At 38.5% G+C, this 115,491-nt stretch overlaps 6 protein-coding genes across 13 annotated transcripts; 4 read left to right on the top strand and 2 right to left on the bottom strand.

The window, feature by feature from the left end:
- Positions 1-6,870: 6,870 nt before the first annotated feature.
- On the bottom strand, positions 6,871-9,264 carry LOC143886290 (small ribosomal subunit protein uS10y-like). Of its 4 annotated transcripts, none has more exons than XM_077390223.1 (4): positions 9,108-9,264; positions 8,763-8,882; positions 8,526-8,639; positions 6,871-7,199 (listed from the first exon to the last, which is right to left on the bottom strand). In XM_077390223.1, the coding sequence occupies exons 2-4, from the start codon at positions 8,872-8,874 to the stop codon at positions 7,057-7,059; spliced, it is 369 nt and encodes a 122-aa protein (XP_077246338.1). In that variant the 5' UTR covers positions 8,875-8,882; positions 9,108-9,264; the 3' UTR covers positions 6,871-7,056. The 4 variants fall into 4 exon arrangements, with proteins under 4 accessions (XP_077246338.1, XP_077246339.1, XP_077246341.1 ...); XM_077390224.1 differs by having other exon boundaries at positions 8,763-8,927; positions 9,108-9,241; XM_077390226.1 differs by having other exon boundaries at positions 8,763-8,924; positions 9,108-9,233.
- A 2,556-nt stretch (positions 9,265-11,820) lies between these two features.
- Positions 11,821-25,990, top strand: LOC143886716 (inner membrane localized protein). 2 transcript variants are annotated; one of them, XM_077390814.1, is made up of 6 exons: positions 11,821-11,981; positions 16,420-16,546; positions 19,865-19,964; positions 20,562-20,648; positions 23,542-23,693; positions 25,600-25,990. In XM_077390814.1, exons 1-5 carry the CDS (start codon positions 11,921-11,923, stop codon positions 23,674-23,676), a joined length of 510 nt encoding a protein of 169 aa, XP_077246929.1. In that variant the 5' UTR covers positions 11,821-11,920; the 3' UTR covers positions 23,677-23,693; positions 25,600-25,990. The 2 variants fall into 2 exon arrangements, with proteins under 2 accessions (XP_077246929.1, XP_077246928.1); XM_077390813.1 differs by lacking the exon at positions 25,600-25,990 and having other exon boundaries at positions 23,542-23,941.
- A 21,985-nt stretch (positions 25,991-47,975) lies between these two features.
- On the bottom strand, positions 47,976-53,127 carry LOC143886289 (uncharacterized). Of its 2 annotated transcripts, none has more exons than XM_077390221.1 (3): positions 52,121-53,127; positions 48,320-51,593; positions 47,976-48,207 (listed from the first exon to the last, which is right to left on the bottom strand). In XM_077390221.1, the coding sequence occupies exons 2-3, from the start codon at positions 51,407-51,409 to the stop codon at positions 48,199-48,201; spliced, it is 3,099 nt and encodes a 1,032-aa protein (XP_077246336.1). In that variant the 5' UTR covers positions 51,410-51,593; positions 52,121-53,127; the 3' UTR covers positions 47,976-48,198. The 2 variants fall into 2 exon arrangements, with proteins under 2 accessions (XP_077246336.1, XP_077246337.1); XM_077390222.1 differs by having other exon boundaries at positions 48,332-51,593.
- Positions 53,128-69,117: 15,990 nt separating this feature from the next.
- LOC143886715 (protein PIN-LIKES 7-like) lies at positions 69,118-90,192 on the top strand. Of its 3 annotated transcripts, XM_077390812.1 has the most exons (12): positions 69,169-69,266; positions 72,992-73,054; positions 73,157-73,441; positions 75,228-75,307; positions 76,267-76,391; positions 76,672-76,793; positions 77,354-77,587; positions 78,670-78,789; positions 78,886-78,986; positions 88,877-88,929; positions 89,087-89,272; positions 89,791-90,192. In XM_077390812.1, exons 3-12 carry the CDS (start codon positions 73,307-73,309, stop codon positions 89,913-89,915), a joined length of 1,281 nt encoding a protein of 426 aa, XP_077246927.1. In that variant the 5' UTR covers positions 69,169-69,266; positions 72,992-73,054; positions 73,157-73,306; the 3' UTR covers positions 89,916-90,192. The 3 variants fall into 3 exon arrangements, with proteins under 3 accessions (XP_077246926.1, XP_077246927.1, XP_077246925.1); XM_077390811.1 differs by lacking the exon at positions 72,992-73,054 and having other exon boundaries at positions 69,118-69,266; XM_077390810.1 differs by lacking the exon at positions 69,169-69,266 and having other exon boundaries at positions 72,901-73,054.
- Positions 90,193-94,238: 4,046 nt separating this feature from the next.
- On the top strand, positions 94,239-97,319 carry LOC143886288 (uncharacterized). The gene is made up of 3 exons (XM_077390220.1): positions 94,239-96,548; positions 96,639-96,843; positions 96,939-97,319. The coding sequence occupies exons 1-3, from the start codon at positions 94,751-94,753 to the stop codon at positions 97,225-97,227; spliced, it is 2,292 nt and encodes a 763-aa protein (XP_077246335.1). The 5' UTR covers positions 94,239-94,750; the 3' UTR covers positions 97,228-97,319.
- A 4,376-nt stretch (positions 97,320-101,695) lies between these two features.
- Positions 101,696-107,768, top strand: GAPB (glyceraldehyde-3-phosphate dehydrogenase B subunit). The gene is made up of 10 exons (XM_077390809.1): positions 101,696-101,915; positions 102,367-102,480; positions 104,015-104,176; positions 104,802-104,969; positions 105,608-105,768; positions 105,843-105,904; positions 106,042-106,091; positions 106,542-106,889; positions 106,967-107,025; positions 107,512-107,768. Exons 1-10 carry the CDS (start codon positions 101,817-101,819, stop codon positions 107,645-107,647), a joined length of 1,359 nt encoding a protein of 452 aa, XP_077246924.1. The 5' UTR covers positions 101,696-101,816; the 3' UTR covers positions 107,648-107,768.
- The last annotated feature ends 7,723 nt before the right edge of the window (positions 107,769-115,491 follow it).

Here is a 115,491-nt window from a genome sequence, read left to right as displayed (position 1 = left end):
ATGATTTTCAAAAATTAAAATTGACTGTAGTTCATTTCTAAGACACTAATTGGGCTCACTGATCAGATATTTAGATGGTTATCACATTAAGTCCTTTAATCTGATGGTTAGGATTGTCTGATGAGCTCGATTTTTAGGTTATTGCATCGCCAGTCTTACTTACCAAATTGTCTGGATCATGCTGATATCACTTAACTGGACACATTCAAAGGGTAAGTACCATTGGGGTTATCTTCTTGGTTCTATAATGGATGAGTTATCTATAGACCAAAAATATTGAAGGCGGGCAATCCTAACCCTTGATCTTTTTAAACTTTTGAATTGTGCATTTTGAACCATACAAAATGAATAGTTAGGATAGGTTACTAGAGACAGATTATGGATTGTGGTGCCTATCTATGATAAAGACCAAGAAATGGATGGCTTGGATAACTGAAAGTGGTCCTTACCAGTACTTTTGCCTGCCCTTATTCTTCTTTGGAAAAAATAGTGCCGGAGACCGTATGCTAAAAACAAGCACAAATAGACAAAGAGAAAACTGTTCATATGTTATCACAAAAATGTGCTTCCAATTTTGTCATTTTATCAAAAGTCTGATGTCCCCTTGTTTTTGAATCTTTCACCTGCTGCCTTAAGTTTTAGAAATTATCTTTCCACTCTCATTCATTTTCATCCACTGATGTTTGCATTGTCCTGGAAAGTTAAAACCGAAACGGTTGGAAATGCATTCATTTTGAGGAAAAGACAAGCAAAATGGGTTGGAAATATCATTTCTCTTTTTCAAAAGGAAAATGATAAATGTGCCCCTTCTCATTACTTGGGACACTCAGGAGGTGCAGTGTACGATGGCAATCAGGTCCCTTTAATCCTTCCCATGTGATGTACAGCTGCCTCTTTGCGGTCATAGATAAAGTGCACCTGGTGTCCAAAGAAAAGAGGCGCATTTATCATTTCCCTCTTAAAAGCTTGCCTAAAATTGCGACCAGCAACCACAAATCCATTTTTACCAAGAAAAATTAAAACTTCTACCTAAAAAAAATGAGAGAGAGAGAGAGGTTAACTATGAAGCATGGTTGCAATACTATTTCTATTTTCAAAGGTTTTCTAACCCCTTTCTTAAGTTAAAAAACTATTTGGAGTAATATTTTCCTCAATTTTTTGCTTAAAATTTTTTAGCGGAACTATTCTTTTTACCTAAAAGCAGCATTACTAAGGGAAAAGGGAATGTAAGAGATTGTTGCATACGGAACTTACCTATGCCAACACTCCCCAAAAATAGAATGATCCAAACAGTTTTTGGATCGCTACAATGTAATTAGGTTCTGACCCAAAAACCATTTCCATAGGATGATCTAACCCTCTGATCTATCTATTTTTTATGACTACTCGTTTTTGAGATTTTATATGACGTGTGGCCATGTAAAATCCGTATTTTTCGAAAAATAAGGCACCGCCCACACCATAGGATGATCCGAACAGCCCATTTGATGGGCCACAACGTAATGATTCTTGGGGAACCATCTACTTACACTGTGGCGATCCAAATAGACGGTTTGGATCATCCTATGGTGTTAGCCGTACCGTATTTTTTAGGAGTTTGCATAGGTAAGCTCCCTATCCAAACTCCTAGATTCCCTTTTCCCATTACTAAACCTTCATTACTAAACCTTGGAAAATTGCTTTCTAAGGTAAAAACTGGAGGATAATGCTTTCATGATTGCCAAACATGCTGTGAAGGATGTTTCTCAATCCATGAAAAGTTGAGAGAGAGAGACATGCTTGCCTCCCCAAGGCCTCGAACATGGCTTTCTTTTGCTTTTTTTGGAACCACTGAAATGTAGAGATGATAAAAATGAGTAACTTTAAAGAAATCGGGCGCATGAACACACACGCACACACAACATATCATATGTATGTAATACCTTCCCCAAAGAATGAATTCCTTGTTCAATGAGTATGGAGATGATCACGAAGACCGCACACACAACTGCTACAGCCCATGTTGGGGTTTCCTTCAAGCTACGTTCATTGCCACCACCCACCATAACTACTGAATAGATGTTCCAAATTGGTATTAGAACAAGTTTGATTGAGCTCAAACTCTCCCATATAGAGAACTAAACTAAATAGAACAAGAGAACTTCTCAAAGTACTTAAAACCAAATTATGAGGTGTTAATTAGGGCCCATAACATGCTACTATCTTGTTATGTTCTTAGCATTCCGTTTTGCCTGAGCTATCGAGGGTTGCTCAAAGATAGCTTAACATTGTTCATTGCTAAAAAAATATTTAAAAAATAAGACTATATATTAAATTGTGCCGGAGGCATAAGACAAGAAGAGAATGAAGGCAAGGGAAGAGTACTCATACATAAAATAAAAATAATAAATTAAAAAAACCCCAAATGATATTTCCACTGCTTCTTGAGCATTTTCATTTTTTCACTCCTTAATTTTTTCTGTCTTTTCCTAAAATTTAACAGCATTTCTAGTCCTTTGCTTGTATTTTCTTGAAATAAAGTCACATTATCGTGATAATGGCACTACGCACTTTTATTTTACACTTTTTAATTTGTGTTTTTTCACAGTACGATACTTACAATGCAGTCAACATTTAATCAAAAAAGAATAAAACATTGTGCATAGTGCTGTTACGAAAATATGGTAGTGCAGATCAAGGTTTAAAATTTCGGTTTCGGTACCAGTTTCGGACCTTGAAATTTCGAAATCTGGTACAAAACCCGAAACTAATATTTTATTCAATATTAAATTTCGGTGAAATATTAAATTAATATTAAAAAAAAAAAGATTTTTTGGGTCAAATTTAGGAAAACCGAAATTTCGACTGAAATTCCAAAATTTGGGTCGAAATAAATGACCGTTTCGTTTTCCTCGATTTCGGTGTCGGTCTCCACCGAAATTTAAAACCATGGTGCAGATATATGTATCCAATGGTTCACATTCAACATCTAAAATTACATATTATTCGATGTTAGGATTAAATGATCAGCGTGATTTCTTAGCCGTAGGAGATCCAAAGGATGGCTGGTTAGATGGACGGTTCAGATCAATCAAAGATGGGATTCACTATACCATATAATGAAGTGCCACCCTACGCATTCCTTAATGTTTAAGTATTTCAGATAATAACAATACAATATATTGTTAGAGGGAACAAATTTTGGGTTCCAACCACGAAAAAATAAATTTATTTAAGTGATATTTTTTAAAGGAATGATAGATGCAAGGTCCCTCTTCATGCAAGGTCCGGAGAAGGGCCCTCTTCTCCTTGAATAGATCGACGTCATTTTTAAAGTTGGTTGAGAAACTGAATTCAGTCGCACTTAATGATGTGGATCTATTGAAGGGCCTTCTTTAGCCCTTGCATAAAGAGGGCCCTTGTATCTATCATTCTTCTATTTTTTATTCAAAATATTATATTTTGATCGTAAGAAATGAAGGAATGTCTCTTTTTGGGCAGTGATAAATCGACCCCCTGTGTGTCTTTCTCTCTCCTCTGGGTTAGAGAGAGAAAGAGAAGAGAGAGACAAATAGGGGGTCGATTTAAGATATATGGGGGTCGATTTATCACTCTCCTTTATTTGTGACACAAATGAAAATCCAAACATGAGAGTCCAAATATGAGAATCAACCGGCTTTTGGGATACAATGATCAGTGGAATGGCTCCATAACTTTGCTAGTAGTCAAATTGTCAAAATGGTGAAGAAGTAAGTCATGGTGGGAAGGGAAATCTTACAGGTTATTTAGATCTAGGGAAAAATCATAGAGGAAAGTTTCATAAAAAAAACAAAAAAAACCAAGGGTCTAATAGGTTTGCACTTTTCCTTGAAAGCAAGGAAAATTTTTAATTTTGAAAAAAAAAAAATCTATGGAAAATAAGTTTACGAAATGTGGAAAATTGATTTTTCAAAGAATTTTTTTTCCACACGTCTAAACAACTACTACTAGGGCCGTTCGGTTGCACCAAAATAAGAAAAATCAAAGAAATAGAACATATTTTTGTTTTCTTAGTATGGTTTGGTTGTTTGGAAAAAACAAAGCTCTGGGCATTTTACAAACTCTCCTCTATGAACCGACAATTGAATCAGCTGCATCTGTAAACTCGTACTTCTCACTTTGCTCTTTTGGTACTGAGGCTCTGCTCGCCATCATATCCTTTTTCTCCAACATTGTTTTTTTCTTTTCAATAGGTAATATGTCCAACATTCTTATCTGAGCGATTTATGTTAAATATTATGTCCTACATTGTTATCGGAGCGATTTGTGTTGGTGAAGGACTGTTTCAGTCGTAGGAGATAATAGGGTGGTGCGGACTCCTAAATTCAGAAGGGATTTTTCTTCTAACAGGGAATTGGAATCAGTGGGTAGGCTGATGGCTACATTGGAAAGATGCTACGTCAAATGCTCTGGCTCGGATAAAAGAATTTGGATCTGGAACTCAAGAGGGCCTAAGGAATTTTGAATCCAATAATCAATTTTGGACTAAAAAATCAATCAAAATCCAAAACAAACAGGGCCTAAGGAATAGTAGCAAGACAAATGAATTCAATCTGACGTTAAATGTGATTTAAGTCCCCATACTCCCACAGGTTCCTACAGAGCTGAAACCTTTACAATGATGACTGTACATGAAAAATAAATCATTAAATTATAACCTACATCCCACTATGCAACCCATTGTAGACTGATTACTACGTAAATATGAACTCATTAAAACCAAGTGCTTTTATTCTTTTACAATGTTTTGAAGTTTTATGAAGACTTAATTGAAAAATGTTCAAAGCACAGGAAAAACACCAACTTCATCCCAGTTTGCCTCAACGAGATATGTAAGTGAACTAGTTGTCCATAACAAGTATGCTCAAGAGCAGTGACCTAACCCAGGTAGACAAAGATTGATTATGCGAAATTATTTGTGTATAACTGCTATAACCCAGAAATACAAAGATTGATTATGTGTAATATGCAGGGGCGGAGGCACATATAGCATGAGGGGGGCCATGCCCCCCCCCCCCCCCCCCAATGACTTGAAAAATCCCATTAAAGGTGCATGTACATCCATGCATGCTTAGGTAGTTTAGTGGCTATGGCCCCCCCAGTGCCCAATGCAGGCAAGTGTAAATTAGCCTGGCCCCCCCAAGTGTAAATTCCTGGCTCCGCCCCTGGTAATATGTGTGCATAACTGTTCTAACCCGGCTAGACAATGATTGTGCATAATATGTGTGTATAGGTATGTCTGTGTGTGTGTGTGTATGTCTGCACATGCTTGCGTGTAAGTGTATCTATGAGTGTATGTGTGAGTGTGTTCATCAATGTGTGTGTGTGTGTGTGTGTGTGTGTGTGTGTGTGTGTGTGAGGGAGGGGAGTGTATGAGTGTGTCGTGTGAGTCTGTATCGGGTGTGTGCATGTGGGTGGTCGTGGTGGTAGGGGGGGTCTCTGTGTGTGTGTGTGTGTGTGTGTGAGAGAGAGAGAGAGAGAGGTGTGTGTATGTGTGCGCGCGCGTCCGCGTGTGCGTGTGCAGACTAAGTGTGCATGTGCAGACTAAGTGTGCATGTGTGTGTGTGAGATGTAAGTTCACATGGTTCCCTCGCATTAGAAAAAGATACAACAGAAGGTTATATGTATAAGTTCGGCAACACTCCTTTTTGCCAATTCTTGGGGGCAACACTACTTTTTGCATTCTTAAGGAAGCCTGTGGTTCACCCTCAAACATCAGCGACTCAGACACAGAGCCTTCACACGGGCCACCTCCCCAAGACCCTCGACCATGTCCTCATTGAAGATAGCAGACACTAGATGGGTGATATGGACTTTGTTCTCTTCAGAAAATTCTCTTAAACCCAACCGCAATTGAGCTACCTTCTCCATAGGAACTCCGCATAGTACAAGCTTATGTAGTTGCAGCTTTCCAACAAAGCAAATCAGAAAGGTCATAGTTATGAACAACACATGCAAAGGCAGTGTTCATAAGAAGCCTGGAACTACATAAGAACTTGGCATCTAATAGAACAGACAAAATTCATAAATATAAGGAAAAATAGTTGGTTTAATCTGATCAAAGAGGTTTCTCTCCATCAAATCAAAACTCATTTACCACTAACAACATTCTCATAAATCAGGAAAGAAAACAACAGAAAGTATAGACGATTCACTTTGAAAAATGGAATGACAGTAGAACTCAAATAACTGGATCATCACCTACCATGCCCCAACGCACAGATGGGAGAGAGAAGAAAACAGAATCAGTTCAAAGAAGCTAATCGGGGACCATCCATGAAAAGAGAGAAGCCAAAGCTAAGCTAAGCCACTAGGATAGTTTTTCTTTAATTGTTTTAATAGAGTCTTTTTAGGGGTTTAAGTTGGCAACTCAAGATTTGTGTGGAGCTTATTTCCAATTTGGGAAAGAATTCTTATGCAGGACAAGCGGGGGCCTGCCTTACAAATTTCCTTGGATGTGATGTCTACATAGCTTGGTGTGAGGCCTTGACTTCCTTCGATGTGATGCCCTATGGACCCCTTGGCATGATGCCTTGGGTTAGTTATAGACTTATAGGTGTGATTCCCTAACCATATTCTATCCTTGGTAAGTTCTCTTCCTCATCTTCTTCTTCTTTGATTCTCCAAACTTCCTTACCTCCAATCTTTTCATTTCTTCTTTTTTATTTCAACTTCTACCAAATCTGGGCTAGAATGTTGTTACCACACAAACAGCACTAATTGATTGATCCTAGCAGTTATTATAGCCGTTGCGATACGCATTTTTGTTTTGATATGCATTTCGGCGGGGATAGAAAAATAAACATTTCAGTTGTTTAGTGTCCGTTTCGGTGAAAATGTACCAAAGAGAACTACCATAAAAGCATGATCCACAAAATCATTCTTCAATCGTACTAGTCCAACATTCAAAAGGGAAAAAAAAGATCCCTCTACTATTGCTTATAACACTGATAACATGCCTATTGGAGTTCATCACAAACAAACATAAACAAAACAACCTCAGCGTGACAACTTACTGGAAACAAAAAGGTAGCAAAATCATGGATCTGCAATAGTAACTTCAACCTCCACACCAGGTTCAATGGTTATGGAGGTAATCTGTTTCACCACGTCTGACGAGCTAACGAGATCAATCACTCGTTTGTGTACACGAAGCTCAAATCGATCCCAAGTATTTGTTCCTAAATTTAAGACAAAAAAACATGTCATCACAACAATAAACTTAGACATTTCACTGAATTCAACCTAACATAACATTTCTGCAATCCCCAAGAAATCAATCAGGCATACTATGGCATATATGTTTCAAAAAAATATGTTTTATTTCGGTTGAGATCATTAAGGCCCTGAGGTTACAGCATCAATCCCACCTTATAAAATGGCAAGCCTAAGTAATTATTATATAAATAAAAGTGTCAGATAAAGCAAATGGACCATATGCATCCATTGACTCACAAATGAGAACTATTGGATATGAGCACCTCCATCTTTAGAAGAACACTACTTAAATTAAAGTCAGTTCCTATAACTGAAAATGCAAAAGGGATTAAAAGGTGCGAACCCGAGGAGGATCTGTATTGCTTAAGAAAACACAAGCGGTGGAGCAAATATTAAATCTACTTGGTTTTCTGAGGACTATTACAAGAAGTTTTAGAAAATGAACCAAAACCCATCCACTGTTTAGGCTACTTCTGTTTCCAATCATGGGCTCCGTCTTAATATCAGCAAGATTTGGCATTTTTTGACAAGGTTGCCTCATTTCATAGAATAGGCTTAATAGATATACCTTCACGGACTCAAAGTTAAGAGACTAGCTCACTGGGCAATCATGCCATGCCCCAAATAATGACAGACAAAAAATAACGTTATTTATTTTCCATGTAGCAGAGCTCTATCATAAAAATGATGGGCCAGAATACTAAAGTACAAAGAGAAAACAACAGAATAGGCAGCTTAGAAAAACCCAACAGTTTCTATATATTGGATTGTGCAAAGAAGATACAAGGTGCTAATAAGACAATTTGTTTACATAACAAGCAAACTGGGTTGGACAATCTCACCGCACATAAAACCACATTAATCAGGAACTACACTCTGACAACTTACTCAAGCAACATGATAACAATCTTGCTGGATCGCCTGTAAATTCAGTATCATTACTACTACCAATATACTACTGAAAACATGTTTCTATCTTGCTAAGGAACTGAAGACTCCTATGATATTTCAGCATAAGAAAAAAAATCTCATTTCGTATCCAATTTCCCTCCAATCTTCAATTTTCAAGACATTGAACTGATCAAACTTAAATGTATACCTCACTCTTTAAAAAAATCAACAACAACTACTTTAGAAATTGATTTTCAATTTACTTGAATGCAAATACAACATATCTCATAATATCCTACCCCTAACACAAACACATCAGTCGGAAAACAACTGAATAATCTCATGGGCAATTCATACAAAATAAGGAAAACCAAATAAGGAGAAAATGAAAGTTTTACCTTCGCCGCAAGGGGACTTCCTAGTAGTAATATGAAGCACTTTGGTAGGCATCCTCACCGGTCCCTTAACCGGTAGATGCTTATCCTTCGCCCCACGCACAAGATCCGCACATACTATAGTTCATAAAGATAAATTACAAAAACAGAAAAAATCAGGAAGAAGAAGCTACAATCAATTGAAAAAAAAAAGAGAAGTAAAAAGTAACATTATACCATTTACAATATAAAAAAACGCACCTTTCTCCAAGTTCTTAACGTTCTTAGAGGAGAGGGTAATTCGAATGCGATGAGTTTGCTCTTGGCTTTCTTCCAAACCAGGCTTAGTAGGTTTCATTGCAGAATACGCCATGATTTCACCTTTATGCAGAGTGTTTTGAATCAAATCTCAGACTTTAAGGTCTTCTAATCACATGTCCGTTTAATAACCCTAAGTTAAAGTAAATCGTGTGATTTTTCTTTCTAAACCCTAACCCTAACACTAGCAGAGGAAATAAAAGCAAGGAGAGAGATGAACAGGTATATAATTTCCGTGATGAATTGGAGATTACAGTAAATGAAGAGATTTGTTAGGGAAGAATTTACCTGATTTTTCTGTTTCCCGAACAAGGCGAGCTGCTCGTCAGGATATCAGAGATAACGAAGAGTTAGAACTTAGAAGTGGAAAGCAGAAACACAGTTAGGTTTAGGGTTTTTCAATTAAGGGTAGTTTAGGGAGGAAATGTAATGGTATTTTATTAAGGGAGATGTTATCAGCCCTAATGTATTTTGATGATGGTACTCCTCACTTTATTAAAAGTAGGGTGTGGCCCGCACCATAGGATGATCCAAACCGTCCATTAGATGGCCCACAGCCTAAATAGTTTGTGCTCAAAAAATCATTTCCTTAGGTTGATCCTAACCTTGATCTGAATGTTAGAAGGTTGATCCTAACCCTCTCTAGATCGGAGGGTTAGGATCAACCTATGTAAATAATTTTTGGGGCACAACCTATTTAGGCTGTGGCCCATCTAATGGACGGTTTAGATCATCCTATGGTGCAGGCCATACCGTACTTTTAATAAAGTGAAGAGTGCAATCATCAAAATACAGTAGTGTTGATAACATTTCCCTTTATTAATTAGAATCGGAGGGATGCCCTTTATTAATTAGAATTGGAGGGATGCTTTCAAAACGGAATTTCGTTTGAAAGATAATGACGAAATCCTATGTTGTGACACATGGCCCAAAAAGACAAGGAAGTGAGCTCCTATCACAGCAAATGTAGAAAAAAGAAGAAGCTGTGGAACTGATCAAATCGTCGGTCGATAACACTTTCCTCTTTATTTACCAAACGAAATCCCGTCTTGGAAGTGTTTTCCATGCCTTCTTAGTAGCGAAAAATCCATATAAAAATTGGGAAATGACATTTCCACTCCTTTTCCCAGCATTTCACCATCTTTTGATTGTCTTTTTCTAAATAGATTGCCATTTTTACCCCTTGTAGTTTGACTTTGTTTGGTTGCTCATTTTGGAGAGATCATCTTCCGTAGATCCTCCCGATCTCCCCAAAAGCATGTTTGGTTGCCCAAACTCCCTTTGACCACCAAACATGTTCCAGATATCATTATTAGCTTTTTTTTTCCTACGTGGTAGCAATGTTCCCTCTCTAATCTTCTCCCCATCTTTCACCATTTTAGTAGAATTTTGGTGGGAGATTAGGAGAATATTCTTGTCTTATTCTCTTTACTCTCTTTCTCTCTCTTCCCTTTCTCTCTCTTATACCCTCTATTTTGATAATGACAATGCACACTTCCACTAATCTTCCCGCGCAACCAAACACTACTTACCACTCTTCTTCTAATCACCTCCCCATCTTCCATGCTTGTCTATTTTCCTTTGACAACTTCTCCTAATCTCCCAACCAACTTCAAGCAACCAAACAGAGCATAACAAAAGAATGGGTAGAGATGTTAGAAAAGGGGTGGAAAACTGGAAATAACACTTCCCGTAGAATTAAAGATTTTTGCAAAAATAAAATAAATACTTAAGCTTTATTTATTTGCATGAGATTACCTTGACTATCGAAATTTCTAAAGGACCACCCAAGGATGACTGCATTTTGTTGGCAAAGGATGAAAATGGCCTTGAAATCATTCCCTGGATTTCATAGGCCCTATTGTGTGGTGGAAGGAGTAGGCAAGCTAGCATATTGGTTTGGAGTTACCTACCAGCTGCATCAAGAATTCACATGGTGTTCAATGTACCTTGCATAAAACGGAACTTCAGTTTAAAGGCAATCAGAGTAAGACCTCTCCCAAACACACAATGATGATGTTATACTAGTTTAGCCACATGCGATCTTGGATGGTGTTATAGTTATCGAGGTTTTAAATTTCAGTTTCGGTTTCCATTTTGCCCCAAATCCTGAAATTTTGGTTGAAATTACCGAAATTTTGGGTAAAATAGTAAAATTTTGAAAAAAAAATCATTTTTCCAAAATTGAAACCGGAATTTTGGTTTTGGGGGATTTCTGTTTGGGTCCAACCAAAATTCGAATTTTTGGTATTTCAGCCGAAATTTCAAACCATGGTAGTCATACAAGTTCAGTCACATGCAATATTGGATCGATGGGTATGAAAGAAGCACATCAAGGTTATATATCGGAACCTATAGTTCAACGGGAAGGTGTGAAACCAGAGGACACCACATGGGAAGAGTAGAACTCTCTGCATCACTATTTCTAAACTTTAACCCTCAAGGTCCAAGGACGTTTTAGCAAAAGGTGTGGAACAACTCGTTACTCCAAAAGCTTAAGCCTTTCGAGTTGGTGTTATTTGATAATTTATACTTCAACAGTCCCCCTCACGTGTGTGGCTCCTCTTTTTTTGGGCTGGCCGTACACAAGAATTTTTAATATCAAGGAGTTGTTGGATTTCGAACTCAAGAACCGATGCGAGGCAGTAGCTCGTACGCACGAATTTTTATTATGTGGGCCCACATTGTTTGGATTATCCAAAGCGTTCATTTGATGAGCCCTGACATAGATAGGGTGTGCCCAAAAAATCAGCTCCATCGGATCATCCTAACCCTTCAATCTGTTGACGAACCGTCAACTGAGGGGCCTACCTTATATAAATTGAAACTACAGGGGTGTATTTATCACGTTTTAAACTATAGGGGTAGAAGTGGATGTGTCGGAAACTAGAGGGGGTGTAAGTGTAATTTTCCCTATAAATAAAACGTGCGAGGTGCATAGAAGATAGTCAAGATACCGATATGCGAGACACGATTTAGAGAAGTCATACGAACCACTTCCCCTTGTCCACTCTAATTAATTTCCAACCTACATCGATGTTATCGAGCAAGTTTATTTTCTCAAAATTCTCATCTCTCTCTCTCTCTCTGAAATCCCTACGATGACCTCTATCGCGCATTCGTTCGTGTTCACAAAAGATCCTCAACTTCTATCATTTTCCGGTAATCCTTCTCTTAAATTTCGTGATTTACTCAACATCATCTCTACTTTCTGATTTGTACAGAAATTTCTAATTGTTTTCGGTTAATTTCTTCCTATTGATTGATTTTCTAGGTTTAGTTGTTCCAATTTTTTGTTATCTATATATGCATATAATGTACTGCAGCTGATATGCTTTTTCTGTTTTTGTTTTTGTTTTTTTTTTTTCAAGTTGATTTTCTTGTTTATTTAGTTGGTGTTATTATTTGAAAACCCTAATCACATTGATAAATCTCAGTTCTGGTGATAGGCATTATTTTATTTTCTAAATTGAAGAGGTGTATCGATTACTCAAATATGTGGTTTTGATAGTTCGGGATTTTTATTCCTTAGTTCTGATTTTGATTAGTTTTCTGATAGCAATTTGATGCATTTGGAGGTTGAATTTCATTTTTTATTCGCTGAATTGATCCTTTTGTTTTTTTGTGTGATTTTTGTAAACTATTTAGTTAATTTAATTTGGTCGAATCAAATCTCCTATAATTTGGAAGCGGGGAATCTCGGAGGGTGGGTATGAACATTTCTTGAGTCAATGAGTGATATTTTGAAGAAAGCATATGGTGTTGTGCTCGAAGTAGACTTGATTTGAATTGTAAATGCCAAAGCATTTGTCTTGGTAATTGTACGATGATACAGTAGGAAACGAGTGCAAGATGCAACGTGGGAAGCTAAGCGTCTAGAAAAGAGAAAAATGAAAGAAGCAAAATGTTCTAAAAGATAGTTAGAGAAAACGTGTGAGAAAGCTTCATTGAAAGTCAATATGAAACATGTAATAATCCCCATCGCAAGTGAACAAGAACTATATAGAAATGATAGGGTTATAGTAGGTTCAGAACTAATAGGAAGGGTTAATGTAGGTTAAGGGGAAGGGTTACAAGTGAGGCAGAGGTTAAGGGGCTGAGTTGGGGCCAAGGTTTGAAAATTTGGTTTCGGTTTCAGCCTTAGCCAAAAACGAAATTTCAGTGGAAATTTGGGTGGCAATTTCGGTTTCGGTGGAAATTTCGGTGTAGATCTCATAATTTTGGGTTAAATTTTTAAATTTCGGTCCCGGCCAACTGAAATTTTAAACCATGGTTGGGGCTAGTGAGATGGCCGTTTTTTGATAGATGGGTGTTCTCGGGCCTCATAGGAGTCACAGATTCCAGTGAGGTGGAGGTTCAAGCAGTACACATGGGCTTCTTCCTAAACCCTTAATGAGTTTCTTTGTGACATGATCCCCTGCAACTGATGAGAAGGCAGGCCCTGATGTAGGACACTGGTTACTAATTTTTTGGATTTTATCATTTTAAAATGTAGGTCATTAGTTTCTTGATTTATTAGGATTTTATTTCCTAAGTGTATTAGGATTACCCTTCTAAGTATAGGTGATTTAATTTAGTTCTTTCTTTATGAGTTAGGATTCTAGATTTTTCTTTTTAAGAGAAGTTTACTTCTTTAGAGATTGCTTTTCTATTATATAAAGGCTCTAATATGTGAGTTAGAAGCAATCAATGGAATGATATCAAAGACATCTTATCTCTCTATCGCTCTCCCTTCTTCTCCCCTTTCCTAGTGGATTCTAGGATTCTTCTTCTTCCCTAGTGGATTCTAGGGCCTATTTCGGATCGTACGCTTCGGCTGCGATTTTCGTTCGGACGTATTCTTCGGGTACGATTCCACGTTTGATCCGCTGCATTACAGGCCCTATGGAGTAAAGGGAAGCGTGTACGTTGTCACACTCCCTGTCCGTATACTCTTGTGCTACCTAATCTACCCGAAATCATCTACGCAGTGGAAGCGCGGTGGACACATAACCCATAGGTCCAAGGATCGAAACATGGCTTTGATACCGATTTGATACAATGCAATTGATGAATATCGATTTTGGATCTAAGAATCTAGGTTGCATGTCACCAAATCAAAGAAGAATAAAAAAACTCAAAAAGGAAAGAGGGTCTCTCTCTCTCTCTCTCTCTACTTTCATTCAAAATAGGAGTAAAAAAACTCGAGAATCGTAACAAAAAAACTCAAGAATCATAACAAAAACTATTTTCAAAACAGTGATTCATGCATGCTTTTGTAATAGAAACTCTTACATGCAAAAAGAACCCAAATCCACTACGAATTCGTCTAGGAAAAGAAATAAAACAAAAATAAAACATGCTAAAAATAACTTCCGTAGTTTCTGTTCCATGTGTCCCATCGATTGACTATTGGATTTGTCGATCGAGGGGTTAACCATCGATCGATGGATTGGGGTACCGATCGATCTAATACATCTTCGTCTATGGTAAAATATGAGCTTCTCTTTATACCCATGATGGGTTTCTTCTTGGCGTGATAAAAAACGTCCGTGTACTTTTGTGTTGCTGCATCTGGATCATCTCAGCTAAAGCCTTCACTATATCTTGCATTTTTAGGGACATGGATGCAGTGAGGATTGAGTTGTCTTTAGAAGTCAAGAATCTCTAAGATGAAGGTTTCCATTCTCCAGGGTCCATGCACGATCTTGACACCATGGCTTTAAATTTCCCCGAAACGACCGAAATGTTTCCATTTCCATCCCCACCGAAACGAAATCTCAATGACTTCCTTCCGCGTCATTATTTCCTTAGAAATTTCGACCGAAATACATGAAATTCAACCGAAATTCCCAAAATTCGACTGAAGTAGTCGGAGCGACAAAAACAATGGAAAGATGTTATGATTTACATTGTATAAAGCTATTTTTCCTCAAACCAAAAAAAATCCTGCCCTATTATGTTGTAAATCGGAAAAAAACATTGCAAATCAAATAAACACATTTTTTTCCTCGTAACTCTATCGGATACTGACATAGAGTTGGGGTCCTTGGAAGGGAGATTGGTCATTATACTTTCTCATACTTCATTACATTGTACTTCTTTATTGACTTTACTGTTCCAGACATGTGCGGCAACGCATGTCACTAGGTGTTTGATGTAATTAAGCCATTATGGATGGCTTTCTTACTTATGTGATGGTTTCTAAGTATGTATTTATGTTTGTTATAGCTTTTCCCAAAGTTTCATCGTAACCTTTCATCATATGCATATGTTTCCATATGTTTCCGTGATTTTACAAGATTTCCATCAAAATAGAAATGTTTTTGTTTCTGTGCCAACTGAAACTGAAACCAAAACCGAAATTGAAAACCTTGCTTGACACTAAATGAAAGTTGGAGTGTTTGGTATATAGATAATAAATTCAAGAGTGTAACTTCACGTGGAATGCTGCTAACCCACAAAAATGGGAGTTAGTTTGTTCCAGATATGGCTCGGAATAAACTTCACTCAGAAAAACATGGATAGGAAAGAAAAATGGGGGGAGCAGAGTCCGCATTTCTGCTTTTTTCGCCAACCAAATTGTGGATGAGCAGGGAATCCGGGAGTGAGTTACATTCTTATTTATTATCCACATACACAAACAGGCCCTTGATGAATCACCCTCAACCCAAGAACACCGGAGGTCCGGACGCGTCTGACTTGAATATGCAAACAGTGAGGAAATCATGTACTTCCACTTCATTGGTGAGACAAATCAGCCTTCAAAATTTGATGATGATTGTATTATTGGAATCATGAATAACATTAGTGAGACCAACCAGGCTTTCATAATTGCCGTGCCTATCAAAAACTAAACTTTCATAGCTTATAGGGGAAACCACCTCATGTTTCCTGTGCTTGTGGGCTTTGAAAATATAAAAACTACTTGCACCATTCAGTATTGCGCTAAATGGTCAATATATCCGAAAAGCAACAAGTACATTGCCCTTTCAGTGAAACACATGCCTAAGGAATTCATTGCTGACATATGAAGAATGCAGATGTGGTTGTGGTTGTCTGCTTGATGAGGGTGTTCTCTAATTCTTCTGGTGGTGACGTCATAGTTTGTTCATCTAGAATAGTAAATTCCTTTGAGAACCTAAGCGCCAATTATTGAAAACGTTTTACTTCAAGCAAAAGCTTTTTAATATAAGTTATAGTATTGAAAATACTGCTCAAAAAGGTTAAATTATTGAAAATTTCATAGCATTATTTTTACGTTTTATTTATAGTGTTCTGTCATTTTTTGTTAAGCATTTTCCATGTTTTTTGAAGTCCATGAGCACAAGTTGCATATTATCTACCTCATGAATTTGATGTGTAATTTCCATCTTTAATGTTTTGGTTAAAACAGCTCTAGCTTTTCTCCATATGATCTTAGCATGATGTCCTGTGTGACCACATTGTGGCCTCATTGTGCGACATTAGTTCTTCTTTTTTTATTGATCTGTGAGAGGTTTGAAGAAACATAAGTATCGTTGGAACAATTTCTTGTGAATACTTCATTTTGTTTGGTTTCATGATTTTGCTCTATGGGGGTCTTTTAGCTTGTCTACTCTTTATCAAATTTCTCTTGAAGGTTCAACGCTGAAGCCACTGGAGCAATACCCTGTGAAATGTAGACATATTAACTTGTCTCTCAGTCCCATTCGTCGGAGGAACACTAAAAGCTCATCCTACAAAAGTTCAGTTACAATTCGAGCTGGGTAAATATACTTGACTAATTAACTAGTTAGTTTTAGTTTTACAGTCTTCTTTGTCTACATACATGCTTTTCAACTTTGAATGTGTCAGTTTTGTTTAATGTTAGCACTCCTCAAGCATGTACCTACTATCAAATTGGCATGTAGCTATTTGTGCTATCTATGCTTCTTATGTCCTGACTATTTGGATTCTCATAAACTGTAAAGTTCGTCACTAAGCCTGAGTGGATGAATATGGAGACGTTGTTCTTGTTTCTTTGTGTTTCTTATTTTAAGTTCTATCAACTTCTCTTTTATTTGCTCACTTTATTTTCCAGACTTTGTTTTACGAGATGCATGTTGGCTATACATGAAATCATGAATAGATATGTTGGTTTTAGCATGCCTCTCATTCATCTGAGTGTGCGGCACAACGTTCCAGTTTTTAAAATTCAGGATTAGTAGAAATGTGAGGGCTTTATATCCATTTTTAAAAGTTATATATTTGAAATGAGAAAATAGTGAAATGTTAAGAAGTATATTTAATTGTATCATAATTCCTATATGATCACTTCATCTTTTTTTATGTATGTGTATATGTTCATGTCAATACTATGCTATGCATGTATGTTTGCTCTTTATTTATTTATGAAATAATAGAGAATATATGGGAAAAGGAGATTAAAAGAACAAGAAAAGGAACTGTGTTAGCCCCTGAGAAATAAAAAGAAACTAAAAAAATCGAAAACAGAAATCAGCCAACTAGAAGATTCTCAGTAAAAAGGCCCTCTCTCTCAATCCAGTCCACTGCAAGACCAATGCTATATCATTAGTGTATCTACGGATATGCATCTAGGTCCGGGATAGCTCTCTAATCAAAGGGAGGACCTCCAGGGTATATTAGCCAATCTCCAGAGTCCCGGTTAGGCCCTTGATGCCCACATTATGTCGTTATAGGAGCCACCTTCGACCCCTAACTCACCATAAATCTCCGTATTGAAGATATGGAGATCCATTCGGAGAGCATACGCTTCTTCCCATAAACCCAATAGGGCTGGAGAAAGCTCTCACCATACCCAATTCTTTTCTTACATGACCGGATTTCTTTTAGAGCCGCATTTAAAGATGAGCTTGAGACTATTAGAAGTAATGAGGAAGCCTTTTAGCTGCAACTTTGCCTTTTTTCTGATAACTCCAGATGGATATCATCCACCAATACTCCCTAAAATTCCTTTCTCCCCACGGCCCAATGAATGAATGATAACTTGATTTCCCCAGCTAACCATCACGATAGGGTAATTTTTTCCTCATAGGTCCTCCCATTTTTCTCTTTCCATAAAACCCTGCATAACCACAAAGAGAGTGTTCTTCCAAAGGTTTTTTACCTTTGTAACCAAAAAGCCCTAGGTGACCATCCCAAAAAGAGCTCCTAAGTATATGTTGTGAAGATCCAAGACATACCAAAGCTCTTGAGAAGAGAGGACCATTTCTTGTGGCCGATGGTATTTGCTAGACATGAGGGGTGGTGGGTTACATTGCATTAAATGAACATTATGCTATAATTTAGCTGTGCCGACCCAAACTAGTTTGGGACAAAGGCTTAGTTGAGTTGAGTTGATGCTATAATTTAGCTTTACTCTACGCTGTTGGGATTATCGTGTATTTACTCACCTCATTCAAGATCAGGACCTCCTTTTCTTGGAGGTCCTGATCTTGAACAAGAAATAACACAAGAAGAAATGTGGAAATATGAACCATGTGTCATTTTATACTCGCTTTTCTCTTCTCTAGAGTGACTATGAAATATGATCTGCTTTCTTTCTTTCTTTTTTAATGGAGACAAGGCCTTACAGCAACTCACTGCACAAATATACTATCATGGACGTCGATAACCTCTCTGAGTGAATCATTTTCCTGGTATAAAGGAAGGAAATTACATCATCCTATCTCTAGCATCTAATGAGTTAGGTTCCCTATAAATGCAATGGGCTTGACATCCCCAATAAGGTCATCAGGAAACATCTCCGTACACAATCATTTATGATCCATCTGATAGATGTGTAACCACTAAAGGCCCTCTTTAGAACCTCCACCTCTCCAGCAGTTTAGTCAAATACTCTGAGATTGAGACCGCATAAGACTATAGTGTTTCTGGGAATCACTATTGACACCTTACTCGCCCAGATCGCCATTTTTATGGAGTCATCTAGAGGTGGACAGTAGTAGGACAAGATGGATTGATTTCCATTTTCAAACCCTATATTGAATAGCTGAAGATTTCCACTTCTGTAAGATGCAAAGCTGTGGACGAAAGCTTTCTGAGGGAATGGAGCGTGAAAACTTTCTCAGATATCTCGTCCTTTGCCTTTTATATATGCTTCAAAAGTAAAATTACCATGATTTGTTCGACCTCCTGCGCTCAACAGCTGTAGATTTCTAATTTGTAACGTCAGGTATTGTTGAAGGATTAATTTAGACCTTGGAGACTTCTTCAAGAATACAACATTTCCTGATGTATGTTGTTCTCCCATGTGTTTATGAAGATATGTTACCCATCAAACACTTGCTTAATTAGAAAAGCTGTACCACATACATACCCCCGCTATACTGATGGTTTTCCCGGGGAACAGGGTAGCAGATCTATGATGCCTATTTGTGCATTAGTACTATCCATCCCATTTCATCATAAACTTAAAATGATCTTCAAAAAGTTTGTTATTCATAAGTATACATTTTGTTGTAGAGCTTATTTCATTTCATCTTGCATTGTAATTTAAACTTTCAACCTCTTTTATTTATGTTTTTGGAATTTTATCTTACTTCAGGAAGCCAATCATTTGGATGCTATTTCAAATCATTATGGTAGCAGGAGACTTTTTTTTTTAAAATGGAGGAACTCTATTAATGCTAATCTATGCCTCTGCAGACAATCTGCTTTCAATTAACTTCTTTCTTTGCCTCTTTTAATAGTATTCCTTTTTTTTATTATTGACTTATTGTCAACCACAGTGGTTTTTGATAATGTTTGGAATTAGCTATTTTAGTTAGCTTATCACTTGTTCCTGATTCTGTTTGGAATTAAGTGTTACTTCAGCTTGCCATTCATTTGGTAGATCTTTGTAGTTATTAGAGTAGCGGGAGACCTTTTTTTTTTTTGCATTGGGTGAATTCTGCAATTGTTAATCTATTTCGAGGACCAATCTGCAATCCATGCACCAGTTTCAACCCTTGTATTTTATATTGTTTTTTATCAATCAACCCTAGCAGTTTCTCATTCCATATTGCTCGTTATATTAAATGCCATTTTTTGGTTACAAACCTCCTGCATTTGTCTAATCACAGAGGGGATGGTGGAAGACCAAGCAGTGCAAGTATCTTTGTTGGGGGCTTTGTATTGGGAGGAATAATAGTGGGGACACTTGGCTGTGTATATGCGCCCCAGGTAACTGCTTTGTCTGTAGCAGAGTTCAATTGTATGTAGGTTTTTAGTGGGTCAAAATACTTGGGATGTGTTGTGGTACAAATTTTATTTGGACCACATGCATGTTGTGAGATGATTCATATGCCTAATAACTGCTGCTATCAAACCGTAGAAAATTAATCCATTTTAGCTAGTTAAATAAGTGATTGGTTAGTTATGAAGAGCATGTTTTCACTGGATACTTCTTGACATTCAGCCATTTTCTGATGATATTATTTTTTATGAATTAGAGGATGGCATATTAAGGCATCTCTTTAAAGGCAATGCATATAATGGACTAGGTATATTTCTGTGCTAAACACCTTAAAGAACATGGTTTATCCAGGTAGCTATATGACTTTACAATGATTTCAATGATGTCTGGATAAAATATGCTCAAACAACTGAGTATATGCAATGAAGAGTCCTTGGTCGAGGATGACTACAGATATATTGAAATGACTTTTGAAGTTGTTAAAGGAACTGCCTGCATGCTTATTTCTTGTTTGACTTCCCTCACTGGTTATGTATTTTGGCCTTTTGAACTGTTGATGTTTCATGCTTTCTTTACATTTACAGATCAGCAAAGCACTGGCTGGTGCTGACAGAAAAGATTTGATGAGAAAGCTACCGAAATTTATATATGACGAAGAAAAGGCTTTGGAGGTATGAATTTTGTCTTTAATCTCTTGATGGCAGGGTTTGTCTGCTCAATATTCTATTTTATATTGTGATTGTAGCTCATTCTTAAGCAGGAGTAGTCTTTATTGCTTCTCTATGTTGTCTATTTTTCTCTCTCTCTGTCGAATTCCAATGGAATCCCGCTAATCTTGGGCCAGTCTCGGTTTGTCTGTGTTGATTATTCTGATCTGAATTCTGTCTGGGTTTGGTCATTGCTTGTCAGTACCTAAAATTAGGCCAGGGTATAAAAAAAAAACATAAACTCACCAGTTTCATTTTCATCTTTAAATGTACCTGTTTATTGTGAAATTGTCTGCCGACATTGATGTGCGTAGTGTGCTTGTTCTAATAGTAGGAGAGGCTAGATGTCTCTAGGTGTTGGGTTGAGGACAACATGGTCTGGGTCAGTGCTCTTTGTAGTAAGCATATCATAATGGGGGAGAGGTACCAGCTTCATTGTGCATCTTTCCATCATGGATGTGCTCCATGGCAATGGCTTTTGCATGACTGGTACTAAATATCCATGGTCCAACAGGTGCATTTCTTGCAGTCATTAGAACATTGCCACCCCGTGTACTGTTCTATTTATTGGATCCAGACATTTAAGGTATGAAGATCACGCTTCCCCAATCTCCTTTCTGATTTTTGACTTGGATAGCAATATGACCCCAATTCTCCTCTAGGTGTTGGGTTGAGGACAACATGGCCTGGGTCAGTGCTCTTTGTAGTAAGCATATCATAATGGGGGAGAGGTACCAGCCTCAATGTGCATCTTTCCATCATGGATATGCTCCATGGCAATGGCTTTTGCATGACTGGTACTAAATATCCATGGTCCAACAGGTGCATTTCTTGCAGTCATTAGCACATTGCCAACCCGGGTACTGTTCTATTTATTGGATCCGGACATTTTAAAGGCATGGAGATCACGTTTCCCTAATCTCCTTTCTGATTTTTGACTTGGATAGCAATATGACCCCAATTCTCCAATTTAGATTTTCCAGGTACCGCTATTGGGTGTTATGTTTAGGGGCTTAGGGCAGAAATGGCCATGACCAAATCATCTATTTTGATTGCCTCTCTAGTTTTTAGACTGACTACGGACAATTTCAGTTTGAGCTGAAGACTTGTCATGTCAGTTCTTCAGGCTTCTTGATTTGATTCTAGTCATGAGCATATTTTCAAAGACTGCATGTCACAGCTTTGCAACATGGTTCCACTGTTGGAGACCAGCTTTGGCTCTCTACGGAATTGTTGCATCAAATATACGGATTAGCTCTATAGCCAAGTATAAGGTTTCATTTTGGATAGCATTGATATCACATTGTTTTACATATTTTTTTGGGTGGGTTGTTTTACACTTTTACATATTCTTGGTCATGACTCTGCATTGCCTTAACTAAGGTAGCTCAGATCAGGAAGGTCTGAGGCCGGGCAACAATGTTTGCACACAAGTGTAAATATTCTCTAACTTGAATAGAACATCGGAAGAGTCCATTTTGATATTAATAAACTAGGGGAGGGGAAAATAATGACTGAAATACTTGAAATCAATTAGTTATTCATCAAAAGGACCTTTTGATCAATCCAGATATCACTTCAATCACGTTATTCAATCAAACAAAAATTCAGAAACTATAGCAAAGATCGATTCTTTGGCATCTTCATTTCATCAAATAAAAAGATCAGATATGGTATCAAAGTGATTCTCGACATGCCTTTCTGGATATCCCTCAATGTTCCAGCTATTCACGGAACGTCAATCATCTGGTCCCGGAAGAAATCGAAGAATTTCATGTGAATCCTACGAGATCAATTAGTTCTTTTTTCTCTGGTAGATGGTCTGAATTTAACCTGGGTTAGAATTTTATTTAGTGGTCCACTAGAGATCAGAAAGTACACTTAATATTGATGGTCGAATGCTAATCAATTTTTGACTTTCGAAGTTTCCTGGTAACTTGGCTGGGTGGTGACATAAGTGGCAAAGATGTGGCCCCATATATGTAATCAAAATTCTTAGATAGTATGGGGTTTGAAACTACCCTCTAGGAACTCCCGAGTCAATCATTGACTGCGAGTCGCTTTTACCTTACTCGAGTTCTCGTCTGGGTTTTGCCCTTCAACTCAATGAAAAAGTCGTTTGAATTAACAGCGTTAATAGAATGTTGACCATTTCAATCATTGACTTGCCTGAATTGACTCCTTTTACCTTGCCGAATTTGATTTCGAATCCGAGTTTAAGCTATTAAGTAGGTCGAGCTAAGTACTTGTTTCTTATAGGCATGCGGGGGTTGCGGAGTCAATGCTAGATAAGATATTTTCTAGGACTTCCGATCCGAATGCCCCTCGTTGGCTTAGGATTCCCACCTTCTTTGCTGCCTTAAAAACCACTCTGATGCTTCATGTCCTTACTGTATTAGATCCTTTATCTCTCTGATGTTAGGTATGAATTATGAGGATCCATTTTTGTAGGCTGACTGCCATGTAAGATGTTCTTTCTCTGCACTTAATTTTCATGCTGTGTCAAGTAGGTGGATCATATAGGTTTTTATGCAATTTGTTTGGTCTTAGTTACAGAGCTGCCATGTGAGACACCATGACAAGAGGCTTAGGGATTTTTACTGTAGAAAACCTTCATAAATGCATGCGTGTACCCATCCACTACATGTCGATAGAGAGAGTTTCCCATCTGTTTTTACTGTAAATTCTTATCAACCTGAACCCGACCCGATTCTAAAGTACAATATCAAGCCGAATTCCCAAAAATTTACCCTCGTTGCACCCCTAGTAGACACCGTGTTTAAAATTTTCTTGTTCCTCATGTCTCTTTGATTATGATCCCAACTGACATGACATGGGTAATCTGATTTATCAACAGAAAACTCGGAAAATACTGACGGAGAAGATAGCACAGCTCAACTCTGCGATAGATGATGTTTCTTCTCAGCTTCGTGCAGATGATAGCCCAAATGGGGCGGCAGTGAACTCTGATGAAGTTGAAGCTGCCATATAAATACAGTTAGTTCCTCGGTACGTTATGGTGTACTTTCCTTTCACTATGTGACAAGAAATTCTATTTTCTGGATCCTCTTTGAAAATAATTGCTGAATTTCTAAATTTTCGTATAGGCTCTCAACAACCAGTGAGTAAACATATTCATCTAGATATTTGAGTGCATACACATTGCTTATATGTATCAGCTCGGCATGTCTGTTGAGACCCTCCCCTGATGTCTGTCTTGCTGTTCTCAATTATCTATTTGGCTGCATTATGAGCTAGTGATTCTGCTTATAGCATGTACATTGAAACTTGATGTATTTCCTATTACCGAGAAATGGGGTCTTGGTAAAAGCTCCGAAACCATTAGGCCATGTTTGGCATCCTTGAAAAAATATTCCATGGAATGTTTATAAGGCTAGTTGTGATGTGAGAGACGGGAGAGGGAGGGAAAAATTTGGAAAAGTGGCAGGAAAATAAAAAATAAAATTCTTAGCCGAAAATTCTTTTTTACTATTATCTTAGGCATTTTTTTTATGCTCTCTCTCTCTCTCTCTCTCTCTCTCTCTCTCTCTCTCTCTCTCTCTCTCTCTCGCAGACACTCAAATGGGCCACAAAAATTCCATGGAATAATTTTTCATGGTTGCCAAACATGTACTAAATCTTATTCAAATAGTAAATGTTATCCATACTCCGGCATTCACACTTTATTAAGCTGTTGATAGACCTGGCAAATGGGTGGGCTGGGCCGGGTTTCACCCAACCCGTACGGTCCGGGTGGTACAGGCCGGGGCAGAATTTTACGGGCCACAATTTGGTGAACCTGGACCCCACCCCTATGCCCTTTTTTCTTCTAATTTTTTTGTTGTTTTTATTCCCACACTATAATAGGATGATCCAAACCGTCTATGTGATGGGCCATAACATAATGTAGATAGGTTGTGCTCAAAAAATCGTTTCCATAGGATCCATAGGATGATCCTAGCCCTCCGATGAGGGCTAGGATCATCCTATGGAAATGATTTTTGGGGCACAGCCAATTTATGTTGTGTTCTATCACATGGACGGTTTAGATCATCCTAGGATGTGTTATGTACAGTACTTTCTGAAAAATACGGGACTATAAAGGCATACAGCATATAAAATCTTGATCATTTGGGATTTTACGGGCACCCGGCCCAGCGAATTTTGATGGGACATATACGGGCGGGTCAAATTTCAACAGGTCACTAATTTAGTGACCTCGACCTGTAAATTACGAGCGGGCGGGTAACTTCTTGCCAGGTCTAGCTGTTGATAGCTCTTTGAGGATGCAGTAGGGGCGGGTCACTTCTTGCCAGGTCTAGCTGTTGATAGCTCTTTGAGAATGCTTACAGCTTACAACTCTTAACAGCTAATTGGAAGTTTGTAAAATTAAGGAAAAATTGCCAATGGAGGACATCAGAATACGAGAATTGCCAACGGGGGGGGACACACTTTTGAAAATTTGTTAGAGAGACGAAATGGGGTTATCAAGTCTCTACAAGGGGGGTTATCAACCCTCTAAATGGGGTTATCAAACTCTCAAAAGGGGGTTATCAACCCTCTTTAACGAATTTTCAAAAGTGTGTCCTCCGTTACCAATTCTTATATTTTAGTGTCCCCCATTGGCAATTTTTCCTAAAATAAGGAGTGCCGTTATTAAAGCAAGGGACTGCGAATAATATCATTTCTCACGGTGCCACTATTGTTTCTTTGCCTGCTAAGAATTTCATACAATGCCGTGTGAGGATGGTAGAGAAATAATTTAACACGCACACATTTTTAATCTTTGACTGCGAATAATATCATTTCTCACGGTGCCACTATTGTTTCTTTGCCTGCTAAGAATTTCCTACAATGCCGTGTGAGGATGGTAGAGAAATAATTTAACACGCACACATTTTTATTCTTTTTTCAGGTTTTTTGGCATGACGAGAGCAGGTGAGTCGTTGCATCTGCAGGGTGACATGGATCAATTAGGTGAAGCCATTAAGGAAGAGAGGTACCCAACTGTGGGTTGTTGAGTGTTTTGAGGTGACATGGACCACTTAAGTGACCTTTAAGGGTGTCTACATTAGATATACGTCGTCAAAGTGCATTTATAATAGCACTAAAAAAATTGTAAAAGTATTCAACAGAGTTCTTGACATTTTTTAAATTTCGACCGAAATCCGAAATAATTTTGGTCAAGACCGAAATCGAAATCAAGTATACATGAAATAGTACATTATTTCGCCGAAATTTCGGTAATTTGACTTGAAATGGGCAAAATTTTGGATTTTTAATCCAAAAATCTAATTTTTTAATAATATATAGTATTAGTCAGAAAATTCGGTAACATCGGCCGATGTTTTTTAATATTGTACCAGATTTCGCCCAAAATTTCAACCGAAATTTCTGAAATTTCGGTTTTGGTGAGGGGCCGAAATGTATACCAAAACTGAAATTTAAAACCATAGCTCTTGAGGGTGTGAGGTGCCCTTGCAGTCGGGGTTTTGCAAGAACGCCCTTCTATTTAGCATTCATATACAGTGGGGTCTAATAATTGATGCTTCATAAATTAATAGTCTCTCTTATCATATTGCTCAGTTGCCGTTACTATGCTGATAATTCATTCTCTCTTTATCTTTATACCCGATACAAAAAATTTAGTGATTCACGATGTAAGTGTGTACCTTAGTAGCTAATGTTTGTCCAAAGTACATACATGTAAGTACTTATTGTTTGTACACACATAAAAAATGTTCTCCATGCTTTTCAATGGAATTTGTTGAGGTGGTCGAGTAGCCATGGATTTTGGTTTGGTAGTGACAGTGGCAGTGGCGCCATTGCCAATTGCAGAATATGCAGGGACTCCCGTATGGTTGTGGGAATAGGAGGTCGTCGGTTTTTTCCTTGCTAGCTAAACAGATATAAAATCCGGTGCACCAGAAACACGAGCAAGGTATGGACAAAGAATTGGAGGAAGAAAGTACCACGTCGGTAGGAGTAAAGGGCTGAGTGAAGGACAAATAGACAATACCTATCTAATAATTAGCACTTTCAATACCTTATATAAAATGCAGCTACCACCATTATTAGTTATTAGAGCCCCGACTATATTAATGGATAATAATCACAATATCATGGATGCATTATATTACCATGCGTCTTGTTTTTAAGAACGGTAAGAATTGGGAGCTTAATTCTCTAAATTGGGATTTGCCAGGGACCGTCACAGAAGGCATTTCACGGTTGGGCTGTTGCATGTGAGAGCAGCCACACAATCTCAGATCTTGTCTTATTCATTTTATTCATTTTTAGTGGCTGCTCTCCTATGCAACAGCCCAGCCGCGAAGTGCCTTCTGCGATGGTCCCTAGCAAATCCCCTCTATATATATTATAGAAATTTTACATTCATAAGGTTTTAAATGGCATGTTACCTGGCGTGGAGTCACATGTGATGAGCCTGGCATTGTGGGACGTGAGGCTTTATATGTTGCTGGAGCAACATGTGCCCCTCTCGAATGATTCACAATGTGATTTTCCTAGAAATGCCAATGGTCAAAACGTTTTGCGAAATGTCCTAAAATGCCCCATTTAATCGTCCATGTGGCATGGGATTGTAAAATGGCGTTAGATTATTTTGGTGGTGGGTCCATCATTTTGATTGATAAGAGCATTCAACCTAATAGGCTTTGCTTTAGATCTAATGGCATCCCATAAGGAGTAATTTTTTTTATTTGTCCATTACAATGTTATGAATTCAAATCGGTTCACAACGGATTTAATCTGCTTAGAGGGAAAATCAGCCTCTTGACCCGCTTTGAGGGAAGGGTCGGTTCTCCTTTGTGCTAAAAAACTCTTGTCTCTAGGATGAAATTCTTCATTAATCTAAAAAAAAAGACTAATTACTTATTATTTATAGAAAATCAGCTTATCACTTCCTCTAGAACTTCTACCCAAGTCAATCAAGATAACGCCTATCTCTAAAATTCCAATCTTAACCACAACAAGAGAGAAAATGACACAAAATATAAACTAATTTATTCTACTTAATGGGGACCCATCTAGCCACGTAACATTTCATTCCTCTTGAAATCAACCTTGTCCTCAAGGTTGGATTATTGGTAAGAATAATTTATTTCACCGGGACCCCAAATCTTATTAGGCATAATATTGACGAAAAACATAGTTGACATTAACCTTTCATGTTCTTCAAAAACTGTGGTTGTGATCTGTAGACACCCAATTTTGTCAAGATAGTATTAGTAATAGGTGACGCGAGGAAGAACCTACTAAAGCCGTTTCACCACCACCAGAAAGCCTGTTTCCACACAGCAACCGCTGCATTTACTGCTTTACGAAAGTAAGATATGTGGTGGTGAATAAGTTCTACGGCCCACGTTGAACTTATATAAACCCCACTATCTTTCTTTTGTTTTACTTTCTGTACAGTCTTTTTCCGTTTGATTTAAGTTAACCCGCGTTGTGAGTAAGTTGTGATGTCTGGATCTTCCGTAAGCAACTTACAATATCAATCAGATTAACTATCGCTTATTTTTTATTTATTCCATAAATACACTTCATTTACATTCGGAATTAAGCATAATCTAACAAGGGAAACAAAATCAAATCTTTTATTTTAACTCCTTCCAAAATGCCAATTTAAGTTAAGAGACCGGATTAATCCAGGCAAGAGGGGTGCTTAATATCTTCTCCAATTGTAATCACAACCCTTACCCGGATATCTGTAAGGACCATGCCTTAAGCAAACAGAGCAAAATATAAGGTTCTAGGCCCAGAGCAAAGGAACCCCTGATTTCTATTCTTTCAAATGAAATTCGAGTCGTTACTCATTTCCTTAGAAGAATCAACACGGGTCCTAGGCCCTAACCTAGGTGGCGACTCTGCGGTTCTTTAACTTGCGAAGTTAGGACTACGATCATGAGTTCGCAAGTAGCCAGATCAAATAACACCCCCCTTTTTGTATAACCCGATTGTGGTGATCCCCTGTCGTCCTGCGCAAACACGGAAAAAAATCGGCTCCCACATGATCATTCGAAACCCCACCTTCAAAATCCAATGTGATCCAAGCTGGAAATAAATATGATTCTTCATGGAGCCGCATCAAAATGACAGAATGATCAAATAGTTGAACAAAATAAATATGCTCTTCAGTAATGTGTTCAACTAACCCATCCTTGTCGTCATCAATTCTTGCACTTTTCTCTACTTGGACATCAACATTTTCAATATTCTGCTTTTCTTCATCTTTGCACATTACATGCTATGCCAATTTTATCCAAGACTCCCGCAAACCGTCAATGCCCTTTCATCAATTCCAAAACAAGTGCGTCTTTCGAACATCATTATATACAAAATCTAAATCTCCCAAGATGCAAACATGACACATGATCGATTGCTCTGATGCCGATTGTTACAAACCCAAATTGGTTCGCATCTGATTTGATCTTCTTAGAGGGAAGATCGTCTTAACCCGCTTCGAGAGGGAAGATTAAAACACAATTTCTAGGATAAAATTCTCCATTAATTTGAAAAAGACTAATTACATGTTACTTATAGAAAATCAACTTACCACTTCTTCTAAAACTTCTACCAAGCCAATCTAGAGAACTCTTATCTCTAAGATTCCTATCTTAACTACAATTAGAGAGAAAATACCACAAAATATAAACTAATTTATTCTACCTAAGTGGGACCAAAATGTGCACCTTATTGGATGATTAGCATAACTTTTAGGTCATAAGTGATCTAAAGCAAGGCCTATCAAATGGACGGTTCATATCAGTCAAAATGATGGACCCACTAAAAATATTACAGTAAGATCACGCCATATCCAAGCATATCTAAGTGAAAAAAAAGGGAAATGATGTTACCACTCACTCTTTCCCGTACTCACCACTCATATTTGTAGGTGGTGAGAGAGTGGTAGGGAAGGCCAAAATTGAAGAAGTGATATTTACACTCCTTTGATCACCAGGGACACCCAGCGTCAGTATATCGATGGCAAAAAAGGAGCTAATGTACTTTATGTCAGAAAAATCCAGTGGTTTTGATTGCAAAGTACACTGGCAAATGGGTGTCCCCGGTGATAAAAGGGGCTAAATATACAGCTTTATTTGGAACCATACGAATCTTAAGAAATTCGTGACATAAAGGGTGTACAATTCCAAAACAAGGTGGTGTCAAAATAGGACATTTGGAAGTCTACAATACAAAAGATTATTTACAAACAAATGAACTCACTTGGGTTGTTGCTTGCAAGATATCCGATTGCATTGACCCTACAAAATCACAATATACAAGCTATCACATGCAAATAATAGAGCTTTTCTACTCTATTCATTGATTATTTTTCATATAAAAATATGAACTTGAGTTTTTCTCCCCTAAGCATACATGTGAAATATTTATTTTTAACATGGTGGACATTCATTAGAATGGAATGGCCACAATCAAGGCTGTCAATGAAAGTAGGACTACAAAACAAGGAAATCAAAGGAGCAAGACAAAAGACTCCTCAATATATGTGGGGGTAGGGTCCTGCCTAACCCCATCTTACCTACCAAAAAGAAAAAAAGGAAATCAAAGGAACAAGACAAAAGACTCCTCAATATTGGAGGACAATATCCAATATTGAAAAACTCTCTATATGTGAAATATTTCTTAAACTTGCTTGTTTGACATTACTACTAATTATGTATGGTTGAGGCTTTGTATCTCAACCTTGAGGTCGTAGGTTCGATCCCAGCTTACCAACCAAAAAAAATTGGGAGTGTTTATCTTATGGGCCCCGCTTTGGATTGCCTTTAGAGAAGAATTGAGAGTGTTTATCGTGTGGGCCCTACCTTGGTTTGCCCTTGGAGAAGCATTGGGAGTGTTTATATATCTTGTAGGCCCCACCGGCATGAATCCCTTTGCCATCATAGTCCATCAATGTCCATCATAGTCCAGACCAATTTTCTTTTAATTGAAAACTTAATAAATTTCCTAACCAATATAAGAAGGGAATTTTAACAGCCTTTATCAGTTAATTACAAAATTAAAAATTAACGAAAGTAGTGCCGTTATAAAATATGAGACTGCAGATACCATTTTCCTGTAACAAATGGAAAACTTTCTTGCTGGGGATGATATTAACACCCAAATATTTTAGACATTTTCCACTTTCTTATAGTCCCTTATTTTTCAAAAAATACTGTACGGACCACATGATAGGATGATCCAAACCGTCAATAAGATGGAACGCAGTGTAAGTAGGTTGTTCCCCAAAAATCATCTCCATAGGATGATCCCAACCCTCCGATCTATAAAGAACTGCATATTATAGAAACCTCTATAGATCGGAGGGCTAGGCTCATCCTATGGAAATGATTTTTGGCGAACAACCTATTTACGTTGTGTTCCGTCTTATGGACGGTTTGGATCATCCTATGATGTGTTCCGTACAGTATTTTGTAAAAAATAAGGGACTATAAGGCTTACACCATAAAAAAAAAACTCGTGGTAATATATGTTTTAAGTGCTGTGAAGGGTATTTGAGTCTCTTTGTTAATATGAACGGTGAAGCAGAGTGGACGGAACAAATAACAAATATAGGCCCACCTCTTTCCTTCAGGAATTTGCGGGCTTCATCATTCATGAAGGTTCGGACAAAGCTATTAATTTGATTGCAGCAGACAAAGTAATTGGCCAGCCAACAAATATAGGCCCACCTCTTTCCTTCAATAATTGGGGGACTACTGTGCTTTGAATCATTCCATGTGGGCCCCATCTCATGCACGATTCTCTGCATGATGGATGCATGTAGGACCCACGTCCTGAGTCGGTGGTTGTATGGTTGCACCACCCACATGTTCATGAAGTGACAACTTCTTCCTCCATCATTAACATCCCTAATTTTGTAATTTATTTCTTAATCGCTTGATTAAATGAAAACCACTAACAAGTGGCTTTTTCATCTCCCCATCATCAAATTTCCTTTCTTTTTCGGTAGCTAATTGGAATGGGGAGAGATGGACCGAGAATGATGATCGATTCTAGGGCCCACAAGTGAACATACATGTATGTGCAATCGTGACCATTAATCAATATGGGCTCGGTCCCATGTCGAACGGTCATGCCATACATAGGATGAAGAACTACAAAAATCAATGATTGAGATTTTTGTTGGATCAACCCTAAGGAAGCTTGATGGTCAAAGATTTATTTTCAATGGTGTAATTGGCCGGACTTCTGGTCACTGGTTGGACCCACCCACTAGTACGATAGCTTACAAGTCATCATCATCAGACGATCCTAACCATTCAATAGAAGGACTTGAAATATGGAAAAAAATGATCAATTATCTTACCTACATTTTTAAGCTCCTATTTGAACGGCTGGGATCATCCCCTGAATGAGATTTTTCTGTTATGGTGAAGCCCACCAAATACAATGTCCAAAATCATGCCCGATATCACATGGGGGCCCAGTGCTGTAGTGCTATGTGATTCATAATTAATGTTCCTTAAGTGGGTCCCATTGTAGACTGATATTTACACACCCTAATTTTGGTACCATACACCCCTCTTCAAATTTAGGACATTTTTCATTTTTATGGGTGTTCGAAAGAAGAAAAATACCAGCAGCAAAAGTCTAGGTGGGTCCCTTCAGTATGGTGATCTGAACCGTTAATCTCCTGGGTCCCTACAAAAGATTTCAAACGTACTGAAATCACATACTTCTTCAATCTTGACCTTCCGATCTTTTAGCCAGATTTTCAGTCACATAATATTTGAAGGGTTGAGATTGTTAACAAGGGAACATTTTTTTAGCCAGATTTTATGATGCAATCGAATGGTTGAGAAGAAGTGGCCTCCACCTCTACTTTTAATAAAGCTGAAAAGCCTACAATAGAGGACTGTACTTAATTATCAAAACAATGGGGGTGCATGTGGTCCCATGCAGCCCCTCTCTTTTGTTTAGAATCTTCTTTGGCTCTTTCAAGTGTTCATACGACCGATGAAGACTCTAAATTAAACGAAGAGTGTATTTACCAAACCAAGTGGGTGCAAATATCAGCTCCCAATTTCCCATTACCAGGGAAAAGTTAGAAGTTAGAACAGTAAAAATTTACCAAACCAAGTGGGTGCAAATATCAGTTCCCAATTTCCCATTACCAGGGAAAAGTTAGAAGTTAGAACAGTAAAAATTTACCAAACCAAGTGGGTGCAAATATCAGCTCCCAATTTCCCATTACCAGGGAAAAGTTAGAAGTTAGAACAGTAAAAATTTACCAAACCAAGTGGGTGCAAATATCACTTCCCAATTTCCCATTACCAGGGAAAAGTTAGAAGTTAGAACAGTAAAAATTCATGCACGCGGTAAATGGGAGATCCACCTCACTGCACTGTATTCTCCATTCATATTTCAACGTTCTACTGTTCTACATCTTATATTTTATATTTTCCATAAAACTACACCTTATAATTGTTTACAACGACAGCTTTAGAAAAAACTAGACTTTCTTGAGAGGAGTGAAAAGATATCTACACCACCTCCAACTTTTTCGGAACAACAAGCTCCTCTAGATTTTTGCCTTTTTGTCTAGTGGGATGTTTCTTGTACGGAAGTTGGATGACAGGCGTTTTCTTCAAGGGGCTTTACCAAAAAACAAGGGTGATGGTAAATTCTCACCCCTTGTAGGATAGTTCACACCCCTTGTAACGTGATTTTGGCGTCAAAGGGCGTTAAAGTCTGCCATAATTCAAGTTGGGAATGATAACTTCGCACCCCTGTAGGATAATTCGCACCCCTTATAATCTGCCATGAAGCTCCGGTTCTGGATCTCTTAACTACACTAGTTCTTGAGGGTTGTTCAATTGATTTCCAAAACACAAAAGGGAAAAAAAAATGTGCCTGCATACTTTTCCATCGAAATAGGCAGTGTTTAGCTGGATTCAACATAAATCTTTTTTGTTAAGCTGACGTGTAAATCTGAATTTTCACCGTGTAAAATGATTTCCTGAGATTTCCTTGATTTCCCACTACGGTGAAATGGTGCTTTCTTCAGCTTTTTCAAAAAAAAAAAAAAGAAGATTTGTGCTCGTCTCCGGTGTTTAAAAATGCGGATGTGACGCGGAACACGGCCAAGAAAAATTCTTGTCGACTTGGCACGGATGTGGCCAAGAACGCAGTTGACGCGGTTAACTAGGTCATAACTCGGGAGAGTCAAATGAGTTTATTGACTGTGTGGGGCTAAATGCGGAATGCGGATGTAGTGCAACGCGGAACGCGGCCAAGGTAAAAAGGAGTCGACTCGGCACGGACGCGGCCAAGAACCCAAGCAGCCATTTGATTAAAACTTCAAAGCCGCATGGAGACTGAGAGAAGGCCGTGAGGATGACGTATGTCGTAGAGTTGGAAGAAGTCATGACGAGGCTCTTTTTTTATGGGTAAGCTAGAGTTTGGCGAGGACCCCTACTAGTTTATTAGATAAAGAGAAAAATAATACATTCATGAGCGCAAGACGTATGCCATCGCTGACTTGGAACATGAGAGAGATCTATAAACTCGGGGTAGACAAAAAATAGAACACTAAACGTAAGAGTTCAAACTATTCAATACTCTCGAGTTACATAACCAGCTAGCTTGATGGGAGTATGTGAGGGTCTTTTGAGTGCGTCTTTGCCAATTCTTCTTTGGAACTTTCTACCATGGTTTACTTTCGGAATTGCTGTGTTGTGATACATTTGAATCCTCCAGTTCTTGGCCCTCTTCCCCATTGTCCTCTTGGTCAACTCGGATTAATGTGACTAGATCACACTCATCGACCCATGATACTTTCTTCTTTCGAGCTTCTTGCCTAGACTCATTGATGACACTCATCCACCCATGATATTTTCTTCTTTCGAGCTTCTTGCCTAGACTCCTTGTCTCTTCCTGACTCATCTTCAGCGGATGATTCTAGATCCTGTATTTCAATTAGATCATCTTCACTGTTTGAGTAGTGAAATATTTTAGCTTTGTTTTAAGTTTGATCTTGGTCATCATCCTCTAATTCAGATGATTCCATGTCATCAAAAGATTTTGTCTCGGATGAGAGAGTATTTTCCATTCCTGTTATAAAAATTGATGTGCAAATCTGTAATTTATGATGAGATAATACCTTATACGAAATTAATCTGGTAACTCCAAAAGCAGATTTCAACAGTAATAATTTTCTGCAATAATAAACTAATTTTCTGCAATAATAAACTGTAAAGGAAGAACAAATCGTTAGATCACTTATCGAGTTGAGGCACGAAGAATCTTCGCTGTCCTTAAGGCAAATCTCGCCCCCACTATGACGAATCAACGGTGCAGATGGGCGTGATGGCGTATGCCTCCAGGATACAACAACTCTCGCTCCAGGGGTGTGCACTCACGCAGCCCGGATGCCTAACAACTTGCTTATATGTGCCAAAAGCCTTGATCAGAAAGATTGGGGAAAACCAGAAGGAAAACCAGAAGGAAAACCAGAGAGAAGATAGCAGAAGAAGAAATCGTTCTGTGTCTTTCTATCTCTGTAAAACCGTTTTTATAGAAAAATAAGAGACACGTTGGGATGAAACGTCGCACTCTTTTAGTGCGTGAGAGACGTTTCCCAAACGGTCACAAAACCAAGATTTAAGGAATCTCAAACGGTAAAAAGTATTAAATAATGATTAAAGAAAAAGAAAAGAAATAAAAGAAAATAAAAAGGCTTTCGGCCCACGCGCGCGGCCGGCCGAGCCGAGCCGGGCCGGGCGGCGCGCGTGTGTGGTAATACCAAAAGCCCACCGGACCCAAGTGGGTGATCCGTGCGCGTAGGATTCTCATGACCTCTTTCTCATTCACAAGACTAAGAGAGTGAAAGTATATATATGGCCACTCTCACCCTCTCACACTTCCCATCTAGGACTAAAGTTTTCTCATGGCTTTAGTCCTTTTGGAGGGAAGCTCTAACTTTGAGTGAGAAGCCCTAAAGCAAAAAGCAAACTGTGGACCCCGATCCGAGAGAGAGGCGGGGAACGGGCCCCACACTAAGTCTCAGGATCATCCACGTGAATGGAGAGCTCTACCAGGGAACTCTCGAAAGAATTGCCCCTCACAGCATGAGTGGCGATACAAAAGGTGAGATACCTCTCGATTCGGGGATTAGCCCAGATTCGAGGCGTACCTTAAACAAAGAAGAGTCGCCATCCAAGGAAAAAGGCAAATGGGCCTTGGATCCCATACTATGCTCTGTTGCAACGGATAACCAGAGATATAAAATAAGGTTCGTGCCTGGTTACGAATTCGGAAGGTCTAAAGAGCACCTCATCCGCCCAAGTGCAAACACCTGGTCTCTTATGCCATTTACTTAATAATTTTGAAGAGCTTTGGGGGAAAATCATATGAAATGGGAATGAATATCTCCGAGAAGACGTCTATCTAATCATGCATATCTCGGAGATGAAATCAAAGGCACACAAGATAAAATAAAAGAAATATGTATCACCTAAGCATAGCTAGGTTATAAGTGACATGCCTAATGGGTGTCTAAGTTCTGATGAACAAACACATGCATGACACACCAACAAAGTATAAGGTCTGCGCAATAAAGTAAGAAAACACTGCAAAACATAGAAAATGACTCGATACCATACAACCCTAAAACTCTAATCTATACCTAGGCCCGAGTCTTTAGATGATCTGATGTTCATCCAAAGAAGCCTACGTATCCCCGCCTCCACGAGAATCAAGGCAACGTAGTTCTTCGCACCTATTCTAAGCTATGATGCCTAAGACATCTAGACCTCTATCCTAGACTCGATCTAAAAGACCGGACTAGTTCTTAAAGCTTCTTGTGTGATTATTTAAATTCCAATGGATTGTAGATTTTAGGACACCCTATATGTCTTAACTAAATGCAGGTTAGCCCTAAGCTAATGCAGGTGATTCCTATAATCTATGTGTAGTTAGGCTGTACGCCCTAAGGGAAACAATGGGATCACTAGCGTATCCAAGACTTAATCATCAGTCGGCGATATGAATCGCCAACTGACTAGACGGAGGCGCTCCTATAACTCTAGGACAAACTCCTAACTCTAACATAAACACAAACAAACCACACAACACATCAAAGACAAACTCAAAACTCTAAAACTCTTTATCTAGGACAAACTCCTAACTCTAGAGGAAGATCTTGTTGAAAACAAGGTTTTGAAGATTTTTGGTATTTTTTCTTAAAATGGGTAAATGATTTATTTACAAAGGTTTGGCTGGACCTGAGATAAGAATCTCAAGCTGCACTACGTACCTCGTGGAAGAGGATCAAGCCAACGTAGTTCGAAACAGAATTCCTAACTACTCTCCTAATGACTCAAGATTTTTGAGATTTTTGGTTTTTCAGATGTTTTTGATATTTTGGTTGTTTTATAGTGTTTTTTGAGTTTTTGACACAAGAGGACAAATCCTATCATCATAAGGGGAGGACAGACTCCTGAATATCCCGCAAAGGTTGGACAGCATCCTATGCTTTGCGAGGGAAAAGAACAGAAACACAGCTCTGCAAGGGTTGGACAGCTTCCTATACCTTGCAGGAGCGGATAAAAATCACATGATTTGATGAGAGGTTGGATAAAATCCTAACCCCTATGATGATAGGACTGAATCCTGAAAGAAAGACATACTCTCTAGCTAAGGACAGACTCCTAGGCAAAGGACTAACTCTGAAAATAAGATTCTAAGAAGGAGGTGCTAATGAGACAAAGCCTGTCTCCTAAAAGAAAATGAGATAAAGAAGGGTGCTAGTGAGACTATCAAGCCAAGATAAAGCTCACAAGTAACAAGGAAAAGAAGACCTTGCGCATATTTAGCAAAGGTAAAACATCCAGCCGGGCCGGACAGCTACCTAGCCCTAGGGTGCAACAAATGTGCAACCCAATACCCATAAGGGTAAGGCGTATGTTGCCAAGCCGAGTAGGATGTTCTCCCAAAACCAAATGATGCACAAAGAGGAGGTTTAGCAAGAAAATGAGACTAGGTAAGTCTCTTAGACACAGAGGTAGGATAGAGAAAAATACTAACAAGGAAAAAGAGACCTTGTGCATATTTGGCAAAGGTAAAACACCCAGCCGGGCCGGACAGCTACCTAGCCCTAGGGTGCAACAAATGTGCAACCCAATACCCATAAGGTAAGGGGTATGATGCCAAGCCGAGCAAGGTGTTCTTCCAAAAACCAAGAGACGCACAAAGATGAGGTTTAGAAAGAAAAATGAGATTGAGAGAGACTCCTAAACAAAAAGATAAGCTCCAAGAGAGGTGCTGACGAGACACGGCATGTCTCCTAAGGATAGACTCACTAATGAGACAAAACTTGTCTCTAAAGGATACAACTTTCTCTGTCTGAGACATAGCCTGTCTCCCTAAATTGAGGCTCTAAATGACAAAGTTTAAGGGTATCTCAAAAGACGGGGCACGTCTTAAAAACAAACGAGGGAAGGGCTACTCGGACTAAGAGAGTCCCCTAAGGATGGGATTAGGCTAGCGCCTTCATCGCCCTACAAGAAAAGGGGATTCTAATATCTAAAGAATAATAACAGCAATCTTATAAGACTGTGTTAGTCTATCAAAGAGAGAAGAAAAAACTACCAGATAATTGCAAATTTCACTCTAAAAATAAATCAAGTGTTAAGCAAAGAAGAATTTAAAAAAAAAAACAATACACAATCTAAAGCAATCATAAAATGATAAACATCATTAATTAGTCCAGACCAGCCGCTGGATAGCCTAATAAAGTAAAAACAAGCAATATCAAACACTTCTAAACCAACCACAAACCCCAATACGGGGACTCCAATGAAATCAGATGATGCCAAAGTAATCATCTGATATCACATACACATAATAATATTTCTAATCCCGCCTTGAGATCAGACAGTACTCATGTCGATAATATCGAATAGAGTAGTCATCTGATCTCCTTCTTCCTATTAAACAATTTATTTAAATAAAATAAGGCAGCAAGTAGTAAACTAATCAGTGGACAGCAATTATGTGCTAGTGAAACAACCAATGGGCAGCAATTTATGCAAAATAAGAGGTAGCAAGTAATGAACCATTAATAGACAGCAGCTATATGCTAGTGAAAAAGATCAAAGGGCAGCAGTTTATGTATAGAATAATGGGCTTGGGCTATCGCCTTCATCGCCCCATGCGATGAATGGAAAAATTCTAAGAGCTTTTAAAGACTATGCAAGTTTATAGAGAGAGAAGAAGAAAGGAGAGGCATTACCACGACCGGGTAAGTTCTTCCAAAGATTTAAAATGAAATATCTTCTTCTTCTTCTTCTTTTTTAGAGTCCTTTAATTAAATCTTTTCCAATAGAAATAGAAATTCTTCTTAAGTTCATGAATCTAAAAAATCCCTTATGGCCTACATTCCTGTAATTTAAATCACTTTGATGAAATAAGAATAAAAAATAAATAAAGGTGTAGCAACACCCAGCCAACCAAGAAAGAAAAGTATTCCAACTTTTTCTTTTGAACCATTTTTTTTTTAAGGAAATTTTTGGCTACAAAGGTTTCAGCCCATAAGAGATTACTCTTAGTAAAACTCAACCATCAAGATCAGTTTGCCCAAAGATTTTAATTAAAAAGCTCTCTATCCAAAAAAAAGATTTAAGGAAGAAAGAATGTCCGGCTGGATGAGATGAGGGAGTTGAAAAAGAAAGTAAAAAAGAAAAAAATCTGTTGATTTGGAGATGAAAGAGAATCATGAGACTCAAAACACACCTATCTTAAGCACAATATACCACTGTGCCATTTAATGACATACACACATTTGATCAGATCATACATATATTAAGAATTTTGGTATTAAGTCTGGATTGATGCAAAAGGCCAAATTTCTAACATAATGCTACTCGAACACCCAGCTTGATATAGAAGGTCACGTTGAAACTAGGATTGGAATAGGACCAAAGAAAAACATTTAATAAAACTGAGATCTTATGACCTGCATAGCATGATTGGGCTGATATCATAATTTGAATAATTGTCTCAACAAAGCTTGTTCTCTCTGCCCATGAGTTGTTTGGGTTACTCTTTATGACTCGATTCAGACAACAATTTCCTAGATTAAAAGCGATTGAAGCTACAAGAGAAGGTAATAAAACCTCTCATATAAGAAGTCACTTCTCAAAACCATAACAATGAAATAACCTGAAGCCTTTGTCATGGTCATTAAATCTTACACATAGCAACAAAATTCTAAGCCCAAAAATTAGCATTTCCTTGATAGCAAAAATGTAAAACCAAGTAAAATATAAATTCAAGGAATCTCTATATCTCCAAACACCATGAAAAATGGAACCACTAATGAATCCCAAAATAAATTGAAACCATTTAGCATGTCCAGTAGATAAATTGTGAGTTGCTATATGGGAAGGTGATTCGGATGCAACTTCGAATCAAACCTTATGCCTATGATAAATCAAATCAACAATGTTTTGTCATTAAATCTATGGTCAGGCTTACTTCATTTCTGATTTAATATTAAACACACAATGATCAATGACCTAAATGACAATTGTATCCAAATAACATACTTCAACCATTGGATTCCATGCAAATCAACTGAAATAAGACAAGCTGGGCTTATACTGTTCGAAAAAAATAAAAAAAAAAATGAAACCTGGCCCCTCAGTAAAAAATAAAAAAAAAAAAAAAAAAAAAAACTATGATAACTAAAGTCTCAATACTTCTTTTTTTATTATTCAATTTTCAAAATAGAAACAGATTTTCCCTTTTTACTACTGATTTCACAGGGCCAATCCAAATGAAATTCTGAGAGTGAGGATTCGAAGACACTAATCACAAACATCATAGCAATTAACAACATAAATAAGAAATGAGAGTAAAATAAAAGATATAATTAAGAGATCTTACCTTTAAAACTGAAATTCTAAAGAGATTCAGATCGAATGAAACAGAATTGAATAGCAGAGACCTTTGAACTCCTTTGAGCTAATGACATCATCAATGGATAGCAAGCTTCCTGCCGATGAAATCTTCACTTGGATCAGCTGGAATAGATCCTTTTTTTTTTACAAATCTGAAGTAACTTCACTCTTCTCTTAGAAATTTGATTCAAATTATCAAAACCTAGGTCAAGATGAGCTAGATCTGAAATATGAGCTTTTGGATATAAGTTCTAAGGTTTAGAACAAGAAATGGCAGTAAAGGAAGCTAATGAAAACTGTAAAATGAACTGATTAACAAAGAAAAATATTTTGCCGGAGCTCCAGTTGACTTGCCGGAGAAGATGAAGGCAAGTTAGGGTTTCATAAGAAAAGGATGCAAATGCTAGTTTCTAACAGAGGATATGAACGACAATTACAGCAAATGAGGTTGGCAAGGGAAAAGAACAAGACTATTGGAATGAAAACTCAGCCGGAGCTCTGGCAAATTGAGAAGAAGAAAATTGATCGGAATAGACGAGATCTATTTTCTCTCTTAAAAACTCTCTTTTCTCACTCTCTCTCTCTCTCTCTCTCATTTTTCTAGATCTGGAAATGATCTCTTGAAACTAAAATGCTTGAGTTCACCGGATCCAAATAAAAAGAGACCGGATTACATGGAGTTTTGCCGGATTCCGACGAGTATCACAGAGAAGATAAAAAAAAGTTTCTAGAGCTTTAGATCTAGGGTTTCTAACGAAAATCTAGCAAAGAAAAGATGATCGAATAGCAGATCTAACAAGACTGTGATGGAATACAATACCAAAACGAGGCCGGAGCTCCGGCAACCTCGTCTGAGAAGATGATCGGAAGAGAAGAGAAAAGGGATCTGGAAAAAAAACGAAAATGAAATCTGGTTTTTCCTTTTCTCTCTGCGAAGAAGAGATATTTTTTTCCTCTCTTTTTTTTCTAAAAAATGAGATAAAAACCAGTATTTAAAGACATTTTCGAGACTTGATATCGGCACTCCACTTGATGGGCGCGCGATTTTGCGCGTCCCATCCGGATAAAAAAAAAAATTATTCCAGAATAAAATCGCCCCCCTCTCAGGATAAAAACACCCTCCTCTTCTGCTTTACACTACGGCTTCGCCTGGGTTCGTTTGCTAGGCAAACGCGCTCGGATTCTGACGAAATTTTGCAGGGACCTAGATGAAACCCTAACCTAGCTAAGGGTGGAGTTTGGGATTCTACCTTATTGATTTGATGGGGTTTTGCTCAAACTGAAGGGATTAGGGCACGGTCAAAATGGGGTGTCTACAGATGCCCCTCTTTGGCAGAGCGTGCTTGTCACGCGAATGTCAAAGCTGAACAGACAAACCATTTTGGCCAGCCCAAAATTAAAGAGTTTAAAATTTTTGATTTTTGATTTTTGAAAATGATACACACAAGATAACACGGTGAAATAGCCTTTCGCCGGACTCTGACTCTGCAAACGCTGGTGAGATAGTCTCTCTCCAACTCTTAACTCAGTACATATTGACGAGATAGCCTCTCTTGCAAAACATTAAAGGATAGATTTGGATTGTGAATGATCTTGAAATTTGAAGAGAAAAATGAATCTGGATGCCGTGTGAAAACGGTCTTGAATGCCGCTTGGAAACGGACTTTGAATGCCATGTGAAAATGGACTTGAATGCCATGTGAAAATGGACTTCAAATGACTTTGGATGCCGTGTGAAAACGGACTTTGAATGCCATGTGAAAATGGACTTGAATGCCATGAAATAAAATCTTTCAAATGGTGAGAGAAATGACCAAACTCCAAATCGCGGAGCCATTGGCAAAACATCTTTTAAAATCTTTCAAATGGCGAAAGAAATGACCGAACTCCAAATCGCGGAGCCATTGGCGAAAACAACTTTTAAAATCTTTCAAATGGTGAAAGAAAATGACCAAACTCCAAATCGCGGAGCCATTGGCGAAAACAGCTTTTAAAATCTTTCAAATGGTGAAAGAAAAGACCAAACTCCAAATCGCGGAGCCATTGGCGAAAACAACTTTTAAAATCTTTCAAATGGTGAAAGAAATGACCAAACTCCAAATCGCGGAGCCATTGGCGGACATATATATTTTTATTTATTATTTTTTTTTAACTGAAAGGAAAATTCATTGAAACGATTGAAGAAATGACCAACTTTGATCGATTTCACAAGGTGAATAAGTCATTCTTTGCCAAGAATGATTGAAAATGCATGATCTTTGCTGAAGATAAAATTCAAGGAACTTGAAGAAAATTTCAGGTATTAACCCTTTTAAAATGAGTGAAAAGCATTTTGCTGAGGGTTTGACGATTGCAGGAGTAAATTCTAAACTCCACTAGGGATAAAATTTTCTAAAAAACTGGACTTCAAAAGAAAATAATTTGATTGAAGAGCCTGACTCAAAGATTATGCTCAAGCTTCTCTGGTTTTCATTTGCTGAGAATAGTTATCCCAGTTATCATCACGTTTGATATCTTTTATGACGTAAGTCATAAAAAGATGCCCCTAGTATGAAACACTTCCATAACAGACTCGTAAGAGAGCAAAACACAGGAAATGGTTAAAAAATTTTCATTTCATCGAATATCTGAGGTTACAAAGCTTTCAGGTTTACAACAGGCTGTATCTGCCCGACAATTGCCTTTCAATTCTGACGATCTCTGCCATTTCATATGGGCTTGAAAACTTGCCATATGGACTTGAGAATCAATCATCTTCTGAACTTCACTCTGCTGCGCATCACTCTTGAGGGGATACAAATTCATCATTCATTTTTTTTATCACCCCAGCCTTGGGAGGAATATTAACCACACAGGACTCTGGAATTTGACCTTGACTCAACATAGAAAAAGACTTGGATAACCAGCAAATGAGGACTTCGACGGGCACAATGACTTAAACTCTAAGAGAGACTGAATCTGCTTCTTAGTCTGATAAGTATTTTTTTAAAATGGTACAGTCTGCCACTCTTAAAATCTTTTGAAAATCGTATTTAAAGGTGTTTCATTCCTTTTTCCGGTATTTCCATCATGGTTATTATTCCCTTGGATTGCTTAGTCTTAACCCCCTTAGCCTTGAGAGTGTCAGAAGAATTTCTGTCGGTGCTTACTCAGACTTTGAAGTAGTGCCGCCGAAGAAATGAAAGTCTTGCTGGCTTTCAGAGGTTCTGTCCTTTATGAAGTCACTGCCATGACCAAATCGCTTTTTCAGGTTTTCGATTTGGCGGACCGCATGCCTTAATTTTTGCCTAAGCCGCCCTTTCAGGTTTTCAGCTTAGCGGGCAAATGACCCTAACTTTTGCCTAGACCGCCCTTGCGGGTTTTCAGTCTAGCGGGTCTAAGACTCCATTATTTTTTTTTATTTTCTTTCTGTTTCTCTACAAACCTGGGCCTAAGTACACCAGAAGGACTTTTAGGTAGGCTTGGGTTCAAACAGGTTAACATTTGGTAAGTTTTCATGTATTTGACCGAATCTGGCCTTCCAGACTGCCTACGTATCCCCAAAGAAATGAGAATCAGGTCCGCGTAGTTCGCCCATTTGGGTTTCAAAAATTGTTTATTTTGTTCTTTCTTTCCTTCTTTTTTTTTTTTAAGGATTTGAAAGGTTTGAAGGATTTGACCGAACCCGAATTAATCAGGCTACCTACGTACCCTGTAGAGAGGGATCAGGTCATGACGTAGTTCAGGCTATTATCTTTTATGACGCAAGTCATAAAAGATGCCCCTGGTTTGAGTTTATCAAAGAATGAAAGTGTTTTTTTTTTTTTATTTAGGCCCAAAGTGTTTGCAAATGGTTTTTTGACTTTGAGGTTGTTGGCTTTTGAGCTCTGATCGATCAAAGACGGCCTCCTGGTGTATCTAAGCATAGTACTTTTTTAGTTGGTCCAGGTTTGTAGGTTCTGTTAATTTTTCTCCATTTTCATTAAGGAGTCTTACAGCTTTTCCAGGCAGGACTTCATCAACAATGTAAGGACCAGACCAATTTGGTCTGAACTTCCCTCTGGGGTCAAACACCGGTGCTCGATAAGATTTCAAGACGAGATCTCCTGGTTTCAGATCTCGGACCTTGACTTTCTTGTTGAAGGCTCTTTCGATTCTTCTCTGATACCCTTGGATGTGATACAAGGCTCTCAACCTCTTTTCATCAATCATCTGTAATTCCTGATGTCTGGCTTTGGCCCACTCAGACTCTGGCAGATTTGCTTCCATCATAATTCTTAGAGACGGGATTCTCACTTCAACAGGGAGGACTGCTTCCATTCCATACACTAGAGAGTATGGAGTTACACCTGTAGAGGATCTGATCGATGTCCTGTAAGCCCATAAAGCAAAAGGAAGCTTGTTCGACCAGTCCTTATAAGTCTCGGTCATCTTACTGATTATGACCTTGATATTCTTATTCGCTGCTTCTACAGCCCCGTTTGTCTGCGGTCTGTAAGGAGATGACTTGTGATGCTTGATTTTAAACTCTTCGCACAGGTGCACTACTTCTTTCTTGAAATGAGATCCATTATCAGAAATCAATTCATGAGGTACTCCATATCTGCAAATGATATTCGCACGAATGAACTTCGCAACTGTATTGGAAGTTATGGAAGCAAATGAAGCAGCTTCTATCCACTTCGTGAAATAATCAATGGCCACCAAGATGTACTCGTGTCCACTTGACGATTTGGGATAGACTTTGCCAATGATATCAATTCCCCATACTGAGAATGGCCATGGCGAGGTCATAGAATGCAGCTCTGACGGAGGCACATGAATAAGATTCGCATAGACTTGGCATTTATGACATTTCTTCACGAATGTGAAACAATCTGTTTCCATTGAGGGCCAATAGAAACCAAGTCTAAGGATTTTCCTTGACAGCATCTTACCATTCATGTGAGGACCACAAACACCTTCATGTGTTTGCTCTATGAGCTCTGCAGCCTGATCTTCATCAACACACAGAAGCTGAATACCGTCAAATGACCTTCTGTACAACTCTTCACCACAAATGATGAAGTTGGCAGCGAACTTTTGAAGAGTCTTCCTCTCTTTGCTGGAAGCTTCAGGCGGATGCCCCTTGCCTGAAATGAAATTTCTGATATCTGTATACCATGGCTTTCCATCTGGACACCTGGCAGATATTTCAATGGCATTCACATGTGCTGGAGCCCATTGCAACGTTACAGCTAAAGGTTGAACCTCCATTGTAGCAGAAATGTCCAACATTGATGCCAGAGTAGCCAGAGCATCAGCAAAGTGATTTCTTGTCCTTGACAGATGAGTAAAGGTGACATTCCTGAACTTTTTGACCAGAGATTCGAGATAAGTATGATATGAGATCAACCTCGCCTCTTTTGTCTTCCAATCCCCATTTATTTGACAAATGATCAAGATTGAATCTCCAAATACATCGATGTCTTGAATTCGCAAAGCCAATGCTGCCTCAAGTCCTGCGATACATGCTTCGTATTCAGCCATGTTATTGGTGCACTCAAATTGCAACTTGATGGATAACGGAATGTACTCCTTCTTTGGAGATACCAAAACAGCCCCTATTCCTTGACCATGATTATTGACGGCTCCGTCAAAGTACATAAGCCATTTGGAACTTGGAATCTCTTCTTCAATGTCCATAATCTCTTCATCAGGAAAATCAGCCTTCAGAAAAGCATTCTCTTCAATAGGAGCATCAGCTAGCTGCTCAGCGATGACCCGCCCCTTAATTGATTTCTGAGTGACATAAGTGATGTCAAACTCAGACAGTAATAGCAACCATCTGGCTGTTCTTCCAGTAAGAGCGGGTTTTTCGAACAAATACTTCAACGGATCCATCCGTGAGAGCAAAAATATCTTGTTCGACAGAAGATAATGTCTAAGCCTTTGAGTCGCCCAGACCAATGCTAAACACGTCTTTTCCAAGACAGTGTACTTGATTTCATACTCCAACATTTTCTTACTGATGTAGTAAATGGGCTTTTCTTTCTTAGACCCTGCCTCCTGCTGAGCAAGCATACAACCCATTGCTGTATCCGTGATGGACAAATACATCAACAACGGTTGACCAGGAATGACCGGGGATAAGACAGGAGGCAAAGACAAGCACTGCTTGACCTTTTCAAACGCTTCCTGACATTCTTCATTCCATTTCTTAGAGGAATTCTTTTTCAATAACTTGAAGATGGGTTCACACGTCATAGTTAAATGAGATATGAATCTCCTCAAGTATTGCACTTTGCCAAGGAATCCACGAATCTGCTTTTCTGTTTTTGGTGGTTGCATTTCTTGGATAGCCTTGATCTTCTGAGGGTCCACTTCGATTCCTCTTTCACTGACCATGAATCCAAGCAACTTCCCTGACGTGACCCCAAATACACATTTATTAGGGTTCAAGCGAAGCTGAAACTTTCGGATTCGCTCAAAGAACTTTCTCAAAGCGACTGTATGCTCTGGCCGAGTCCTGCCTTTGACAATCATGTCATCTACATAGACCTCGACCTCCTTATGAATCATGTCATGAAGAAGAGTAGTCGCGGCCCTCTGATAGGTAGCACCAGCATTCTTGAGACCAAATGGCATCACTCTGTAGCAATATGTCCCCCACTGAGTAATAAATGCCGTCTTCATCATGTCCTCAGGCGCCATTTTGATCTGGTTATACCCTGAGAATCCATCCATAAAGGATAAGAGTGCATGTCCAGCGGTATTGTCAACCAAGAGATCAATGTTCGGAAGCGGAAAATCATCTTTCGGACTGGCCTTGTTCAGATCTCTGAAATCGACACACATCCTGACTTTCCCATCCTTCTTGGGTACAGGTACAATATTTGCAAGCCATTCAGGGTACTCAACTACTTCGATGAATTTCACTTCTAGTAGTTTCTTAACCTCGTCATGAACTTTCAACTCCCATTCTGTTTTAAGTTTTCGGAGTTTTTGCTTCTTCGGCTTGATGCCAGGGATTAGAGGTAATTTGTGTTGGACAATATCCTCGCTCAATCCCGGCATGTCGTCGTAAGACCAAGCAAAAACCTCCTTAAACTCTTTTAGCAAGGTAATTAATTCTTCGCGCTCCTCAGGAGATAAAATTTTGCCAATTCGTATTTCCCGAATTAAGGTTTCATCACCTATATTTACAGTTTCAATTTCCTCTTCAAGTGGTTTAGCTCGTCGATTCTCCTCTTATTGAATCATACATTTGATTTCAAGGGGAGTTTCGTCGGCTACCTCATTAGAGGGGGAGTCTTGATTATCATTATTAGTTACTTGATCAGGTTTAGAAGCAGGATCAGTAGAAGAGACAAGTACAGGAATGTAAGCAAAAGAATCTTTTATTTCATCAGAATGAATGATTACATCAGATGACTTGCCCACATCAGGCGTTACAGATTTTGAAACAGAATGAAAAAATAAGCCGACATCAGTATCGACGCGATGAGAAACATGTACAGCCAAAGAATCAATGAATACGTCCTCAGACTCAGACTCGACACCACCAAGGACAGACTCGTCACCCACTCCAGAAGTAGACCCAACTTCTACAGTACCTGCATCAAAAGAAAAGTTAGAAATGACAGACTCTGGGATGGACTCAGAAACTGACACATACTTTAAAATAACTGACTCTTTTGAAGGGACTGGAATGTACTGAGGGATTACTTGGGGTATAACCTGTGAGGTCCAGTTATCCAGAGGTCCCTCGGCTGGGGTGATATAGTCCTCTGGGTTCAGAAAAGGTGCATCTCTTCCAATCATAGCAATGACTGGTGCCTCAGTTTGAAACAAAGAATCTAGGAATTCTGGCTCAAAATTTTCAACCCAGTCTGAGTCTGGTTCCTCTGTCACTACTGCCTCTGTAATCTGCTTACTGTAAAATTCTGCTGGCAGCTCATCTGCAAAGAAAATCTCAAGACCCGGCAGCTTGGTCCCATCCTCATCATACCATGGCTCTGAGAAACCATAATAAGGGCAATCAGCTCCCTCTTTTCGGAATCTACCATTCATGACTTTGCTGAAAGGTCCCATTGGAAACTCTAAACCTTTGCGGCGACATTCTGCCCATTTAAACATGTAGGCTCTCATTTCCTGCACCTCCTTGCGAGTCGGCTTATATCCCAACCCAAACAACCCATCAGATGTTTTCAACTCGGGCCGCTCAGTCGGACCCTGCATATTCTTTCCCAAACCTGCCCCTGGGAGATACCCAAATCGGCGCATCATCTTGACTACCCGAGTATTGGTGCTAGAGAGAAACATAATTTCTTCACTCATAGCCTCTTTCATGGTGATAGCCGAAACTTCCATTGAAAATCCTGTCAGACTGATATCTCTTGTGTTTTCAGTAACAAGCTCTTGAGATATTTGTCCAACTTCTGGCTCGGGATCTCCTTTGACAGTGATCACCCGATTGTTTCGAATGAATTTCAATTTTTGATGAAGTGTGGAAGGGATAACTCCAACCTTATGCAACCAAGGTCGGCCAAGCAACAGACAAAAAGAAGTCTTGATATCTAACACCTGAAATTCAATATCAAAAGTTTCTCCTCCAATGACAATCTCAGTAACCAATGTTCCAATAACATCTCTTCGAGTCCCATCATATGCCAGTATGCCTTGCTCAGACGGAATGAAGTCTTCAGGCCCAAAACCCAGAGTAGTGGCAGTGCTCAAAGGACACACGTTCAAAGCTGACCCATTGTCTACCAGTACTTCGGAGACTTTCTTCTGGTTGCAAAGCAGGGTAATTTTGAGAGGACGAGTATGGTCCTTCCCTTCTGACGGCAAGTCCTCATCTGAGAAAGATAAGGCTTTTGAAGCCTTGGTCATGGCCACCAAACCGACCAGCTCGTCAGGAGTGATCTCAACTGATACCTGGGACGAGTTCAATTCACGAAGTACACCCTGTCTGTGCTTCGGCGATGCCATCAGTAAACCCCAAATTGAAACATTAGCTTGGGTTTTCTTAAGCTGATTCAGTAGGTTATCTTCCTCTTCATCAAGTCTTTGTTTCTGCCTCTGACTGTCAACCCCTCTTGCAACTTCAGCGGGATTTTCAACTCTAAGCTCAGCTGGTTTGAAGACTCGTCCACCCCGTGTGACGTGGCGGAGTTCATCGCACTGATCGTTCAATAACAACAAATCTTCATCATCTATCTTAAGGATGTATGGGGTTTGTATTTCTTCTTCCTCATCATCACTCACCCTTAAGACATACAGAGATTCGCTTTCTTTCTTTTCATCCTCACACTGGAGAATGTAGGATTGGTTTGATGGCCCAGCCACATCAGGGTCATTCCAGGATAAGACATAGGGTTTTTCAGATTCTGAACACTGATCTTCTTCTTCAAATTTCCAAACATAGGGTTCTTCGGATTCCACAGCACATATGAAGGAAGCCGGATCAATGACAGACTCCTCGGCGCAAATGACATTGACCGAGGATGGAGGCGGCATTGCATGCGTAGGAAGGGGGTTTCTAGTTACATTTGGTAACTGGATTGACAGTTCCTTCCTATCGATCATGTTCTGAATTTGGTGTTTCAAAGCTAAACACCTGTCAGTGATATGGCCAGTGTTGCGGTGATAATCACAGAACTGATCCTCTCTCCAGGATCTTGGCAACGGGTTGGGAGGAGGTTTAATGTCAGGCAACTTGATCTTCTTGTCCTTCAATAGCTTCTTCAAAGCTACGGACAAAGAATACGGAAGGGGATCGAAATGACGAAGAGGCTTCTGCTCCATTGTCGGCCTTCTTACTTCAGTAACTACTCTGGGTGGGGGCGGCCTGACATAATTGACATTATGGACCTCTTTCGGCGCCATCACAGGTCGCTTCCCTTCTCTGCCATCAGATGGTACTCTAGATCTCAGGCCTTTAGCCAATGCATCTTCTATCTGAGTCCCAGTCTTAATAAGATGGTTAAAATCAAGGAAATATTGGATAGCCATATGGTGGTAATATTGTGGTGATAGGTTTTTCACCACAATCTTGATCTGATCCTCATCTGACAACCGATGAGTCATCTGGGCAGCTTTCCTTCTCCATCTACGGATGAAGGAAGTAAAAGTTTCATTATGGCCCTGTTTCAAAGCCTTCAAATCTCTCTTAGTTACATCGATCCCCTCTTCCATAGAGAATTGTTCGACGAACCTGTTTGCAATACTCTCTAGAGTTCGGATCTCCTCTGTTTTCAAACTCAGGAACCACTTCTTAGCTGTTCCAACAAGGGATCTAGGAAATAATAGAGCAACTTGCTCCGGAGATAGACCATGCTGTTGTAAAAGCGGAAGAACTGACATTAGATGGCTTCGAGGACACCCGGTCCCATCGTATTTATCCATGTCCGGAACTTTGAATCTAGGAGGCAATGTGACTCCCGGATACAACATAAAATCGGCCATGTTCAACTTTTTCGGGCCTTGAAATTTTATGTTTTCCATCTCTTGGGCCAGCCTATCCATTCTGTCCGCCATCGCTCTGTCCTCATTGGCTCTATTCAGATTAGGATGACGATTTTCTTCTTCATACTGCTCATTATCAAGATCGTCTTCGACGTTCAAGACCGCGGGCCCGGCCATTGCAGGAGGGGGAGGAGGTATAACTGATGGGTGCTGAGCTACATGCTCTTTGGAGGTAGACTCTCTGTCATTTTTCAGGCGGGCTATCTCCTCATTCATGTTATTCATCTGTTGAAACATAGCCTTCATCATCTCACTCATCTCAGCTATAGCGTTTGCAGATTCAGCCATCTGTTCAGGGGTAAATTGAACGGGCGAAGGGATTTCCTGGAGATTGGAGAAAGGTAATGCAGGGGAGGTAAAAGAAATTGGTGAGGAAGAAAAACGACTCAGCCTGGAATCAGCGGACTGACGGGACCAGGTTGATTTTGAAACGAGGATTTTCTTAGGAGCAATGGCTGCTCAATCAAGAATCCTGATATGGAAATATAAACACTAGATTAAAATTTTGATAATCGAGATAAACTATTTTGATCAAATAATGACAAAAGAGACAAAAACACACTTTCATTAATAAAATTCGAATTGTGATTACAAAGGATGAAAAATATTAATCTCTAATCACAACTGGATAACAGACTCACAAAAATGAGAAATGCAAAAAATCAGAATAACAAAACATGATACGGATCTTCAAGGTTCCTCAATCCGAACTCTTTTGCTTGCGGGCTTTTCCGATATTTCTCCACGTCGGAATTTGCGAGATAAACCTAACCTTCTTTCTACATTTTTGTTTCCCCAAGCAGCCACAATGGATCGGACGAGATCAGGAGTGAGATCTTCACAGAGAGGAGGGACTATGATTCCGGGAGGACACGGAATTCCCGTAATCTGGTGGAGAATTCGCATGGGTGCATAAAAGGAAGATTTCTCGGTACCCATGAGATAAACAAATGAATGCGGGTAAGTGCATGTAAAAACATGGAAACACGAATGACTTACCCAGCGAAACTGACTCTCCTCTACATGTTGCAACCAATTGTGCCATTCATCGATGGACTGAGGTTGATGGGCTATTGGTTTCCATGTATGGAAATTCTTCAGGGTATATGGATTTTGGTTTTGTCGCTGAAGAATTTGAAGTTTTTCACCAAGCCAGACATACAATAACTTGACACATCCATTGAAATTGTCCTTGATCTCTTGGGAAGCAATAAGATCTAATCCCAAGAAGGTCTCTGCTAACATGGTAGGGATAGGATTCCTCCCCTCATTGATTTGATCTACCACTCCCAATAGTATCAAAGATGCGACATGAGAATTTCTGCGAAGAACATGACGTGCGAAGACCATAAAAATCAAAGCATTACGTCGGCAATCCTGAAAACGAGAGTTAGTAGGATCGACGTTTTTCGAAAAAAGTTTAATAAGGTCTTGAATTTTTACGCACGTATCCGTTAAACATGGCAGAGAATCCACAGTCTCATTTTTGAACAGTTTACAAAACAGACCATGAGGAGATTCTATCCTTGAAGGTTTGATCCAGAGTCCCTCAGATGGGAGCTCTAGCATGGTACACCAATCTTCAAATATGGGACAAAGTTCAAAACGGCCAAATCGGAAAACATGAAGAACAGGATCCCAAAGTCTAGCAGCTGCTTGGAGAAACTTCCAATTTATATCCCGACTGTTCAAATAGGTGAACGAATTGATGAAATGATCAGCCATATTTCTCTGCGACTGCTCACGCGGAAGAGCTTTAATGGTATCGGCTATCCAGTTGTCCAACAAAAGGTTTGCCATAATCAGACCTGACACAAAGATAGGACGGGATAATGAGGGAATGAAGATAACTTCGAATAAATAAAGAATAAAAATGAACTTAACGATCAAGCATAAGAAGGATATTATGGATGACATCGAATGTTCCACTACTGATCAAAGATGATCAGAAACTCAGAAACGAGACCACGGTCACAAAATGACAAAAGTAGATCATAGACCGGATCTAAATCTGGAAGATGGATGTCAAAACTGAACGATCAAAGAGATCAAAAATAGAATATGACCATAAAGACAGCAGACAAACTGTCGATCATATCTAAAGACGAAAGAAGAAAACAATCTGAATAATATATGACACAACTAAAGAATGGATAAATGAAGCTTCAATCTGAGGGATAAAAACAAATGAATTTTATGATCACCGAGTCAAAGAATAAACCGTAGCTATGAGGGTGACAAGTAGAAGCCACTAGCTAGGTTTAGATCCGAGAGATGCATAGACATGACTGATTGATCAAAGCCAGAAATCTCTACTAGAAAGTAGGTCCTGATCTTATAATCAACAGATATAGGGACATAATCTCAATAAATAGAACAACAGAGAGGCCACGACCATGAGAGGGGCAAGTAAAAGCCACTGGTCGGGTCTAGATCTGAAAAAAAAGGACTGACACAACTGATTAGATTAGACAAGGAAACCTTACTAAAGAGTAAGCCCTCAATCTGATAATCAATATATAGATATATACATATATATCCTAACCAGGGGCACCAGCCATAAATATAATCCCACAAAGTCAAGACACTTGACTCAATACAGACATGTGAGTGTACTAGGACTGCGTTGTAGCCACATAAGGTGAACTACAATAATCTATGTATAGGACATGGCTCCTAGATCTAGGCTCCAACATGTGTAAGCAACACATGTTCGTCCTTATATGAATGCAATATATATATATATATATATACGCACATGCAGATCCTAATTGGGTTTCACTAAGTTAGCAAATATATTCATATACATAATATATGTAAAATGAAAGTAGAGCTCCGGACTCAATATATCCGGTACTATGCTTATGATCCATACTTAAAATGTATAACACAAGTACGCCTAGTGTTATACATAGTATGCTTCATTGCTCATCGGCTGCTGTAAACACAAGTACGCCTAGTGTTTACGACTGCAGCACTGGCGCATAGCTTGGTAATAGATACAACAGCACCATCTGGATAGTGATATCCCATGAGGTACGCATTATATCTATCCCATGGAGCTAATAATAAAAAAATCAATAAAAGAAAAGAAAATAAAATGATGTATGCTGTGCAGTGTGTGAATCCCTTGTTTTAAACACCTATCTGGTGCCCCTGGATTCTAAGCGATTAAATTCCCATTTATAATGATTTTAGCTCAAAATTCTTCAAAATTATTAAGTAAATGGCATTTTAACAGAGTTAGGCAATATCTTGAAAGAATTCCCCAGCAGAGTCGCCAGCCTGTGGACCCCGATCCGAGAGAGAGGCGGGGAACGGGCCCCACACTAAGTCTCAGGATCATCCACGTGAATGGAGAGCTCTACCAGGGAACTCTCGAAAGAATTGCCCCTCACAGCATGAGTGGCGATACAAAAGGTGAGATACCTCTCGATTCGGGGATTAGCCCAGATTCGAGGCGTACCTTAAACAAAGAAGAGTCGCCATCCAAGGAAAAAGGCAAATGGGCCTTGGATCCCATACTATGCTCTGTTGCAACGGATAACCAGAGATATAAAATAAGGTTCGTGCCTGGTTACGAATTCGGAAGGTCTAAAGAGCACCTCATCCGCCCAAGTGCAAACACCTGGTCTCTTATGCCATTTACTTAATAATTTTGAAGAGCTTTGGGGGAAAATCATATGAAATGGGAATGAATATCTCCGAGAAGACGTCTATCTAATCATGCATATCTCGGAGATGAAATCAAAGGCACACAAGATAAAATAAAAGAAATATGTATCACCTAAGCATAGCTAGGTTATAAGTGACATGCCTAATGGGTGTCTAAGTTCTGATGAACAAACACATGCATGACACACCAACAAAGTATAAGGTCTGCGCAATAAAGTAAGAAAACACTGCAAAACATAGAAAATGACTCGATACCATACAACCCTAAAACTCTAATCTATACCTAGGCCCGAGTCTTTAGATGATCTGATGTTCATCCAAAGAAGCCTACGTATCCCCGCCTCCACGAGAATCAAGGCAACGTAGTTCTTCGCACCTATTCTAAGCTATGATGCCTAAGACATCTAGACCTCTATCCTAGACTCGATCTAAAAGACCGGACTAGTTCTTAAAGCTTCTTGTGTGATTATTTAAATTCCAATGGATTGTAGATTTTAGGACACCCTATATGTCTTAACTAAATGCAGGTTAGCCCTAAGCTAATGCAGGTGATTCCTATAATCTATGTGTAGTTAGGCTGTACGCCCTAAGGGAAACAATGGGATCACTAGCGTATCCAAGACTTAATCATCAGTCGGCGATATGAATCGCCAACTGACTAGACGGAGGCGCTCCTATAACTCTAGGACAAACTCCTAACTCTAACATAAACACAAACAAACCACACAACACATCAAAGACAAACTCAAAACTCTAAAACTCTTTATCTAGGACAAACTCCTAACTCTAGAGGAAGATCTTGTTGAAAACAAGGTTTTGAAGATTTTTGGTATTTTTTCTTAAAATGGGTAAATGATTTATTTACAAAGGTTTGGCTGGACCTGAGATAAGAATCTCAAGCTGCACTACGTACCTCGTGGAAGAGGATCAAGCCAACGTAGTTCGAAACAGAATTCCTAACTACTCTCCTAATGACTCAAGATTTTTGAGATTTTTGGTTTTTCAGATGTTTTTGATATTTTGGTTGTTTTATAGTGTTTTTTGAGTTTTTGACACAAGAGGACAAATCCTATCATCATAAGGGGAGGACAGACTCCTGAATATCCCGCAAAGGTTGGACAGCATCCTATGCTTTGCGAGGGAAAAGAACAGAAACACAGCTCTGCAAGGGTTGGACAGCTTCCTATACCTTGCAGGAGCGGATAAAAATCACATGATTTGATGAGAGGTTGGATAAAATCCTAACCCCTATGATGATAGGACTGAATCCTGAAAGAAAGACATACTCTCTAGCTAAGGACAGACTCCTAGGCAAAGGACTAACTCTGAAAATAAGATTCTAAGAAGGAGGTGCTAATGAGACAAAGCCTGTCTCCTAAAAGAAAATGAGATAAAGAAGGGTGCTAGTGAGACTATCAAGCCAAGATAAAGCTCACAAGTAACAAGGAAAAGAAGACCTTGCGCATATTTAGCAAAGGTAAAACATCCAGCCGGGCCGGACAGCTACCTAGCCCTAGGGTGCAACAAATGTGCAACCCAATACCCATAAGGGTAAGGGGTATGTTGCCAAGCCGAGTAGGATGTTCTCCCAAAACCAAATGATGCACAAAGAGGAGGTTTAGCAAGAAAATGAGACTAGGTAAGTCTCTTAGACACAGAGGTAGGATAGAGAAAAATACTAACAAGGAAAAAGAGACCTTGTGCATATTTGGCAAAGGTAAAACACCCAGCCGGGCCGGACAGCTACCTAGCCCTAGGGTGCAACAAATGTGCAACCCAATACCCATAAGGTAAGGGGTATGATGCCAAGCCGAGCAAGGTGTTCTTCCAAAAACCAAGAGACGCACAAAGATGAGGTTTAGAAAGAAAAATGAGATTGAGAGAGACTCCTAAACAAAAAGATAAGCTCCAAGAGAGGTGCTGATGAGACACGGCATGTCTCCTAAGGATAGACTCACTAATGAGACAAAACTTGTCTCTAAAGGATACAACTTTCTCTGTCTGAGACATAGCCTGTCTCCCTAAATTGAGGCTCTAAATGACAAAGTTTAAGGGTATCTCAAAAGACGGGGCACGTCTTAAAAACAAACGAGGGAAGGGCTACTCGGACTAAGAGAGTCCCCTAAGGATGGGATTAGGCTAGCGCCTTCATCGCCCTACAAGAAAAGGGGATTCTAATATCTAAAGAATAATAACAGCAATCTTATAAGACTGTGTTAGTCTATCAAAGAGAGAAGAAAAAACTACCAGATAATTGCAAATTTCACTCTAAAAATAAATCAAGTGTTAAGCAAAGAAGAATTTTAAAAAAAAAACAATACACAATCTAAAGCAATCATAAAATGATAAACATCATTAATTAGTCCAGACCAGCCGCTGGATAGCCTAATAAAGTAAAAACAAGCAATATCAAACACTTCTAAACCAACCACAAACCCCAATACGGGGACTCCAATGAAATCAGATGATGCCAAAGTAATCATCTGATATCACATACACATAATAATATTTCTAATCCCGCCTTGAGATCAGACAGTACTCATGTCGATAATATCGAATAGAGTAGTCATCTGATCTCCTTCTTCCTATTAAACAATTTATTTAAATAAAATAAGGCAGCAAGTAGTAAACTAATCAGTGGACAGCAATTATGTGCTAGTGAAACAACCAATGGGCAGCAATTTATGCAAAATAAGAGGTAGCAAGTAATGAACCATTAATAGACAGCAGCTATATGCTAGTGAAAAAGATCAAAGGGCAGCAGTTTATGTATAGAATAATGGGCTTGGGCTATCGCCTTCATCGCCCCATGCGATGAATGGAAAAATTCTAAGAGCTTTTAAAGACTATGCAAGTTTATAGAGAGAGAAGAAGAAAGGAGAGGCATTACCACGACCGGGTAAGTTCTTCCAAAGATTTAAAATGAAATATCTTCTTCTTCTTCTTCTTTTTTAGAGTCCTTTAATTAAATCTTTTCCAATAGAAATAGAAATTCTTCTTAAGTTCATGAATCTAAAAAATCCCTTATGGCCTACATTCCTGTAATTTAAATCACTTTGATGAAATAAGAATAAAAAATAAATAAAGGTGTAGCAACACCCAGCCAACCAAGAAAGAAAAGTATTCCAACTTTTTCTTTTGAACCATTTTTTTTTTAAGGAAATTTTTGGCTACAAAGGTTTCAGCCCATAAGAGATTACTCTTAGTAAAACTCAACCATCAAGATCAGTTTGCCCAAAGATTTTAATTAAAAAGCTCTCTATCCAAAAAAAAGATTTAAGGAAGAAAGAATGTCCGGCTGGATGAGATGAGGGAGTTGAAAAAGAAAGTAAAAAAGAAAAAAATCTGTTGATTTGGAGATGAAAGAGAATCATGAGACTCAAAACACACCTATCTTAAGCACAATATACCACTGTGCCATTTAATGACATACACACATTTGATCAGATCATACATATATTAAGAATTTTGGTATTAAGTCTGGATTGATGCAAAAGGCCAAATTTCTAACATAATGCTACTCGAACACCCAGCTTGATATAGAAGGTCACGTTGAAACTAGGATTGGAATAGGACCAAAGAAAAACATTTAATAAAACTGAGATCTTATGACCTGCATAGCATGATTGGGCTGATATCATAATTTGAATAATTGTCTCAACAAAGCTTGTTCTCTCTGCCCATGAGTTGTTTGGGTTACTCTTTATGACTCGATTCAGACAACAATTTCCTAGATTAAAAGCGATTGAAGCTACAAGAGAAGGTAATAAAACCTCTCATATAAGAAGTCACTTCTCAAAACCATAACAATGAAATAACCTGAAGCCTTTGTCATGGTCATTAAATCTTACACATAGCAACAAAATTCTAAGCCCAAAAATTAGCATTTCCTTGATAGCAAAAATGTAAAACCAAGTAAAATATAAATTCAAGGAATCTCTATATCTCCAAACACCATGAAAAATGGAACCACTAATGAATCCCAAAATAAATTGAAACCATTTAGCATGTCCAGTAGATAAATTGTGAGTTGCTATATGGGAAGGTGATTCGGATGCAACTTCGAATCAAACCTTATGCCTATGATAAATCAAATCAACAATGTTTTGTCATTAAATCTATGGTCAGGCTTACTTCATTTCTGATTTAATATTAAACACACAATGATCAATGACCTAAATGACAATTGTATCCAAATAACATACTTCAACCATTGGATTCCATGCAAATCAACTGAAATAAGACAAGCTGGGCTTATACTGTTCGAAAAAAATAAAAAAAAAAATGAAACCTGGCCCCTCAGTAAAAAAAAATAAAAATAAAAAAAAAAAAAAACTATGATAACTAAAGTCTCAATACTTCTTTTTTTATTATTCAATTTTCAAAATAGAAACAGATTTTCCCTTTTTACTACTGATTTCACAGGGCCAATCCAAATGAAATTCTGAGAGTGAGGATTCGAAGACACTAATCACAAACATCATAGCAATTAACAACATAAATAAGAAATGAGAGTAAAATAAAAGATATAATTAAGAGATCTTACCTTTAAAACTGAAATTCTAAAGAGATTCAGATCGAATGAAACAGAATTGAATAGCAGAGACCTTTGAACTCCTTTGAGCTAATGACATCATCAATGGATAGCAAGCTTCCTGCCGATGAAATCTTCACTTGGATCAGCTGGAATAGATCCTTTTTTTTTTACAAATCTGAAGTAACTTCACTCTTCTCTTAGAAATTTGATTCAAATTATCAAAACCTAGGTCAAGATGAGCTAGATCTGAAATATGAGCTTTTGGATATAAGTTCTAAGGTTTAGAACAAGAAATGGCAGTAAAGGAAGCTAATGAAAACTGTAAAATGAACTGATTAACAAAGAAAAATATTTTGCCGGAGCTCCAGTTGACTTGCCGGAGAAGATGAAGGCAAGTTAGGGTTTCATAAGAAAAGGATGCAAATGCTAGTTTCTAACAGAGGATATGAACGACAATTACAGCAAATGAGGTTGGCAAGGGAAAAGAACAAGACTATTGGAATGAAAACTCAGCCGGAGCTCTGGCAAATTGAGAAGAAGAAAATTGATCGGAATAGACGAGATCTATTTTCTCTCTTAAAAACTCTCTTTTCTCACTCTCTCTCTCTCTCTCTCTCTCATTTTTCTAGATCTGGAAATGATCTCTTGAAACTAAAATGCTTGAGTTCACCGGATCCAAATAAAAAGAGACCGGATTACATGGAGTTTTGCCGGATTCCGACGAGTATCACAGAGAAGATAAAAAAAAGTTTCTAGAGCTTTAGATCTAGGGTTTCTAACGAAAATCTAGCAAAGAAAAGATGATCGAATAGCAGATCTAACAAGACTGTGATGGAATACAATACCAAAACGAGGCCGGAGCTCCGGCAACCTCGTCTGAGAAGATGATCGGAAGAGAAGAGAAAAGGGATCTGGAAAAAAAACGAAAATGAAATCTGGTTTTTCCTTTTCTCTCTGCGAAGAAGAGATATTTTTTTCCTCTCTTTTTTTTCTAAAAAATGAGATAAAAACCAGTATTTAAAGACATTTTCGAGACTTGATATCGGCACTCCACTTGATGGGCGCGCGATTTTGCGCGTCCCATCCGGATAAAAAAAAAAATTATTCCAGAATAAAATCGCCCCCCTCTCAGGATAAAAACACCCTCCTCTTCTGCTTTACACTACGGCTTCGCCTGGGTTCGTTTGCTAGGCAAACGCGCTCGGATTCTGACGAAATTTTGCAGGGACCTAGATGAAACCCTAACCTAGCTAAGGGTGGAGTTTGGGATTCTACCTTATTGATTTGATGGGGTTTTGCTCAAACTGAAGGGATTAGGGCACGGTCAAAATGGGGTGTCTACACAAACCAATGTAAAAGACTAAAAGCACCCCTTTGTAAGATTGAATTACAAAAAGACTTTTGAATAAAAAGTCAACAATCCCCCACTAATTCAAAATTACAAGAAATAAATCATAAATGTAAATAGATTTGATCAAGGCAAGATGTGTTATGCATCAGTAGAGGTGTCTTTTGGACTTGAACCTTTACTTAGTGCAGGTATATCGAGTTTATCAAGTACTTGGTGAATATACGTCTTGAACCAAGCACTTTTAGTAATAAACTGAAACAACATACCACACACACAATCTTAAGGCAAACTTATACGATCTGTGATCTGTAATTTGGGATTCCGATTATTGGAAATTAATCATCATGACTTCCCAAACCGAAAGACCAGAAAAATTTGATGGATCGGATTTCGGTAGATGGCAAGAAAAGATGCGATTCTTTCTGACCTTTCTGAACCTAGATTATATCTTGAATGCTCCTGAACCATCACCTGATGAGGAAGAACCTGCAAGAACCCATCTCTCTGAGAAAAGGAAAAGAGACAATTATCTCTGTAAAGGCCATATACTGAGTTGTCTCAGTAATCAGTTGTTCGATGTATTTTTCAGAATTGAGTCTGCCAAAGAGTTGTGGGAAACTCTAGAGCAGAAATACCTGGTTGAAGCCGCGGGTTCTAAGAAACATCTTATTGGAAAATATTTCCGATATCAGATGATAGATGGAAAATCTATTATGGATCAAGTAAATGAGATCCAGTTGATTGTTTCTGATATTCTTTCTAGAGGTATTAAAATAGAAGAACAGCTCCAAATTGGTGCAATCATTGAAAAATTACCACCTTCATGGGAGAAATTCCAAGACACCCTTCTGCATGACAGAAACGATTTTTCTCTTCAAGATCTATTTGTATATCTTCGAACTGAAGAGGAAAACCGTTTCAGAAAACAGAAATCAAAGGCCTATGAGTTTAACTCTAAGGCAAATCTCACTGAATCTTCATCTGGAAAGAAAATCTATTCTAAACCTGGGTCTGGATCTGGAAAAGGAAATTTCAAGAAAAATAATAAGGACTTCAAGAAAAAGAAAGGTAACTGCTTTGTGTGTGGGAAAGCAGGTCACTATGCTAAAAACTGTCGCAAAAACGACAAGAAGAAAAACCCTCAAGGAAATAATGCGCCTCAGGCAAATATGGCTGAAGATCAATATCTGTCGGCTGTAGTATCTGAAGTGAACCTGGTTAGCAACGTGAAGGACTGGTGGGTGGACACTGGTGCCACCAGACACATCTGTAGTGACAGAAGTGTATTTTCTTCCTACGAGCTTGTAGGGGATGGAGAGCAGCTTTTCATGGGAAACTCGTCATCATCTGCTGTGGCGGGTAAAGGAACAGTCCTATTGAAGCTTACATCTGGAAAAGTTCTGAAGCTCTGTGATGTCCTTCACTTACCAGATATAAGAAAGAATCTGGTGTCTGGGTCACTTCTGATCAAGAAAGGTTTTAAACTAGTTTTCGAGGCTGATAAATTTGTCATTACTAAGAATGGTGAATTTGTGGGGAAGGGTTATTCCAGTGAGGGTTTATTCAAACTGAATGTATCTGAGAACATTATGAATAAAGCATCTTCTTCTTCTGCTTATATTATTGATTCTTCTTGTTTATGGCATGGTAGGCTAGGTCATGTTAACTATGCATCTTTAAAGAAAATGATGACCATAGGTCTAATTCCTAAAAGTAATCTAATAGTAGATAAATGCGAAATTTGTGTGCAATCAAAGTACTCTAAGAAGCCTTTTCATAGAGTAGAAGAAAGAAAATCAGAACTTCTTAGTTTAATTCATAGTGATGTATGTGACTTAAACAATGTTTTAACTAGAGGAGGAAAAAGGTATTTTATTACATTTATAGATGATTTCTCTAGATTTTGTACTGTTTATCTTATTAGATATAAAGATGAATCATTTGATAAATTCATTTCATTCAAATCTGAAGTAGAGAATCAGTTAGAAAAGAAGATCAAAATCCTAAGATCTGATAGAGGAGGTGAGTACACCTCTAATGATTTTAGTGCTTTTTGTGAATCTCATGGCATAATTCATCAAGTAACTGCACCTTACTCTCCACAACAAAATGGAGTTGCTGAACGTAAAAACAGAACTTTAATGAACATGGTAAACTCTATGTTAGGGAGTTCAGGTTTACCTCAGAACCTATGGGGAGAGGCTCTTCTCTCTGCTTGTTATATTCTAAACAAAATTCCATTTAAAGATTCTGACAAAACTCCTTACGAGTTATGGAAGAATAGAAAACCGCATTTTAAATACCTTAAAGTGTGGGGGTGCTTAGCTAAAGTTAGGATTCCAGATCCTAAAAGTTCTAAGTTAGGTCCTAAAACTGTTGATTGTGCATTCATTGGATATGCACAAAACAGTAGTGCATATAGGTTCTTAATCTATAGATCAGATCATGTTGATATGCATCCTAACACCATAATTGAATCCAGAGATGCTGAATTCTTTGAAACCTTATTCCCTTATAAAACTAGTCTAAGTGAGAATACACTAAAAAGACCCAATGAATCTATAGAAAAAGAGCATCAAGTGTCTGAGGAATCTGTAGAGCCTAGAAGAAGTAAAAGGGCAAGAGTAGAGAAAAACTTTGGTCCAGAGTTCATTGCCTATCTTCTAGAAGGAGATCCAAAGACATATAAAGAGGCAATGTCACTTCCAGATTCTTCATTCTGGAAAGAAGCTGTCAAGAGTGAAATAGACTCTATTTTGAGTAATGGGACATGGATCTTGACAGATCTGCCTCCTGGTTGTAAACCTATTGGTTGCAAGTGGATCTTTAGAAAGAAATTAAAAACTGATGGAACTATAGATAAGTTCAAAGCTAGACTAGTAGCTAAAGGGTTTAAGCAAAAGGAAGGAATGGACTTTTTTGACACTTACTCACCTGTAACCAGGATAACCACTATTAGAATCCTTATTGCCATAGCTGCAATCTATAACCTTGAAATCCATCAAATGGATGTCAAAACAGCCTTTCTGAATGGTGAATTAGATGAAGAGATTTATATGGATCAACCTGAAGGCTTTGTAATCCAAGGCCAAGAGCAAAAGGTATGCAAACTTATAAAATCTCTATATGGTTTAAAACAAGCACCAAAGCAATGGCATGAGAAGTTTGATAGTGTGATGCTATCAAATGGATTCATAATAAATGAATCAGATAAATGTGTTTATAGCAAATTTAGTGGGGATAGTGGTGTTATTGTTTGTCTGTATGTAGATGATATGTTGATCATCGGAACAGACATAAGTGTAATTAAAGACACTAAGAAGTTTTTATCAAATAATTTTGATATGAAAGATCTGGGAAAGGCAGATGTAATCCTGGGTATCAAAATAAATAGAAACCCAGAAGAAATAATTTTAACTCAGTCTCATTATGTAGAAAAAATATTAAGGAGGTTTAATCAATTTGATTGTAAACCTGTGGCTACCCCATATGATTCTAGTATAAGATTATGTAAGAATAAAGGGAGTGGAGTAGATCCACTTGAATACTCTAGAGTTATAGGGAGTCTAATGTATTTGATGAACTGCACTAGGCCAGACATAGCCTATGCAGTGGGTAGACTCAGTAGCTATACCAGTAATCCTGATAGTGATCACTGGGAAGCACTAATTAGAGTATTGAAATATCTTAAAGGAACCATAAACTATGGTTTGCATTTTTCTAAATATCCTGTTGTACTAGAGGGGTATAGCGATGCCAATTGGGTATCTGGATTTGAGACCAAATCTAGGAGTGGATATGTCTTCACTCTAGGAAGTGCAGCGGTTTCTTGGAAGTCTACCAAGCAAACTTGTATAGCCAGATCCACTATGGAGTCTGAGTTTATTGCTTTAGAGTGCAGAAAATTATTACTGTTGAAATCTGCTTTTGGAGTTACCAGATTAATTTCGTATAAGGTATTATCTCATCATAAATTACAGATTTGCACATCAATTTTTATAACAATCTTAAGGCAAATCTCGCCCCCACTATGACGAATCAACGGTGCAGATGGGCGTGATGGCGTATGCCTCCAGGATACAACAACTCTCGCTCCAGGGGTGTGCACTCACGCAGCCCGGATGCCTAACAACTTGCTTATATGTGCCAAAAGCCTTGATCAGAAAGATTGGGGAAAACCAGAAGGAAAACCAGAGAGAAGATAGCAGAAGAAGAAATCGTTCTGTGTCTTTCTATCTCTGTAAAACCGTTTTTATAGAAAAATAAGAGACACGTTGGGATGAAACGTCGCACTCTTTTAGTGCGTGAGAGACGTTTCCCAAACGGTCACAAAACCAAGATTTAAGGAATCTCAAACGGTAAAAAGTATTAAATAATGATTAAAGAAAAAGAAAAGAAATAAAAGAAAATAAAAAGGCTTTGGGCCCACGCGCGCGGCCGGCCGAGCCGGGCCGGGCGGCGCGCGTGTGTGGTAATACCAAAAGCCCACCGGACCCAAGTGGGTGATCCGTGCGCGTAGGATTCTCATGACCTCTTTCTCATTCACAAGACTAAGAGAGTGAAAGTATATATATGGCCACTCTCACCCTCTCACACTTCCCATCTAGGACTAAAGTTTTCTCATGGCTTTAGTCCTTTTGGAGGGAAGCTCTAACTTTGAGTGAGAAGCCCTAAAGCAAAAAGCAAACCAATGTAAAAGACTAAAAGCACCCCTTTGTAAGATTGAATTACAAAAAGACTTTTGAATAAAAAGTCAACAATTCCATCATCAGAGCCTTCCAAGGCTGAGAAACGGTTTCTCAATTGGACTTTGCTTGCGAAGATCTCATTGGTTTCTTCAGAGATTTTGCTTTCTTACTAGTTTTAGGTGGGTTCAGATACAGGTGTCCACTTAGTCTTTTGCTCTTGATTTTCACCCGCTTCTGATTTTGATGTCTCTGCAGAAGCTTGGATGGTGTTCTTCTAAACAGGTTTCCACTCCACCCTCATATGGATTTCTTTCCCATTTGTATTCTTGGGAAAGATTTCGATGTATGATTGAAGTTCTTGCAGGTTGTGCATGCGTGTGGCTTCCAATCATATTCAATTTGTTGAAGAAGAGTCCCCGTTGGAGTCTTGATTTTGATGTGGTATGGGAGTGGGAAATCGGCATCGACTTCCACACAAATCCTTGCCTAGCTGAGTCTGTGGGCTTCCATTGTCTGAGTATCCATATCCAGGGGCTTACCTACTCCACTAGCTATCTTGCTCAAACAAAAAGGGGTCCGCAATTTTAGATAGAGCTCTGGAAGTCTGATCCATATAGGTATGGAAGTTAGGTTTAACTTTTAGAAAGATATATTTGGTGTCCGTCTCCGTAAGAGAAGACGCCGGCCTCCGTAGTTGTGGGTGATGGCTTCGAGCAGTTGAGAACAATCCTATGGGTTACTGAACTTAAATAGGAAAACCCATTTAGAAAGCATATACCTAAAGCTCCCCGCCCTTCAATTTTCACGTACAAGAGAGTTGTTCCTTAAAGGCTAAGAAGAAGGGTTTGTAAGATTTGGTGGCTTTATTTGCTCTTATTAATAAAATAATATTTTGGCAATTCAATATTTGTGGCAGTTAAAGAACATGCATGAAAATGCTTGATGACAATAATTCCATTGGTAGCAAGTGTATGTGCTACTTACCCTTGGACCACCTACCACACTGTGATAGAGATCCTAGGACAAAGTGTAGACACACTAGGTATAGTCTTAAATGGGCTTAGGCCTATAAGAGTGATAGGGTTAACTCCCTTGGTGGCCAGTGACAAGCCAGTGCAGCACATTTGAGAATCAGGATACTGTCATGCTTCTGATGCACCCATGTACACGTTATGAGCAAGACATGTTGAAGAACTTTGGGATAGGACTTGACAAGCTTGAGAAGTTCAAGTCCGAGGGGCATGGTTATTAGAGCCATGTTTTTTGTAAAAATATTTTATTTCGAAAATATTTATTTTATCCTAAGTTGCCGTCATATAAAAGATTTAAGATGAATTACATTAAATATATAAGATTAGAACCATAATAGATATATAATTAATATTTTATAGTCAACACGTTTGAATTTATCAAAAATTAGTCAAAAGGGCAAACTTGGGAATTGGAATCAAGAGAATGACAAAAGAAGGGTGAAAAAGTAATTGGTTAATGGTATTTATTTTGGGAGCATTGAGCACATATGAACCACGTAGTATATTTCATGTTCATTGTATGCGCTTATTGCATACATACATATGTAAAGCACATGTTGGATTTTTATTTAACGCATGTTTATTTGGCATTCCCTCATGTTCTCATGTGGGTGCCTTTTCTAGAATGTATTCTTGAGTGATTCTAAGTGAAGTTTTTTAAAAGTGTTTCTTTTAGTTTTCCCAATCAAGTCAGATCCTTGTCCCTTAGAGCTTCGTATGTAGACTTGGTGTTTAATCTTTGAAGAGACACCAAATTGCTGTGAAGTTAAGGATTGCAGAAGACTTCTGATCCTCTTTTGCATGTCTTACCGGCGACGCCTACCCAAGCTCTTCCAAAGTCAGCTCAGCAAGTGAATCGCTTGTGGATGATTCGTAGAGGATGCTTTCATGCATCTTTGGTTTGGTAAATGGCTCTATTTGATTCAAGAAATTCTTATGTTATTATTATCTAATCTTATCTTACTTTCTTATTTCAGTTTATTTCATATGTGCTAATAGATCCGTCTAAAGATCACATCTCTTCCTCTATATATCCCTTGGCAATGAACATGTTCCTGATGGTCAAAATCATGGAGCCGAAGCGACGCAAGGGAATATCGAAGGTATTTGAAGAACAACATGAGATATTTACAAGTTGATGAATTTCTATTATTGTTTTCATTTGATTTATTTAGATAGGAGCAAGAATCGGGAGAGAGAAAGGAAGATGAGAGATAGATGTAATCATGTAGCCATGACAAAGTGGAAATGTGTCTTTTCTTGTTTTTCCATTAAAAATTAATAAAACATAGCAATGATTTCTCCAAGACATGGTTTGTTTCCAAATTCTTGAGGGAAATCTTCCTCTACAAATTCAATGCAAGCTTCTCCTGTGTCGTTTATGGCAGGTTCTATAAATTCCAGCTCTGCAGAAGTTCGTAGGGGTAACTTAGTGAACATGGTGTTCTACGGGAAAGGCTTTAACAGACAATGATAATCTAGGTGTCGTTTGTCTATGGAGAAAGCAGGAGGCGGAACAAGGTATGCAGCACTCGGAGGCCTGAGCAAGGATTCTGAAGCGGGTGGAGGCTCCCCATTGAGAGGTTCCTCAGCAAATGCCATGGCCTGACTAAGGCATTATAGCGAACACCTTGGGAGAGAAGAAGGTCTTCCCACATGAATCGAGAAAAGGCAGGTCACGATCCAGGGTTAGTGAAAAGAACAAGTGGGCCCACTGCTTTTATGGGACAAGTAATTTATCCATTGGGCTTCACATTGGATTGGGTTATGAAATGATCTTCATCAAATGATCCTAACCATTGAATTTGTTCCCTTTAAACATCAATTATAAACATAAAGGACGGTTTGCAAAAGTCCCTGCAATCGGGGTGAACGATTAGGATCATAGCTTTGCATAGATGGGTCCCATCCCGTCATGCTCACCTCATTAGTTCTTATCATAAAAGCCTAAATTCGATATTTCAATAAACTACCAAGGGCAGTTTGGACATAATAATACCCGCGGGCAATGCAAAATGAAAGCTGAGTCACAAATTATGAGCTGCCCCTAATCCTTGTTACGATAAGGATGAAGTCAATTCCACGTCATCATTACCTAAAATAGTCTAGTTCTAGATGCAAAAATGATAACGCCACCCTCTTCTGTTCTCTTCAGTCAATCTCATTAAATATACCGAGCTTATTATCATAAGCGGCATCTCGTGGAATTAGCTGGGTCTGACTGGATTTCGATGAGATTAAATAAATAAAGGGCAATGATAAATTCGCACCCCTTGTAACGGCAGACTTTCACGTTAAATTGGGTGCGAATTATCCTAGAGAGGGTGCGAATTTACAATAAAAAAGCAAAGTCCAAGTAGGATTCCTATGGAAGGGGAAAGAAAAGGTCTTAATACGGTTCCATTCAGATAACGGAAGAGGAAAAAAATATAAAAAAAGAGGTTGTAATCAAATTTACCTCTTTTTCCCACTTCCAATCATTCATTAAAAAGATCCCAAATTTTACTCACGTTTTCTGTCTCGATCTGGTGGAGGTGTGCTTATATCTGATATTGACACTCCATATCTCTCTCTACTTAACATGTGTTCTGTCTTGATTCGGGGGAGGTGAGCTTATTACCTTCTCTTTTTTTCTCTCTCTCTCTCTCTCTAACTAAACAATTGACAGACGTGATTCACGTTTCCTGTCTTGATTGGTTGGAAGGGTGGGGCCCGGATACTTTATTTGGTTAAGAGCTCTTTAATTTGCGATATCAACTCGACTCGAGTCTCGTGTATTCTCAACATCTTCTTCTTTCTCGCTCTTATTTTCTCTAAGGAGGATATCCAGATCTCACGTTTTGAGATCGATATTCAAATCCAGGTCAGTCTCTCTCTCTCTCTCTCTATTAGTTTTGCTAGTAGTTTTGATTGAGATTGTGTTCAGTTCTCTTTTTCTTGTGGAGTTTTTGTTCTTGTTTGAAGATCTAGACGTGTTTTGCTTTGTGTGTTTGTTCAATTAGCTTCTTCTTCTTCTTCTTCTTTTTTTTTTTTTAAAGATTTCAGCTTGTTTGTGTTGTTTGATATTGAATTTTCGCATTTCGATTTGTGTTGCTCTTCGATATTTGGATGGATTCGCGCTTTTTGAGCTGTTTGATATTGAATTTTTGCATTTTGATTAGTGTTGCTCTTAGATATTTGGATGGATCCGCGCCTTTTGAGTTGTTTGACATTGAATTTTTGCATTTTGATTAGTTTTGCTCTTGGATATTTGGATGGATTTGTGTTTTTTGATATTGAATTTGAGCTTTTTAAAAAAAGATCTGTGTTTTATTTTTATTTTTTATTTGTGTTTTTTTTTAATTCATTTTGAGATTTGGATGCTTTTGTGCATTTTGTTATTGAATTTTTGCTAGGTTTAGATTTTTGTGCCTTCATTTTGGTCTGATGGATTGAAAATAAAATGATTTTGAGAGGGAAGAAAATGACTCTCGAAACGATTTTGAGGTATAAAATTATGAGTTTTTCTAGTTGTGGAATATGAATGGCTCTCTTCACTTGCGTGCCCTAGAAAGCAAATCCCTCCTTTTCTTTGACAAGACAGAATGAATGCACATGTGGAATTTCTGCAATAAGTTAAAAATTACATGAAAAAGCCTATTTCCCCCCTTTATGCTCTGTATGGTTGCCGGGTTTTTTTTGTTCCTGGGAGTTTATGTGGGAAAAAAAAATACCTTGGGAGATAGGTGGGAAAAAAAAAGTCCTAGAAGTATCCTGGTAAAATAAAAATCCCATGTTTGGTTATGTGGGAGAAAAAAAATACCCTGAGAGATATGGTGGGAAAAAAAAAAAACCTTTGTTTGGTTGCTTGAACTGTTGGGTAGAAAAAAATTCTTCTTAAGTTTATTTTTGGTTCCTGAGTTTATTTTTGTTCCTGGGGTTATCTTGGGATGGGATGAAAAGGCAATCATTACAAAAGTGGGATTAAAAAATTCACCCTACAAGTAATCATTACAAGAGTGGGATTAAAAAAAACCTAGTGCTAAAAGGCAACTAAACATGGGATGGGACCAAAATTTAACTTACTCTCCCACATAACTCCCAGGAACAAAAAAACCCGGCAACCAAACAGAGCATTAGGGATTTCATTTCCGATAAAAAACACACGGATTTCATTTCCTTGGAAAACTAGTGCAAAAAGAAAGGCAAGCAGTTTCCTTGGAAACCTTTTCCTGCGCAAGTGAACAGTCTAAAAACAGTCAAGGAAAACCTTTTCCTGCACAGATTCCCCGAATTTTTTTTTCCTAATGCCACGTCAGCTTCTTTTTTGTTTTACAACTCAGCAAGAAGCTGTAAAACAGACTAATAAGAGGAATTTAAACTATTTTTGGCGGTGCAGTTATGAATACAAATGCTTTTAAAATCATTACATAGACACGTGTCTCTTGTGTCTGGGTAACACGTTTCTGTTGCAAGTTGCAACCATTCTATTTTGAAAATTGAGTTCTTTTTTATTTAATTATTTATTTTTGCTTGCAGCAGATTTTCTATTCTTTAAACCTTTTGGATCTACAGAATACCTTCTTTTTTGGTATTTGAAATAGAAGCAAATTTCTAGGCTCCAATGGTTTGCAATTTTCCATGGAAATTTTTTCCTCTTCATCCAAACAGCCTGTAAAATTGTATTTCTCTGGTTTTCTTCTTTGCTTTAGCTTCAACCAGCGAACGATGTTCTGTATTTACTTGTTTTGGATGAGCCTTATCTAGTGATTGAATCTTGACAGATCATTCATTGGGCCCCACCATGCCAAAAATACTGCAACCAGACAATCATAGCCGTTCAATAGGTTGCATACCTATTCTTTTGGTATTTACTAGATGGTTTTTTGATCGGATGGTTAGGATTAATTCCCAAAGTTTTAGGCCATGGCATCTCCTTGGTGGACCCATTGATGTCATGCATAATTGCATCTGGTACGATTAGCATTATAATGTAGATTTGCTGCTATATGACGATCTTAGCCACTCATTTAGTGGGTTACAATTGGATGGTCAGGATAAATAAGCAAAAATCTTTCTCCAATTCATCTAGTGCGACTTTCAGGATATGATTAAGGTGGGGTCCAAACAATCAATGGTCCAAAATTTGCTGCATAAAGGGTTTTTCTTTTCATTTCTTCTTGGCAACTAATATCCCGTATTTAAATTTTGGGGTTTTTTCCGCAAAATCTTCAACTTTGTACTATTTTCAAAAGGAAAAATTGCCAATGGGGACCATCAAAATAGAGAATTGCCAACGGAGGAAACACTTTTGAAAAATTGTTAAAGAGGGTTGATAACCCCCTTTTGAGAGTTTGATAACCCCATTTAAGAGACTTGACAACCCCCATTTCGTCGGTCTCTAAAAAATTTTCAACAGTATCCCCAGTTGGCAATTCTCGTATTTTGACGTCCCCCCGTTGTCAATTTTTCCTTTTAAAAGAGAGTCTTCTACTTCGAGAATTTGCAAAGAGAGTCAAGTTTCAGTGAATTTTGCAAATCAGGTCATGCTACCAAAACACTCTGTTAGATTTTTTTGACCCCTTGGAAAAGAGGAAAAATGTCCCTTATACATGAATCAGCTTGTAAAAAGACTAAAATACCCATGACGGTAAAAGATAACTTTTGAATCAATGCTGTGGGAATATCATTTCTTTATATACTGGCATTTTAATGCATGCTGTAAAAAAGTGGGCCCACCCTATCAAAACAAAATAGGGCGTGTAAAATTGTGGGCCTCATGGGCTTGAATTGAGTTGGTGGGACCCACCATAATCAAAGGATATCGACGATGAGCTTTACATGTATTAAAAACAAGGTAATTTTCACCATTTAACAGATAAGGACATTTTGGTCTTTTAAGAGTAAAAAAAAATCTATCATGTGCAATTTGGTCACAAAACTACAAAAGGGATGGTATGACCTGATTTGATAAGTCCAGTCAAAGGTGGGGTTGGTCTATTTGTAAATTGTAAATTGTAAATTGTCAATCTAGAAACTGTTTTTCGTCATCCGTACTGTAGCGAGACATCAATTCCTACGCAAAAAACGGAACAGGTTTCCTTTTTGGGGAATGATATCGATAGATAAAATCCCCCCTTTTAACTTTATTCGTAAAAATGATTAAACGGGGTGAAGTTCATCCACACCCCTTGCTAATATTTGCTAATATTGTAATAGCAAGGGGTGTGGAAATATCAAATCCTTTTGAAAATAAAAAGTAGCCATGGATTTGATATTTCCACATCCCCTGCTATTAGTGGGTAATGGAGGATTTTTTTACGTTTAGGGGGTGGCAATATCATTTGCCCTTCCTTTTTTTTTTGCTATTATGTGCCTTTGGTCCTGCTGGTTTAAAAAGGAATGATCTCTGGTCTTACTTGATGGTAATGTCTGGGTGTCCCATCACGTGTCAGGAATCCACATCGTCCATGTCCCTTTCAAAAACTTTTCCTTTAAACGATCCTAACCATTCAATCCAAGATATTAAGCTTCTTAGCAGTCTATTTGAAAGCTACCATTGAATTGGAGGGTTACAAAATCTTCACCTATTCTCTAATGAGTCTACAGTTCTCTTTTTCAATGGTTTCATTTCCTGACTATGGACTTTATAACTTTTTCTTCCAACAGTAGGTAATATGTTTCTACTTTGATTCTGTTTTTTCTCTTAACTTTCTCTAAATGGATCATTAAGATGTTCTTATTTTTTTTTTCCTTTTTGAAATGTTTTGTTAGGATGTTTTTGTTCATATGCTAGACTCTTGAGCTCCTGTTGGAGAACAAAAGCACTAGTAGAATCAGAGCGGAGAAGAAAGAGAAGAAGAAGCCCAAAAAATCAAATCCTTTGGTTTTGTAGGGTTTTTTGTTTTTTTCAAATCAAAGAAGATGGGGTTTTGGACGCTATTCGAGGCGGCAAGTATGCCGGTTTTGCAGGTTCTTATCATCAGCATTCTAGGGGCATTTCTTGCATCTGGGTATTGCAATTTACTCACGTCTGATGCTCGAAAACACATGAACAAGGTGCGTAGTTTTCATTTTTGAGAGGAACTCTGAACTCTCCTTATTTATAACTCATTTTAGTCAAATTTATAAACAGGAGTCTGATACTGTAACCGTTCAAATTAGGAAATGCCACCCATGGCATTTTTTTAGGGAGTGAGGGATAGAGTATTTAGTATTTACATTATGACATGGTATGCAAATAAAAAACTTAGGAATTTATGTAAATAAAAAACTTAGAATTTCTGGAATATAATTTACTAGACCATGGAATTTTATTTTCCAAAATAATTTTTTTTCCTTGTTTTCAAAGAAAATTAAATTTTCATGATTTTCTCCAAAAATTTCATAGGACCATAGAATTTTATTTTCCATTAATTTTTTTATTTAAACTATTTCTTTTCCCAAGATCCAAATGCCTCCTTAGGATTTCTGTTTTATTTTTCCCTTTATATTATAGTAGTAATATGAACAAATTTAGATCACTATGCGTGGAAGTGCCTAATTTTTAGAGTGTCAATACTAGGCCACTTTTTTTTATTTTTTTTATTACCAAATATTTTACTTTCTTTTTTTTAATTGCAAAAAGCAACCCTACCCTTAACTTTTCCAAAGTGGCCTAGTACTTTTTTTTTGGTTTTTGAGCGGCCAAATGAAAAAAAAAAAAAAAACCAGGCTACTTTGGAAAAATTTAAGTGTAGCCGTGTAGGGTTGCTTTTTGATTTTTTTTTTTTTTAAAAGTAAGTAAATATTTAGTAGTGGTGGTGGGGCCCATCTCATTCTCGTGTGATGGTGGGATCCACTTGTGACCATCCATTTGCAGTATCATAATTGGATGGAGAGGATCATTTGATCGAGTTATTATTGTGCCCCCAGGTAATCTATGGTAGGAAACATTAGATCGACTCTTCAGATTGATTAACTGCGCTCCCTAGTTTTACTAATGGCACCCATTTTATACTTTTCTAATTGGTTGTTAGAGACTGTTCAGAAAATTATTTAAATAAGTGTGTGCCATGATTATATCTTTCTCTCCATTTTATTATATTTTACGTGAGGGTCTCCATTCACAAGGTGGCTGATTTGATGTGCGATGGACTAGCCGCGAAAAGCCTTTTGTGATGGACCTTAGCAAATCCCTTTGGGTGATGGAGGGGTGTACGAGCCGGCTCGGCTCAGTTCGTTAAGCTCAAAAGTTCGGCTCGGGCTCGGCTCGGCTCGGTCAGGCTTATGAGCGGCTCGCGAGCCTTACCGAGCTCGGGTTATATTCGGTTCACACCCCTCATCTTCCCTGGACAGCCCTATCTAGTGTAATTTGACTACTTTTTTTACACTATGGGGCGTGGTCCAAGTAACAAATGGGGTTCCAAAAATGAAGTGACATATTTTGCCTCTCCCTTTTACTCCATGGACAACCCTTTTAGTGTATATATTAATATATAATATATATATTTAAATATATTAAATACTTAACCAGCCTTAACGAGCCGAGCCGAGCCGAGCCTTGCCTAAATCGGGCTCGGCTCGTTAAGCTTAACGAGCCTGGAGAGCCGGCTCGGCTCGGCTCGGCTCATTAAGGATTCGAGCCGAGCTCGAGCGAGCTTTCGAGCCCGAGCCAAAATTGACACCCTTAGTGATGATATATTTGCACCCCCTATATGATAATTCGCACCCCTGTAACGGAAAAGTGTTAATGTCTGCCACATCAATCCACATTAAAGGGGTGCGATTTATCCTAAAGGGGGTGCGAATTTGTCATGACCCTATATATTTTGCTATTCTTACGTCTGAAAATGTTGCCACGCAGATTGTGTTTATCGTCTTTACCCCATCGTTGATGTTTGCAAGTCTAGCGAAGTCTGTTACACTGCAAGATATAATCTCCTGGTAAGTGCTTTTATTGAAATGCTTCTACTTCTGTGTTTATTCTTACTAATATAAGCTTATATGAGCTAGAGCACACAAACATAGGGGGCCCACATTGTTTGGCTGATCCGAAGCATTCATTTGATAGGCCCTCATATGGATAGAGTGTGCCCAACAAATCAGCTTCATAGGATCATCCCATCCCTTCCATTTGTGGAGGTTAAAATAGATGGGTTTAAACCTCCATAAATCTGCCCATTTTTAACCTCCACAAATGGAAGGGTTGGGATGTTAACCTCCACAAATGGAAGGGTTGGGCTGATCCTATGAAGCTGATTTTTTGGGCACACCCTATCCCTTTGAGGGCCTATCAAATGAATGCTTTGGATCATCCAAACAATGTGGGCCTCCTATGTTTGTAAACTCTAGCTTATATAAGCTTATATGAGCTCTGGCTCACAAACACTTTTCCCTATATTTAATACCAAATTTCAGTAATTTCCGTCAAAATTTCGGGCAAAAATTAAATAATTAAAAAACTCGAGATTTTGGACTGAAATTTTGGCCGTCTCTAAACGGATTCCAGGTCAACGGGCTCTCTAACGGGGCTATATCCCGGCTACTAAAGAAACGAAATAAAGTACCGTTTCGGGTATTCCAAATTTTGGTTTCGGTGCTGACCAATTTCGGATTTTGGTCAAAATTTAAAACCATAGCTCAGATACATTGCCCCCTTATAATATCATATTTCACTTATATGTAAGGTCTCATGAGAAGGGACTCTCTTATATCTTATATCATTAGATTTTTATATTACTTATTAGAAATATGATAATTATAAATTGTCAGCCTAGAATCAATGCTTGTTCATTCTCTAAGCAATAAGATTTAAGAGATTATAAATTTATGGAGCATAAATGTTTAGAGCCCAATTGTAGTTGAAAATCCAGCAATTTAATTGTTTATTATTTGTTCTTTAGGTGGTTCATGCCCATTAACATCGGTCTCACGGTTTTTATTGGAGCGGCACTTGCATGGATAGCTGTAAAAATTTTGAGACCTGAGCCCCACCTAGAAGGCCTTGTCATTGCATCTTGTTCAGCAGGTGATTGTCTCCAACATCTAGTTCTCGAAAGCAAATTTAATGTGGGGTTTGTCTCTGTAAAAGTGAACCTCCAAAATGCTTTCTGCAAAATAGCCTAGAATAATTTCTCTTGTTCATTTAAGTCATATGATGTGGGACTTCTTTCCTAAAAAAGAAGGGCTTCGAAATTGCTTTTGCAAAATTGCCGTAGTTTGTAATGAGCATGGCACTCCATTTCTTTGTGTGTAGTTTAAGGTCTTTATTATAGGTTGTAACATTTGATCATTATCTAATGAAACAGGTAACTTCGGCAATCTGTTGTTGATAGTCATCCCTTCAGTCTGTAATGAGGGTGGCACTCCGTTTGGGGACAACACTACTTGCAGTGCCAATGCATTATCCTATGCATCCTTTTCAATGGCGGTAACCCACCTTCTTTTCTCCCTATTGATGGATTTGCTTGGCAATTTTGCCGAAAGCCATTTCGCGGATGACTTTTGCATGAGAGAACAACCATACACAGGCTCACTTTCAAGCATATTTTGTATTATTCATTTAATTCATCTAAGGTGGCTGTTCTCACCTGCAAAAGTCAGCCGTGAAATAGCTTTCCGCGAAATTGCTTAGCAAATCCCTTCTATAAAAGTAGGCTTAGCGATCTCATTCGCAATATGTAATCCAGAGTAGTATTCTTTCTTCCCTAATGGCATCAGAGGCTTGTTATTGCTCTTGGGGTGCAGCCTTTGTTCCGATTTCTCAATTACATTTTCATTTAGGCCCCCTTCTTATGAAGTAAAATGGGCATAAAAAGAATTTTGCACCCATTTTTACTTTTAAAAATGGGCATAAAATTTGTTTAACGCCCGCCCATTTTACGTAGAAAGAAATGGAGTCTAATGAGTGCATAATATTCATACCATTTACACATTGGCTAAAGTAGAGAATATATATCTCTCAACACTAATTTTTTCTGGTTGATGCAGCTTGGTGGCTTCTACATTTGGACTTACTCTTACCATCTTGTAAAAAGTTCGGGTATACTGTATCACCAAATGCTGTTGATCGAGGGAAAATCACCGAAGGCTCCAAACAACGATTTAGATGGTGGTGAGGAAACTAATCTTCTCAAGCCAGATGCAGAAGCTTCCCAAGATCATACGACTATAGTCTTGACATCATCAATGAAAGACCTTGAAGATGCTTCAATAAATAAAGCTGTGAGTCTCCTTCCTCTCAACTTTGATATGGCATATTAGTGTTGAAGTATAAATGATTAAACAACACCAACTGTTAAAGTATAAAAGATTAAATACTGCCTTCTCCAACAGCTTAAGCTTTTGGAGAAGTTGGGAAGTTAACATGGTATCAAAGCAAATGCTTAAGCTGTTGGAGAAAGGCGTTTTTAATATTTTATACTTTTAACACTCCCCCTCAAGTGTGGCCCCTCTTTCTTGGGTTGGCCTACACGTGGCACATATGACCCCTCTTTTTGGGTTTGGCCATTGCATGTGGAATTTTGCTATCCGGGAGGTTTGAACCCAGGCATTTGCTTTGATACCATGTTAACTTACAACTTATCCAAGCTTTTGGAGTAAACTGGTAGTATCACATGGTATCAAAGCTTAAGCTTAAGCTTTTGGAGTAATTGGTTGTTTCACATGCATGGTACCAGAGCTACTGCCTTATGGCAGGTCATAGGTTCAAAACCCAATAACTCCTTGACATTAAAAATCCACAACACAGAAAAAAAAGGTTATAAATGATTAAATAGCCCCAACTCTAACAGCTTAAGCTTTTGGAGTAATCAGAGGGTGCATTTATTCTCTTCCATGTCCAATGACCTGTACCATGATCTTCAATAAACACCTTTTAGGAATACTAAATCAAAATCAATATATTAAGGCAATTAAAATATCAAATCAGGTTACATGGTTTCATGGTGCAATAAAAGAAAAGAAAAACAGGGATCCAATGATACTTACAATGTATAGAGATTTCGGATTATACTAATCAAATGACGAAAATAAAGTAGAAATTAGCCACTGGTAATCAAACCAAAAACAATAGAAAGAATAATATAGTAGAGAAGAAATGACTTATCGGTTGAATTGGAGGCATGGATCTAAATCAGCTGTCTTTAAAGCAAACATTGCCTGAATTTTGTATTTAAAATACGACTTTTCCATTCGAAAATTAGGAAAAAGTCACCAGCCAAGGAGAACACCCTGATTTACATTACCATTAAAAAAAAACACACCCTGATTTACATGACTCTTATAAAGATCTCATGCAAATGTAGATTGTACATCGGTTGTCGAGCGGGAGGCTCAGTACACACAAGGAGCCATTTTTGGAAAAGTTGAAAGGAATTCTCCACATGATACTCGAAGAATTAATGGCACCGCCGACAGTTGCTGCGGTATGTTTTCTTAGTCTCCTGGTTTGAAGTTTAAACACTCTATTGAGGCTGTTAATTTCATGCATCAAACAGACTAACCGTTCTCTACTCTTTCAGATTTTAGGATTCATCTTTGGGGCAGTTACATGGCTGAAGTCTCTAATAATCGGTGCCAGTGCTCCTCTCCGAGTGTTACAAGACTCCATCGCATTATTAGGGTGCGTATTATTTAAAATATCAGTTAAACAATACATTGACTGGTTTCTTGTGGGAGTGATGTTGAAAAACTCACCAATCTTGATGAGCTAATTATATTTCAAGAACTCATTTTGATGCCCTGATCATAGAAATATAAACTTAGATCTAACATAAAAAAGCACTGATCTAACCTTATATTGAACTTGTTTTGAAAGCTCTATCTAATAGCAACCTCCATTTTCAATGGCAAAGGAAAAACGAAACAGGCAAACACAAGCAAACACACGAAGACACAAGATTTACTTGTTTCGGCATAAAGCCTAGAGGTAACGAGAAAATCCACTATAGGAACTGGAGATTATGAGATAAAATCGGTATCCATGCCAAACCCACCAAGAAATCATTATACACCCTTTTCTCCCTGTTGAGCTCTCAACCCTCTTCTCAAAGACAAGAATGAGAAAATAAGGCTTAAAAAATGGGCCACTTCGGGTTTGCATACACTATTTCAGACCCAACCAGGTTAAATTCAAGACAACCAACTCAACAGAACTAATTGATATATCCTTTTTAACAATCTAATGTCAGACCGATGATTAATCTAAATGATCTAACATTAGATCCACATCTATTTAACTGATCTAACCAAGCAGATTACTAGAATATAATACTGGTTCAGATCTTATCTCGCCCTTCCCTGGATCAGTCTTGATCATGTACTGGTGGCCTAGATCTTCCAACACCTCTCTCTGGTCCATCTGATCTTGCAATAGGGCTAGATCACTCTAATTGATGGATGTTATGGGGACCAATAGCATATATAAGCCTTGTTAGAGATCTGCCCATCATGGACCTCTAAGAGGTTAGCTACTATGATCTTATCAGATCAGATTTAGCTTAATCAATTCACCATATTAGCCTGATGAGGATGGCCATACACTAATCCATCCATATACATTAATTTAGTCAAGGTTTACAACCATTTAACCTTATAATCATTTCTTGATTATGGGTATTATCCGTAATTTCACCTCTATTCATCTTCTCCAATCTAGACCGTCAATTCTCCCATAAACAATGGATGCCCAAATTAGTTCCTACAAGAAACACACCAATCTTGATGATCAATTCTATTTCATGAACTCACTTTAATGCCCAGATCATAGGAACTGAAAAACTCCACTGCATTTGTCAGGAAACTTCGCTAACAAGGAAAGCACAAATTCTCTACGCAGAAGAGAAGTTAAACTCTCTACGGACTCACAGGGACCAAGTAGTTACCAACTGGAACTAAAAGGCATCCTACCGCAATTGAAATCTAACCATAAGATTCTAAATCAAATCTTGTAGTGACTTTGGACAAGTGAAAACATATTAGTTACTTTGAAGAACTAACATATTCCCCTTCCTACCTCTCAACAAGATAATAAATGATTTGCAGAAATAATTTAGTTAAAAATTGCTCTAGATCATATCACTTTAACCTATTCTTTCATGTAATTATTTAAGCCGTACTTTGGTGTATTATACCATTGATTGATACTATTCCATATAGAGAAATACGGATTTCACAACATCGGAAAATCCTCTTCTCAAATAGTGAAACCAAAGTTTACACTAGCCCAAGAACAACAACGAAAGTAGAAGAAGAACAATGCCCAAAAAAGATGTGCTTCAATATATGAGAGAAGAACAAAACATACAAGATAAAGAACAATAAAAAGAAGAAAGCTTCAAGAAGAAAGCTTGCACACAAGAGAGCTTCAATGAAGCTTCAATGGAGGTCTAGGTTGTGGAGAATCTCTACCAAAATGAAGTTAATGAGAATAGGCTTGGTCAAAGAAAGTAAAGAGAAGATAGCTTAGGTAAGTGGTAGTGAGTATGGGAAAGTGGTGTCTTAAATGCTTAGGGAAGTAGTGGGTTTGGAGTTCCAAGTAAAGGTTTGAATTTGAAATAGGTAGGTAGTGGGAAAAGATGGAGCAAAAGCACGAAGCAGGAGCAGGGGCGGGGGCGGGGGCGGGGAAGCGTGGGGTCTAGAAGAGTCTAAGTTTGGGAGCGCCATGGGAGCGTGTGTGTAATATTTTCTTTATATATCTTTCAAAATTCAAGTACATGTAAAAAATAACAGTTTCTAACCATTTTCATATGTATCTTTCGAAATTTAAGTACATGTAAAAGCTAATTTCTAACCATCTTTACCATCTTAATTTGTGTGCACTCGTTCCTCGTGCCTTCTGAATATGCACAAGCCTGTGCTTGCTCCAATGAAGTACTTTGAAGAGGAGTTTGATGTAAGGAAGATAATGATGGTGGGACTTGTAGAGTAACAGAATAGTCTGCGATCGTCATTAGAGCGGTTCCCGTCTCTCTGGGGTCGCGCTCCCTAGAAGCTCCTTCCTAAGGAGTGCCGAATCGAGGTTCCGAGGTGGGAGCGGCACCCCGAGAGAAGGTTCCTGCTTCTAAGGAACAAACATGTGTGGCTCATACATGTACAAGCTAGGCAAAAAGACCAACATGCCCATGGATACAAAAGTACATATTTGCCCTCACTACAACACTCAAAATAAAAAAAAAATAAAGCGACCCAAAAAATACACTTTAAAATTTAACACTCCCCCTTAAAGTGATTTTTTGGAAACTACTACTCCAAGCTTATCCCGAAGTAGTTCAAATGGTCCTTTGGAAAGTGACTTAGTAAAGATGTCGGCAATGTTCTCTTTGCTCCTCACTTCCGCTACACCAATTGTACCATCTAACACCTTTTCACGAATGAAATGATGCTCGATCTCAATATGCTTTGTTCTTGCATGACAAACCGGATTTGTGGCAAGTTTGAGCGCACTTTGGTTGTCACCAAGAATAGCCGTCGCCTTGTGGATAGGTAAATGGACATCTTCAATCAACCGCCGCAACCAAACACATTCTTGAGAGGCAAGAACAGCGGCCTTATATTCCGCTTCCGTTGTTGAAAGAGACACCGAGTCTTGTTTCTTACTACACCAAGAAACACCCGCCGATCCACACAAAAACACATAACCGAAAGTAGATCTCCGATCATCCAAGTCCCCTCCATAGTCGGCATCTGTAAATCCATTCAACACAAAATCAACCCCTTTCTTGTACAGCAACCCAAAGTCAAGGGTAGAATTCACATACTTCAAAATTCTCTTTGCCGCCTCCAAGTGTGGTTTCCGTGGCGCTTGCATATAGCGACTAACAAGCCCAACGGAAAAAGAAATATCGGGTCTTGTGATAGTCAAGTAGATGAGATTACCCACAAGAGCACGATATGGCCGCGGATCCGGAAGAAGCTTGCCTTCTGCCCGCCTTATCTTTATGTTGGGATCAAGAGGAGTAGACGATCTTTTACTTTGACTCATTCCAAATCTTCCAACTAATTTCTCTGCATAGCCTTTTTGAGAAACTAGCACATCATCCTTCAAGGTCTCCCACCTTCAAGCCAAGAAAGTGACTTAGCTCTCCCAAGTCCTTCATCTCAAAACGAATAGATAGCTCATCCCTTAGCTTTGCAACCTCAACATCATTATTGCCGGTAACTATCATATCGTCGACGTAAAGAAGCACAATGACAAGCAAGCCTTTGTCTTTCTTCACAAATAAACTAGAATCGGAGTTAGATACAAAATAACCACAAAATTGCAAGTATTCGGCAATTTTACCATACCACGCCCTTGGAGCTTGCTTCAACCCATATAAGAGCTTTCTTGAGCTTGCAAACATGAGTCGGATGATCACTTGAATTGTAACCTGGTGGTTGCTCCATGTAGATATCTTTGTCAATCTCACCATACAAAAATGTATTTTTCACATCAAGTTGAAACAATTTCCAACCATGACAAGCGGCCAATGAAATTACAACTCGAACGGAAGTCATCTTGGCAATGGGACTAAAGGTCTCCTCATAATCCTCTCCATACTTTTGAGAAAACCCTCTAGCCACCAACCTTGCTTTGAACCTATCCACACTCCCATTCGCTTTCCGCTTCAATTTGTATACCCATTTACATGTAACCGGGTTCATATCATTAGGCTTAGGAACAAGATCCCAAGTCTCATTTTTCACAAGTGCATTCATCTCTTCATCCATGGCATCCTTCCATTCTCTCACCCCTTTTGCTTCATCAAAGCAAGAAGGCTCATTATCATCAAATGGACCGGAAAGAAAACAAGAATAAGTGCTCACCATGTTTTCATCCCGATACCGAGCCGGCTTAACAATCTTTCTTTTTGATCTTCTAAGATGTGATGCACTACACTCCTCTTCATTAGTTTCTTCATTTTGCTCATCTTCTTGAATGTGACATGCAACATCACTCCCCCTATCACCTTGCTCTTCCATCGGCAAAGAAGAGGAAGACCCAAATTCCATTGGAACATTTGGTGTCACCGGCAAGTTCATTGTTGCTTGAGGCTCAACCTCAACAAGGATGTGCTCACCTACACCCACACCATTAGTGGAACTACCATCCAAAGCATAATAAGAAGAGACTTCATCAAACACAACATCTCTCGAAACAATGGACTTGTGAGTTGTAGGATCCATGCACTTCCAACCTTTCTTCCTTTCATCATACCCAATGAAAATACACTTCTTTGCCTTAGCATCCAACTTGGTTCTCCTTTCATCCGGCACATGCACATAGCAAATTGAACCAAAAATCTTGAAATGCTTGACAGTAGGCTTCACCCCAAACATCAACTCATAAGGAGACTTCATATTAATCGGACTAAGAGGCACCCGATTAATCACATAAGTTGCACATGCCATACCTTCCGCCCATAAGGCATTGGGTAAGTTCTTTGCATGCAACCAACTTTTACAAGTTTCCACAAGATGCCTAATCTTCCTCTCTGCGACTCCATTTTGTTGAGGCGTATAGGCACAAGTGAGATCCCTTTGTATACCATGATCACGACAAAATATAAAAAAGTCACCGGAAGTAAACTCCCCACCATTATCGGTTCTCAACCGCTTGATCTTCTTGTGAAGTACACCTTCAACGGTCTTCTTGAACTCAACAAACTTAGACAATGCATCGGATTTCTCCCTTATAAAATATACCCATGTGAATCTAGTAAAATCATCAACAAATAACAACATATAGCGGAAGCCGGAAAGTGAAAGTGTCCTACAAGGTCCCATTACATCACTATGGATAAGCTCCAATGGGGCCTTGTACTTTGAAAGAGACATATCAAATGGAAGACGATGTGCCTTACCATATTGACAACCCTCACACACCTTTCTACTACCAAAGGAATTTAAATTTGGTAGCCCATTCACTAGATTCTTAATCACCATGACCTTCAATTTATCCATGCTAATATGACCCAATCTAACATGCCAAATTGAAGCGCTATCATTTGTACTCATTTTATCAACAAATAAGGTTGAAGCCGATAAAACAAATAAATCTTTAACTCTCTTACCGGTGTAGACAACATCCGCCTTCAAGCTTGAAATATTCCGAAGAAATTTCACCTCCTTAGGCCCGAACAAAACATAATTTTTCGCATCAACCGCATTTGCGACCGAGAAAAGATTCTTCTTCATACCGGGAACATGAAACACACTCTTAAGTGTAATAGGATCCTCATTTACACCACCAATGGTAATGACCCCTTCTTTCTCTACCGGATGTATGGTGTTGTCCGCCGTGATGATAGCGTCATTGCCTTCATATTTTCGGAACTTTGAGAACTTAGATTCGTCGCCGGTAAGATGATGCCCACAACCGGAATCAACAATCCAATCATCCTCAAAATTGATGGATGCCAAAGCACCCACCGTAGTAGCTTCGGCCACGAAACATCTACCCCAATCTTCTTCATTTTTTCGGTCATCAACATTTTCGGCTACATTACCATCCTTCAATTTCACACGGCAATTATTTTGTATATGCCCAAGTTTACCACATCGGTAACACTTGATACCCTTTCGATTTCCATTACTCATAACGGATGATCCAGCTTCCTCTCCACCTTTACTTGGAATATTTTTCTTCTCTTTATATTTGTTGGAAGGCTTTTTGTTGCTTGAAAATAATGCTTCTCCTTCACTCCCGGATATTGAACAACCCGCCATTTGTCTAGCTAAAGACTCTTGTGAAGCAAGAAGATTCTCAAACTCCACCAAAGAAGGTTGCCGATCCCACCCTTGAATCGACGTAACATATGGAATGTACTCTCTTTTCAACCCACGAATAATATGCCGCTTCATTCGTGCCTCCGAAATAGACTCTTCCGGATCTAATAGAGAAATCTTCGAACAAAGATTCTTAATCTTCAAAAAGAATTGAGAAATAGAGAGACTACCTTGTGTAGTATTTGCCAACTCATTCTCCAACATTTGTAGATGAGCCATATTTTTCTTGTTTAGCAATCCATCAAGGGTAATCCAAATCTCACTCGCCGATTTACACCCAATGATGTGCTCAAACAAGTCATGCGAAATAGATCGCTTCAAAAGAAATTCGGCCTTAGCATTCTTCATCCTCCATGCCTTCAATACATCACCGTTTTCTTGTGTATCTTCCGAAGTCACATTTGCATCTCCACAAACATCTCATAAATCTTCTCCCACAAGATAAGACTCCATACATGTTCTCCATATCTTGTAATTTGATTGATTTAGCAACTCAATGCCGAGTCCACTAACCCTTCCACTCATATCTATATTCAAAGCACCGATTGAACTTCTTCACCAAGGAAATCTAGACAAGCACCTACTACCACCCTTGTGGCTCTGATACCATATAGAGAAATACGGATTTCACAACACCGGAAAATCCCTTAGAAGCACGAAACGGGTGCGGGGGCGGGAGCGGAGGCGGGAGCGGGGGCGGGGAAGCGTGGGGTCTAGAAGAGTCTAAGTTTGGGAGCGCCGTGGGAGCTTGCATGTAATATTTTCTTTATATATCTTTCAAAATTCAAGTACATAAAAAAATAATAGTTTCTAACCATTTTTCATTTGTATCTTTCAAAATTTAAGTACATCTAAAAGCTAATTTCTAACCATCTTCACCATCTTCATCTGTGTGCACTCGTTCCTTGTGCCTTCTGAAGATGTACAAGCCTTTGTGCTTGCTCAAATGAAGTACGTTGAAGAGTTGGAGGAGTTTGATATAAAGAAGTTGGTGATGGTGGGACTTATAGAGTAATAGAAGCAGACTGGGAGCGTCATTAGAGCGGTCCCCGTCTCTCTGGGGTCGCGTTCCCTGGAAGCTCCTTCCTAAGGAGCGCCGAATCGAGGTTCCGAGGTGGGAGCGGCACCCCGAGAGGAGGTTCCTGCTTCTAAGGAAAATCCTCTTCTCAAATAGTGAAACCAAAGTTTACACTAGCCCAAGAACAACAACCAAAGTAGAAGAAGAACAATGCCCAAAAAAGATGTGCTTCAATATATGAGAGAAGAACAAAACATACAAGATAAAGAACAATAAAAAGAAGAAAGCTTCAAGAAGAAAGATTGCACACAAGAGAGCTTCAATGAAGCTTCAATGGAGGTCTAGGTTGTAGAGAATCTCTACCAAAATGTAGTTAATGAGAATAGGCTTGGTCAAGGAAAGTAAAGAGAAGATAGCTTAGGTAAGTGGTAGTGAGTATGGGAAAGTGGTGTCTTAAATGCTTAGGGAAGTAATGGGTTTGGAGTTCCAAGTAAAGGTTTGAATTTGAAATAGGTAGGTAGTGGAAAAAGATGGAGCAAACATGTGTGGCTCACACATGTGCAAGCTAGGCAAAAAGACCAACATGCCCATGGACACAAAAGTACATATATGCCCTCACTACAACACTCAAAATAAAAATAAAATAAAGCTACCCAAAAATACACTTTAAAATTTAACATTCCAATCCCTTGTTGTTATTCTTAATAGATATTTGTACTTTTCCATGATTTTTTGTTCTAATTTTGTTGTTGTTACTTTGAAAAACTACCATATTCCCATACCTACCTTTCAACAAGATCATAAAAGAAGTGCAGAAATAATTTAATTAAAAAATGTTCTTGATCATATCACTTTAACCTATTGTTTTTTTTCTTTCAATAGTAAAGAATGAAATTAATAATATAAAAGAAAGGAACAAGAATCGGGGCTGCCCGCGATTGAGATGATCAAAGTAAAAAACAGAACAAAAGCAAGAAAAGAGGAACTCTCATAGACGAACTCTTCAAGGGGGAGAAAGTCCAAGACTTCCAATTCCGCCCTGGCACAACTATCCCTAGCTAGCCTATCGGCCTCCGAATAAGCCGATCGCCTCACGTCATGGTACATGATAGATGTTCCGTCTACCCAATCAGAGATTTCGACGATCCATTGAGCAAACCGCCAAGGAGGAGCTGCCTTCCCTTCTAGCCACTTGTTCACATTCAAGGAATCTCCGTCCACTACCTATCAAATAAAAAATGGAATCTCCATCCACTATGACCTTGTCAAGAATATCTTTCTCCTTCAGCTTTATTCCTTGGTGCATTGCCCTATCCTTTGCCTCGCTGGAATTGGCGATCCCTATTGGGCCCGAAAAAGCCCATATCGTATCTCCATTTTCATCTGTGAGAATCCCCCCAATTCCAGCCGGTCATGGGTTGCCTAAGCATAATCCATCAAAGTTCATCTTTAACAAACCAATGCCATGAGGTTCTGAAGCCCGAGCGATTGTTGTTTGCGTCTCTCTACTGAAGCAAACCTCTAACCACCCCTCCAAAGAGCATCTACTGACACGAATCGGAAGTTTGGTAAGGCTTTAACCCATAGTTTTAAAACTCCCTTGCGTCATCGTGGACTCCCAAGTGGACTCCCTTTTCCCTTGGCCGCGTCCGCGTTTTGCCACCGCGTTCTGTGTTTTACCCTACATGGTCAATAAAAACTCCTTTGACTATCCCGAGTTATGGCTTCGTCAACCGACTACTCTGTCGTATTCTTGGCTGTGTCCGCGCCGCATCTTGACCCGCATCTGCGTTTTTAAACCCAACTTTAACCCATGCTATTAGTAATGCAATTTTCTTGATGTAGAGGAAATGAAGGGTCTTTACTAAACCTTTGGACACCCTCGCATTTCTCTCTTTCCATAAGACTCAAATTGCCGCAACTAGTGGCACATTCCACAAGATGTTTCCTTTCCTCCGCCATGGGATTAAGGACCATCCATCCAGGAGTTCTATGAACATAGATGGAAACACCTACGATATTCCAAACCAGCTTAGAATCTTGCTCCATACGTACCTCCTAGCGGTCATGCAATGAAGGATCATGTGGTCGACCGTCTCTCCTGCTTCCACGCACAATGCATATTGATCAATGATCCACATGTGTCTATGGCGAAGGTGATCCACCAAAAGGATCTTATCTAGCACAGCCGTCCAAGCAAAGGCACACACCCTTAAGGGGGCTTGTATCTTCCATATTTTGCTACAAGCAAGACTACAGAATTGCATACAATTGCGTTGTAAAAGGATTTAACGTTGAACACCCCCGACAAGCATAGGATCCAAACCCTTTTATCTTCTCCTGACTTCTTAATATAATAGGACGACAGCACGTGAAGTAACCTAGCCATCCTCTCCAGCTCCCTGTCCAACAGATTCTTTCAAAGGGGCCTCTCCACACCACATGTGAAGCCAAATTTTTATTATTTCCTCCAAGCAAACTATGAACCTGACTCCATCATCAAACTTGCTTTTCTGATTCGATGTCCCTCCACACTATGACTCATCCGTGCTGTCACTTATCATCCGACATTCATCTCCCTCGTGATACCCTGTATTTCTTCTCAATGACTCTTAACCCATAGGTGTTGTACTTCAACCTATTCTTTTGTATAATTACTTAAGCACTTCTTTGTTTTTTCATACTGATAATTCCAATTAATTCCTCACTTTCTTCTATATATGCAGAGATGGGACAATACCTTGCATCACTCTTATACTGGGAGGAAACCTTACCCAAGGTAATGATCATTAAACATCCTCTAATTTGTAAGAGCCAATGACTAAGTTCTAAATAAAATTAAGATAAAGATAGCAAAACAAGTGCGTGGAAAAATAACCCCACTTTAAGTTTGTTTTCTTTAATTTCTTTAATGATTACGTCTTAAACCAAATCAGGTTTGCGTTCGGGGAGATTGAAGACTTCAATGATTATTGCGATTATCATCATACGCTACGTGATTCTTCCTTTAATTGGGATTGGTGTGGTTAGAGTGGCCGGCGAACTTGGTTTACTATCCACAGATCCCTTATATCAATATGTGTTAATGATACAGTTTACAGTCCCACCTGCTATGAATATCGGTATGCAATCTAATAAACTCTGATACTATTTTTCATAAGAAGGCTGTCCTTTTTTGACGTAAAATGGGCCTAAAAAAATTTACGCCCATTTTTAGTTGAAAAATGGGTGTAAAACAAATTTTTCACCCTTTTTTTTTTGAAAAATTTCACACCCATTTTAAAGTAAAAAATGGGTGTAAAATACGCCCATTTTTAATTGTGAAACAAAATTTACACCTGTCTTTTGAAAAATGAGTGTATAATTTTATTTTTACTGCACAAATAAGCAACTTTCGTTTCTCTTTTTTAATCTCAGCCATTCCCCTTTCGGGAATGGCCGATTCTTCTGCAACAGAGCTCCAACGCGACAGAGATTAGACTCCCTTTTATGACTATGGTTACAAATCATAACAAGCTTAAAAGCCAATAAGAGAAGTTCTAAATAAAGAAAAGGGTGTCATTTCAAATTGGAAAAAAGGGAGTGTAGATATCAAAATCATATAGCTATAATTATTTATCATGAGAATGATGTGATGCAGGAACAATGACCCAACTGTTTGATGTGGGTCAAGAGGAGTGCTCTGTAATATTCCTATGGACATACATAGTTGCAGCTCTTGCACTCACTATCTGGTCCACTGTCTTCATGTGGATCCTCACATGAACACCTCACATGAACGCCTTCAACTGTTGCTGTAAGTTTCTTTCCCATGGAATCTGTGGCAACAAATCCAATTTTTTCTTGTTTCCTCTACAATATTTGTTAGTTTTTTCATCTGCATTATGTTATGGAAAGGCATTTATAAGCATTTGATTCGTGAACAAAATGTAAAGAACTTGATTTTTGTAACAGATTTTATGGATCTGTACTTGTGAGTGTTTGGAAGATATCAAGATGTAATTCTTTAGATGAGTGAATTCAGCTATTGATTTTATGATTAGATCTTGCGGCGATGGTTGATTAGAAAGTGTCAAATTGTTATGCTGGCTGTGAGAGGATCACTTGATTTTCAGTGCTGTTATAACTGTGATTGGGTGGCGTGTATCCAATGGGATAGCTTGGGGTGCAATTTGGGTCGGGTTGAGCTTTTGCTAAGGAAAATATTGCGGGCAAAAATGAATTGACTTACGTATAAGTCCCAGAGGACAGTGCTTCTGCCATAAAAAAAAGGGGAGTTATATGAAACGCCTGGTGACCTACACTACAAAGGAGACAAGTTCAACCTTCACTATCACAAAATAACAAACTGCCCCAAGAATTTCCAGTCAGGGAAAGAGGAGGCATTGGTATGAGAATCCCAAACCAAAAGTTTAGAATGTGCACGACAGATATTTCATTAGTTCAATTGGAAATCTGGCATTAGAGTCTTTGATGCCACGCCATTGAAGAACAATCATTACTGAAAAATCTGAAAGAGAGAATCATATGTTTTCTGTTCAGAGGTTTGATAAAAAGTAAAGAATTCCTAGCAATATTGTTGGAGGTTAAGACACACTTTTGCAACTTGAGACAAATTTTGTAGAAGAAACGTCGGCATTTGCAATGGGTGAGTTCATTCAGTCACAAATATTAGTCTAGGGAATTTCTTGAGAAGGGTGGTGTATATAGGTATATTTCAATTTTTTGTTATTTTTGGGATTATATCGGAAACAGTGGAAAATAAAATATATAAAATATGTAAACTATAAAACATAAGAACAAATTAGGACAATAACGTGAATTTATCGTGATATTTTCAAAATATTTTCATGATAAACAATAAAATATAATGATAACTCTTAGGTTTTTCAGATTCTTGGGAAAATTACGGGATCGGATCGTTTTATCAAAAAATTACAAAATATCTACGCAAGAAAAGAAAAATAAAAGATAACACTGAGACAAAGCAGCACTTCTCTGAATAAATTATAGCACTGTGAAATACAAATGAGGAGAAGAAATAGCATTACCGAAAGGGTGAGTTGTAGATAGGGCTTGTTGGGCTGAATGCAGAGTCTGCAAGACATTGTAAATGACACTTGGGCACCTGCCTTTGACACTCTCTGATGTTCCTCATCCACTAACCATCCTCCTCTGTCCTCTCCTCACTGCTTAATGCATATGGTGTCTTCTATACCAAACCTATAAAATTTGTTTTGGTGTTACAATCCATAAGAAAAATCCCTTTTCTGTAGGAGATGCAAGATCCACACCAGAAACCCATTATTTTTCCATTTAAAATGCTATCAATATTTGAAAGAAAAATGTAATGGGAATCAATTACTAGACAAACCACTGATACAGCCTGCAAAAAGTGCTTGCTGTTTTAGAACATAATGGAAATGGGCATAGAGCTTTGAGATGACAGACCACCGTAGCCTAAAACAAATTGCTTTTTCTAGAATAAGTCATAGTTAACAAATAGTGGTAGAGATGATTTTCTGTCCAAATACCATGAGTCAGAGATATAGGGCACGTTGAATTTTTTTTTTTTCCCCCATGATAAACTAGTCTCCAAGTGGTGAGAAGTGGCTAAACATCAGGAAACAAAAAACTCTACTCAAAATAGGATCGACTTTTTCCTGATTTTTAGCCATTTCTCAGCCTCATCTCAATCATGCCATCTCAAATCTCTCTCCTCCTCCCACCCGCCCTGCCACTCTTTCACCACTTGGGGACACTAATTTATCATGAAATTTTTTTTCCTGGCTACCAGAGATTGCCATAGTGGTCGTTTTCAGTTGTGAAATTTGTGTAGGTCAAAATTATTGATATGGATTGGACCATTCCGTGATGAAGATGAAGACGAAGACGCTTTCACAACTGAACTGTCTTTGATGAAGATAAAGAACTCATTTTACTTGCGTCAGTAGATACGCTTTCTAATTTGGTAAGTATAAACGAGATTGCTAATTTGCTAGTCGTTAGAAGATTTACAACTCCACGAATTAGCAATTTAAAATAAAAACAAAACAATACTATGGAAAGAATATCAATTGTGGAGAAAACAAGAGTACAGACTGTTGTTTTTTAAGTGAAAACCAGCAGACAATAAAAGCCAACTTTCATAAACTTCATATCCTGTAAAACCAAGTCCATATAAAGACTTGACTTTTAATCCTAGACTTTGTATTATTAACAACCTGTTGAAGTATAAATGATTAAATAACACGAATTCTAACAGCTTAAGCTTTTGGAGTAATTGGTGGTTTCACACGGTATCGGAGCTATTGCCTCGTGGCAGGTCCTTGGATCAAAATTCAAAACCCAACAACTCCTTGATATTAAAAATCCATATGTATGGCCAACCCAAAAGATGGGCCATGTGCCACATGTACGTCCAATCCCCAAAAAGAGGGCCACATGAGAGGGATGATTAAATAACAACAACTCTAACAACTTAAGCTTTTGGAGTAATTGGTTGCTTTACAAACCCCAAAATGCTTCTACTTGCACTCAGATTCCAACTACATTCAAAAAACTTTTTCGTTTTCTTTTGAATGCCGGTGATATATTGAAATTGAAGAAAGAGAGGAAAGGGACCCTCGATTGAATTTGTTCAAGAATCAACATTAAAAAAAGAAAGAACAAAATTTAACATCCCTCGAGTAGGGGGCAATGATCAAGCACTCCCTCCGTGGTGGACCGAGGAAGTTGATTTGCCTCTGGTAGAGCAGAGGACATGGGGGAAAGATGTGGCATGCCCATCAACAAGGACGATCAGGAAATCCTTGGGGCGGAAACCCTTTCCATCTGCACCCAATGAATGAAGTTGAGTGAGTCATTCTCAACCATGTGAGAATCAAGAAGGGACGAGTCCGCAAGATGAATTCCAGTCAAAAGTGCGGGAACATCCGCCTCGTTGGAATCTATCACCCCAAGCGAACTCGAGAAAGCCTAGTAACAATGGTCTTTGTACTATGCAAAATGTCACCGATCCTGCCAAGCCCCATCTACATTAGGTCCACAAAGACTTCCAACTAACCAGGTGATATTTTCTTCTTTCCTCCTTGTCATTCCACAAGGAAGTTCTTTTGGAGCTGATCATGCTTATCAATCGACCAATTGGACATCAAAAGAGGACAAAGTATAGAGGTGGGTTGGCCAGCACTGCTTTGATAAGCGTAATCCTACCTGCCAAGAAGAGAAAAATTTTCTTCCAAGGGAAAAGATTTCTCCCCACCATTCCGATCACTAGGTTACCAAACTCTTAGGTGGTCTGCCAACAGATAAATGCAGCCCAAATAACAGTTAGAAATCGACACCTCCCTGCATCCTAAAATCTGAAATGAAATCCAATCATCGAGGATTTTGAGAAGTTGATCCACTGACCAGATACAGTCTCGTAACACCTCAAAACCGCCTTTAGATTTTTCACTCTCCTCAGAGCAACTGAAGAGAAGGGTGTCTTCAATGTACTACAAATGAATAATCTCAGTGCCTAAATATGTCAAATTTAGACTTTCTAAACCACATACAAGATTTCAAATAAAATTCAAGATAATCCCTGACCATTTAATCGTCCAAAGCATGTTTGGTCCCTGCTAACATTATCAATCCAGTATCACAAAAAATGGTTAATTTACAAACTTTTTCTTTCAATTCTTCTTAGGTGAGATTCCTCCAATTGGTTTTCATCTAACATATAATGTACATCTGGACTTGGTTCATCTTTTGATTTTACACTACATCATTCCCTCATAGTTTGATAGAACTTGTCTTTCACGTTTAAATCATACACCGCTTTCATATTCATTTCACGTAATTGACAACGAGTATCGTGATCATCCCCTTCTACCTAATAAAACACTTGGAGTCAGTGTTGTCAATTCGGTTTCGTTTCGTCCATTCCGGACGAAACGAACCGGTTTCGTTCCAATTCCAATTTCGTTCCGGTGGAAATTTCGTTCCATTCCGGACGAAATTTTCCGAAATCCGGAATTTCGTCCGGAATCGTGCATAACGGCTAGTTTGACTGGATTTTACAGATTTTACAACAATGCCCCTGGAACGGCTCTTTTTGGTTTTTGACCATTTTAACCTCAAAATGTGACCGTTTATAGCTGTTGGGAATGGTATTTTAGTCATATTTAAATGCACAATCAATTAAAAACTCTATAAATAGCCTTTTCCCTACCTTCTTATCCTCCACCTTCACATAAGTGATTCTCCTTCTTTCTCTACTTTCACTTACATTATCTATTCTACTAAATTTCCTACAAGTCTACCCTCTTCTTCAACTCAATCCAAGTCTATTTTGGAGCAAAGGGAAGGCATACATTCAACTTACCACTACAAGAAGTCAAGAACTATTTCCAAAAGCTTATTTCAAGTGAGTGAAGGCTAATTTTTTCTTCTTCTCTTCAACTCAAGTTCAACCTCAAGGTTCTCTTTATTTCTTTCCATTTCCTTTCTTTTATTTCTTACTTCATTTGTCCCCTTCTACTTCATTTTTTTGTAATTTGTTTCAATTTTCTTTCCTCTAATTTATTTTTTCCCTTCTTCTACTTCATTTCAGAATGAGTGGGTCGGGCTCGGGACCTTCTGCAGGAGCATCCTCTATTGGTTCGGCACCCGCTAGATCAGATGACCCGGCATGGGCTTACGGTACATTGGTTCCGGGTCAAAAAAATAAAGTAACTTGCATATTCTGTGGCAAAGTCATATCGGGTGGAGGTATAACCCGCTTGAAAGGACATTTAGCGGCTGTTCCTGGTGAAGTAGCATCATGCAAAAAAGTGACTGAAGATGAAAAATATCGAATGAAGCAACTTTTAGATGCAAAGAGAAAAGAAAGGGCTAGGATGAGCCTATCTAAAGCAGAGGTTGAAGGTTTTTATGGCATACCAGACGAAGAAGAAGAGCAGGATGAAGAAGACATTGGCACACAATTGCCTCAACGAAGAGGTAAGGAAGTTCTTGTAAAACCGAGTGATACAAAAAAGAAGAAGAAGAGAATCACAGGAGGGATAAGGAATTTCTTTGCACCACGAACAACCCCTGGAGCCCAGCCAAGCATTAAAAGTGCTTTGGCTACCAAAGAAACAATGGATAGAGTAGACATGGCGGTTGGCATGCTTTGCTACGATGCCAATCTCCCTTTCAACGTTGCCAATTCACCTTTCTGGCAACCTATGTTTGATGCTGTGAATGCCATGGGTTCGGGATATAAGGCACCTACTTATCATGCTTTAAGGGGTTCCATTTTGAAGAATACAGTAGATTGGGTAAACAACTACTTGGAGGGGATTAAGATGTCATGGAGATACACTGACTGTAGCATTATGGCGGATGGATGGACAGACACCAAACAACGCTCCCTAATCAACTTTTTGGTGTACTACCCTAAAGGAGTCATATTCCTCAAATCCGTTGATGCATCTGGCATAGTGAAGAATGCCGATGAATTATACAATATCTTTGAAAAGATTGTCGGAGAGGTGAATCCGAAATATGTGGTGCAATTTGTAACTGACAGTGAGCCAAGTTACAAAGCTGCTGGGAAAAGACTAGAAGCCGCATTTGGTACATTCTTCTGGACTCCGTGCGCAGCTCATTGCTTAGATCTCATCTTGGAGCATCTGTGCAAACCGACTATATTTCCTCACATAGCAACCACAATTGAGAGGGCTCGGACGATTACAAAGTTCATCTACAACCATGGAAGCCTCTTGAATTTGATGAGGAAGAAGTTCACAGGTGGGAAGGAGTTGTGCTGCTCTGCTGCAACCAGATTGGCTACAAATTTCATTAGCATAAAAAGTCCGGTGTTGAATCGCAAAGCACTTCAGCAGATGTTTGTGTCTGATGAGTATAGTACTAGTGGGTTTGTCCAACACCCACTGAGTGAAGGGGTAGTTAGTACTGTGTTGGATAAATCTTTTTGGGACCAATGCAAGTACATTCTAAACATCAGCGAGCCTTTAGTGAGAGTACTGCGTTTGGTAGATCGGCAGGACAAACCAGTGATGGGTTACCTATATGAGGCTATGGATAAGGCCAAAGAGAACATCAAGGAGAGGTTGAAGACAAAATCAGATTACATGCCCATCTGGAGGATCATCGACCAAAGATGGGATAGGCAACTCCACAGTCCCCTCCATGCAGCAGGATATTTTCTTAACCCTGCTCTATTTTTCACTCTTACCTTCTCTAGGCACAGTGAAGTAACCAGAGGCTTGTTGGCATGCATCACTCGACTGGTACCTGATGAAGCTACACTAGACCTCATCACCAATCAGATTGAAGATTATCGAGAGGCTAAGGGTATGTTTGGAATGAAGCTTGCAATCTGCAACCGAACGAAGTTGGGACCAGGTATATTTGAGTTGTTTGTTTAATTAAGTATAATTCATTTTAACTTTCAGTTTCTCAACAAATAATGCTTTACTATTTGTTACTTTACAGTTGCATGGTGGAATCAATTCGGAGGTGACGTGGAAGAATTACAGTTCTTTGCGATCAGAATCCTCAGTCAGACCTGCAGTGCGACTGGGTGTGAAAGGAATTGGAGCACCTTCGAACACATTCACTCTGCAAAGAGAAATAGGTTGGAGCACCAGAGATTAGATGACTTGGTGTTTGTCCATTACAATCTTAAGTTTCGAGAAAGGTATACAACGTAATATAATGTTTTCAACTCTCACCTCATCACTTTAAGCTTTTAAGTTTAACCTTTGACATTAAACTTAATGTTTTCATTTTCAGGCACTTGTTGAGAAAATCATCTATTACTAGTGGCCCTTTGAGCATAGACCATCTGGATGTCATGATGGATTGGGTTACAGAAGAAGAAGATGTCATATTCACGCCGGAAGACATTGGGTGGGAAAATCTTGAATCACTTACTGTTGTGGTTGGGGCCGGGGACGACGACGACGACTTTCTCATGCCTCTTGAAGAAGATGTCCCTACTGGTGGTCCAAGTGGTGATGACGGCGGCGACGACGACGACGACGAAGACATTGAGTATGATCATCCGGGTTATGATGACTGAGAGTTGTTGCGACTAGTTATTGTCTATGTTGCACTTTTATGTATTTCTTTTTTTTTTATGTTTTTCTATGTATCAGACTATTAGTTGAACTTATGCAAGACTTTATGTGTTTAAGTAATGAATATGGCTTTTGGGACACATATTTTGGACTATTTATTAGTTTTTCATCTTTTTCTATTGATTTTTTTATTTTTTTTGGATTTTTCTCATATTTTTTAATATTTTTTTTTGTGTGAACTAAAAGTTTTGATCGAAATGCACCGAAATAACCGAAATCCCACTGAAATTTCGTTTTGGTGGCCGAAACGAAATGGCGACCGAAACAGAATTTACAACTATGCTTGGAGTAGATATCTGAGATCTGATCTAACTTTTAAGGATTTTCTTTTGAAGATCTTATGCACTTTTCGCTCATTGATTCGAATCATTGCCAGTATCATCGCATTTAATGTGTAGACAATCTTCATTTTATTCAAAATTCTCAAAAAGTTTCCCAAACTCATCAAAATCTCAACTTACATGGAAATCGAAAAAGGGCCTCCAGTTTCAAAAGAGTATACCTTTGTGTCTGAATATCCGTTCTAAGACTTTTCCAAAAAAATAAATAAAAAGACCTTATGTATTGAGACTAAAGTTTGATTTTAGGGTTGTTTAAAGAGTACATATATATGGAGATAGATTTATGATATTATATTTTTGTTTTGAGAATCGAAGAAGCGTCCATAGCTCCTTATTTGTGATGTACAATCAGTTGCTTTTGTGTTTTCTCTTGATCTCTAAAACCCCTAAAATTTTCATTACAACCTTCTCAATTATATGTGAAATTTTGACGCCACGTTTCTAACAAATGGATCAAATGAAACCCTATCAATGTTAGACTGCATTAATCGTACATTTTAGTCATCTAATCTTCAATTTTCACAACAAATTAAAGAAATTATGGATCCTTGATAGTTTTCTAGCTCCTGAATTCCCTGACCCCATAGAAAAGAATGTTCCTCCACTAAGCATCATGCAAAATTACGTCTTGGAGTTGCATCATTTATATTCTAGAACACCCCATTTCTTATTTATTTAGTAAATGGGCAAGCCTCCATCCTTATGTTTTTCTTATTGGTAGCTTGTTTAACTCCCCATATATAATCTTTATATTATTATTTAAGAAGACTGTTAAAGTAAGCTTTTGGAGAAGTTGGTAAGTTAACATGGTATCAGAGCCAAAGGTCTCGAGTTCAAACCTCCCGGATAGTAAAAATCCACATGCGATGGTCAGCCCAAAGTGGACCACATGTGCCACGTGTTTGCCAAGTGGGCCACACGTGCGGGGGGAGTGTTAAAGTATAAAAGATAAAATAACGCCTTTCCCCAATAGCTTAAGCTTTTGGAGAAGTTGGTAAGTTAACAAAGACAAAGACAAGCATAACAGAAGGCAAGGAGCATACCCTCTATCATTCTAATCATTGGACTTTCTCCAACCATGGCTTTGATATGTGTATTTCTAATACAGAACAGAGTAAAACAGAAAAAAAAAGTAATCAAGGCTGTAACAAATGGCAACAGAGAAGCAGAATAAGAATTACATTATTGACGTCCCAAATTTGCTACCATGAGTTCCTCTTTGGGCAACATTCCCACATACTAAAACCATTTGTTAGTATCCAAATATGTCTTCAAACAAATGTGCAATTTAATCCAAAAAAGAAGTTGTCTTCGCATATAACTTACACAGTAGGATTTCAAATGAATTTGGAGAAGGATATTAGAGTTAGGGTTTCCAAAATGAAGAAGCAGTAGCGAGAGACTGACCTTGACTACTCCGCGTATTTTGAAGACGAAAGATTTGCTCCTCAACATCTTTTGTTGGAAAAAGGCCCCGTCGCCCGGTTTGGATTGCCAGAAGAACATTTCCAACGGGCAAATTTTTTTTCCTTGGGTCAGGTTGGGGTCGGGTTGAGTTTCCCCAACCTGGGTTGGGTTCTGATTGAGAGTTTTCGGCAACCTAGCCCAAGTGAAACCCTACAATTTTTTACGATTTTTTTTTTTTTTGGGTAAGCTTAAAAGCTCGGGTTGGGTTTGGTCGGGTTGAACTCGGGTCGGGTTCGGTTGGAAAAAAAAGGATTCCTCTGATTGGGTCAGGTTGGAAATTGGTTCGGGTTGGAAAAAAGGATTCCTCCGGTCGGGTAAGGTTGGGTTGAACCTCATCAGCTTGGATAAAAAAAGGGTTCCTCAGGTCGGGTGGAACCCAGAAGTGCGCTAGTGGTCATAACATAATAGTAGGTGTCTTAGGGAAGATAGTTAGTTTTTAACCTGCATTAAGTTGGTTGGGTCTATGTGTCATGTTTCTTTTCAGTTATCGTTAGAAATATAATATCAATTCTAGAAAGATCTAACTGTTGGATCATTGGGGTTGTAGATTAGCACGTTTGTAGTTGTTTTTGTTGGGAATAGGGGCTAAGCTATGAACGGATTTATTAGATGGGTTAGAGAAGAATAAAATATAATAATGCTAATAATAAAGGTCCAGGTTTACTACTTAAGATACTTTCTAGTTCTTTTCATTTAAAGGGTACTAAATTAAGGGCGATGATATTTTCACCCCCACACACATGCATTTCCCTTATAACGTGATTTGACGTCAAAAAGAGTTAAAGTTACCCACTTTTCACGTCAAATCACGTTATAAGGGAGCGTGCGTCTAATGCAGGGGGAGTGAAAATATCGTCTCCCTAAATTAATGGACTATTATGCTTTCTCTTACAACTTCTATTGAAGAATGGGAGAGTTCAGCTTCCCCTCCGAGTGAACCACATTAAACTTCATAATCATAGACAGAAAGAGAAAAGGTCAAAGGAAGAAGGCGTGCAACAAAAGACATCCCATGTTTTTCTATATCGGACAATGGAGTTCACTTTCATTGTTGTTGGTTTGCCATTGTGTGATGCTGAAAGTAACATATGTAAGTAATGCGTTTTTATATGTTGTGTGTGTGAAGTCTAGTATTTTTCACAAAAAGAAAAAAAGATCCAATATTTTTCGAAAAGTGCAGTGGTGCCTACTTCATTAGATGATCCAAACGGTTCATTTGTTGGGCCACAATATAAATAGGCTTTACCCAAAAGATCATGTCCATTGGCTAATGGCCAATGAGCTCATATTCTTAGATCTAATAACTGATCACTACTTACCATACGTGTAAGCCTCCCTAGTAGATCACTACATTTTCACTGCTCTTGTGTGACATTATTGAGAAGGAAGCTAATTTGAGGAAGAGACAAGCAAATAGGGGCTGAAAAGTAGGGCTGCAACTTGGGTCGGGTTTTACCTGACCCGCATCGACCTGACCCGAAAATAGCTTGGGTTGGGTTCATGTTTCTCTGGTTTCGGGTCAAGCCGGGTCTACGATCCAAAAGCCCGCATGAATATCGGGTTGAGCTAGGTTTGAAGGGGCCCGACCCGACCCGACCCGAGTTACCTAAGTTATAGTATGTATTTTTTTGTCTAAAACTTTTTTACTTTAAAAGTGAAAAGTTAAAAGTAAAACTCACGCACGCACACCATCACAGGGACTCTTTCCATCTTCTTTTCGTTTCCCCACTTTAGCTCTAGGGTTTCAATTTTCAACTAAATAGTTAATGCACTAAATAGTTTGTTTATTTATCTTATATGAGTATAATAATTTTCATTTGGTAATGCATCAATTTATTCTCTTTGGACTAGTTATTAGTTAATGCACTAAAAAGTTTGCCATGCTTGAGTTTTTCTACTTCTATGAGTTGAGTTGCCTTGCCAAACAAGAGTTTTCCTTAAAAAATTGGGTCAACGTAAAAAAAACCCGACCCGAGACTTATCGTGGGTAGGGCCGGGCTTGGGAATCGTGGGTTTTCCAGAAAAAAAACCCGACCCGACCCGAGATTTATCGTGGGTAGGGCCGGGCTTGGGAATCATGGGTTTTCCGGAAAAAAACCGGACTCGACCCGACCTGTCCCGAGATATTTCTCGGGTAGGGTTGGGTTCTTCAAAACCCGACCCGCCCGACCCGAGTTGCAGCCCTACTGAAAAGACTGGAGAAAGAGTGGAAATATCATTTCCCTTTCTTTAACACGAGGGATTTCTGGAATATGAAAAGCCATAATCAGGCACCCAAATGAATGGTCCAGATCATTAGACCATATCTCTATCTTAAGTAAGCAATGAGCAACACATAATTCCTCTTCTCCAATCCCTTATCCCCTATACATCTATCTAACTATCCACTAGAACATAGACACAACAAAAGAGGAAAAAACAACTTGTTTTGCGACCGGAAACAAAAAGCAGTGACATTTAAAGATAGAACATGGGTTTTTTTGTAATTTCCAAAATATCAGATGGAAGCAGAGAAAGGTAAGAAATATGAGGTTGGAAGCTCAAGGTACATCCATTATCTTATCTCATATTTTCCCATTTTCTCACCACAAACTTCATCTCCAACCAATATCACAAATTCAAAATCCACCCACTTAAAGGAAAACTAATAACACAAAATCATGTAATAAAGAAATAAAATTATATATACCTCAAAGCTTCAACTATTTGTTTTAGTTGCAGACATGGCTACTCATGCAGCTCTTGCTTCCTCAAGAATTCCCACAAATACCAGGCTCCCCTCAAAGGGCAGTCACACCCATTCTACTCCATGCTTCTCTAAGGTATTTCCTCTCTCTCTCTCTCTCATGGGTTTTTACTCTTTTTTTGTTTTCGATTTTTTTTTTTCATTAGGGACTTTGCTTAGGCCCTGTTTGGACTGTAAGACAAACATTTCTGACTGAAAATTGTATAATTTAGAGGGAAATGATATGATTTTGGTTAATTTAGAGGGATATCATCATAAATTGAAGGTCCCTCTGAATAAAATTTGAATGGGATCCGTTCAAGTTATTTTTTTTTGTGTGTAAAAAAGTAGGAAATTGTAGAAATATTTTTCCTTTCCAAACTTTTCTCGAAAATTCCTGCAATCCAAACAATGCCTATAGGGTGTTTAGTCTAATCAAAGAGTTGATTAATCAGTTCTTAGATCCTTTGTTAAAGACAAAGGCAGTAATAGACTAACAATTGGACTAATTATTAATATAATTTTGTAATATTCTCAATTTTGTGCAGAGACTAGACGTGGCCGAATTCTCGGGGCTCCGATCAAACACGATCGTGACCTATGCCAAACATGGGAGTGACGCATCTTTCTTTGATGTATTGGCTGCCCAGCTCACTCCCAAGGTCAGCAATTTAAAGAATTTTTATGAGAAAATTGAGATTGTGCCCCAAATTTATATCTACGAGGATTTTGGAAGAAAATAAGGGCCCGTTTTGATACCTCATGCATTTGTATTTTGATTTGGATTTGAGTTTTGGATACAAAACACATCTTCATGATCATGTTTTAAGAGGGAGAGAAAGAGAGAGAGAGAGTGAGGGAGGGAGGGAGGGATGTCTCGCTGCTGCCGGAGCAACGTGAGGAGCAACGATGGTGACGGAAGTTGCCACAAACGTTGATTTCCAAATAATGTCTCGCAGAAAAGATTTGAAAATCGGAATTTTTTGCACTGTTGTAACTGATATGGAAATTCTAAGGATCTGATCTAGTTCAAAATATCAACTAAATCCAAATCTAAATCTTGCTGGTATCCAAACGTGGCATAAGGTTACATTCTTTAACCTTTCTTGGTACCACTTTTGCACTTTTGTTTTTTCATTTCAGACAATGGGAAGATTGAAAAAATAATAATTCGGAAAGTGATATCTCCACCAATGACAATTTGTCCAATTTTTCAGTGCTGGTTTATAGGTTTTATATTTTCACTTTATAGGACAAAATTACATGGGTGGAAGTGCCTAAATAGAGAAAAGTGTTCCTGCGCAGCTGCGCAAGGAGTTAGTTTACCTGCGCATTAGTGGCTTATAAAGCCACCGATTGGTTCGTATGGCGGGTCCACCTTTGCCGGGTCCAAAAAAGCGACCAATCGGTGGCTTTATAAGCCACTAATACGTAGGTAACTCCCTGCGCAGCTGCGCCGGAACACTTCTCTCGCCTAAATATAATCATTATCAATTTTAGGGACATAAAATTGAAATGTTTTTCTGTATAATTGAATAACAATTTTTTTGGGGATAAATAAGAAAGATTTCATTCCATGATAGCATTTCCTATGTAAGGATCCACATATTTTATTAGTAATGATAAAGGATGTAGACTATATACCATTATAAGGTATATGGACCCTCACACCATCCACTCTACCTTGAGGTCAGAATTCAATTGTCATTACTTTAATAATAATCATAATGATTGATAATCATATTAATATGATCTGCTCATGCTTAAAGAAAAGGGATTTTCACCTATAGATCCCTAATCTGCAAATTATTTCTCAATTAGTCATGGAAAATTATGAAAAGACCAAAAAGCTTAAATTTTTTTTAAAATATTTTCAAAAAGACTTTAAATACTACACTGACCTTCAATCACTTCTAAAGCCTTATTTGTTTTTTGTTTTTTTTGGCCTACAAATATTAGCCACAACATTTTGCATATTAAAAATAATTGCAATTTCATAAGGATACAAATAAAAAATTTGGTTGAGAAGTTATTCTTTTAGAGTTACTCAAAAGGTATTTTTGTCAAAAAAAAGGAGTATGGAATGGATGTTAGGGATTTACTAGAAAGTTATGTCGTTGGGAATTTTTATAATTTCATTTATTCAAGATCATATTTTGTTTTTAAGCTACTTAATCTCATTTCATTAATACATAGATTGCTGGATCAACCCCTGTTAAAGGAGAGACGGTCGCAAAGCTGAAGGTAGCGATTAATGGCTTTGGACGCATTGGCCGAAATTTCCTGCGTTGCTGGCATGGCCGGAAAAACTCCCCCCTCGATGTCATTGTTGTGAATGACAGCGGCGGTGTCAAGAACGTAAGTAAATCCGTAGTTTATGGACCTCTTTGGATACCTCCAAAATTTATTTTCATGGCTCTTACAATGTATACTTACACACGTGTACATATGCGTGTCAACATCTAAGTCACAAATATCATTCTCAGGAATTTCTCGGCAAAGGAAAATCTCCGGATATATTAATTTTTATTTATTTTTCAGGTTTATGTCGGGAAATAATAAATTAAGAATATAAAAATATATAATTTTAGAAAAATATAAAAAAATATCACAATATTATCGCAATATTATTGTGATTTTTTTTTTGAAAAATGGCAGCCACACAATATTGTAGTGATATTTTTTCACAGTAAATGATAAAAAGAAAAATATTGTTATAGTTTGGTAAAATCTCTGGATTATTTCTGGATTGTCGTTTTATCAAATTATCGGAGATATTTGTGACATAGATTGACATATATTTCTCTGCATAAATTATTGAACTGATATATTCATAATTATGTATCTCTCTCTCTCTCTCTCTCTCTCTCTCTCTCTATATATATATATATATATATATATATATATATATATATATATATATATATATATATATATTGTTTGGCCGCTCGGATTCAAATTCACAGAACATTTTCAATGATAGGCATCTCATCTACTCAAGTACGACTCGATGCTAGGAACTTTCAAGGCTGATGTGAAAGTTGTGAATAATGAGACGATTAGTGTGGATGGTAAGCTGATCAAGGTCGTCTCAAATCGAGATCCCCTAAAGCTACCATGGGCAGAACTCGGTATCGACATCGTTATTGAGGTATATATTTCGTATCTGAACTACATTCTCTTAGATTCTTTTTTGCACAAAATAAAAATTTCCACACTGAAACTACCAATTACTCCAAAAGCTTAAGTTGATGGAGATGGCGTTATTTAATCTTTTATACTTTAACACTCCCCCTCGTGTGTGTCCCCTCTTTCTAGATTTTAGGGTTGACCTACTCATGGCACATGTGGCCTCTCTTTTAGGTTTGGCCATTGCATGTGGATTTTTGCTATCGAGGAGGCTTGAACTCAAAACCTTTGGCTCTGATAAACGACTAATTACTCCAAAAACTTAAGCCGATGGAGATGGCGTTATTTAATCTTTTATACTTTTGCACGCACTGAGGTACGGTAACCCTCTTTTTTCAAAAAAAAAAAAAAAAAAACTTTGGAAAAACAACCTATGCTATAGCTGCTTTTTTTTTTCTTCCTAAAAATACCCTTTTTTTTTGTGAATTTACTAAAATGACAATAGGTCTAACTACGATAATAAAATTTTAATTTCTGAAACATGTTTACTATAGTTTAAGATTGATTTCACAAAAATAATTTAATTAAACAAATGATCAAAGATATACAACCAGTTCTTTATAATTTTTAAGTAAACTAAATAATTATACAATTTATAAGGGTACGGGAGTGTTCGTGGATGGCCCGGGTGCTGGAAAACACATTCAAGCTGGCGCGAGGAAGGTTATCATAACAGCTCCGGCTAAAGGGGCCGATATTCCGACATATGTTATGGGGGTGAATGAAGGGGATTACTCTGATGAAGTGGCAAATATTATAAGGTGAAATCTTTTTTATTTACCTCTTAATTACTATTATTATTCATCTAAATCGAAATTTATATTTGTATTTGCAGTAATGCTTCCTGTACTACAAACTGTCTAGCTCCTTTTGTGAAGGTTATCGACGAGGAGTTTGGTAGGTATACTATACATTATGATTTTTGAATGATTTTTTATCTTCACTTGCTTTGATTGATAATGGCATTCTTCACTTCATTAAACATTTCTTTGATTGGTTGTTGTTACTTAAGAAGATGTTGTGCATTGTTGCAGGAATTGTTAAGGGAACCATGACGACCACTCATTCCTACACTGGGGATCAGGTAAGGAAAAATAGTGAAAACTGATCTCAGGCGGTTTATCTAACACTTCCACTGTTATCCATGAGCCTAACAACTTTGATTGGCTGATTCTACTTAGCAGTAATAATCTACTAATCAATGTTTAGCAAAACCCATTCATGACTTGTTTTTTTTTTTTAATCCATTTGTTAATCATAAAACACATTATGAACTTAATTGCATTTTTCTTAAAAGGAAAAGGATATGTCCACACCTTTTTCCAACATTCCATCCCCTTCTGTTTGTCATTTTGCTGAAATAGACTTCATTTTGAGGAAAATAAAGCATAATGGGGAGGGAAAAGACAAACAAAAGGGGTGGAATTATCATTTTCCTTTTCCTAATCCATTTGTTAATCATAGAACCCATTAATGACTTGCATTATTCTTAATACATTTTCATATCTTCCATATTTATTTTGTGTCACCATAGAGACTGTTAGATGCCTCCCATCGCGACTTAAGACGAGCAAGAGCCGCGGCACTAAACATTGTCCCAACAAGCACAGGGGCGGCCAAGGCTGTGTCCCTCGTGCTGCCCCAACTCAAAGGCAAGCTCAATGGAATCGCTCTCCGAGTCCCGACTCCAAATGTTTCCGTCGTCGACCTTGTCGTGAACGTAGAAAAGAAGGGAATTTCGGCCGAAGATGTTAATGCTGCCTTTAGAAAGGCGGCTAACGGCCCACAGAAGGGGATTCTGGCGGTGTGTGATGTCCCCCTAGTGTCCGTGGACTTTCGGTGCACCGATGTCTCGTCCACAATTGATTCATCCTTAACCATGGTAATGTAAAACAACCAATTACTCCAAAGGCTTAAGCTTGTAGAGATGGTGTTATTTAATCATTTATACTTCAACAGGTAATGGGGGATGATATGGTTAAGGTGGTGGCTTGGTATGACAATGAATGGGGATACAGGTGAGCTGTCAATACTAATTTGATTAGTTCTTAATCTAATCATCATTTTTGTCCTTTTTCATTCTAAAAAATATGAGTTTTTATGTAGTGTAAGCCCACACCGTATAGTATTTTTTCAAAAAGTACTGTGCGGCCTACACCATAGGATGATCCAAACCGTCCATTTGATGCGCGACAACGTAATTTGCTTGTGGCAAGAAAATCATTTCCATAGGATGATACTAGCCCTCCGTTCTATAAAGGAGATGCATATATTATGGAAACCCATATCATAATCATATGGACATGATTTTTGAGGCGCAACCTATTTATGTTGTGGCCCATCAAATGGACGGTTTGGATCATCCATGGGGTAAGCCGTGCAGGTTTTTTTTTTTTTTTTGAAAAATACTGGACTGTACAGGATTACAATGTATAAAATCTCAAAAAATTCACTCTACCCATGTTTAGAATTTAATTAATCATGTTTATGATCTTGTTACGTAGCCAACGGGTGGTGGATTTGGCACATTTAGTGGCGAGCAAGTGGCCGGGGATACCTGTGGTGGACAGTGGAGACCCCTTGGAAGAGTTCTGCAAGACAAGCCCTGAAACAGAGGAATGCAGAGTCTATGAAGCTTAATTATTTACATTTTTTTTTAATTTAAAGATAATTATTTTTATATGTGCTTTGATGAAACTAATGCTCATGCAAGAGCTAATGGTTTCCTTCCAGATTTCTATCTATTTTGAAGTTATGAAAATGGGAGGGACAAAGAAAATAATAATGTTGCATTTGTGTGATCACAACTAGGGCTGCAACTCGAGCCGGGTTTTACCCGACCCGCATCGACCCGACCCGAAAATAGCCTGGGTTGGGTTCAGGTTTCATGGGTTTCGGGTCGAGCCGGGTTGAGCATTCAAAAGCCCGCATGAATCTCGAGTCGAGCCGGGTTTGAAGGGGCCCGACCCGATCCGACCCGAGTTACATAAGTTATAGTATGCACATTTTTTTATATTGTTAGTTAAAAGTTAAAAGTGAAAACCCACGCACCCACGGTTATTGTATGTGAGTGTAATTTCTGCTTCTATGAGTTGAGTTAATTCAAGTGTTTGATTCAGCATTGTTTGATTGTAATTACAACATTGTTTGGTTTGATTCAAGTGTAATGTGAGTGTAATTTCTGCTTTTATGAGTTGAGTTGCCTTGCCAAACAAGAATTTTCCTTAAAAAATTGCGTCAATGTGAAAAAACCCGACCCGACCTGAGATTTATCATGGGTAGGGCCGGGTTTGGGAATCGTGGGTTTTCCGGAAAAAAACCCGACCCGACCTGACCCGAGATATTTCTCGGGTAGGGTTGGGTTCTCCAAAACCCGACCCGCCCGACCCGAGTTGCAGCCCTAATCCCAACTGCTGGTTGGGTGGGCCCTATGATGGATGGGGTACAAGTCAATATCACATCTATCAAACAATCCTAACCGTTTGATAGATGGACTCTTTCAGATCGTTTTAAAATCATTGATATCGTGGCCAAGTAAATTTTTTTTTCTCATCAATGGTACTAATATGATAAAATGCAACACCAAGTAGTGAGATATGGATAGGAAGGGGGGAAAGTGACTTGAGAGGCAGTAAGTCATTAGAGAGGGTTGAATATTGTAAAATAATAATAATAATAATAATAATAATAATAAGAGAGAACGGTTTCTACACACAAGTGTAGATAAGTTATCTACACACTAGCTTAAAATACAGTGGGGGCCCACATTGTTTGGGTGATCCAAAGCATTCTTTTGATGGGCCCTCACATAGAGAGGGTGTGCCCAAAAAATCAGCTTCATAGGAACATCCTAACCCTTGGAACCATGGAGGCAAAAAAGGACAGATTTGTGAAGGTTTATACACGTTCATTTTACCTCCACAAATCGTAGGGTTGGGATGATCCTATGGAGCTGATTTTTTGTAGACACCCTATCTATGTGAGGGCCAATCAAATGAATGGTTTGGATCACCCAAACAACATGCTCTTCATTGTATTTTAAGCTAGTGTGTAGATAACTTATCTACACTTGTGTGTAGAAACCGTTTTCTCTAATAATAAATAAATAAATCTTCTATGCAACGCCAATATTAGGTATTTCCCATGCTCCCCACTCCGCTCTCAAGTGTGTCCCTTTCCTCTCCCATAACTGGTCCTGCAAATATTCCATGGAATATTTTTTTCATGGTTATCGAACATGCCCTAGATTCATTCTCAAATTATAATGGGCATTTTTAAAGTCATGTTTGGCTAGCATGAAATGTTTTTCGTGGGCGGAGACAGGAATTTGCTCCAAACAATGGTTGTTATACACTAAGCAATAACTTAAGCCGGTTCACATCAATCCAAGGTGGGGTCATATGTGTTACGATCACTTGTGATGATATGAACCGTCCATCTTATGTCTTGATTTGAATCAAATAGAACTCAGAAAATGTCAATCAATCACTGCTAACTTCTCAAAAATATAGCCCCTTGAAATTAGCACATTATGTGCAATTAATTAGTAGAAGGAACCCTATGCAATTTACACTTTTCTAAGGGAATTGATATCAACACTCTTGTTTTGATGTTTTTATATGGCGTGTCCCCGCATAGTCCGGTATTTTTCAAAATGTATTGCACTGCCGACTCCATAGGATGATCCAAACCATCCATTTGTTGGGCCGCGCAGCTTAGCTTGAATAGAAGAACGGTCTTGATTTCACCTAAATGTCCTGCAAATGACTCAAAAATCGAGTTTTGTGATTTTGGCGACTCCCATTTCATTTTGTGATTTTGGCGGTGTCTTTTGACGAAGGGCATTTTTGTTATTTCGTATATATTTTTGTCTGTTTGCAAAGGATAAAAGGGTCTTTCGGCCAAACCTCCCGTGATGGGTTTTTTTCCGTGATTTTAGAGGTAGATCTGTCCGTCGAGAATTTATATGATGGGTGGCCGTGAAAACACGTGAAGTCTGAAAAAGGTAGGTAGGGCCCATTTTTTTCGATGATCCAAACCGTTCATCTGTTTGGGCACAACGTAAATAGGTTGTGCCCCAAAAATCATTTCCATTGGATGATCCTAACCCTCCGATCTGTAGAAGATTCCATAAATGATTTTTGAAATCTCCATTTTCAGATCTGTTCAGATCGGAGGGTGAGGATCATCCTATAGAAATGATTTTTGAAAACACGTGAAGTTCAGATCATAGCATTATGTCCAAAAATGACGTAATGAAAATGCAATGATTTGAAGGGATAGGATCATATGTTTGGAGAAATTACACGAAAAAACGGGTGGGGTACACATTATTTGGGTGATCCAAACCATTCATTTGTTGGTCCCTGAAGTAGATAGGATGTGACTGAAAATTCTTCTTCACAGGATGATCCTAACCCTCTGATTTATGGAAGTTTAAAATGAATAAGGTTATGATCATCAAATGAAAGAACATTTTTGGGGCACATCCACCAAACCTCGGAAGTCGGAACCTCCCGAGATAGCATTCCCATCGCCGGCCGCAGACTATATTTTAATTTAAATGCTCAGATGATTGAATTCCCGCGCGGGTTACCCGTTTGCCGGGTCTATTTGACAGCTGTCAAAATAAGAAACGGCAATATTTGTTAGTACAATTATCAAAACACGATTGTGCAAACATCAGCCATATAAAATTGTGGGCCCCACCTAATACATGGATAGGGGTTGAGATGGTGTAAAATAGTGGGCTCCATGCCATCCATGGGTTTGGGTGGAGATGGTGGGCCCACTCAAGTGTGTAAAATAGTGGGCTCCACCCAACAAAGATGTAAAGACTGCATATAGAGTCCAAACGCTCGGGCTCCACCCAACAAAGATATAAAGACCGCATATAGAGTCCTAAATGGGACCCCAGGTACCTTTGTTTGGCTCATTTGTATTATTTCGGTGGCGAGCTAATGGCTAATTTTATTTCATTGGATGATAATGGGGCCCACAAGGATGCTGATAATGGAGCAGGTGAATATATTGAAGTTAACAAGGAGGATTAATTTCTTCCCATCAGTTTACAGGGTAGAGATTATTCGTTTAATTATGGTTTTATTTTATAATTTTCTTCTCCTTTTGCTTGATTGATAACTACAAGTATGATTAATTTATTTCAAACAGGGATAGAGATTATTCGTTTATTGTTTTATTAGAAGTTTTTTTTTTTCTCTTTTTCTTGATTGTTGGTTTGGCTTCTTCTTCTTTTTTGTTGGAATTCTGTCTTCTATTTAGAGGTAGAGCCTTGGCGCAACGGTAAGGTTGCTTCATTGTGACCTGATGGTCACGGGTTCGAGTCAGGGAAAAAGCCTTTCTGCAAAGCAGGGGTAAGGCTGAATACATCTAGCCCTCCGCTGACCCCGTGCTAGCCACCCTTTAATTCTGTCTTCCCATGTAACCATTAGATTGTGATCGAGCATTCGATCGACACTTAGTTGGTATGCGACTGGCCGCAATCCGACGGTCTAGATTGTATCGAATCGAACACCAGCTGCTACCACACGATCCTATGCTTCAGATCTCACCTGATTGAGTACTAGCTGTTGGAGCACATTCGAGTGCGATCTCACAGTCCAGATTATAGCCTCTCCGGATCACCATTGGATCTCACCGATCATGATCAACGGCTCAGATCAAGATCTTGGTGGATACATGGATTTTATAATACAAGATTGTAAAATTCTGAATCTTATAAGCTAAATTCTTGATTTTTATAACAAAAAAAATAAAAATAAACTGTGTTTTGTAAGATAAAACTTTGATTTTATAATCCTAAAAACGTATAATCTAGGTTTTAAATTATAAAATCCAAGTAGTAGCTTATAAAATTCAGGATTTTACAATCCCAGATTATAAAATCCTGGTTCCCTAGATCAGTCTTGATCATGTACCGGTGGCCTAGGTCTTCCACCACCTCTCTCTCTGGTCGAACTACTTCATCCACCGTGGAGGTTGTCATTTCATTAACCTTGTTGTCTCTTACCTAGCTTTTACCTAGGTTACTAACCTCTCTTACCTATCATTTCAATTAAGTTGATCGCACCAATCATACTCGATGTTTTACCAAAACCTGAAGAAATGACTTTCTATTTAAGTTTGCAAGCAAGTAAAAGCATGGGAAGCAGGACATTTTCTCAACAACATTATGTGCTTTTATGACTAGAGGTGTCAATGGACCAGACCCAAATAAGGAATTTACACAAAAACGAAGGGCTCATATCTAGACTGGGACAATTGCATGGACAAAATTTGGATCAATTAAGCACAGATTCACTAGCTTTCCTAACTCCTAACTCCTAACAGTCCTCTCCATTATGCATGCCAGAACAATACAATGCGTTCATTTCAAAGACAAAAAAAGACCTTACATCTCCAAAGAAATGAGCCCTGTTCACGTGCGTATGGTAAAATTAGGAGAGCTGTTACGGACAACCCCTACACCTGCGTGTTTTCAAATCCATTCCCATGCGCAGAGAGTTTTATGAATTCTGTAGAGAGAGAGATTATAAAAACAAATTCTACACGAGAAATTAGGTTTTGAGGGGACCAACGAGTAGAGAGTGATTCATAAGTGGAAAAAAGGTTTCTATAACGAATGCCATGTATGCACATGACATCCCAAATATTTACACAACATAAGCACATATGTACAAGTTCGTGATTGGGATTTTTATGGTGTGGTGGGGATTGCATTTTATGCCTTGGGTTTTAATGGGATGGGTAGAGCCTACAATTTTACTCATGTTTAGAAGGGGTGGGTGTAAGTGTTCATCATAAAAGGAACACGGGCAACGGATCTTTGGCGGTCTAACTTTGAGAAAATCACAATTAACCATATGGATTGAAATTGAAACAGTAAATGGAACATACCGAAAGCCGAATATCGTTTTGCTATCACTGGAAGGATTCAATTCCGGTATTTCTCCTCACTCCGCAACAGACGGTGATGGGGACCGACGTCCTCTCTCTTTTTGCCGTGGATTACCAAGAGAAGGATGTAGAAATTGTTGTGTGTAAGTAGGGACCGGATGAGAAAATAAATAGACATTTATGGGAAGAAACACAACTCCTCATCACGCTGGTTCCCTCCCCAAAAGTCTCTTACATTTACACCCCTTCTTTTATGGCTTTTCACTTAATGCCTTTTCACAAAACCAACTAACAAAATGATCTAGGCCGTTGATCTTGCACATGCCACATCCACCGTTAGGATAATTTCCTAACATTCTCCCACTTGGCCAGCAAGATCTTTGAGCCAAACATAAGGATCATATCTTTAAGTTAGTTAGATAATAAACACAACATTCCGTTCAGCAAAAACTACTAACAATAAACCATGTAACTGTGGACCCCAATCTGAGGACGGTGAGGAAACAAGTCCCTACATCCTCTAGGTCTCCACAACGTGAAGGAGAGCTCTACCAAGGAACTCTCGAAACTGCTGCCACCCTCACAGCATAGCATGAGTGGTGATATAAAAAGAAAGAGATACATCCTGATCCGGAGCCAGGGCTCGAAACCAAGATATATCTAAAAATAACTCAGAGTCGCCATCCATGGATGCGCCATGGAACCAAAACAAATGCTCTGTTTGCAATGGATAACCAGATATTCAAAAGATCCGTGCCTGATGACGAATGGAGAAGGTCTGAAGAGCACCCCCAATTCGCCCGAGTACGAATACTTGGTCTCTTATGCCATTTATTATTAACCTCGAAGAATTTTGGGCAAAAATCATGCAAAATGGGAACAATCCTCAGGAGTCGTCTATCTAAGCATGCATTTCCTGATAATAGAAATAATAAGCACACAAAAAATAAATGAAAGAGGTGCCACCTAAATATTGCTAGGTTATGAGTGACATACCTAACTGGTGTCTAAGTTTTGATGGACAAACACATACAAGCTATAGCTAAAGGTATATGATCAGTACAAGGAAGTAAGAAAACACATCAAAACATACAATAACAACACAACAAATCCTAAAACTCTAAACGATTTAGCCTGAGTCCTCGGATGGTCTGATGTTCATCAAAAGAAGCCTACGTATCCCCGCCTCCACGAGAATCAAGGTAACGTAGTTCTTCGCGCCTATTCTAAGCTATGATGCCTAAGACACCTAGACATCTATCTTAGACTCGATCTAAAAGACCGGACTAGTTATTAAAGCATCTTGAATGATTATTTAAATTCCAGTGAATTGTAGATTTTAGGACACACTATATGCCCTAACTAAATGCAGATTAGCCCTAAGCTAATGCAGGTGGTTCCTACAACCTATGTGTAACTAGGCTGTATTTCCTAAGGAAAACAAAGGGTTGACTAACGCATCCTATTATAGTCATCAGTCGGCGATGTGAATTGCCCACTGACCGGACGGAGGCGCTCCTATAACTCTAGGACAAACCCCTAACTCTAAAACAAGCACACAACAAACAGACAACAAATCAAAACAAAACCTTAACTCTAAAACTCTCTATCTAAGACAAAGTCCTAACTCTAGAGAAAGATTTTTTCGAAAAAAATAATGCTTTGGAAGATTTTTGGTATTTTTAAAAGAGTTAAATGATTTATTTACAAAGTTTGGCTGGACCTGAGATAAGAATCTCAAGCTGCACTACGTACCTCTTAGAAGAGGATCAAGCCAACGTAGTTCGAAAACGAACTCTCCTAACTAAAACCTAACACTTCAAATGATTTAACGGTTTTAATATTTTTCAAATGTTTTTGATATTTTTTAAAGTTTTCAAATGTTTTTGAGTTTCAAATTTCTAATGTTTTTGGATTTTAAAATATTCCAATGCTTTTGGATCTTTAGATGTTTTCACTCTTAAAGGAAACACGCAAGTACAATCACAAACTAGGGCAAAGCCCTAAAGTTAAAAGGGAAACCTCGAACAAGCAACCAGCGTCTCAAAGAGACGAACCACAACACATACGCAAATGCCCCAAGAACAGAGAAAACAATCCGAAATATCCCAAGCAGGTAAGCTCTAATAAGACCGAGTTAGTCTCTAATGAAAAAAACTTCTAACTAACCACACTAAAAGCGGAGCAAATATGAGTCAGGGACTCTCTAATAGCACTACCAAAAGAGAATGAGTCAATGACTCTCTAAAAGACAGGGGGCTCTAACATGGGGCTAGGTAAGCCTCCTAAAAGGGGAACTCCCCAAATGAGACAAGGCTTGTCTGCAAAGAGGGACTCCACAAATGTGGCAAGGCATGTCTCCTATGCGCAAACTCTCTATCAAACTAAAACAGATTCCCTCAGGGGAGGCTCTGAACGACAGTGCTTGCCTTCAAAGAATGACTACCTTAATGAGACAGAGGGTGTCTCCTAGTGCAACATACTAATGAGACCACAATGGTCGCCTAAATGAGGGCTCCAGACGACTCTTTTTGATTGCCCTTGTAACAAGGGAAAGACTCTATCTA

The sequence above is a fragment of the Tasmannia lanceolata genome, unplaced genomic scaffold (genome assembly GCF_043159265.1).
Source record: "Tasmannia lanceolata isolate RefF3 unplaced genomic scaffold, GAP_Taslan_0.1 ptg000011l, whole genome shotgun sequence".
NCBI classification, from domain to species: Eukaryota; Viridiplantae; Streptophyta; class Magnoliopsida; order Canellales; family Winteraceae; genus Tasmannia; species Tasmannia lanceolata.
The sequence above is the reverse complement of the archived record's forward strand: the minus strand, read 5'-3'. Positions and strand labels throughout refer to the sequence as shown.

What these genes read in the sequence shown, in the direction of transcription:
- LOC143886288 (XM_077390220.1), top strand. Translation starts at nt 94,751, where the DNA reads ATGAGTGGGTCGGGCTCGGGACCTTCTGCAGGAGCATCCTCTATTGGT. An exon ending in CCGAACGAAGTTGGGACCAG is followed by an intron (nt 96,549 to 96,638) that starts GTATATTTGAGT and finishes GTTACTTTACAG; the next exon opens with TTGCATGGTGGAATCAATTC. An exon ending in AATCTTAAGTTTCGAGAAAG is followed by an intron (nt 96,844 to 96,938) that starts GTATACAACGTA and finishes TTTCATTTTCAG; the next exon opens with GCACTTGTTGAGAAAATCAT.
- LOC143886289 (XM_077390221.1), bottom strand. Translation starts at nt 51,409, where the DNA reads ATGGCTGAATCTGCAAACGCTATAGCTGAGATGAGTGAGATGATGAAG.
- GAPB (XM_077390809.1), top strand. Translation starts at nt 101,817, where the DNA reads ATGGCTACTCATGCAGCTCTTGCTTCCTCAAGAATTCCCACAAATACC. An exon ending in CTACTCCATGCTTCTCTAAG is followed by an intron (nt 101,916 to 102,366) that starts GTATTTCCTCTC and finishes AATTTTGTGCAG; the next exon opens with AGACTAGACGTGGCCGAATT. An exon ending in GTATCGACATCGTTATTGAG is followed by an intron (nt 104,970 to 105,607) that starts GTATATATTTCG and finishes ACAATTTATAAG; the next exon opens with GGTACGGGAGTGTTCGTGGA.
- LOC143886715 (XM_077390811.1), top strand. Translation starts at nt 73,307, where the DNA reads ATGGGGTTTTGGACGCTATTCGAGGCGGCAAGTATGCCGGTTTTGCAG. An exon ending in CTCGAAAACACATGAACAAG is followed by an intron (nt 73,442 to 75,227) that starts GTGCGTAGTTTT and finishes GTTGCCACGCAG; the next exon opens with ATTGTGTTTATCGTCTTTAC. An exon ending in CATTGCATCTTGTTCAGCAG is followed by an intron (nt 76,392 to 76,671) that starts GTGATTGTCTCC and finishes CTAATGAAACAG; the next exon opens with GTAACTTCGGCAATCTGTTG.
- LOC143886290 (XM_077390223.1), bottom strand. Translation starts at nt 8,874, where the DNA reads ATGGCGTATTCTGCAATGAAACCTACTAAGCCTGGTTTGGAAGAAAGC. An exon ending in CGTTAAGAACTTGGAGAAAG is followed by an intron (nt 8,640 to 8,762) that starts GTGCGTTTTTTT and finishes TATGAACTATAG; the next exon opens with TATGTGCGGATCTTGTGCGT. An exon ending in GAAGTCCCCTTGCGGCGAAG is followed by an intron (nt 7,200 to 8,525) that starts GTAAAACTTTCA and finishes TCTTAAATTTAG; the next exon opens with GAACAAATACTTGGGATCGA.
- LOC143886716 (XM_077390814.1), top strand. Translation starts at nt 11,921, where the DNA reads ATGACCTCTATCGCGCATTCGTTCGTGTTCACAAAAGATCCTCAACTT. An exon ending in TCAGTTACAATTCGAGCTGG is followed by an intron (nt 16,547 to 19,864) that starts GTAAATATACTT and finishes GTCTAATCACAG; the next exon opens with AGGGGATGGTGGAAGACCAA. An exon ending in ACGAAGAAAAGGCTTTGGAG is followed by an intron (nt 20,649 to 23,541) that starts GTATGAATTTTG and finishes ATTTATCAACAG; the next exon opens with AAAACTCGGAAAATACTGAC.